Source organism: Chiloscyllium plagiosum, unplaced genomic scaffold (assembly GCF_037043375.1).
Source record: "Chiloscyllium plagiosum isolate Xiang-an unplaced genomic scaffold, Cpla_swu_hap1 HiC_scaffold_5, whole genome shotgun sequence".
NCBI lineage: Eukaryota > Metazoa > Chordata > Chondrichthyes > Orectolobiformes > Hemiscylliidae > Chiloscyllium > Chiloscyllium plagiosum.
In genome coordinates, this window is record NW_028270143.1 from 30,320,116 (window position 1) to 30,452,700 (window position 132,585).

At 40.6% G+C, this 132,585-nt stretch overlaps 1 protein-coding gene across 4 annotated transcripts; it reads left to right on the plus strand.

Annotated features, from left to right (window-relative positions):
* The first annotated feature begins 10,004 nt into the window (after window positions 1-10,004).
* Window positions 10,005-86,102, plus strand: hycc1 (hyccin PI4KA lipid kinase complex subunit 1). 4 transcript variants are annotated; one of them, XM_043689761.2, is made up of 13 exons: window positions 10,005-10,107; window positions 26,855-26,985; window positions 31,291-31,349; window positions 42,806-42,907; window positions 49,241-49,417; window positions 50,580-50,660; window positions 52,382-52,497; window positions 53,319-53,414; window positions 61,576-61,692; window positions 62,174-62,261; window positions 68,828-68,987; window positions 81,430-81,716; window positions 85,513-85,650. In XM_043689761.2, the coding sequence occupies exons 3-12, from the start codon at window positions 31,299-31,301 to the stop codon at window positions 81,681-81,683; spliced, it is 1,242 nt and encodes a 413-aa protein (XP_043545696.1). In that variant the 5' UTR covers window positions 10,005-10,107; window positions 26,855-26,985; window positions 31,291-31,298; the 3' UTR covers window positions 81,684-81,716; window positions 85,513-85,650. The 4 variants fall into 4 exon arrangements, with proteins under 4 accessions (XP_043545696.1, XP_043545691.1, XP_087843197.1 ...); XM_043689756.2 differs by lacking the exon at window positions 81,430-81,716 and having other exon boundaries at window positions 85,513-86,102; XM_087987071.1 differs by lacking the exons at window positions 31,291-31,349; window positions 81,430-81,716 and having other exon boundaries at window positions 49,285-49,417; window positions 85,513-86,102.
* Window positions 86,103-132,585: the final 46,483 nt, after the last annotated feature.

Here is a 132,585-nt window from a genome sequence, read left to right on the forward strand (position 1 = left end):
AAAAATAACTCATCCCAACAACACCCAAGAAGCTTCACAAGCAGCCCACTTGATTGGCACCCAATCCAACATCTTCTACACTAATGCGTACTGCAAATTGTGTATAACATCTACAAGACGGACAGCAGTGGCTCACAAAGACTTCTTCGAAATCAAAAGCCTCGACCATACTGAAGAACAAGGAGCAGCATGGAATCACCACCATTTGCAAATTCCCCTACAAATCACACACCATCCTGACCATAAGCTACATTATAATTTCTTCACTGTCACTGGGTCACAACACTAAAATTCTCCACCTTACAGCTCCATGCATATACCTGCACACTACATGGACATTCCAATTCAAATAAGCAGCCCATTCCCACCTTCAAGGGATCTTATAAACGGGCTTAGACAATGACATCTACATCCCATAAAAATACGTTTTTTAAAAGTATTTTTCATGTTAGAGCAGTGGAAATGTGGAATTACTTCTTCAAAAGTTTCTGAACGTTGGACTAGTTTAAATTTTCAAGACTAACAGTATAAGTTTTAATTAAGCAAGGTTAAGCAGTGATTTTGCAGTGTTCAACAAGCAAAATTCTTTTAACTCACTTTCTATTTTAATATGAAATTTCCCTTTTCGATCAAATATTTGGTCATCTAACCTAATATATTATACATGACTTGGCGTTAAATGCCTTATAACAATTTTGTGAAGCAGATTTGGATGCATGTTTTCTTACAGTAAAGGCCCTTAACAAATACAAGTTGAAAGGTGGAAATTGAGTCCAAATACAGATCAGCCATGATGTAATTGAATACTCCACTTAAGGGGCTGAATGCTATAACTATAGTTTACCTTTTATTGCTCCATGTAGAAGTGCATGGTTAGATTAGATTCCCTGCAGTGTGGAAACAGACCCTTCGGCCCAACAACTCCACACCGACCCCCCAAAAAAATAACCCACCCAGACTCATTTCCTTTCAAGTAAGGAACCTAACACTATGGGCAACTTAGCATGGCCAATTCACCTGGCCATCTTTGGACTGTGGGAGGACACCAGAGAAATCCCACACAGAGAATGTGGAAACTCCATACAGACAGTCGCCCAAGGCTGGGATTGAACCTGGCACCCTGGTGCTGGGAGGCAGCAGTGCTAACCACTGAGCCACCAGGCTACCCAGTATTTTCCAGTATGCATGTCAGTATTTTGCAAACAAACATACACCATCAACAGTAAAATCTACAAAATTAGTTGTTTCAAATCCCATGAACTTCAAGCTGTTTATTTGAGTTTAAAGTAAGTGCTCGGAGAAAGTGAGGACTGCAGATGCTGGAGATCAGAGCTGAAAAATGTGTTGTGACAACCACCTGATGAAGGAGTGGCGCTCCGAAAGCTAGTGTGCTTCCAATTAAACCTGTTGGACTATAACCTGGTGTTGTGTGATTTTTAACTTTGTGCACCCCCGTCCAACACCAGCATCTCCAAATCATGTCTATCTAGGGTATTGTCTGCACAGCCACCTATTGTATACAATAGCATACTGACCTGCTCACTGCTTGGCTTCACAGTGAGGCTAGAAGCAGAGTAATACCTTTTAAATCTTTTGCACCAACTCAACCTCCCTTTTGCTTGTTGGAACCCATGATCTGCTGAAATATTTTCCCTAATAGCAGAAACTTATCTATACCTTTATTTTTTCATTCACTGCTACCATAATATTTTTGGTCTTGTTGTACTCCTTAAAACATGTCTACTGAGGTGAGGAAAACATGAACTTAGGGAAAATCTCACTATGTCTTTCTCTTCTCATGAGAGTGCAAGAGGTAGGAAGGTGATGTGACATTACATCATTTCGTATGGCGTTGTGGCTATTTTCTTTAGCAGTCAAAGTCAGACTTAATTCATCAGACTACAATACTAAGTAACACAACACTGGTTTTGTAATGTTCACTGCAATATTATTACAATGTTGCAACAACTAGGGGTTACTACACATGTTTCTGACAATATCTTGATGATGTAAATTCATAAACTGGACTGAGGCAGTAATTACACTATTAAAGAAAGTTCAAAATTACTGCTTAAACTAATACATAATCTTTTCACAGGTTTGTTGAAAAAATATCCAGAGTGTTTGGTGCCTACATTGACAGATTTCTGCCATTCAAAGCTATCTTGTGACTCATGATTGTCACAAAAAAAGTCACAAAATCATTCTTGAGGCACTTACTTTAAAGCTGAAAAATGTGTTGCTGGAAAAGCGCAGCAGGTCAGGCAGCATCCAAGGAGCAGGGGAATCGATGTTTTGGGCATAAGCCCTTCTTCAGGAATCCTAAAGTGTGCTTCCAGTTAAACCTGTTGGACTATAACCTGGTGTTGTGTGATTTTTAACTGGATAGACAAGATGTCAACAAAGAAAAAGCAACGTATGAGTAAGTAATAACATTCGACACACTTCAGTCTGTGAGAAAAAAAAATTGTTATTTTGATGAGTATACAGTGATAAGGGGAAACCATTTTATCAATGATGTGTGACATGTAAAGAATTATCTACTGTATATAGTACCTTAATAGAACCAGTTAGGGAACTGATTTGCTGAGAAATGCAAAACATAGTCAATGTATTATCGCTGTGAAGGAAAAGTTAAAATTCCAAAGAGAACATTTATTGATGACCTAAAGAAGCCATGAAAGTTTCCTAATCCTGGTTGTATAGCCAGCAAAATGGTGGAAAATAGTAATCAATATTGAAAGTACATGAATAATGCTGGATAAAAAAAATACATTGTACACCTTCCCTGATTTTGTTTCCAAGACAATTTCCATTAGAAATGTGGACATGATGTTTAAAATTGAAATACAAAAGAAAGGACACATGTACAATTTCAAAACGATGACTGAACTTAAGCATGTTTCAGGACCATTGTCAGTGTTGGATGAATCTGTTAAAAATGCTGTTTTGTACAATAATTTCTTTAATAATATAATTACTGCCTTAGTCTATTATAATATTTGTTCACCATAAGCTAGGTATTGCCAAAAACCTTCAGAAGGTTTTGTTAATTGAATGTATTTGTTGGCCTTTGAGGAAACTCCTAAATTATGCTAAATAAAAACTGAAGAACTACAGAAGCTGGAAACCAGAAACTAAAACAGAAATTGCTGGAAAAGCTCAACAGATCTGGCAACATCTGTGGAGAGAAATCAGAGTTAACTTTTCAGGTCAAGTGACCGTTCCTCAGAACCTAAATTAAGCTGTTCTTCTAGGTAAACAAACACTAAAAGATAATTTTTTTTTAACTGAAAAATTATTATCTGTCTCAATGTAAATGCAAGTCAATTTCCGTTCCTTAACAGAATAAAATTTAAGAGTATACTTGGGGGACTGAATGGCTTGCTTCGATTCCTGTTGTCATTCAGTAGCTCAGTGTAAATTTATTGTACATCCATTTCTGCAAAGCAAAGATACCAGTAGTGGAACCTGGTATAATGTGGAGGTACTGGTGGACAACATTAAGAAATCACACAACACCAAGCTTTATTCAAATAGGTTTATTTGGAAGTACGAGCTTTTGGAACGAAGCTTCTTCATCACCTTGCTCCCTGACGAAAGAGCAGCGCTCCAATAGATTAGAGCCCTTACGGTATGAAAACGGGCCCTTCAGCCCAATAAGTCCACACCTCTGACTCTGACTAAGGAACCTAGCACTATGGGCAATTTAGCATGGCCCATCCACCTGACCTGCACATCTTTGGACTGTGGGAGAAAACCCACGCAGACAATGTGCAAACTCCACACAGACAGTCGCCCGAGGCTAGAATTGAACCTGGGACCCTGGTGTTGTGAGGTAGCAGTGCTAACGACTGAGCCACCGTGCCACCAATAGCAGAAGTATAATAGCTTGTACTTCCAAATAAACTTGTTGGATTATAATCTGGTGTTGTGTGATTTTTACTTCAACCTACAAAATAGCCATTTTAAGTGCCATGAACTTAAAATTTGTTTCTTTTAATCTAAATTTAAGTAAATATCTCAAATATACTTTGCCAACCTATTTGTGACACATTTTTTGTGGCTCACCAAGATAGCTTTGGGTGCTGGCCATTTGTTTCTGAGCCCAAAGGCTGAATAATCAATCTTAATCTTTTTTATCAACAAAACTATGGAATGAACTGTTTTGTATAATTTTGCAAATGTTTTTAATAATGTAGTTACTGCCTTAAATTGCTATATTAATGTGTCTCTGTAGGCGAGATATCACAAAACATTTGTAGTAGCCATTGGCTTTTGCAAACTTTTAATGACACTGCAATGAAAATTACAAAATAGCATTGTGCTGCTTAATATCATTAAAACTTATTATTTAATCATATGTGAACTAGTTAAATTAATCTACCTTTTATGGTAGTTTTATTTTACAAAGTAAATCATTGTTCATAATTGATTTGAAAGTATTTCAAAGGAATCTGTTGAATGACTAGTTTGTTAGTCCAATTTGTGAAGCATTAATGTTATATTCTCATTTTCAAAAAAAAGCACTTCAGGTTTCTGGCAATGTAATCTTCCTAACATTTATTTGCAATATAGCTGATTTGCTAGGAGATGCAAAACTTGGACAAATTCAGAAAGAAACAATTAAGGTTCTATTGAGATGTTTCCTGGTGACTTGGGGAATCAGAGCATTGTCTGTGCTCCTTTTGTAGTCAGCAGAGTGGTATGGTATAATTGTCTAAATTATATGGAATTTGCAGCATAAAAAGTCAATTCAAACTTACCTTGACTTTTAGTCCCAAGGTAGTCCCATTTGAAATGTGGTGATGAACGGTTCAAGTAATATAGTTGCTGTTGTGGATCAAACTTCTCACGTCTCTCCTAATTTCATCAATATGTAAAAAAGATTTATAACTTACCGTAATACTTTGCAAGTTCCAAAGTACTTTTGTTATAAACCACCATATCATCTGTCATGAAGGTATAAAATATGGATTATTAATTGCTAATTCCATAAACTGATTTAATACCTGGGGATTTGTGTTTGAAAGAAATCACTTTTAAATGAGATACTATTTTAAAATGTCTGTGAAGCGCCCCCCAGTAAGGTGGCCAAGCTCCTTAGAGAATTACAAAATGAATGCCTGAACAATATTGCTAACGAAGTGATTTGCATTAAGATAACTGAAATGGACTACGGCACAAACAGTTCAGTTGTGTGAGGAAAATGACCATTTGGAGGTGTGAATGCTTCTCTCCATCTGATGGAGGTTAGATTACATAGAAGTCATAGCTGAAGCATTAATATTTAAGTACCTTGAGGTATCACAACAGCTAACAGGATATAAAGGATTAATTAACCATCTTTGTTGGTGACCATTTTGGATCAATAGTGCTTCAAACAACGGGGAAGAGAGAATCCCACTATCTCATCGGACCATGACTGTGCAGTTTAAAAGTATTGGGACATCAGCAGTCATTATTTCTGTTAAGTATAGCAATCAGCAAAAAATATTGCTATAAAGAAAAAAAAGCTAGAGGCTACCACATTCTTGTAAAGTTTAGACCCTTATCTAGTTGGAATCCATCACAATGACAAAAACAAAAGAATTTCAAGAATTTCAAAGATACCGACCCTGGGAAAAGTAAGAGTTGCAGTTTTTAAGAGATTTGTTCTTCTGTAGACCATTCACCACAACATCAATTGATTGCTTGCTATGATCGTCTATGATACAGAAAGGAATGGAGTCAAGGATTCCTTGCTTCCATTTCTGGTACAATTTTCAATGTAGCAGATGAAGGTTGGAGACCCAATGAATCCTCCTTCATATCTTCCATACTGCCCAGATTCCATGACTGTGTATTACAAAGGAACATGACTTTCAGGATTGTTGATTTTTAATTGTAATTGAGCTCTATGAATACATCTTCTATTCATATGTAGAATTCCCATGGAAAGGGCTATCAGGAGTTTCAGGTGGGTAAAAGTGAGATAATTCAAATATGACACTGCCTAAATGGACCCCGTATTGCCACTGTCATTGGGTTCAATAGCACTCCTGTGAGTCATGACTTGGAGGTTCTGGTGGAGGACTGGGGTGGACAAAGTTAAAAATCAGCAGGTCAGGCAGCATCCGAGGAGCAGGAGAATCGACGTTTTGGGCAAACGCCCTTCATCAGACTTCACACTTATTGATTAAAAAGCAGAGCTAATTTGAGAATGTAATTTAAAAGTTCTGGGATTTCCATATCAAAGAACAGAAACCAGCACATCCCACTATAAAAGATGAAAATTTTACTCTAAGATTGTTTACTATATCACATCTCCATGACACTGGACTCCTTTGGCTATAAATTCTATGAGCATGATCTTAACCAATACAATCACCTGATGAAGGAGTGGCACTCCGAAAGCTAGTGTTTCCAAATAAACTTGTTAGACTATAACCTGGTGTTGTGTGATTTTTAACTCTAAGTGATATGATTCATGTATCCTTGTGTTAACTGTCCTATTTGGATATTCAATGTGCACCTTGATATTATACAGACAATTTTTATCCAAATGAAAAACAAGTATTTAAATGAAGTTTTCTCTCTTTACATGCAGGTTCTTCTGGAAGCTCTCTTTCATGGCTGCCCTGGTCCTGAGATGAGAACATGTGCTGCTTCACCACTCAGATAAAGTTAAATATCACGCAACACCAGGTTATAGTCAAAACGTGTGGTGCTAGAAAAGAACAACCAATCAGGCAGCATCCGAGGTGTAGGAGAGTTGACATTTCGACCATAAGCTCTTCATTAGGAATATGAGGGCCCCAAGGTGGCTGAGAGATAAATGGGAGGGGGTGGGGGTGGGGAAGCGAGCTAGGGAGACCAGAGGTAGATGAAGGTGAGGGGTGATGAGGAGTCGAAAGCTATTTTTTTTATTTCGAAAATATACTTTATTCATAAAATACTTTGATGATCTGTACAACTGGACATGCCATACATATGTAAACATTCCATTTGTTTGCATACCGAAAACAGAGTAATCATTCCTATTTACAGGTCTGTACAATTACATTTTTAGCTGAGGCGTCAGCAGGGCCCAAATGACTGCGTGGGCCCCCTGTTCTTCTTTAGGCAGGCAGATGGTCTTTCCCCACCGCGCCTTGGCGGCAGCTGCCCCAAGCTTCAGCGCGTCCCTCAACACGTAGTCCTGGACCTTGGAATGTGCCAGTCTGCAACACTCAGTCGGGGTCAACTCCTTCAGCTGGAAGATCAGCAGGTTTCGGACCACCCAGAAGGTGTCCTTCACCGAGTTGATGATCCTCCAGGCACAGTTAATGTTCGTCTCGGTGTGCGTCCCGGGGAACAGGCTGTAGAGCACGGAGTCCCGCGAAACGGTGCTGCTTGGGACGAACCTCGACAAACACCACTGCATTCCTCTCCAGAATTCTGCATAGGCACATTCCAGAAGGAGGTGTGTGACAGTCTCGTCCCCCCCGCAACCGCTTCGAGGGCAGCGTGTGGTGCGGCTGAGAGTCCGGGCGTGCATAAAGGATCTCACAGGCAGAGCCCTTCTCACCACCAGCCAAGCCATGTCTTAGTGCTTGTTGGAAAGTTCTGGTGATGAGGCATTCTGCCTAATGGCTTTGACAGTCTGCTCAGGGAACCGCTCGATAGGATCCGCCCTCTCCTTTTCTATAAGGGTCTAAAGGACACTACGTGCTGACCATTTCCTGATGGACTTGTGGTCAAAGGTGTTTTTCTTCATAAACTTCTCCACGAAGGACAGGTGATACGGAACGGTCCAACTACTCGGAACGTTCCGCGGCAGCGAGGCCAGGCCCATCCTTCGCAACACCGGGGACAGGTAGAACCTCAGTACGTAGTGACACTTGGTGTTTGCGTACCGGGGATCCACGCACAGCTTGATGCAGCCACACACAAAGGTGGCCATCAGGGTGAGGGTGGCATTGGGTGTATTTTTTCCTCCGTTGCCCAGATCTTTGTACAGCGAGTCCCTTCGGACCCGGTCCATCTTTGACCTCCATATAAACTGGAAGATGGTCCGGGTGACTGCAACGGCACAGGTTCTGGGAATAGGCCAGACCTGTGCCACGTATAACAGCAATGACAGTGCCTCACACCTGATGACCAGGTTTTTTCCCACGATGGAGAGCGACCGGAGCTTCCATCTGCCCAGTTTCTGCCTCACTTTGCTGATATGCTCCTCCCAAGACTTGGCGCACGCCCCAGCCCCTCCGAACCAAATACCCAGCACCTTCAGGTGGTTGGTCCTGACGGTGAAGGGGATCGAGGATTGGTCGGCCCAGTTCCCGAAGAGCATGGCCTCGCTCTTGCCTCGGTTTACCTTGGCCCCCGAGGCCCGTTCGAACTGGTCACATATGCACATGAGTCTGCGCACGGACAGCGGATCCGAGCAGAAAATGGTGACGTCATCCATGTACAGGGAGGCCTTAACCTGCAGGCCCCCGCTGCCAGGAATAGTCACCCCTCTCAGGCTCGCATCCTTCCTGATGGACTCGGCAAATGGCTCTATGCAGCACACAAACAAGGCAGGAGAGAGAGGGCAGCCCTGCCTGACTCCAGATCTGACTGGGAAGCTATCTGATTCCCACCCATTGATTGAGACTGCACTGACAATGTTGGTGTAGAGCAGTCTGATCCAATTGCAGATTCCCTCCCCAAAGCCCATTTTGGAGAGAACATCTCTCATATACCTGTGTGATATCCTGTTAAAGGCTTTCTCCTGGTCCAGGCTGATCAGGCAGGTGTCCAACCCTCTGTCCTGCACATAGGCAATCGTATCCCTGAGGAGTGCGAGACTCTCAGTGATTTTCCTGCCCGGCACAGCACAGGTTTGGTCAGGGTGAATCACCGACCCCAGAGCAGACCTGACCCGGTTGGCGATTACCTTTGACAGAATTTTGTAATCCACATTCAACAGTGAGATTGGTCTCCAATTTTTGATTTCCTCCCTCTCCCCCTTCCGCTTGTAGATGAGGGTGATGATGCCTTTCCTCATGGATTCACTCATGGTACCTGACCGAAGCATACTGACATACACCTCCAGCAGGTCCTGGCCAATCAAGTCCCACAGTGGAGTCGAAAGCTATGCTTCCAAATAAACCTGTTGGACTCTAATCTGGTGTTTGTGTGATTTTTAACTTTGTCCAGCCCAGTACAACACTGGCACCTCCACATCATGGTTACCACTCAGACGCATAATCAATCTAGATAGTCTAGCACTATCTTGACCACTAATGAATGCCTACATGGTTGGAATGCAATCATAGATGTCCATTGGCTCACTCAAATATTTTTTGTAGTAGTACACATAATAGTGATGAAAGCTGAATCATCATACAACATTTTACACAGATGTGAATATGTTTGAGTAGACTACTTAATATTTTTGACTTTCCTCTGTGGGGAATAACACTTTCAGTTAAATGCGTTATGGTGGTACCCTGATTCGCGTACATTCCATTGGTGGAGACCAAGGACTCACTTGATAGCGGCGCGCATCGAATCGAAAATTGGTGGAAATAAGATTGTTTCTTAAATGATGTCTTCGAAGGTTGCTCCTTAACATGACTGTAAAAGAAAATCGGAACTGATATATGTTTATGTAATCGCAAAGACTTTGCAAAGTTTGTTTATTAAAGTGGCATACTCGTAAAATCATTATAACTTCAAAACATTTAAAACAAGAGACGGTGCTGACGACCCTCCATTCAGTTACGCACGATCTCCTGTCCATTGTCTTAAACTCAATTGCTCAAGTGGTTGATGTGTGGGGGTTTGGGGGCGGATTCACTGGGCTCTGGGCGTGGGGGGGACATGGAGCTAATCTGCGCCCCGTCCCCGCCTTCCCATGATTGGCGGGCCGGAGCACCACCTTTGTGACGTAGACGAAAGCCATTGGCGGTCCATTTCAGCCCGCGCTTTGATTGGACGGTTGAGGCCGCCAATCGCGAGAGCCCGGCACTTGGGGGCAGGATCGTGCGCTCGGAGGAAAATCCGCCTGAAAGCGGGCGGGTAGCTCGCTGAGAGGGGGTGGTGTTGCAGCTGCAGGCGGGGACATCTGACAGCGATTTGAAACCACTCGTTCTCGTGGTAGGTAGCTCGGTGGGCTTCTTGGACTGGAACAGCTCACACGGGACTTGGCGTAAAGCGATGTTCCCGATCCTAATTAGCGAGATTGAGAATACAGTTTGAGTCTGGTCCGATCTTCCCAGTTTGTGTTTCTATGGGTAGACCAGGAGGATGCGGTTGTTCGTCCTGCGAGTCCCTAGCAGGGTAGTTGGGTTAAGTCTCGGGGCTTTCCTGTCTCCTCCCTGGTGGTTGCTAGTTGCTAAGTAAATGGCTCAATTATAATGAACTCGTATTGAGGTTCATAACGTGGCGACTTCCTGGGTGGTTGAAGTGTATTTCTCTCTCTCTCTCTCTCGCTCACTGAGGCACACCCATTGTCTGAGGGACCAGGCAACTGTCAGTGAAACAAAAGGCAGCGAGCCAGGCCCATTACATGCACTTTTCATGTATAAAAGTTGTTGGTGTTGAAAGGGAGTGAAGTGAGAGGATGGATTGCCGAGAGCTGAATTTATTCACTGTGTACTGTAGTTTTCTCCGGTATGAACGTCGCACTGGTTAACACCCTCTGCTTCCGAAAGTGAGGATATGTGGAGTCACATAAGCGAACGTGAATCGTTCTTTTGAAATGGAAATGCTATCAATAAATTTCCTTTGAGGGAATTTGAGACCCTCGCCGTCATTAGATTTGCAGCTGATATGGACAGTTTGATTTGTTTTTGGCTGCCAGGGTTGTTGGATTTACTTCCACTTGTGCAACGAATTGAGTTACAATGCTGTCGAGGACAGAACCAAACAACTGCAGTTAGTTAAAAGTTACGATAGTGCCTTCAACGCAAAGCAACGTTGACTAGAATGGATGGCTGAACACAGAGAGAAGTGCAACTTTTTTGCAGGAGTTTTGGTGTTTTGACAAACATTTGGCTCAACTAGTATAGCCCAAAAAGGATTATCAATTGATTTATCTCACTTCTATTTAAGGGGCTGTTTGGCAGTTGTTTGCCATATTTGTCTAAATAGCAATGCTCACCCATCAAAAGTGATGAGTTGACTGTGAAGAACTTTTGAAGCATTGAAGACTGAGAAAAATGCCATGAATGTTTTTATTCTGCGTCAGCTTGCTGTTTAGTTCTGGGAATGATGGTCTTGATCTTGGTACAGAGAGCACTGAAAATAGCGTAAATAAGAACTTAGAGCATGTATTTCAATACAGGATGTTTGGGTTATTTTTCAGGTTCTTTCTGTTCTGTAAGTGACTACAGAACTAAATTCTAAGAGACATTTGTTTCGATTACACTTCCTTGTTGAACCATCTGGTTATAACTCGTAGGCTGTAATCAGGATTCAAAAATTCAATTTAAATAGATGGGTTGGAATGAGTTGACTGGTTTAAATGTCATGATTGCAATATCTAGTATGATTACATAAGTTCCTGTAGGGAAGCTGTTTCCTGTCATTTTATACTGCCCTGTATTGGTGTCCTAAAGCATTTGTGAAATCTTATGCTTTATAATTGAATTAAAAATAAGATTAATCTTTTTACTATTCAGGTTACATTTATTTCCTAATTCATACATTCATGTGTATAAATGGTTCTTAGGAAGGTTTATGGACAGTACATGTGAGTCAATAGGAATTAGAAATGTTTGTGCCTCCAACACCCTCGAATTTGACTGTGCAATCTATGCCTTCCAGTTCTGTTGGAATTCAATAATAATTTCATTTTTGTACTGCCTTTCTTAATGTCATGAAAACCTTTTAAGGTGCTTTACAGGAGCTCTATGTAAAACAAAATAACATCTGATTTACGTGGGGATGACAAAAAGCTTGGCCAAAGAGGTAGTTTTGATAGCCTTTAAATGAGAAAAGTGAGGAACTAAACTGAAGCGTCATAATGCATTCAAAGTTACGGGTGGGTTAGTAAGTTTGCAGATGATGCAAAGATTGGAGTTGTGGGTAGTGTAGAAGGTTGTCAAAGGATACAGTGAGATATAGATTGGTTGCAGTTATGGGCAGAGAAATAGCAGATGGAGTTTAATCCATCTAAGTGTGAGGTGCTGCAGTTTGGGAGATCAAATGTTAAAGAAACGTATACATTAATGGCAGGATCTTGAACAGCATTGATGTGCAAAGGCATCTTGGGGTTCAAGTCCATAGGTCCCTGAAAGTGGCCATGCAGGTAGGGTGGTAAGTAAGCTGTATGATGGCATGCTTGGCTTCATTGATTGGGAATTGAGGACAAGAGTCAGGATGTCATGTTGCAATTGTGTAAGACTTCGGTTAGGCCATACTTAGAATATTGCGTTCAATTTGCCACATTTATAGGAAGAATGTGGTTGCAGAAGAGGTTTACCCAGATGCTGCCTGTTTTAGAGGTTATGAGCTATCAGGGGAGATTAGAAAGACTTTTTTGTTTGTTTACTGTGGAGTGGAGTGGAGTAGGGAGAGGGGTGACTTTTATAGGATTGACAGTCAGAATCTTTTTCCAGAGTTGAAATGCCTAAAACAAGGGGACATACATTTAAGGTGAGATGGGGAAGGTTCAAATAAGATGTGAGGGGTAAGTTTTTGACAGTAGTAGAAGTCTGGAATGCAATGCGAGAGGTGGTGGTGGAGGCAGATACGACGGGCATTCGGGGAACATGCTAAGAATGGAGGGATATGGATCAAGGGCAAGCAGAAAGGATTAGTTTAATTTGGTGTCATGTTCAGCACAACACTGTGGGCCAAGGGGCCTGTTCCTCTGCTGGACTGTTCTATGTTCCATGTTAACTGCTTTTCTGTCTCTCAGAAATGTTGCCAGACCTGAATTTTTCTAGCACTTGATTTTGTTTCTTTATTTCTGGTCTCCAGCAGCTACAGTACGTACTTTTTATTTCATTGTGTAATTGGTCCTTGGGCATGATGAGCTGTGAACTTCATTTTACAACCACTCATTAGAACACCATTGAGTACCTTTTGGGGAGTTAGTATGCTTCAAATTAATGTTACTGTTCTTTCAGACACATCTCAAAGCATAAGTCAGGACTGATCTTCACGGTTTGACTTTGAACATTTAGAGTTTTTCACTTTCAGCAAAAATTATACAATGCAGTTTTTTTTTTGTAGCATTTGTTAAATTCTGATGATAAAGTGAAAGGTTAGGATGGTCATTTAACTTGTGGCTAAATGTCAGTCTGTTGCCAGTAAAGAAATGTAACTCAACAAAAAAAAAATCTTAAATCATTACACCTACACAAGAGCATTGCGATACTTAGACTTTTGCATTTTCTACAGTGTACATTACCACGATAGATATTCACTTGACGAGCATTATTGGTGTTAGCAGACTTTTCTGCTAATTTTTATAGCAGTGTAAGAAATCAATTTAGTGCAGCTGAAAAATGTGAATTCTGCAGGCCCAGAAAAACATCCCCTTTATAATATGACATCATTTGTTGTCGTGCTCCTGATTAGTAATCTCTCCAAGCAGCCAACAGCACTGAATCTAGTCTTGGCAGCTGTAAAGTTCACTTGTATAATTGGTAACAAAGCCAACAATAGATGTCTCTGTCAACAAGATTGCTGTTCATTACTAGATTAAATATTTTAACTTTTTTTAAAAAAATGTTATGACACTTAACCTTTGCAAAAACATTAATGGATTATGCAAACCATGAGGTCATTCTTTCTTTTGTGTAGAGGGGGAATTTATGCAAGATTATGCATTTGTGATCTTAAATTACAGTTACACTGTACTTTAAGATCACAAATGCATAACTTGGCTTAAATTAGCAAACACTTTATTAGATGTGAAATACTGTTCTCTGGCTTCAAATCAGTGGAAGTATTGCACGTGAAATAATTTGGGGTTCATTTTTTGGTGGCAGCTGCACAGTCTTGGCTTTATGGCACAATGATCCTGGTAATTCATTTGCTGTAAAACCATCAGATTAGTATATTATGTCAGACTTTGAAGCAATGGGTTACAGTGCACCAAGTTAAATGTGAAAACATTCCAACCCCAAAGAAGCTGTTCTAATGCATGTTTTAAAGATAGAAAGTGAGACTGAGGGGGTTTTACTTTGGACTTGAGCTGAGACATGGGTAAAGTTCTATATCCCATTCCTCTATCTCCATGGTAGACATTGAGTTGCTCCAAGTCAGGTAGCAACTTTATGTTGGAATTCTTATGCATATGTCTTCAGAACTCTGTCGCATTTTATTTTTGTCTGTCTCTCAACTCTTCACGATATCTCAAATTCTGGCCTCTTATATATTTTACAGTAATGTTTGCTTCACTCTTAGTCTCTTTCTACTTTCAGTTGCTGGAGCTGTAATCTCAGGTTCCTTCTCTTCACATACTTGCCTTGCTTCTCTCTTTTGGAGCTCCCTGGACTATGCCTCTGATCTGGTGTCTCCTTGTATGGCTCATTGTCATGCTTTGTTTTGTGGTACTTTCGTGAAGCATCTTGGGGTAATTTACTGCTTTTTGGCACTATATAAATTGAACTGCTATAATTTTGAAATTGGGGCAACAGCAGAAATTTCTGTCATGCAAAGTATGGTAAGTGAAAAAATAGCAGACATATACATCTTGGCTAAGAGGGAGAAATTTAAATAGATTTGGGGAGTATTAATAGAATCAACGACTAACATGAGAAACTGCAGAGCTGCAATCAGCAGATCAAAATAGTCCTTGACTTTGTAGTCCATACCATAGAATATAGTTCCCAGGATATCGCACCAAACACCTGCTGTTCAGGTCAAATTGTGTTTGCCAAACTTTGTCTCTTGGGTACATGTTTAAACTCTGAAAGCAATTGAAAAAAAAAATGTTTTGCATAATGAACCTACCTATGGGATAGGGTGTTTGGGACTGAATGGGAAGCTTAGTGGTATTTTAATATTTGGGATTTTTAATTAATATCATAAGATGAGCAGAAGTAGGCTATTTAGGCTCTAACCGTGATCGAGTTGAATGGTTATCTGATGACCTTTAACTCCACTTCCCTACCAATTCCTATATCCCTTGCTGATTTAGAAATCTGTCTATCGCAGCCTCTATACTTCACAATCCAGCTCCTTGAGCAGTCTGTGGTAAAGTATTCCAGAGGTTCATTAGCCTCAATCCTCATCTGTGTTAAATTATGCAACCCCTTACTCTGAGATAATGCCGTCTGGTCTGAAACATATTCAATGGGGAAACAACCTCTCTCTGCATCCAGGATGAAAAGGTAAAGTCGCCACAGTCTGGAGGATTTAGGGCTGTTTTCTCATTAAAGGTAGATGGTTTAACCTCTGGGTCATGGGTAGTGGTGGGAAGACATAGGTTGGCAACCAGAATGTTGACCAATTACCTCGTGAACCTGAATGCCAACTATTGTGAGTTATGCACAAGAAGCCTCATATACCTACATGTTGTAACTTTCTGTAATCTTTTTTCACATAAATAATGTTGAATTCCCTATTCTTCTTGCCAAAGTGTTTACTTTCACATTTTCCCACTTTATATCCTGTCTGCCAAGTTTTCTCTGTTTGCATCTGCAGACTCCTTTACCATCCTAACTGCTTGCTGTTCCACCTAGTTTTGTCATCATGCATTTGCTTCCATTGTCAAAGTCCTTTAATAATTGTAAACATATTGCAAATTGCTATCCTGAAAATTCCACCCATAACCTGTATTCTATTTGTTAGCCAATCTTCAATTGATATGAACATACCATCCCAATGCAATTGCTTTTATCTGAAGTAATCTTTTATGTGGTAACTTACTGAATGCCTTTTTTGGCAATTCAAATCTACAGGGTTTCCTTTATCTATGCTGCTAATTCAAGTGCTACTTCATGTTAGCCTGAAAGATTCAGCTATGAAGATATGTATTTAATTCAGTTCAAGACAAGCTTAAGACAGTTGAAGTTTGAGCAGCAATGAATAGTAGAATTTATTGCATAATGTAATGGTTCTAAAAGGGTTAATGTTGGGGACTCTAAGTTTCAGTTTATCTGATGGTCATACGGTCTTGATTTGGGGAATTGTGTCGATAAAAACAAATGCCATCATTGTCTCAGTTCCCATTGTTATCATGCAAGAGATCCATCTTGTGAAGGCAAGTGCACTTTCATATGACTAACTCATGGTTTAACCTTTATCACTGTTGACTAAATAGGCCCTCAGACCCAGTGGCCTACAGGGATGCAACAGAGTTTCACTGGGTTCATAGTGAAGAGGTTGATGGATTAAAACCGTCCCCTGCTCTTCATACTCTCTCCAACACCAGCAAGTAGCATCTGCTGCTGAGATGCTGGAGTAGAAAGGAGGATTGGTGATGGCATATTACTTTAAACATTTAGCTGTAATATTTGGTTCTGAAGAACATAACATAACAGAGGGGGAAGAAAATTCAGTGCAGTCACTGCAAAACCATACTCTTGAGTCCAATGACTCTAATTGCAAATTCTAGCCCCATCCTAGATTTTTGTACGATCTGCATTCCAGGTGTTAAACCTCATTTTGGATTGAAAAGTTTATTTTTATGTATTTAGATACTTTTAAGAATCTGTAATGGCTCAAACTTGGTGCAGCTGCTCAGACTGTATACAATTTGGAAGTAGCACTAAGTCTATCTGTTGTAAAATGATTTCAGATATTTTGAACTCCAACTTGTGGGTGGCACAGTGGTTAGCACTGCTGCCTCACAGCGCCAGAGACCCGGGTTCAATTCCCGCCTCAGGCGACTGACTGTGTGGAGTTTGTACATTCTCCCCGTGTCTGCGTGGGTTTCCTCCGGGTGCTCCGGTTTCCTCCCAAAGTCCAAAGATGTGCAGGTTAGGTTAATTGGCCATGCTAAATTGCCCATAGTGTTAAGTAAGGGGTAAATGTAGGGGTATGGGTGGGTTGCACTTCGGCGGGTTGGTGTGGACTTGTTGGGCTGAAGGGCCTGTTTCCACACTGTAATGTAATCTAATATTCCTTGCTCAGTTTCAATGCCAGGAAGGATAATGTGGCCATGAGGGCATCTTGCTTCAAAATTTCCAAAGCTGCTTTGATTTTAACCAACAGAAATGACACTAATATGGAATACATATCTGAATTTGGCAGCATGCTGATCATTGATTTGCTGGTTTTGAGCAAAGTTAAGTTAGAATAGGTCATGTTCAGTAGTGGGATTCCTACTTCGAAGTTTTAAAATTAGAAAGAGGAAAAAAATAATAATCAAAACACCTAATTCCACCCTGACAACCACTCCTCTCTGAACCCAATCCAACTTTGAACCCTGTCAATCACCCAATGTCTGTTCAAGACTTGGGCCCTTTTCTCCACCCATTTCCCTGGGGACCAGGGTGACTTGTATGAACTGGAGAGGATTGAACAAACTTGGAATATGAAAGCTTTTTTATTTTGGCAAAACGTAGGGTCACTGCAATGAGTATCGTGCATCTCTTTGAGCATCAGGCCATCACCGCAGTCAAGACTGCTGTGATGCCCACCTGCCCCCGTTTTGCCTCCAGCACCGGATCCAGCCGATAATATAGTCATTGATCCTCAGGTGTCACCTCGCTGATGTCAACAACAGACCTAATGTAGTCTGGTGGAGTTATGGAATTCAATATTGAGACCTTTTAGACTGTAAAGTGCCTATGTGGAAAATAAGGGGCTGTTCCTTGAGCTTGCATTGTACCATTACTCAGACCAGCCTCCAATTCAATATGTTAATTGAATTTAAATTCCACTGGTTCTGATGAGGATTTGAACTGATGAATCCAAGGCATTAGTCTGCGCCTTGATTGATAACCAGCCATTATTGTACTAAGTAAGTGCTGATGTAGCGTAGTATCACCACTATCTAACTGGGATCTGAGTTGTACATACTTCAGCACAGAGTGTGTGGTCTGTAATGTTTTGACTTAAATTCAATAAAATCCTAAATTTAAAATTCCAATCTCTAGTGATGGGATTCCAAGCTCGTTTCCTAGAACGTTTCAAAAACGTGTAAGCTTCTGTGAAGAGATCAAATGAATTACATTTAACTTTTTTAAAAAAAATCAAAATTTGGCATTAATATTTGTAAATGGCTGTTAGATCTTTCATTCTGATGTTGTCCTTGCTTCCACATAGTTTTTCTCAAATAGAGCTGACCAAACTGTTTAGAATATATAAATTGGAGTTCTGGTTATTGACATGAATGCAGTAACATATAACTAATTTTCATTGAATGTAACTTTTGTTGAAAATTCCAAAGTGACTGTTTTTGCTTAAGGCTTCCCCTTACAGACTATTATTACAAGGCTTTCTCAACTTTTTTTCTTTCAGATTGAGTTTAAAGCTGCAAAGCTTGGCCACTTAATATATGGTCAGTAAGGCTGACAATATTTTTTTATTTAAATGACCCTGTAGCTACATAGTGAACAGTTCCCAGAAAATATTAGTCTTCCAAGTTTCTTCTGCCTTAGAACTCTCCTAAAACCTATGCTGTTCAGCAAATTAGAGGTCTAATAGAAAAATGTCTGAGATTGTACATGCAATTGCAAAGCTAGCTCTTAATTTACTCTCTCACTTTAGATTAGATTCCCTACAGTGTGGAAACGGGCCTTTTGGCCCAACAAGTCCACACCAACCTTCTGAAGAGTAACCCACCCAGACCCATTTCCCTCTGACTAATGCATGTAACACTACGGACAATTTAGCATGGCCAATTCACCTGACCTGCACATCTTTGGACTGTGGGAGGAAACCGAGGCACCCGGAGGAAACCCACGCAGACACGGGGAGAAAGTCGCCCAGGGGTGGAATCGAACCTGGGACCCTGGAGTTGTGAGGCAGTAGTGCTAACTACCGTGCCACCCTTAGAATATTTAGTCACTTTTTAATATCCAATTTATTTTGCAGTAGTAGATCATGGACAAAGATAGTTCCTGCAAAGAATTTTTTTCTTTACAATGTGCTCAAGATCGTTGACAAACTGGTGATTTTCTGTTCTGATTTGGCTTTCAAATGTCCTTTGTGCTCACAGATTGTAAGTTTATTTGCCTACTCCTTATATTTGCTGTGTTATCGATCTTGCTGCCTTCTGATGTTTCTTTTAAAATATTTGTTCACCATTTACAGGCATCAGTGGCTCGGCAAACCTTTTATTGCCCATCCCCATGATTTGTTGCTGCTTTACAGAAATGAGTCATTCCAAAATGAGTTTCTTTGCAGGAAATAGGGGGGAAAAAATGATGTAATTCAACTCCCCCTTGCTTGGGTGAATACTCTTCTATCTTAAGAGTAGTAGGTATGTAATTTGTTAAATGATTCAAAAGATTTTGTACTAATTTGGCAAATCTAGGATTTCAAAACTTTTTGAGATTCATTATTAATTTAAAAATTCTTTTAAAAGATGGAGGGGGCATTAAGTTTAATGTCATTTTGCATTGAACTGCACCATTGAGTCTGGGTGAGGGAAAAAATGACTAGACCCACATGTTGGAGAGGACGATATTGCTGATTTTTTTTTAAACAAAGTATGTGCAGTGTGTTAAGTAATTAAAGCAACGTCCAATTAATTTAATGATTTAATGTGCTTTGAACTCTGCCCACACATGTTCATGTGCATGCATTGTTGCTGAGTGCATTAATTTGATATGGAATGGGTGGTTATAAACAGAAGTTAGCTTTTTCTCTAATTGGCTCCTCTAGAATCAGTTCAATCTCATTAAACACCTGTAGTTTTATTGTGCAAAGGTGAAAAAATGGCTAGACACCAAGTTGACTAATGTCTCTCTTCTCCGTGGTATAACTATCTTTTACAAAGAGCCATTGATTTTTGTAGTCACTGCAGTGGTAGATAAAATTTGAACGAATTTACCTGTGTCTGTAGTCTTTCCTGTTTATGCATTTAACTTGCAAACACCTATATATTAAGCAGGAAAATGTGAGCTGGCATCCCAGGTATCCAGTTTAATTGGGATAACGATATGCGAGCAATGTGGTGATGGTGTTTTTCTCCTAGGGAGTAGCCATGCATCGAGGACAGTGTTTTTTATTTGGTGTTTTTCAAAAGCCGTAGATTGAATGAGCAAGAGCTATTTTAAAACCAGTACAGGTATTTGAAAAGTCTACTTTCACTTACTCCACGTGGATTCTGTCCTCTGACCTTTTACCTGCACTCAACCTGTTCATCGAGAACTGTTAACATGACCGTGGTTGCCACAATTTCTCTCTTTCCCTCATCACCAATTCCAACTTCGCTCCCTGTGAACTGCTTGCACTCTGTGCTCTCTGATCCAACCCCAACCTTGTAAATAAGCCTGCCAACACAGGTGGTCCTGGCAGACTGGCCTCGACAATGCAAAGGCTCAGGGTCAGCTCTCTGATACCACCTCTCTTTTATTTTCCCCCCCCTGGAGCATGACCCTTCCATGGAACATCAGGCCAATGTGTCCATTACGGTCACTAACCTTATTTTTTCTGGTGTCTCCAAACTGATGGTCTCCCAAACCCCAACAGCTTGCTTCTACCTTATTTCCAAAATCCACAAACAGGACTGCTAGGGCAGGCTCATTTTGTTTCTACCTGCCCCTGCCCCACAGAATTCATCTTTACCAACCTCGAATCAATTTTATTTTCTTCCCTTGTCCAGGACCTTCCCACTTATATCCGTGATTCTTCTGACACTTTAGTAGTTTAAAAATTTCCAGTTTGCGGTCTCCTGTCGCTGCCTCTTTACCAAGGACATGCAATCTTTACATGTCCATCCCACCAGGATGGTCTCAGGATTCTCCACTTCCTGGAACCGTCCCAATCTGCCACCACCCTCTTCCTCTGCCTGTCCAAGCTTGAACTCACTCTGAACAACTTTGCTTTTAACTCTAACTTTCTTCAGATTAGAGGGGTGGCCATGGGTATCTGCATGGGCCCCAATTATGTCTGATTTTTTTTTTTCTGTTTGGCGCATGGAACTTTCCTTGTTTCAGTCCTATCTTGGCCACCACCTACAATCTTTCTCTGGGTTATCGATGATGTCATTGACGCTGCTTCCAATTTCCACCCTGCTCTTTCCTTCACCTGGTCCATCTGATTCCTCCCTTCCCTTTCTCGAGATCTGTTTCTATTTCTGTGGGTAGGCTCACCACCAGTATCCCCTTCAAACGTACAAACTTCCACAGTTACCTTGATATACATCCTTGCACCCAGCTTTCTGTAAAGACTCTGTTCTGTTCTCCCAGCTTCTTCGCAACTTTGAAAAGGGGGCCTTTGAAATGTTCACCACCTTCCTCCGCCATAGTTGACAGAGCTCTGTTGGGTCAGACCCATCTCCTGCACTTCAACCCTCTTCCCCCTCTGTTCCCTCCCAAAACAGCAATGCAGTCTCCCTTGTCCTCACTTACAATCCCACCAGCATCCACCTCCAGAAGATCATGAACTGCCCTTTGTGCCACTTCCAGTGGGATGCCACCACCAAACACCCATTCCCCTCCCTTCCTTTGTCAGTCTTCCGCAAAGACTGTTCCTTCTGGGACACAGTAGTCTACTACTCCTTTGTTCCCAAACTTTCCCACAGCTCCATGGCACCCTCTGCTACCACCAGTATATGGAACACCTGCCCAATTACTACTTCCTTCCTCAGTACCGAAAGGTCCTAACACCCCTTCCAGGTGAAGCAACACTTTTACCTACACTTGACACAATCTAGTTTACCACATTTGCTGCTCACAATGTGGTCTCCTCCTCCATTGGGGAAATGAAGCGTAGACTGGGTCACCGCTTTGCAGAATATTTGTCTGCAAAAAAAGACTGAGCTTTCAGTTGCCTGCCATTTCAACACACCACCCTGTTCCCTGGTGAATATCTATCTCAGGCTTGTTGCAGTGCTCCAGCAAAGCTCAGTGCATGCTGGAAGAATAGCACCCCATTTTCTGCTTGGGAACTCTACAGCCTTCTGGACTCAATATAGAGTTCAACAATTTTAGGGCTTCAGCCACCTTCTCCCATGTTTTATCCCAATCACCACACAGTACATCTTGTTACCACATGGTCTGCTATTACACACAACCCATTGTTCGCCACTAACAGTCCCCATTAGTCTTTGGGCTTTCTCTCTGGCTACATTTACTCCTTAAACCTGTCCTCCCACCCTAACCTCTGCCAACTTTTTCCTTGCTACTGTCAGTTCAAGGACCCAAAGTTTTAACTGATTTCTCTCCACTGACCTGCTGAGCTTTTCCAGCAATTCCTTGTTTTTTCTTGTTGTTGCGTTCAAAAGGATAACTGTTTTGAAAGCAAGTAAATTGCCACTCATTGCAGGCATTGTGTAAACTGTTTGAACTGTAAGTAAAGTTTGGATTGCAAATGATTTGGAACCTGGGGGGGGGGGGTGTGAAAACAGCTGTTTATTAGGAAAAAAGTCAGTCTTAGAAATTAATGTACTGAAGCACTGTTTTTGAGCTATACCAGACATGTTGAACTCATGTATCATTAGCAAGTTTTACTGTCTTTTCTTCAGTGAGTTGGTAGAAGGAATATACAGATGCAGATTTTCCTGGCAACAAGAAGTTGATTATCTGTGGACTAGTGACCAGTTAATAGTAACAAACCTTTTGTACAACATCAGGTTATAGTCCAACAGATTTAATTGGAAGCACTAGCTTTCGGAGCGCTGCTCCTTCATCAGGTGGTTGTCAACTACCTGATAAAGGGGCAGTGCTTGGAAAGCTAGTGTTTCCAATTAAACCTGTTGGACTATAACCTAGTGTTGTGTGATTTTTTTTTAACTTTGTACACCTCAATCCAACACCAGCTTCTCCAAATCAATTTTTTTATGCCTGCTAACAACTGCGTGACTGCACCTCTGATAACTGAACAGCTTGTACCTAAGAACAACTTGCAGAGAAAGAAGTGTTCGGTTCTTCCTTATCTCGAACAGTCTCTCTGATCTCTGCAGTTAAACTCAGTGTAAACCTGAAGAAAATCAGCCTACAACAGAGGTCAGAGACTTTGTAATAAGTAAATTGGCCACTTTGTGTATCTGCCCAACCCACGGAAGCAGCATCTGGAGAAAAGTAATTGAAACTGAAAAAAGTAACAAACAACGTGCTGGTCAGCAGAAGAGTTATAAAGTTCACATCTGCATGTGAAATGATTCAACAGGATTACTTTCAATTCGTAGTATCTCATGCTGACAGTTTATAGCTGTTTACCTGTAGTTGATGTTAAATTACTTCTGAAATAGTAATTTGTAGTCTGTGTTCTGTCAGCTTGGGTCTGAGGGAACTTTGCATTTTTTTTTCCCTAAAATCCTAAGATGACTCTAGGAATAACTGCCTGGTATGCTGTGCACTTTTTTGATCTTTATATTTAGTAAGCTTTGGAGGCAGTACAGAGAATGTTCACTGATTTGATCCTTGGGATGAACTGAAAAACAAAACTTCCAGAGACATCCCCCTCCCTTTGCTACACCAGCTTCATATACAAGAGCAGGGAATGCATTCCTGAGAGATCTAAATGCTTTAATGTCCTGTCCAAATCAATCTGAACTTCATTGTATTTTTAACTTGCTATATTGCACTCTCTGCGCTGTCTTCTCTAGATTGGGAAGGTTCAATGTAGATTGGGTGACATCTTTGTAGTTCATATTGTTTAGTCTGCAGGTATGACCATGAGCTTCTGACCACGTGAAATTTAAATTCTTGGCTTCTGACCTCTATGTCCTCTGCTTCTCATGTTGTTGTATTATTGAAGTAGAAGACAAACTTGGCACACATCAGCTTTCAGGAATTGGCATGATGTTCAATAACTTATGAGAACAGCCTCTTACTTTTTAGCTTTTGGATACAGGATCCCTCGGCCATTTGCGTTTCCTGCAAACATGTTTTGGTTCCTATCCCATTATCACCACCTTTCACTCTTCTCCAACATTGTCTTTTTTTTTGTTAAGTGTTTCTGCCATTGCCCCTTCTTTTAGCTGAAAGGAGGCATGCAATCTAAGATTTTCATTTCTTATTCATCAGGACAGAATCACAAGAATGGCAAATCTCCAAGAACAACAATTTATAACTCTTATTGGTTATCATGTGGACTCTGCCTGTGTAGTGGTAGCATTGCCATGGATAAAAGATTGGCCAGTTAACAGGAAGCAGAAGATAGATGTAAAGTCATACACAGCATGTTGGCCACAAGTATTGCAGATAGGACCTCCATTATTGCCATTTATATAAATTCCAGCCTGAAGAGATGGAAGGAAGGATAATCGCCAAATTTGCTGATATCACAGATGGTTAGGAAAATAAATTTGAACATGAGACTCCAAAAAATATAAATAGCTGAAGTGAGTGGGTAAGGATGTGGCAAATAGAAAATAATATGGATAAATGCATAATTTGTCTAATTCAGAAGGAAGAATGATAATCTAAATGGTGAGTTTGTAGAGTCTTGAGATGCAGGAGCATCTAGTTGTCCTTGTGCATGAATTGTAAAACCTTAGTCTGCAAGTACAGGTAATTGCTGAAAATGAGTTGCTGGAAAAGCGCAGCAGGTCAGGCAGCATCCAGGGAACTGGAGAATCGCGTTTCGGGCATAAGGAATGAGGAAAGTTTGTCCAGCAGGCTAAGATAAAAGGTAGGGGGGAGGGACTTGGGGGAGGGGTGTCGGAAATGCGATAGATGGAAAGAGGTCAAGGTGAGGGTGATAGGTCAGACTGGGGTGGGGGCGGAGAGGTCCTATCACTCTCACCTTGACCTCTTTCCACCTATCGCATTTCCGACGCCCCTCCCCCCTACCTTTTATCTTAGCCTGCTGGACAAACTTTCCTCATTCCTGAAGAAGGGCTTATGCCCGAAACGTCGATTCTCCTGTTCCCTGGATGCTGCCTGACCTGCTGCGCTTTTCCAGCAACACATTTTCAGCTCTGATCTCCAGCATCTGCAGACCTCACTTTCTCCTCAAAGTACTGGTAATTGGAAAGGCTAATAAAATGACACCATTTATTACAAGTGAAATTGAGTACATGTCGGGAGGTAATGCTTTAGTTACTGGTGAGATTTGTACCTGGGGTACTGTACACAGCATTCTTTCAGGAAAAATAGAAATGTGTTTGAAGTAATTCAGAGAAGGGTTACCAGCTTAATACCATGTTTGAAAGATTGCCTTATGAGGAAAAGTTAGACTGGCTGGGCTTATTTTCTATAGCTTAGTGTAGGTGACAACTTGATTGAAGCATACAAGATTCTGAAGATGCTTGACAGATGGATATGGAGGCTGAACAATGGCTCAGTGAGCTCTGTGTCTCATAGCATCAGGGACCCATGTTTTATTCTACTCTTGGGTGACTCTCTGTGGAGTTTTCATGTTCTCCCCATGTCTGTGTGGGTTTCCTGAGTGTTCTGGTTTCCTCCCATAGTCCAAAGATGGGTGGGTCGGCCATGCTAAGTTGCCGATACTGTCCAGAGATGTGTAGGTTAGATTGGTTAACCGTGGGAAAATGCAGCGTTACAGGGATATGGTTGGGGATGGGTTTGGGTGGGATACTTTTCAGAGGGTCCGAATGGACTTGAAGGCCGGATAGGCTGTGTACAAACTGTAAGGATTCTATGTCATTTCTTATGAGACAATTGAGAACTGGTGTCATTGTTTGGCAAACATTGATTTTTAATGTAAAACCAATTACGCAATTTTTTTCACAATGTTAGGAATCTCTCTGGAATTTTTTCTCAAAGGTATGGAAGTGGAGTCCTTAAATTTTTAAGCAGGGGGATTTAAGGGGTTTGAAAGGCTATTGGGAAAGACACAAATTCAGACTTTGAAGTTGCAAGTGATCAATCACTACCTTACTGAATGTCAGGATAGGCCCATGGGCTTTCAAACAAAGGCTGCCCCTTCTCCTGCTCCTCATTCACACTTATGAAGCTTCCAGCAAGCTTAAATGTGAGCACAGCAGTTTATGCTCAAATTTCTGGACTAAAAACAAAAAATGCTGGAAACTACAGGTCAGGCAGCATCCGCAGAAAGAGACCGAGCAAGCAACCTAACTTTTAAGGCTGGATGACTCTTCAGAGCTGACCTGAAGTGTGGAGGGGCAGCATTTATGCAATAGTAGAAGGGAGTGGTGGAGTGCTGGGGGAGAGAGGATGTTGGTAGTGGACATTTAAGTGATGAGAATGTGAGAATGGCAGAACAATAGTGTGTCTAACTCCCAGACTGGAAAGAACAGACTATTCCACTACGGTGAGGGGATGGAACAGGACATGGTGACCGAGAGTTTAACGAGTAAAGCTAAAAGAAATGGAAGTGAGCTCATAATTTGAAGCTGTTGAACTCCATATTAAGTCCAGAAGGTTGTAAAGTGCCTAGTCTGAAGATGAGATGGTTTTTCCTCCAGTTTGCGCCATGATTTATTGGAACATTGCAGTATGTCAAGGAAAGACAAGTGGGCATACAAGCAGGATGCTGTGTTAAAATGACCGGCCAGGCTTCATGGTTCAGCATGGACTGGAGGTGTTCCACAAAGTGGTCACCCAGTCTGTTTGGTTTCTCTAATAGAGTTGGCCACGTTAGGTGCAGCAAATGCAATCGACCAAATTAGTGGAGGTACTGGTGAAATGCTGCTTCACCTGGGAAGATTGTTTTGGCCCTTTGGATGGTGAGCAAGGAGGAGGTGAAGGGGGTTAGGTGTTGCCATACTTTGACTTTGCTGGAGTTAGGAATTCATAATTCTATCCCCTTATGGAAGACTGGAAGTACTTTTCCATTGAGTTTTGAAATATTTTTATGCATAATTTGTATACAATATTTTAAAGTTGTTCCTTTTTGACAGACTGAATTCAGATAACTGATCCAAATGGTCTGAATGTACCTGCTTTTGAAAATGAAGTTTCTTTTGAACTGAGCTTCAGTGTAATCATCAAAGGTTTTCCGAACAACGGCATAATCTCTCTCCTTTCTGAGGTAAGGGATTTAATTGTATGATGGAGATAAATAAAAGCTTGAGTGATTACAAGGTATCAGTTGTCTAATTGACTGTGTAGTGAAAAGCTGGGTGGGTTTAGAGCTGCAATGTCAATCTGAAGATTACACAAGATTTTCTGAAGTCCTTGGGTGACTTCATAAAAGGTAAACTAGACATGTTAGAAACAAACTTTAAATGGCATTCAAAACTCAGCTTAACATTTTCAGTATTAATGTTGCTAGTGACTTTGGTTTTCTCGGCCACAAGGATTACCCATTTTTTTTCATCCTGATGATTTTTTTAAAATCCGTTTCAGCTTAGGGAATAACATATATAAAGCGCATTAAAGGCATGAAAATAACCTTTTTGTTTGAATCATGCTTTCTTATGCCATGCGTTGTTCCAATGTATTTAACTTTAAGGCTGTAGAAGGACTTTGTAAACATATGTTTCTGAAATTGCTTATTTGTAATCTATTTAAAATCTGTCACCATCTGAATGTATAATGCATAGGATATGCTTTGAAAAAATCATTAACTCTCTAGGTTTACCTGTAACGGATATATAAGGAATAAATTAGGATTATTTAATTTATTTGTAATTTGTGAAAAACTAGATTTAACATTTTATATAGTAATTATTAAAATGATTGTGAGTTTCTACAATTAGGTGGTATAACATTAATAACCAAGGCTGTCAACACTCATTTGAGACAGAAGTCTACAGAAATAATTTGTTTCAGTATATTTCTTGCAGCTCGTGCTTGCAGACCTATCTTAATCCAGGGTTCTTTCCTTTTTGACTCCCTCGGTTCTCTAATTTATTTGTTGCATCTATGTGCAAACTTGTTTCCAGGTGTAAAACATTCATCTGTTCTTTCTGGATGTTTGCATGGTATTTGGTGTGTTGTCTGACTTGGTTATGGGTGAGCTGGATGAACTGGGGAGACCAGGCAGATATTATCAGCATTGTTCCCCCACTCCCAAACTTCAACTCCCAAGACTTTTTTTCTAACCCTTGAGGATGCACTGCAAAGCTTTGTGTCATCCATTCCCCCCCCTCCCCAGTCGAAGCAAAATGCTCAGAGACAGTATTGTTTTACCTCCTTCATCTTTATTCTGGGCCCTGGAGGGGGAGAGAATGATCACCCATGTGCATAGGAACATCAGTTTTGTCTTTTCTGGAATGGCAATTTCTTAATGCATCTAGATGAGGCAACATACATATTAATTGGGTGACCGTTAGAGTCAACAAGTATCAATAGCAGAGACCAAGCCCTTACTGTTATACAATGAATGTTCTTAAACTTGTTAACTGGATTTACACAATGGATACTGTCCTTTTTTGTTAGCTGACCTTGCATACTGTTTCCAATATTTTTAAATGGCTCTACTATAATGAGTGCTTTTCCACCTTGCTAACCCACTACCTTTGCTTCCAGCACCCCATTGTTAACTAATTCCTCTCTGATCTGAGGCATGCTCAGCAGAACCCCTTGTTTCACAAAACTCGGAACTTAAACTCTTTCCCAGCCTACTTATACCCTATACGCATTCTCATTCCCTCCTTTTACAACTTAGAAGTTTATGGATTGTATAAAACTTGATTAATGTCATAAATAGTGAACAGAGTAATATACCTCAAGAATTCAAAGGAAGTTGAAATAGGCAGACACAATGTAGTGTAATTAAATGTGTAACGTCTGTCCATTTTTAAGTATTTGGCTGCCAGCAGTTCAGATTTCTTCGTGGAGTGATGCACAGGGACAATTTGAATGAATTTTGTTTTCAGGTTGGACTTTACTGAAAGAGATTTTGGAGGATTGGATTGTTTCCATTCAACTTGGAGGGAATGAGTGGTGACTAAGGACTGTGGATGTGGGAACTTTTCCACATGGGAGGATTCTTCACACTCCAATTACTGTAACAGACAAGCGATTCTTTTTGTTATAATCACCGCATATTGTGTATCAAGGACTGTTTGGATCTTGGCTGTTAGAGTCTTATGAAAGCTAGTAATGTCATCGGTTATCATGAAGTGATAAAATGAGGGAATGAGAATGTGTGTAGGGTATAAGCAGGTAGGGAAAGAGACAATCTGAGTTTTGTGAAACGAGAGGCTCAGCTGAGCATGCTTCAGATCAGATAAGAACTTACAGTTAACAATGGGGTGCTGGAGGCAAGGGTAATGGGTTAACGAGGTGGAAAAGCATTCATTATGTAGAGCCATTTAACAATATAGGAAGCATTCAGTATGTAGGTCAGTTAACAAGGTGAAAAGTATTCATTATGTGAAGGCAGTTAAAGATAAGAACACTCATTGTGTAACAGCAGATGGCTTAATCTTTGCTATTGATGCTCGCTGATTATAACAGTCATCCAATCAATATGTATATTGCCTTATCTGGATGCTCTTCCCTGTAAAATTATTATATAATTCATTAAGACACTGCTATTCCAGAGAAGACCGTTAACTCCTGTCTCTGTACACATGGGCGATCGTTCTCTCTCCCTTCAGGGCCCAGAATAAACATGGAGGTAAAATTATACTGTGTCTGAGTGTTTTTCTTCAGTTTGTGTGTGGGGTGGGGCACGGAACAAGATGATATTTATTAATAACATTTTTCATGCACAAGGAAAGGGGATTGGTATGTTTGTCTCGTGTCAGTATGTATAAGACAAGATAGGAATACAGTGTAGCAAGTATACTAAGACACAGACTGTAGATGGCACACAGTAAGCATGATAAATCAATTCAGAAGATTAACTACAAAAGTCACACCTTGACTATTTATCTTTTTCTGGTAGCCTGTTAGTGAACAAGGAAAACTTGCCCTTAAAATAAAGATCCTTCTTTCGATTGAGGTAGCAAATGGAAGTCTGAATTTTGCATAAGTCTCTCTCAATCCAAAAGATTCATAAACCCACTACTGTGAATTATAACCTTCCAAGATGTGAGTTCGTGGAAGAACAAGTTTGATTAATGTTGGTACCTTTTGCGATCTCCAGTTGTCCAAAAGTGTTTTACAGCTAATTAATATTTCTGAGATATAGCTACTATTGCAATATGTAGAAAGGTAACTGCCAATTTGTGTCCATCAAACTTTCAGCAATGATCAGATGATCTTATAAAAGTGGTATTGTGTAAGGTGCAATCATTTGGCTGGGATGTCAGAAAAGCTCCATTGCTCTGTAAAATAAATAGTTTCTGTGTATCTGAGGGGAGCATACAGGACCTGTAGTTATATCTCAACTGAAAATGTTTCACCTATGACAGTGTTGCTCTTTGCAGGTTAGAATTGTCAACCTTGATTATCTGCTCAAATCTGTAGAGTGGAGCTTGAAACCACAGCCTTGAGTTGGCGGCAAGTAGTCTACTATCATGCCAAGATTTGGCATATTCAAATGATGAGATTCATTGGAGCCAGAAGAAAGTAACTATCTTTTTTAATTCCTATCAATGCTGCTTCCCTAGATTAGGAGAAGCAGACATGGTTTGCAGCAACTTGGTTCAGTTCCTATTAACATTAAATAAGCATTCACAAGTAGCACTGTGACATACATTCTACAACATTTGGACAAGCCAAGCAATTTTGTGCCGAGTTTAAATTCTTCACATTTTGCTACTTTGTCACGTGTCTTGTTCTTGCACCCAGCCCACGTTAATAGAATGGAGGCTGATGATCAAACCCTTTTTCTTTTGGCTGCTTAATGTTATCTTCACATTTATACTTTCCTTTACCTTTTTTTTAATGTTTGCACTGTTGTTGTATTTCTGAGCTGTGCATTTTGTGCTTGACTGTGTAGAATGTGTTATTATGACCTTGTTGCATAATTTTTGACCTGAACTCTGGAGACATAAATTCAAGTAGAAATGCACTAACATTGTTGAAACATTTTTGTTTTCCTGAAAGCAGGAACCAACCCCCCTCCCCAACTTCCCTCTTCTCTCCCCCCACCCCACCCCACCCCCTACCCCAGACAAAAATGAAAACCCAAAAGTTGCCCTCACGGAACTAAAATGAATTTTGCTGTGATCAGGGAGCTATTGGCTGTGCTTCTCAATTAATGTATGTAGTTGTTTGAGTTTACCATGATCTATTGTCCACTAATTTTCATTAATACTTTGTTAGTTAATAAGCAAATTTTTTGTGATTTTAATTAAATATTGTTTCATAATTTTTATTTTCTTTGGAAAGTAATCCAGTTCTCACTAAAGACTAGCCAAAATTGTTTTCTGTATATTAACAAATGGGTTCATGCCATTATTTAAGTGTCATTCTAACTTTTGGCTTTTACGATAAGGAGGAAAGATGTTGGCCACAGACAAAGGGGTGGTGGAGGAGTGGCTTTCAGAGTTTAAGGTAAGTTCTCATTATTTCAGTACTAATGTTTAAATAAGCAAATAGTCTCAAGTATTAGTCATAATTTTTTTTTTACTTTAATATATAAATAGGCACTGAATCCTGACCTCTGGATTACTGTCTTTCCTGAATACTGAATTTAGATAATTTTGGTGTCAAATGAAGAAATGCTATTTGCTTCAACAGTGGAAAGATGATACCTAGAGGCATGAAATAAAGCTATTTCTTTGAAAAAGATGCTAAAATGGTGGGCAGGGTGGGGAGAATGTTCTTTTTTTCAGATCACTTAGATGATAATCTTGACCTGCTGTTTACAATTTCCAGAGGAACCGTATTCGAGAAGGGGGTATTGCTCGCAGGAAATAATTGTTAGTTGACAATCTAAACAAGATCCCAGGGAATACAAAAAACTGCCTTTTGAATGTATGTTTAAAAGTGCAAAGTATGCTTTGAGCAACTAATGTAAGTTTTTGTTCCTACCAATTTACTGGAAGTTAGTTTTCTGTTGTGGTGAAGGTTTCACCCTATTTTTTTTTAAATAATGGAGTCTTTTAAATAATTGACAATGGAGGGGATTTGAAGAAAAAAGATAATGGATTAGCAAGAATTGAGCTTCACAATAAAAGTGTGCCAGCTGAAGAAAGATGCAACCTGTGACAATAACTTTAAAGGTCTTGATTGGTGAATAAGCACAATAACTAGTATATAAATAATTGAGTATTTACATTTAAAGAAATAATGCAGTGTTTTGCATCTAATTAGTGTACAGTCTAGGACCTGGTTCAATTTTGTTTTGCAATGGAAGTATTAACAAAAAAGGAATTGCACCTCTGAAGTTTTGTTAGAGCTAGAAGCAAACAAGGTGGATTCGTATAAACTGTATAGTGTGTATGGGGGATACTCTGGATCCAAGAAAGTATGGGGGTTCCTTTTTTTTAATTGTAGTGGGTAACATCAAATGTCGTGTGCATTTGATTTTAAAATCTCCTTTTTAAGGGAATGGTTAAACAAAGTTGGCAGTACACTATATCATGCTTCATCTCTCATCTCCTTGCAGCAAGATTATTCATAAGCAAAATTTCACATCCTCTCTGGACAATGTTAACTGCATAGGGAGCTGGTGACTGTTGTTGTGATGGCTGGTGTCAAGATCTGGGGGAGAGAATGAGCATTGAGTCAGAAAGGGGGAGATGGCTAGGAAGCAGGCATGAGTGAGAAGTTGTTGGGTGTGAGCATTTTGGGAAATGTTTGCAAGTCAAGTTAACCAATGGTTAGAAACAGCAGATGAATGAACTGAACACCAAATTCGGCCTGTTAGTTTGTGACAAAAGTATTGCAGGTTTAACAGGTACTTAGTTTTTCCAATATTTTTCCAAGGTTTAGCATGTACTCTTTTTTTTTTTAAGCATGTTGGGGGGGGGGGGGGGGAAACTGAATATGCTGAATTATGAACCAAAAAACACCGTGTTTATTGCAAAGTTATTTTCACTGTGAAATAAACTGTGCATTGCGTGTATCACTCTAGCCACACACTTGCCTATCCAATTTTACATTTTGTGATGTAGCAGCATTTTTTTTATAAAAGCTTTGATCCTCAAGAATCTCTGCTGGAACTGATATCTATCTATACCATGGCTGTTACTGTGATTATTCTTTCTGAACAAATCAGTCTGAAGAATGCAACCATGATGTTGCCGTTGCACAATTCTCTGATGCATGGAGACTGTTGCATAATATTTATGTAACCAGGACTGGTTCTGAATTTGGTATGGTTGTGGGTAGAGGCCGATTAGATTCTACTGTTTCTTTCACTTAGTGCTAACAAAATTTTAGCTGTGACCAATTTGCACAGTAAAAACCCACAGTAAATGATTCAAACAGCAAGGACATCATGAGAGCTCCCCTACTTTTCTAGGAATGCTGTTGTGGTATGGGATGTTCTTGTGTCCTGTCACCACTGAATCCTCTAAGATTCTGAAAGAGAGCAGAGCTGATGATGTTGCATACCCTCCGTACTACATTTGAGTTGACAGCTTAAATTCTAGTGACCTGATTGTCGAGGAACAGAGCTGACAAAGGTGTTAAATGACTTACCTTCATATTTGTTTTTAAAAGACCTTACCAGGACTCTGTAAGATGGCAGCAATTCTGTAGGACTGCTGTGGACAGCTCTGCCAAACAGCCAAGGCATACTGGTGTTTTTTTTAACATCCCTGGCCAGCTTATGTGGTGGAATTATTAGTTTAAAACCTTACAGAATACATATTTGTTAATTGGAAGTGGGACGGATGCCAAAGGGAAAAGGAGCAAGCAAACAGCAGCAGGGAGGACACTCCCTTGCAGCACCAGGCATACCAGAGACTGCAGCAACAGCAGCCTCTCCTGAACCCTCCCCGGGGTTCAGGAGAGTTGCGTTTCTGCCACGACGACTCAGTTTATAAATTTGACTCGGTGGATAAGGCTAAAAACTTTGGACACTTTAAAATAGACTGATTGGCCTGAAGAATATGGTTAATGTTTGTTCTCTTTTCTATCTTTATCTTTCTCCATGCTTTCCCTTCCTTTTTTATATTCCTTTCTTTCTCCCTAATAATTTCCTTTTGGGAAAGGGGGCAAAAGACTTTGGAATAAGTTTTTTTTTTTAATAACTGGATTTTCTGAATGTTCTTTGTGGTCTCTCCCCCTTTTTTTGTTTGTTCTGCTTCTCTTTTAGTCACAATAGGGGTGTAATGAAGCCGGGGATGGGTGGAGTGCTCATCCTGACTTTGTCTTTTTTTTTCTGTTGATTTAAGGATCATCTCCTTGTTTTTTATCTTCTGGCCTAAGGCTGGGGCACAGTCCAGGTTTGAAGGAGCTGTGAAGGAGGGGATAGATAGGGTGAGCGCCCTCTATGGGGCATTCAAGGTTCTATAGTTGGTTTTCTTTGTAGTTGTTTAGTAGTAATAGTTTATAGTTATGGTAGAGTAGTTTTTGTATATATAGCTTTTCGATTCTGAGTCTTTATTTACTTACGCTCGGCGCTTTGTAGGCAGGGTTTTCCCTCTGAGGGGTTCAAGGGTGTTTGAAAGGGGATATGGCTAAGTGTCTTATTAAATGGTGCACCTGGAACATTAAGGGAAGTCATTCGCCTGTTAAAAGGAAAAAAAGTGCTTTCCAGCCTTGAGGGAAAGGGTTGATATCGCTTTGTTGCAGGAAACCCACCTTGATGATGGGTATCACCTGAAATTACAACAGGAGGGTTATGACCGGGTATTCTTCTCATCCTTTTACTACTAAAAGTAGGGGAGTGGCGGTATTTATGCAGAAAAATCTTCTGTTCACGTTATTAGAGCAGGTAAAGATGAGCAGGGACGGTTTGTGATACTTAAAGCCCTGATACATGGGGAGAAATGTGGCATTTTAAATGTCTACTGTCCTCTGGCGCGTTCCCTCAAATTTTTGATTAGTGCTTTCTCTAAGTTGAGTGCTTTTGGAACATGGCACATTATTATAGGAGGGATTTTAATTGTCTTTTGAATCTGACAATGGACAGGATGCCTTGTGGGCCCCCAACTATTTCTTTGCAGGCCAGGAGGAGTTGGGGCTGGTGGATATTTGGAGATGTCTTCACCCTACCGGCAGGGACTTCACCTTTTTTCCCCAAATCCACATAAATGTCACACGAGGAATGATCTCTTTCTGGCTCACTCTACCCTTCTGGATCTGATTTTGAGTTGTAAAATTGGGAATATAGCTAGCTCTGATCATGCGGCAGTATACTTGGAGATTAAGGCCAAGAGTCAAGGGCTAGGTTTGTGGCATTGGCGTTTGGACCCTTTTCTCTTTAAAGATTCCAAAATTGTGGAATACTATTTGAAGGAGCTTCAGGAATTCTTGACTATCAACTCAGGCACAGTTAGTAGTCCGTCCATGCTATGGGAGACTGCTAAGGCCTTTGCTAGGGTATTAGCTGTTTCCAATTCGGCTAGCCAGAAATGACAGAAGGAGGAACAGCAGTGTCTACTTGAGAGGCTACTTGCGGAGGCAGCACATTTTGTGTGGCCTTTGGTGACTACGCTACAGTGGATCACGGCCCTTCGGGCTGCCTTGAATTCAATACTGACACAAAACAAAGAAAGACCTTGCTTTTGCTAGACAGAGGCTGTTCGAAGATGGGGATAGGCCAGGGAAGTATTTAGCATACCTGACGAGGAAAAAGCATGCTCCCCAATCCATGACTGCAATCAGAGACAGCGCCGGGGTCCTTACATACGATGCTAAAAAGATTAATGAGGCTTTTCAGAGTTTCTACTCTGAATTGTATCGGTCTGAAGGTTGCGAGGACAGGAGGCTAAAATGGAGACCTTTTTTAAGAACCTGGACCTCCCGGGGTAACCTCGGAACAGGCCTCTCTCCTTAATGCCACCTTGACAGTTCAGGAAATACAGGAGGCAGCTGGGCAACTTCAGAGTGGAAAAGCACCTGACCCTGATGGTCTTCCGGGTGAGTTTTATAAGGAGTTTATAGGGATTCAGTCAGGGCCGATATCAGAGATGTACAATCACTCCTATATGCATGAATGCCTGCCACCATCTTTGAGAGAAGCTAATATTCCCTTAATTCTTAAGAAGGGGAAGGTTCCTGAGGATTGTGCTTCATACAGACCCACCTCGCTATTAAATTCAGATTTCAACATTCTGTCCAAGATCCTGGCGCTGAAATTGGAAAAGGTGTTGCCCCATATTGTTAAAGAAGACTAGACAGACTTTATAAGGGGCTGCAGGTCCTCTAATAATATTAGAAGGTTGCTGAATATGGTACAAGTTTGTCAGCAACGATCGATTCAGGGGTTGGTGATTTCATTAGATGCAGAGAAAGCATTTGACCGGGTGGAATGGCCGTACCTTTTTTGTCTTAGAACAGTTTGGGTTGGGTGGGTCTTTGCTAGGTGTGTGGAGGTTTTATATCGCCACCTTCTGGCCACGGTCGTCACCAACTGGGTGAAGTCTGGGAATTTTACGATTGGTAGGGGTAGTTGGCAATGCTGCTCCCTCTCACCATTGTTGTTTACGTTGGTGATAGAGCCGCTGGCAGAGGCCATTCGTCAGAACGTCCACATAACTGCTCCGGAAGTGGGATCGAGGGCATACAAGATGACACTGTATGCAGATGATGTCCTTCTGTTTTTATCGAACCCAATCACCTCCGTACCCCATTTGATACAATGTATCAATTCATTTGAGTCTATTTCAGGATATAAGATTAACTTTGCAAAATCGGAGGCTATGCCTTTGGGGAACCTTAAGGATGTGCCAGAAGTTGAAGGTGGCTCTAAGTTCCTTTTATGTGGTCACGGGCAGGGTTCCGCTACCTTGGCATTTTTATTACGCCCAAGTTTGATCTGTTATTTCTGACTAACTTTGCTCACTTGCTCAACAATGTTAGGCGAGATCTCCAGAGATGGGAGGCTCTTCCAGTTTCGTGGCTGGGCCGAATATCTCTCATTAAGATGAATATTCTTCCTCGTTTGCTTTATCCCATGCGTATGCTCCCTATAATGTTTCCCAGGTCAACTCAGCGGAAGCTTATGGGGTGGTTTGGTTCCTTTGTCTGGCATCGTGGGCGGTCCCTCATTTAAACTTACTAAATTGCAGTTGCCTCAAGGAGGGGGAGGAGTTGATTTCACAGACATCAGGAGGTATCAATTGCGTTCACTGCTGTCCTTTGTCTGCAATTGGGTAGATAACGATCCAAACTCAATATGGCTGGATATTGAGGCCTTCCAAGCAAAGTGTCCTCTTATTAACCTGTTGTTCATGGATACGTTGAGGACCGTTATGGGCCACTGCTGGAACCCCATTGACATTAGTACAGTCAAGGCATGGAGGGCGATGTGTCAGAGTTAGGGTTGTTTATCCAAGACTTCGCCATTTACACCTATAGTTGGCATGCCAGGGTTCTGACCAGGGATGATGGACTCAGGGTTCAAACTATGGGCAGCAAGTGGAGTTTCTAGTTTGGGAGACTTGTTTGAGAAGGAGGTTATGATGTCTTTTGAGCAATTGTGCTGCAAATACGGGTTGCCCAGCAGAGATCTTTTCCGTTTTTTCAGGTTTGGGATTTCATCCAGAAGAAGACTACACTTCTCCCTAAGCCCTATAAGCCCGATACAGAGAGGTTGTTGCTACGTTCCACAAGCACCCTTTCAGTTAGTGCCCTCTATCGCCTGCTGGGTGGCAGGGCCTGGCAAGATATTAACCGGTTATGTGAGGTCTAGGAGCAAGAGCTAGGAGTGGAGATCTCTTCTGAAACATGGGAGAACATGTGGGAGAATGCTTAAAAGATCTCAATCTGTAATAGGACATACGCTACGCAGTTAAAAGTTCTGCATAGGGCTCATCTGGCACCAGACTGTCTGGCGGAGTTTAAAAAAGGGGCATCTTCTGTGTGCCCCAAGTGTAAAATAAGTGTAGGTACTCTTACCCATTGCTTCTGGACACGCCACAAGCTCTGTGTTTATTGGAGCGTTGTGGCGGAAGAGATAGGGAGGGTATTGAGGACTGAAGTCAAAGTAGACCCGATATCTCTCCTCTTAGGTCTATCAGATTTACCATCTTTAGACAGGCATGGGAAGAAACTATTTAATATTCTTGTATACTGTGCACGGAAGAATATTCTGATGAATTGGGTGTCTGAGAACCCGCTGGGCTTGCTGGGGTGGCAAAAATTAATTATGGAGCAGATTCCCTTGGACTTTCTTCACAAACATGGTGGACTACACAACAGACCATTTTTATAAGACATGGCAGCCCTATGTAAGTTATTTGGAAACAGATTTGTCAGTTGTCTCAACTAGGGCATTTATTTAACCAGGATGTTTAGATTTGTCAAGCCATGGGCCGTGAGGGTGTCTCCTGAGTTAATATGGGTATATACATACACAATACTCCTGTTCCTCTGTTTGGGAGCTTTGCGCCGAGCATAGCTGTTCTGTATTCTGTTTTTTTTTTGTTTTTCTGCTTTTTTTTGGTGTTGCTTTGCACAGTGTTAGGGTTTGTTTTGTATTAGAGGGTAGGGTAGGTTAATAGTTAGGAGACAGTAGTTGTATTGTTTTTGTGTTTGTTTTCTTTTTATTATACTGATATTTGTTATTGATTGCATTTTTCAATAATTCTATATGTTAGCAAATTTTTTTAAATTTTACAAATATATTTACAAAAAAGAAGACCTTATCAGATGCAGACCAGGTTAGAGATATTAGACAAGTCAACTATTCTATGTAATATCCCCTTAATGAAAACTAATATAGTTGCTTGTTTTTTCTTTGAAAATAAATCTGTTATGATTGTAACATGCAGAGATCACTGCTGTGGATAAATCAAAGAACTACACTTTGCTGGAGATCTGAATCAAACTCAGCAGATTTAGTAACATCCATGGTGACAAAACAGTTAATATTCCAAGTCCAAAGCCCCTTCTTGACTGGCCTTCATGTTAATTGTTTTCTCTCTATGGAAGCTGCCGGACTGAGTTACTTCCAGGAGTTTGTTTTTACCTGTTGATGAGAATAGATCAAGAAAGCAATTTGACCCCTGAGAAGTTGTGCACATGATGCAAATGGAGATTTTGAGCAGCAGGGCTTGACTTCTCATCTGCTACCCCAGTGAGGTGTGACATGGACTTTGAACACATTCTAGGTTTATTTTTTGACTTCTATTCTAATGAGAACAGCCCCAGCTTCTCTCCTTTTTTTGTCTGTGTGTGTCTTTGTCTCTCATCCTCTCATCTGTGCCATTGCCTATTTCCGTACTCCCTGGCATACTATGTCATGTGTTTTAAATCATTTTTTTGCTCCTTAAAATGTGCTTTCAACATTTCGTCCCTCTTTCTGCCCACGTCACCAATAGCCTCCACTTCGTAACATCCTTGTCTTCTGACCCTCTGCATCAATGTACTTTCCTGGAATTACATCTGCAGCAGTAGGAATGTGTGACTGAGTCAATTTAATTATGTTTACTCAAGAACATGATCAGTGCTATACAAACCCAGGAATGATACAAGGTGTACTGCAGGCCTATTGTTCTTTTGTTATCTAGGATTTCCAATGTTCTTGAGTTGAACTGATGATTCATACTGGTATTCTACAGTTTCAAATTTTACTCACTGAAATAATTGTGTTCTGGGTTTTATTCTTTAACTACTTTATTATTTTTAAAGCTTATTTTAAACCCACTTAATATGGAGTGGGGAGGTCTGTTCTATGGGATCTGGCTCTAACTCTGAATGTGGAAGACACTGTTGGAGTCATCTATCTTCAGAAGAGGAAAATTACCCTTAATAAGCTGAATTGAGGACCTAGGTATAACTAAATTCACAAAGCAGGAAACATGACAAAAATATACTATGTATCTCTCCTTTTCTACTTCTCTTTCTATCTTTTTCATTCTTCTATCAGCATTTGCTCACTTCCTCCATTTTCTGTATCCTACCTTACCACTATTCTTTGTTGTAGCAGTAGTAGTAAGGCTTCTTGAATTTCCTGATTTTGTTTGAAAACAATTTAACCTGTTTTTCAATTAGAGGACAAGGAATTAAATGGCAGTTAGTGTTGGATGGGACTGCTTACTTAATGCATGAGAACCTGGACAACATTGAGTCAGGACATCAACTATGTTAGAGGGAGGGGTGAGCTGGGGAGATGGGTTAGAAGTGGTTGGTTCATTATGGGAAAGGGATTCTTCCTGAAGGTTTCCTGGGTCTCTCTCTTGGGTTGCTTTCCAAAGTGCCCTAATCCTGCACTGGATAGTATTAGTGCTGATAGACCTTATTTAAACCCATTGTTATGCGCAACATTGGTATATTTTGGAACTGAGGAAAAGTCTGAGGTATATAAAAAAATAAGTTGAAATGAGGGTGGAAGGAAGCACTGTGTCATCTAAGGCCTGCAACTCGAAGCAGTGTGATTGCATTTTGTAACTCTTAATCAATACTTTGCATTTTAATTAGAGCTTGAATGTGTGGTGCTGGAAAAGCACACCAGGCCAGGCAGCATCCGAGGAACAGGAGCATTGACATTTTGGGCATCAGCCCTTCATCAGGAGTGAGGCTTGTTGGCAGCGGGAGCTGAGAGATAAATGGGAGGGGGGTGGGGCTGGGGGGGGAGGTGGCTGGGAATGTGATAGGATAGATGAAGGTGTGGGTGGAAGTGATAGGTCAGAGGGGAAGGTGGAGCAGATGGGTGGGAAGGAAGGAAGATGGACAGGTAGGACCAGTCAAGGGAGTGGCGCCAAGTTGAATTCTTGGGACTGGGATAAGGTGGGAGGAGGGGAAAATGAGGAAATTGATGAAATCCACATTGATCCTGTGTGGTTGCAGGGCCGCAAGGCGGAAGATGAGGCGTTCTTCCTCCAGGCATCAGGTGGTAAGGGTTTTACGATGGAGGAGGCCTATGACTTGCAGGTCCTTGGTGGAGTGAGAAGTGGAGTCAAAATGTTCTGCCACAGGGCGGTGGGATTGGTTGGTGTTGGTGTCCCAGAGATGTTCTCTGCAACAATCTGCAAATTGGCATCCTGTCTCCCCAATGTAGCGGAGACCATGTCAGGTGCAACGGATACAGTAGATAATGTGCGTAGAAGTACTGTTAAATTTCTGCCAGATGTGGAAAGATCCTTTGGGGCCTTGGATGGAGGCGTAGGTGCAGGTTTTGCACTTCCTGCAGTAGCTGGGCGGCACGGTGGCACAGTGGGCGGCATGGTGGCACAGTGGTTAGCACTGCTGCCTCACAACGCCAGAGACCCGGGTTCAATTCCCGCCTCAGACGACTGACTGTGTGGAGTTTGCACATTCTCCCCGTGTCTGCGCGGGTTTCCTCCGGGTGCTCCGGTTTCCTCCCACAGTCCAAAGATGTGCAGGTCAGGTGAATTGGCCATGCTAAATTGCCCGTAGTGTTAGGTAAGGGGTAAATGTAGGGGTAGGGGTGGGTTGCACTTCGGCGGGTCGGTGTGGACTTGTTGGGCCGAAGGGCCTGTTTCCACACTGTAATGTAATCTAATCTAAGGTCGCAGGGGTGGAGGTTTGGCTGGTGGGGGGTGCGTGGATCTGACAATGGAGTCACAGAGGGAATGGTCTTCACGGAACACAGAGGTTGGGAGGAAAATATATCCCAAGTGGTGGATTCTGTTTGCAGATGGCAGAAGTGGCAGAGGATGATGCGATGTACGCAGAGGTTGGAGTGGAAGGTCGGGATCAGGAGGATTCTGTCCCTGTTGCAATTAGAGGGGTGGGGTTCAAGGGCAGAGAAGTGGGAAATGGAGAGAATGCACTGGAGGGCATCATTGACTGCATGGAAGGGGAAATTTGTGGTCTTTGAGGAAGGAGGCCATCTGGGATGTTCTGTGGTGGAATTGGTCCTCTATCTGAGTAAATGCAGTGGAGGTGGAGGAATTGGAAATAAGGGATGGAATTTTTACAGGCGGTAGGGTGGGATGAGATGTAGTTCAGGTAGCTGTAGGAGTCGGTGGGTTTGTGGTAAATGTTCGGCAACCAAATAGACACGGACATTTACTACAAACCCACTGACTCCCACAGCGACTGGACTACACCTCCCACCCTACCTCCTGTAAAAACACCATCTTATCCCAGCCCCAAGCCTCCAACTTGGCACCACTCCCTTGACTGGATCTACTTGTTGATCTTCCTTCCTACCCTACCCTCTGACCTATCACTTCCACCTGCACCCTCCTCTACCAATTATATTTCCAGTTACATTCTTCCCCCTCCCATCTATCTTTCAGTCCCCCTGGCCCACAAGTCTCGTTTCTGATGAAGGGCTGATGCCCAAAACACCGATTTTCCTGCTCCTCGGATGCTGCCTGACCTGCTAGGCTTTTCCAGCACCACAATCTTGACTTTAATCTCCAGCATCTGCAGTCTTCACTTTTTCTCTCATTTTAAATGGAGCTGTTTGGGAAATTTCCTTTTTCCTGCAGTTCTTTCAATCACTAGTTGTGGTGTGCATTTTTCTGACCATTTTATATCCTCTGTATTCTCCATACACTTATTTGACTCCTTCAATTCAGTTTATTTCTCATTAATGGTCATTAATCCAGAAGTAATTTAAGTGGTGTTAATTTGTTTTGGGTTTTAGTTTATTTGTAATTGCTAATTTGTCTCCATATACAGCTATGTTGTAATCATTAAGCATCTTAGATGCCAGGAAAAATAAAACTATATGTAGAGATATTACCAAGTTCTAGCAACCTTGTTCTTAATGGTGGTCTGTTTGAATGGAATTGAGATGAAACCAGAATTATTAGATATGGCCACATCCTGTTGTATCTCGACAAGCTGTCAAAAGCTCCCACTCTTGAAATATTCAAAACAGGTTTTTAATTTCTTGTGAAGTAAAAGTGAAATGGATTCCATTTTAAAATATTTGTGATTTTAAAACTCACTTTTCTTTTTACTTTTGAATTCAGACACTGCCTGAGACCTCTATATCCAGCTATGCTTCAAGTTTAAAAGGCAAGAGTACCCTGGTTTCAGAATTATACACAGTCATCTGTGAGCCACATTGTGAGGTAGGAATTAAAAAGAAAAATTATGATGTGGCTCGCTTTGGATGCAACTCTGCTTAATTCCTCAGATATCTAGGACAATATGCTGTGGATTTCCTGCCATACTCCATGTTCTTTCCAACTCCTTTTAAGATTTTGCATAACCAGATCTTTTGGTCAGGCTTGTAGTCACCATTCTTATTTCCTCTTTTGGCGTGCCATCCATTGTTACTTACGCGTGTCTGAAGTGGCTTTGGATGTTTTTATTACATTTAACCTGCATTTTATATTGTAGCTTTATGTAGGGCAACATGCTCATTTTTGAATTCTGGTTACAAACTTAGGTTTCTTTGGATGTCCCTCTCTTCTCTCGTCTCTATTTCTGTCATGTCAAATACAGGTGATCTCTGTTACTCCCTCCTTTACTGTATGATTCTGTTGGTCCTAATTCTGCAATATCTGTGCATCTTTCTCTGTGCATTTTGGCTTTGGCTCCGATACAAAGGCCAATGCTTAGACCCTTTTGCATCTTTCTGTCCTGATTCCTGTTGTTTGTTTTCCTTGGGCAACCTTTCTTTCACTCCACTGAATTGCCTGAACCCATCATTTTATTTCTCCACCTTCCTGCTGTGTTTCTAACTAGACCTTATTCTTAATTTGCATGCTATCCCTTGACGATATGATATCATTGCATGCTGTTGAGTTCACTATCCCTTGACCCCAGTCTCTGTTGTCAGACTATCCTGTATCCTGTCACTTAGAGTCATAGAGATGTACAGCGTGGAAACATAGTCTTCGGTCCAATTCAGCCATGCTGCCCAGATATCTGAAATTAATCTAGTCCCATTTGCCAGCACTTGGCCCATATCTCTTTTTAAACCCTTCCAGTTCATATATTAATCTATTTGCCTTGTTAAATGTTGTAATTGTACCAGCCTCCAACACTTCCTCTGGCAGCTCATTCCATACGCTCACCATCCTCTGCATGAAAAAGTTGCCACTTAGGTCCTTTTTAAAATTTTTCCCTTGTCACCTTAAACCTAAGTCCTCTGGTTTTTGACTACCCCCGCCCAGGGAAAAGACTTTTGTCTATTTACCCTATATGCACCTCCTGGTTTTATAAACCTTTAAGGTCACCCCTCAACTTCCAATGCTCCAAGGAAAATAGCCCCAGTCTATTCAACCTCTCCCTTTGGCTCAATACCTCCAATCCTGGCAACATCCTTAAATCTTATCTGAACGCTTTCAAGTTTAACAACATCTTTCCTGTAGAAGGGAGATCAGAATTATACACCATATCAAAAAGTGGCCTAACCAATGCCCTGTACAGCCGCAACATGACCTCCCAACTCCTGTACTCAATACTCTGACCAATAAAGGAAAGCATACCAAATGCCGCCTTCACTATCCTATCTACCTGCAACTCCACTTTCAAGGAGCTATGAACCTGCACTCCAAGGTCTCCTTGTTCAGCAACACTCCCCAGGACCTTACCATTAAGTGTATAAGTCCTGCCCTGATTTATCTTTCCAAAATGCAGCACCTCACATCTATCTAAATTTAAACTCCATCTGCCACTCCTCAGCACATTGGCCCATCTCACCAAGATCCCATTGTAATTTGAGGTAACCTCTTTTGTTGTCCACTACACCTCCAATTTTGGTGTCATCTGCAAACATACTAACCATACCTCTTATATAAATGATTTGGATGTAAATATAAATGAAGAAAAGCAGTGAACACAGCACTGTTCCTTGTGACACACCACTGGTCACAGGCCTCCAGACTGAAAGGCAACACATCAGCACCATTCTCTGTCTTCTACCTTCTGTATCCAAATGGCTAGTTATTCCTGTAATCCATGTTATCTAACCTTGCTAACCAGTCTCCCATGAGGAACCTTGTTGAATGCCTTACTGAAGTCTACATAGATCACATCCACTGCTCTGCCTTCCTCAATCCTCTTCATTACTTCTTCAAAAAATCTCAGTCAGGTTAGTGAGACATTATGTCCCACGCACAAAGCCATATTGACTATCCCTAATCAGTCCTTGCCTTTCCAAATATGTGTAAATTCTTTCTCTCAGGATTCCCTCCAACAACTCGCCCACTGAGGTCAGGCTCACTGGTCTATAGTTCCCTAGCTTTTCCTTATCACCTTTCTTAAATAGTGGCACCATGTTGGCCAACTTCCAGTTTTCCAGCACTTCACCTGTGACTTTCAATGATTCAAGTATATTAGCAAGATGCCCACAATCGCTTCCACAGAGTTCTAGGGTGCACCTGATAGGGTCCTGAGGATTTATTTACCTTTTTATGCATTTTAAGACATTCAGCACCACCACCTCTGCAATGTGGACATTTTTCAAGCTATCACTATCCACTTCCCTTGTACTATATTTTCTATATCCCTCTCCATAGTAACATTGATGCTAAATACTTGTTTAGTATCTCCTCCATCTTCTGTGGTTCCACACATCAGCTGCCTTGCTCATCTTTGAGGGGCCCTATTCTCTCATTAGTTACCCTTTTGTCCTTGCAAATACATTAACTAGGGAGAAAATAGGGCCCTCAAAGATTTCTTTGAACATTAGGAACACAAACTAGGAAATGTTTCTTTGCTACTAAGTCTGTCCTTTCCCTTGCCATTATCTTGGGTTGAACCAGACTTGTCGCACTTTGGTCCCTTTTTATTCTCTTGTCTCCACACTGAATGCTTTCACCTTCACTATTGGCCTTCAGTCTTGCCACATCTGATCTGTCATAGCTATGCAAATACATGTAAATCCTGCTCCTCAGGATGCTCTCCAACAGCTTGCCCACCACTGATGTTTGCTGTTTGTCAAACTCTGCTGCTCCTGATATTTCCCTGGTTGGTCTTGTCCTCCATATTCTGTAAACCTTAGCTAATCTGAGACTCCGTGTTATACTCAATTCCTCTCAATTCAGTTATCCTTGTTTTTTGAGTCAAAAATCCCTCAGTGCCTACATTTTAAAAATTGCCTTCACCTTACACTCCTTCATTTGAGATTGTCCTTTAATACCTATTTCTTTGACTTTGGTCGTTTCTCATAAATTTATCTTAATTTTTATCTGAAATGCTTTGGTGTTTTCTTCTAGTTTTAACATCCTGTATCAATGCACATTGTTGGTTTATTGCAACTGGAATGGTTCAGGATTATTCATTATTATTGTCCTAAAGTTGACTATAATATCATGACCTAGCATGCTTATCATCTACCATTTAAAAGTAGATGACCTTTTCAATGTGGTGTGCAGAAGAGCATGTAGGCTGGGACAGGGCACATTGCAATGAGTTGCCATCCTTGAGGCGATAGCACAGTATTACATTTGAAATACTGGAAGCAGCATGCACAGGAGAGCTAAACTATGCCATTGCCAATGGATCAGATCAAAGCTCTGCAAGTCTGCCACATGAAGTTGTAAATTATGGTGGATGATTAAATACGAATGGGAGAAGACTCCACAGCACATCAGAACAAATTATTCCTAACTCCTCTGCCTCCACCACATCTGTTCCCAGGAGGACCAATTCAATCACAGAACACACCAGATGGCCGCCTCCTTTAAAGACGGCAATTTCCCCTCCCACGTGGTGGTTGATTCCCTCCAGCACATTTCATCCACTCCCTGCACCTCCGCCCTCAAACCTCACCTCTCTAACTTCAACAAGGACAGAACCCTCTGGTCCTCACCAATCTCTGTACACATTGCATCATCATCTGCCATTTCTGCCACCTACATATGGACCCCACCAGAGAGATTTCCCTCCTTATCCCTATCCACTTTCCATAAAGACCGTTCCCTCCATGACTGTTTTGTCAGGTTCACGTCCCCCAACAACCCACCCTCCCCTGCCACTGCAGGAATTGCCAAACCTGCACCCACACCTCTCTCCTCCCCTCCATCCAAGGCCCCAAAGGAGCCTCCCGCATCCATCAAAGTTTCACCTGCACTTCCACACGTCATTTACTGTATCCGTTGTTCCCAATGCCGTCTCCTCTACATCAGGGAGACAGGATGCCTACTTGCAGAGCACTTTGGAGAACATCTCTGGGACACTCGCACCAATCAACCCCACTGCCCCGTGGTGGAACACTTCAACTCCCCTTCCAACTCTGCCAAGGACATGCAAGTTCTGGGCCTCCTCCATCGCCACTCCCTAACCACCCGATGCCTGGAGGAAGAACGCCTCCTCTTTCCCCAATTTCCTCATTTCCCTCCCCCTACCTTATCCCAGTTCCAACCTGCCAGCTCAGCACTGCCCTCATGACCTGTCCCACCTGTCCATCTTCCTTCCCACTTATCTGCTCCACCCTCCTCTCCGACCTATCACCATTACCCCCACTTCTTCTGTCTAACTATCACACTCCTCAGCTACCTTCCCCCTCAGCCTCACCCCTTCCCATTTATCTCTGCACCCTCGAGGCTCCCAATCTCATTCCTTGATGAAGGGCTATTGCCCAAAACGTCATTTTTTTTTTCTTCTCCTCGGACGCTGCCTGACCTGCTGTGCTTTTCCAGCACTATACTTTGGTGATCTGTTTTTGCTGCCTGCTAAGGTCCTCCATATCATAAATACTGGTCTTCAGCTATTTTGGTTCTTTCCAGGCATCATTTGACTGTGTCTGGCTTGTGTAAGATTGTCCATGACAACGTCAGAAATGGAAATGTTGATTGATTATTGCACTGTGTTCAGTGCTAGTTTTCACTACCCAATCACTGGAGCAGTCTCTCTCCACATGCAGTTAGCCCTGGAAAATGAGGCTTGGACTGAAAAGTCACAAGTAACAGGCATGCCACAAGTAACAGGCATGCCAAAAGTAACAGGCAGTGACCATCTCCCTTTCGTCTGCTTAGGCATTACCATTGCAGAACTTCTACTCACTGATATTCTGGGACTTTTGAATAGATTACGTTCTTTAGAATAGATTACTTAGTGTGGAAACAGGCCCTTTGGCCCAACCAGTCCACATCAACCCTCCGAAGAGCAACCCACCCAGACCCATTCCCTTAACTTTTACCCCTTCACCTAATGCTACGGGCAATTTAGCCTGGTCAGTTCACCTAACCTACACATTTTTTGACTGTGGGAGGAAACCAGAGCACCCAGAGGAAACCCACACAGACGCAGGGAGAATGTGCAAACTCCACACAGACAGTTGCCTGAGGCAGGAATTGAACCTGGGTCTCTGGCGCTGTGAGACAGTAGTGCTAATCACTGTGCCACCATGCTGCCCGTGCCACCCGACTTAATTGACCAGAAGCGCTGCTAGATATGTGATATAATAATGTGCTTAAAAACACCAGTCACAGGCTGTGAACTTGGGAGTGGCTGACTCTCCCTAACTCCTTAACACCTGTTTTTCCATCTACAAGACACATGCCAGGAATGTGGTCCTTGCCTGGATGAGTGAATATGTGTTCAAAGTTCAACTCCAGTCCAGTCTGATTGGCATCCCAACCTAGCAAGTGTCCCATAGAGGTAGCAGTCTATACCATGGACTAAATGTATTGCAGCAACTTGCCAAAACTACTATGACATTACCTTCTAAGCCTAAGATCTCCAATACCTAATAAGCTGTGTACCTACACGAGATGGACTGTTGTATTTAAGAAGGGACTTGCCCATTCCCAGTTACCCTCAAGAAGGTGGTAGCAAATATTAGACCTGCTAAAGATGTGCTTGTCATGAAAGAATATAAAGAAAATGGAACAACATTCTGGGGCTGATGGCATCAGGTGTTTTCTTCTGAGATACCAAGTCCCACATAAGTATACGGCACCTAAACCATCAAGGTGAAATGAAATAGGATGTAGGTGGCAAAGATAACCTCCCTCTTTTTAAAAAAAAAAATGATATGGATTGTGGGTGTGGCTTTATCCACTTAAGGCACTTGGGTGCTTCCTTTTAAAGGGATAAATATTGTGAAGAAACATTAGTCCAATATGTTGCTTTTGGCATCTAAGTAAGTTTAATGTACATTTGGTCTGGTTAGCCTTGTTATGTTTCTAAAGCAATGGAACTTCTAAATGTGAGAATGCTCTGCTCTGTTCTTGTGAGAAAAGTGACCAAAGTAGAACATGTCATTGTGCTAAATTTGTAAGTAACCCTTCCTCCGAGAATACACCAATTGCTTTACAATAATGGAACTTTCAGGATCAAACTTTAATTGTTTACCAAAGTTGAAGGATGCAAGGATTCTGAGATGTATAGGGGGCTATCATACTTGGGTTTTTAAAATTATTGTGCTCCATTGATATCATGATTTATGTCCTCAAGTTTGACATTTTCTAGAAACTCTCATTTCTTATTTTAACTTATTTTGACTTTAGTTGCTGGAGCCAGTTTGCCACCAATTGTTTGAATTTTATCGCAGTGCTGAGGTTGAACTGAAAAGATTCACATTACAGTATCTTCCTGAACTTGTATGGAGTTACCTTTCAGTGATAACAAGAGATATGCACAGTAGTGGCTGCATTGAGGCACTCCTCTTGGGCATCTACAATTTGGTATGTAGTAATAAATATTTTGCCATAATACATAATTGGCAATGCAATTTATTTTAAGATATCTAAGCAAGGCATAGACATTTAGACGGTCATTCGTATTCTGTTCAATGTGGCACTTTTTTAAAACAAAGTAGTTTGGTTTCTGAATCTCTTAAAGCTGAATGTTCACTATCTAAATTTGCAGCAATCCAAACTCAGAAGTAAATGATATTTAGGCACAAGGTAATTGCCATTCAAGGAAGCCTACCACTTTTGGGTTTTTTTTGAGGAAGGCAGCAACAAATCATCCAAGTGACTATCTTAACTTGAATGTGGCTTTAACTAAAAGTTGACCTTCCCTCTAGGACATTACTGAATCAAAATCGTTAATCCTTTCGAGGAGAGAATTGTGGACAACAGTTAATTGACAGAAAATCATAGGTGTGCACATTCAGCTCTATCAGTATTTATAAAATCAACTTTGGTTTAAACAATTAAATAACTTCATTTATGAACTTGTATACAGTATTTCAATAGTTAGTGATGGCTCATTGTTTTCTCCACCGACCCGGCGAAATAAGCCAGCATTTAATGGCTTTGTTAACAAAATTTGTTGTTTACTGTTCTTGGAATAAAATTGCAGTTTCTGTTGTGCAGGTTTAATGTTTATAGCGTTATTAATACCATTATTGGCATAAAATAAATTCATGGTACTTACTCAAATGAATGGACAAATTGTTCATAGCTTCATGAAAACAGTTGATTGCCATGAGTTTCAAGAATTACTGCATTCTGCATTGTTGAAATGAATTACATTCATTGAAGAAAATACATAATAGACAAAATGTGATAGCAATCTTAAACAAAGTGATAGAAATGGGGGAAAAAGTGCCCAGAGGAATGGAACAAATTTGAGTTGTTCCTGTGGAGAGCTGGCACGGACTGTCAGGACTAAATGGCCACCTTCTGTGCTTTAACTAGGCTTTAATTCTATGAAATTCTCAGCAGGTGTAGCATTGTGAGAAGATGAACAGCATTGACATTTCAATTTGATGACCTTTTATCAGAATCTGAGTTTGAGAGCTCCTGTTTTTAATTCTGAAATGAATAGTTTGTTTACTGTCTTGTTTACCAAACCAAATTGTTGCCTAAATCAGGATTGAAGCTGAGATTTGTTTTCCAGGAAATTGCAGATAAGGACGGTTGTAGCAAAGTGCAGACTTTTACAGTCCCATCTCTTTCAAAACCTTCTGTGTATCATGAGGTAGGATATCTATTTTAATGTATTCTTTATACATCTTGGTAAATTGCATGCATTTTACTACCTCTTTAAGATATTGGGCACTTATTACTGAAACAGCAAGGTGAAAGCGATTTTAATTTTAAAATTGGAAATGTTTTTGGCATCTAAACTCAGCTGTTTATTTTAAATAAATTGATTTGATTTGTAAAACAGAGCTAAATTTAAACTATCTTTAATGTACTATTTTGCAATACAAATATGCTTGTGCTGCATAAATAAGTGCTGTTAAGCTACCAACCACTTATTACACTTATTATGAACTTTGTAAAATAGGGGAGCCATTTGAATAAATTTGCCTTCACACCTACTGGCAAAGAGCATAAAAGTTAATCAGCAGAGTGTCAACTTGGAGTGTTATAATTTATTCCCCCTTCTGCCCAAAGGGACAAATGTCACTTAACTTACTCATCCTGAATGCTAACCACCAAATTCTGGTGATAAATATAAGAATGATATGATAAACATATATGTTGCAATGGGGTTGGAGTGAAGTGACTGGGGATAATGGCACCCAAAGTATTCTTTGATGTTTGCAGATGAGGCTTAATATCAATATTGTATTTTCCTTGGGCCTGTCCATTCTAATGCAAAAATGACCACAAAATCTATAAAATTTGAACATTCAATGTTAGCTCTGAGTCCATTTCCCACTTAAGCCAAACCGTTCTTTATGGCTCACAAACTATTTTTCATATTAAAGCTGTAAAAATGTTCTTGACAGTGTTCTTCAATCCTCACGTTAATATAACATCTTAAGACTACGCATTTATAGGAAGAGAAGTAGGCTCTTGAGCCCATTGAGTCTGCTCTGCTGATCAGTGGCTGATCTAATAATTTTCAACTCCACTTTTGTGCCCTATCCCCATAACCCTTGATTCCCTTGCTGATTCAAAAAGAACTGTCCATCTCAGCCTTGAATACAGTATACTTAATCATGTCACCTTGACAACCCTCTAGTAAATAGTTCCACAAATTTGCTACTGTCTGAGCGAGAAGAATTTCTCCTCATTTTTCCTAAAATGAGTGATCCTTTACTTTGAGATTTTGACATCTGATCCGAGGTTCTTCCACAAGAGGAAACACACTCTGCATCTACCCTATCAAGCCGCTCTCCCAGTAATTGTTATATGTTTCAATAAGTTCTCCCCTTCTTCTCTGAAACTCCAATTGCTACAAGCCCAAACTACTCCAAATGTTACCTTTAACTGCTATCTCACAACTTTGTTTCAAAAATAAGAATTATAATCAATATGCTGGATTGAGGTGAAGAAATTACAGAAAATGAATGATTATGAAACTGCTCACTTCATCTGGAAAATAGAAAGAGATTAAATTAAATAGTTTGAGCATTCTAAAAACTTAATCTCAATGCAGGAACATAATGGTTTATAATTCTGATTTTTGCAAAAAGCTTTAAGATACCATTGGTGAAAGTTTATTCTAACATGAAGTCCCAGAGTAATACAACTGGTTTGTTTGCCTTTCTGAAACATTGTGATTCGCAGCTTATTGACTGGGCTCAAATGATTTTCTTACCACTTCTTTCAATACTAGTTTTGTAACAATATGCTATGATGCCCTGTTCATTTGTTTTTGTACAAAATGTTATTCCAAATATATTTTCATGTCCATATTTTTGTTGTTATACTTTTTAAATTAACATTTTTCAAATGGTGCTTTAGCCTTCTAGTTTTGGTTCTATGGCACTTACAGAAGGCGCTTTATCTCGACATGGCTTGACGAAAGTTGTACATAGTGGACCTTATTGTCAAAGGGAAACATTTACAGCTCAAAACAGGTCAGATATTAACTGTTCTGTAGATGTTTGAATTTATGTAATATGGTTATAAACTAATAATCAAATGTATGTGCTTTTAAAATTCAGTTATGAAAATTGAACTATACTTTCACACTTTGAAATTTCACATAGTTAAAAGAATATTAGGTAGTAAATACTTATTGCAGACTACATAATGGTTTCTCATAGATCCAATCTCAAAGGGTGCCCACTAATTATAATTCATGTAGTGTCAAATGGCATATTTCTCTTCAAAACAAACACCTAGCTGAGAATCTGTGTTTATGAAGTCATTGAGCAGCAAATTAAATCAACGTAACTTCATTTATTAGCTCGACAATGAACCATTGTCTCAATTATTTGAAATAGTCATGGTTAATAAATTTCTATTTAACAGTTAACTAAATTGCTGATGGGTGTACCAAATGATCTCATTTATAATCCAGTTAACTTTGAATATTGATTCAGCATCAATGTCACAGCTAAGGTGTAGGACTTTAGTCTGTTTTATCACTGTCAATTTATCCTGTAAATGATAGACAAATAGTTTAAGCTTGAAATTTGAATTAATTAAATGAATGTTAGTTAAATTAATCACTGGTATGGTTACAAATCTGACTTTTTTTTAAACCCTTAAGTTCATGAAGTACTGAAATGCTGTTTGAAGATTGTGGGGGGAAGAATTGTGTAACACAAAGTAAATTGTTGGTTTATTGTTTTGGGGAAAAATTTGGGTAGAGAAAATTATAAAATTCGTACTTCGCATTTATGCTTTCTGATGCCCTTTTTAAAAGATTAAATTAATTTTCCTTATTAAACAGGTTTGAAGTATTGACATTCCTATTTCTCTGTTACAACGCATCTATAATCTACATGCCTTCTCAGTCGCTGCGTTCTCTTTGCCATACATGCTCCAGGTGAGATTCAGATGATTCATAACTCATCAAAGCATGATGAGGAATACTATATTTTAAATAAGGTTTTCTTAAGAATTAACAAATGCATTTTTGGATTGGTCCATCCTGGTACTACGAAACAGTTATTTCAAACCACCAAAACAGATGGGTTTGGGTCAGAGGTTAAGATCTGAAACAGCAGTCCATACTGACACTTTGAATTTAATGTAGACAGCTGACCAGCTTGTTGTAAGGGGGCATGTTGGTCATTTAAAATCTTTTTAAGGAAGGTACATGCTTTCATTTTAGGTGTTTCTATTTTTAATTACTGAGGATGGGTTTTCTTGGGGCCAGAGAAACCTGACAAAAGTAAAGGCTGACTCCATCAGTTAAATGCCCTTTACAAAACTGTTGGCTTGTAGGCCAGGAGTGTGTGTTCTTGACCCATTATGCTTGACTAATCAAGCATCTACCTATCTTTGTCTTAAGTACACGCAAGGACTTGATCTCCACAGCCTTCTGTAGCAATGAGTTCCACAGATTAACCACCCTCTGACTGAAGAAATTCCTCCTCATATCAGTTCTGAAGGGTCATTCCTTCACTCTGAGGCTGTGCCTTCAGGTCCTCGTCTCTCCTTTGTGGAAACATCATCTCCACTTCCATTCTATGCAAGCCTCTCAGTATTCTGTAAGTTTCAGTGAGATCCTCCCTTTGCCCTTCTAAACTCCATTCAGTATAAACCCTGAGTCCTCAACTGCTCCTCATGGCAAACCATTCATCCCCAGGAACATTATTGAAAACGTCCACTGGATCCTCTCAAAGGCTAGTACATGCATCCTTTAAATATGGGGCCCAATGCTGCTGACCAGAGTCTTATCAGACATCCCTGCTGTTATATTCTAGCCCTCTCAAAATGAATGCTAACATTGCAAATTCCTTTCTAACTGCTCACTGAACCTGTATGCTATCACTAAGCCCCTTTCTGCTTCTGAAGCCTCTCCCCATTTGCAAACTAGTCTACACCTCCTATTCTTATTGTGAAAGTGCATAATCTCGCTCTTTTTTTCCCTCAGACTTCAGATTCCTGTCACCATCTGGGTGAGAAGATTCCTTCTCAAATCCTCTCTCATCCTTCTGCCTTTCATCTTAAAATTATGCTCCCTTGTTATTGACCCTTTAACTCAGGAGAAAAACCTGCTTCTATCAGGCTGTCCTTGCCTATCATAATCTTGTACACCTCAATCAGGACCCCTTTTCAGCTGCCTTTGCTCTAAAGAAACAACCAGAGTGCATCCAGCCTGTCTTTGCAGCTAAACTGTTCCATCCCAGGAGACGTCTTGTTGAATCTCCTGTGTACCCCTTCCAGTACACACACATTTCCTATCATGTGGTGACCAGAACTGCAAACCATACTCCAGCTGTGGCCTAACCAAAGTTCTGTACAGATCCAACATAACCTCTTATAATCTGTGCCATAAATGAGAAAAAGCAAGTGTCCTGTATGCTGCCTTTATAACTACCTATTAGCATGTCCTGCCACTGTCAGAGATCTATGGACAAGATCCCTTCCTAGTGCTCTGCCATTGTGAACAATTCTTGCATTTGATGATCTTGATATTGGATATTTCTGATCTAGTCAGCCAGATGCAGGACAATGGGGAAAGTTAAAACTGTCAAGTTCACTTGCCCTATATGTGTTCTGAGAATTACATCAGCAATAGCTGTGGGACACAATGGTAAAGGTGTTGAGAGCAGGAGTATTTGGTCCCTTGAACCTGCTCCACCATATAATATGATCACAGCTGCTCTGATTGTAGCCTCAAATCCATAATCCAGCTTACTCGCAATCACCTTTTCATTCCGCTGGCTCCGAGAATCTATCCTTTTCTGTTCAAGTGTCTTTGAAATGTTTAAGGTGGAGGTGGATAGATTCTTTGAGCCGGGGGGTGAAAGGTGATTGCGAGTAAGCTGGAATATGGATTCGAGATGTATCAAAAATCTACATATGACCCTTGAAAGTTTTCCTAATGTCAAATGGGCGACCCACAATTTTTCTTTTAAGCTGTGGCTTCAAGTTCTATATTGTCCTATGAGAGGAAGTGTTCATTGCACATCAACCCTGTCCTATTCAAATCGCCTTTTCAGTCAAGTTAATCTTCTCAACTCCAGTAGATATAAGGAGAAAGTGAGGGCTGGAGATCAGAGACAAGAATGTGGTGCTGGACCTGCTGTGCTTTTTCAGCATCATACACTCGATTCCAGTAGATGTAAGCCTAGCTTGTCCAACCTTTCTTCAAGACAATCTGTACATATCAGATACTAGTCTAGTAAACCTTCTCTGAACTGCTTCCAGTATTTACATCCTCATTTAAATAATGTAACCAAAGTTGTACACAGTGTGGCCGAGGCCTCAGTGTGCTGTATAACTAAGTATAACTTCTCCCCTTGTGTATTCATTTGCCCTCTCAATTAATGATAACATTAGTTTGCCTAATTACTTGCTGAAGACTTGTGCAGGTACAGCAGTTTCACGTGCTCAGATACAGAGTTCCCTCTGCATCTCCGACTACAGAACTCTTATAATATTTTTCTACTAAAACACAAATTCTCACTTTTCCTGCGTTATACCCTTCGTTAATCCTTTATTCATTCATTTAAACCATCTCTATCCCTTTTGTTGCCTCCTTATGTCCCTTCCACAATCTGGTTTTCTACTTATCTTTTGTGGCATCTGCAAGTTTGGCAACAATCCCTTCAGTTTAAAAAAGAAATCCCTTCTGTTGCTTAATCCAAATCATTTGTCTAAATTGTAACAAGTCATGTACCACAAAGGATCAGTATTGGGGCTTCTAACTTTACAACTGAAAGGCCCATGTATGCTTATGCTTTCCCATTAACCAGTCATGCTGGTCCTATATCATGATCCTTTATTTTCCACAATAATCTTTTTAATGTGGCATCTTATTAAATATCTTTGGTTAAAAAGTACAGAACATCCACCATTGTCCCATGAGAGGAAGTGTTCTTTCCTCATCAACAAGCCATTTGGCTCATCAAGTCTGCATGACCCACCCTAGCCCTGTAACCCATGGCCCTACACATCTTTGGACAGTAGGAGGAAACCAGAGCAATCCGACGAAGCCCACACAGACAGTGAGAATGGATAGTCCAGATAGACAGTCACTTGAGGCTATAATTGAACTTGCGTCCCTGGCACTGTGAGGCAGCAGTGCTAACCACTGAGTCACCAAGCTGACAGTTCCCCTTTCCCACAGTACATTACTACTTCAGGTAATTTCAATATATTGGTTAAGCCTTTTTCCCTATTTGTAAAGCTACTCATTTGTTATCGTTAAAGCTGCAACTATTCAATCTTTATTGAAATATAGTGATTCCCAAGATTCTGGACAATTCCCAGCAGATTAAAAAGTGGTAAACATAACACATCTATTGAGAAAGGTGAGAAATGGAAAGTAGGAATCTACAAGTCAGTTAGCCTAAATTCAAATCCTAATACAAATGTTGGAATGCAACTTTTAAGGAACTAATGGTAGGACGTTTTGAAAATTGTAATACAGTCAGGCAGATTCAGCATAGTTTGTGTTCATGTGTGGTAAATCTGTTGGCATTCTTTTGAGAATGTCGCAAGCAGAATGATAAAGATGTAGATTTGGAGTTCCAAAAGGCACTTGTAAAGGTTACTGGAAGCCATTGCTTTGTAATAGATCTGTCTTAAATCGTTGGAATAAATGCCATAGAAGTTTAGAATCCTTACTATGCAAAAAGAGGCAATTTGGCCCATCAAATCTGCCCTTACCCTCTGAACATTACCCCACCCAGACCCCTGTAACCCCATAAGATTTTTATTTAGTGACAAAATCCTATACATGTATGGATACTATGGGCAATTTAGCATGGCCAACCCAACTAACCTGCACAGCTTTTTGACTGGGAGGAAACCAGAACACCCAGAGGAAATTGGGTGAATGCGTAAGCTCCACATAGTTACCCAAGGCTGGATCGAACCCATGTTCCTGGTGCTGTAAGGCAGCAGTGATAACCACTGAGTCACTGTACTGTCCATTTTCTCACTTTGTGGTTGGTGAACTGTAACGGAGTATTGTGGAGATCCATCCTGTGGCTTCAACTGTTTATGATCTGCATTGTTGTTATGGATCAGACCAAATATCCTCAATGTTTCGAGGAGACAGCCTATTCCCAAAATTTTACCTAATTAAAAGCAAGTGTAGGTGCTGTGTTCTGAATTTGATTGGTCACATTATTAGGCTTTATTCTTACAATGCACAAAAAAAAGGCATAACCTTAACTCCATTGAAATACTTCACAAAACAATGTGTTAATTTCTAGACTTAAACTGTTCTGATAAAACAGCATCCTTTAAACACACCCTTGACATGGCAAATTAGCAAAATCATTTCAATCTCATATGCTGTCTTCTCACTTGAGCAGCAGAGAAGAACTCAAACTTTTAGCTGGAGGGGGAGAGAGAGAGCTGTATCTCACACCTTCAACTCCAGAAACTCACTTCAAGAACTGAAAGCAAAAACTAACACCCTGGATCTGTGTGAGCCTGACTTCAGCCACTCGTGTTTCCTAATTTAAAAAAAATCTATTTACAGCAGAACCTCGATTATCTGAATGGGATGGGTGGGCACTATTTTGTTCAGATAATTGATTATTGGGTTAATCGATTCAATGCCTTTTCTCTGGCGCTCAGTTTTCTGTTAAATCGGTTCCCTGTTCAGGAGACGAGGCGACAGCACACCGCACGCAAGCCGCCGCTCCCCAACCCCGTCCAACACTGTCTCCCATCTGCCCCCCAAACCTGTCCATCATTCCCCCCCACCCCGCCCCCAACCCTCTCCAAAACCGCCCCCCACCCCCATCTAACACTGCTCCCCCTGCCCGAACCCTCCCCCCCCCCCCCCCCCCCCCCAAACCCCATCCAACACTGTCCCCGCTCAACCCTATCCAAATGGCCCCTCGCTCCGCCCCCATCCTCTGCGCCCCCAACCCCATCCAGCATTGTCCCCGTCCCCGGGGCAGCCAGATTGGACACTAACAACAAAACTGCTGCCTTTTGAGGGGTGAGTCTCCAAATAGCGCGCGCGCACACAGCCACACACACACCTTTTTACTGCAACCTTTTGACAGGTTCCACCTTTGCTGTGCACAGGACAATATTGGAGAGATTATCTGGGGAAGGGGAGTTTAGGGTACACCCCTGTGTAGGACTCCAGGGTACGTGTGTGGGGAGCCAGTGGGCGGGAGGTCAGTCATTTGGAGACGGTTCCTGAGCTCCCAGTCCAGGACTGTTCTCGGCAGCATTTCAGTAAGCTGAGTTCACTTTTCATCACTGTAAACAAAAGATGTGATCAGTGTTGGAAACACATCTTTGTAATGTTTTTATTGGGACCTCGAGATCTCCTTTGGATAATTTGATATTCGGATAATTGATATTCAGATAATCGAGGTTCCTCTGTATTCTGCTTTCCAAGGAACAGACACCTCAGCATCTGATTGAAAACACCTCTCTTCAAAAAGAATAGGACAGAGCAAATGCATCTTAAAGATGCATATTGTCACAGTTGGCTTGGATCAACTGTGATGGTATGGTTGGTTTGAGTATGAGCAAAGATTTGTCAAATTGAGTATATGTGGAGAACTGAGGTAATCTGCTGCACAGGAAGAATAGAAAACGTTTTTGAAAAAGGAGAGACTGCAGGAGAAGAGGATTTGAGTGTACTTTTACATGAGCCATGTAACATTAGCTTGCAGTAATTCAGAAGGTCAAGTGAATGTTGACCTTAATGCAGGCAGAAATCTTACTACAACTATGCAAGGCACAGGTTTGACTGCATCTGGAGTTTATTCTATATATTCTTGTTCATTAGCAAAGTGGTTGCCAACAATGCTTTCAGGGAGCACTGACAAAGGAATAATTGTTCACTAACATTGTTTGGGTTCTGTCATGGCCATCTGGCTGCTGACCTCATTGGACCCTTGATCCAAACATGGATAAGCAAGCTGCGCTCTCGACATAAGTGAGTCCATGTCCCTGACATCAAGGCAGCATTTGATCAAGTATGACATTGAGGATTCCTAGCAGAACTGGGATTGGTGGAGTTGAGTGGTGGTGAAATCTCTCTGCTGTTTAGAGTTGTATCTAGTACAAAAGAAGGGTATTCAGTGGTCATATCACCTCCAGTCCCGGACATCACTGCTGGAGTTCCTCGGTTTTGTTCTAGGTGTAGTGATTTTTGGCAGCTTTGTCAATGACGTTTCCTTCATTGAACATGAATACTTTTGATGTAGAATGATCAGAAAATATTTTGAGCACCATCTGTGACTCCTTCAATACTGAAGATGCACTTGTGTCTATATGCTCTAAGCTTGGACTGAAGTGCCAAGTGATGTTTGTGCTTCACAATTACCAGAAAATGCTTGTCTCCAGCCAAAGAATCTAGTTCTCTTCTCTTGATGTTTACTGTTGTTAGCTTCACCTGAATCCACCACCCCCTACCCCACCAATAACATCCTGCGATTATCATTTTCCAGAGATTGAACTGGAGTGTTCATTAAAAATACTGTGGCTGCAAGAAGAGGTCAGAAACAAGGAATCCTGTAATGAGTGACTCCCCTCCAAAGCCTGGCAACTATATACAAAGCACAGGTTAGGAATGTGATGGAATATTAGGGCAGGTCGTGACATAGTGGCAATGTCACTGATCTAGGAATCCAGAATCCTAGGCTATTGTTCTGCAGACATGGGTTCAACTACTCTTCTGGCAGTTAGTGAAATTTGAATGCAACAAAGAGGCTGGGAAGAAAGGCTAGTCTGATGGCAAGTGTGTAATAGCTTCAATTGTCAGAAAACATTGTCTGGTTCAGTAATGCCTAATATGACAGAATCTGCCATCCTTGGCCTGATCTGAGCTACATGAGACTTCAGACCAACAGGAATCTGGCTGACTCTGAACTCTTTAGAATGGGCAATAAATGCTGGCCTAGCCAGCAACACCTGTGTTCATGAATCTTTTATTTAATTCTCCACTTGCCTTGATGGGTGCAGCTCCAGTAGCACTAACTCTGTAAAGTTTGACACTATCCAGGACAAAACAGGCTACTTGGTTGGTTGGCACTCAACCCCACCTTCGACAATGACTTCCTTCACCATCAGAGCACAGTTGCAGCAATGTGTGTGCCCTCTAAAGGGTACACGGCAGTAATCAGCAAGCACATGAGAATACCACCTACAGGTTCTCCCATATTGCACAGCACCCAGACTTTCCTTCATTGTTTCTTGGAACTCTGTCCTTTAACGATGTCATGAATATCTCTGCACCCCAAAGCCTGCAGGGGGTTTAAGAAGGTAGTTCATCAACCTCTCCAGAATACAATAACCACTGAGAATTTCCCATTAACCTCTGCTTACTAGGACCTATCTGCATCATGCCTAGTGAAATAATATCTTGAGCTTAAGATCCAGCATTAGGTTGGTTTGTATCTGGATGAAGGCTGTGATAAATAGCTCTTCAGGGTTGTTGAGGTTATGTGACGCATTCTGTTGAATGTGCTGAAAAGTAGTTAATTACCATATGCAGTTTCTGACTTCAGAGCTTTCATTTAGTTATACGTTTTAATCCTGTTGAGTTGCATGTTGTCATAATATGATGGTTAGTTACACTGAACTAGAGTTGATAATTTCACTAATACATGACTACAGTGACAATGATTGATCCACCTAATTAGTACAAATGCAATAGTCAGACAAATTATAAATTTTCGACACATTACTGAATTGAAATTGCACATTTTTTTAAGACTAAAAATGTCACCAAGAATTTGAGACAGCTAAGGTTTTTTCTTACTCAAACTGATAGTACAGTGAATTATGTGGGGTTTATTTTTGTATCATTGTCATTACTGCTTTATCCACAACTTCCAAGCTGCACAGATTGCATTTTTAAATACTCTGAACACCCATGTCCCAGTGACTATTAATACTTTGTTTCATTTAATTTTGATCATTTGACTAGCATTTCAGTTGAGATGTAGAGGGAGGAGGAGGAGGATAGGAGATTTTAAAAGTTGCATTGTAAATTTCTGGATCTTTAACCTTTTTAAATATTTTTAATTCTGTGCAATTTTGACTTTCAGGATATGCATTAGTGGATTTCCCAGGAGATTGCAGAAGGAATACACTGATGTTGATAGCAGGATACCTGTCTCTGCTGAATTTATGGTGCACATGTTAACAGCTATTTATTATGCTATGTAAGTATAAATATGCATTTAATATTTTGTGCCAAGAGTTTGTGGTGCTAGAAAAACACAGCATGTCATGCAGCATCCGAGGAGCAGGGGAATTGACGTTTCGGGCAGGAGCCCTTCATCAGGAATGATATTTTGAGTTGCTTCATTGGCTGTTTCAGTCAATATATGAAAAACTCTCATTGTTGAACAGTTGACTACATAGTGGAGAAACATGTAAAACACCAACAGAACCAACCACAACACTGTGTTCCAGAGATGGACAACTTTGCACACCATTGCTAGTTTATTCTTCACTGCAAACAGACAGAGCTCATGGGCTTTCATTCAGAATTTAAGTATGAAGATCTACTGAAAGTGCTTTCCAATTGAATAATTTTCAGTGCAATCTCTCTCTTTTCTAAATGTACAAATTATTATACTACTGTATAGCTAAGCATAACGGCTGCTTTGACATGGCATGCATTTTTAACTTTTTCTCCAGGTATAATGGAGAATGGGATTTGGCTTGCAAAGCACTGGATGATCTATTGTATCGAGCACAGTTGGAGATGTTTGCAGAACCCTTACTAGTGAGTAGTCATCTGATCCTTCAACTTAGAGTGGTATGATGTAATTGTTATAGGAAGGTTTTTTTTTGAAAGACAGGAATTTGTTACTAGTTTTTGGACTTGATGAATACTCTGAAGTATTATAAATCCTTATTTCCATTTTTCTATGTGAAGATTTTTGCCAATGAGTTTCTTTGATTATAAGATTGAAAAGGGAGGTGAGGCATCTCGACTGTAAAATCTTGTTCTTTAAAGAATGAATATGGTATGGCCTTTCCTCCCTTTCAAGAAATGGGTCATAAATATTCTGAAGTCAGTCTAGTGCCCAGCCATTTATCCTTCCACATTCACCATGCAATAATTTAAACTAAATGATCATTAATCTTGTACTATGAGGTTTTCATGTATTCTTCACTGAAGCAATGGTATTTAAAATAATTGTTTTAAATGTGAAGTACTTTGAAAGTCTGAAGAGATGTGTTGAAGTAGAATGATTAATTAGCTTGAATTAATATCAGAAAGTGGGTAAGAGCATTTCTATTTCATTATTTTGAGTGGACTGCCAAATAAAATCAAACCAGAACTTTTCAGATCTTTCCGGTCAAATGTTCATTAAATTTGAGTCCCATTTTTAAGCAAAATCAAACTGACTAAATTTTTCAATGTGATAAAGCTAGGAAATCCCTTTTCTTCCTGTTCTTTAATTTAAATAAAGGTTTACAGATATTTGATTATAATTATCTTGCAGACTGAATCTCTAGGTTTATATCAAGATGACATTTTTATTGTACAATGGTGAATTGCAATGTCGAGGTTCCAATTTTCTTTAGGTAACTTGCTTGCCAAGCTCACTGTTATTTTCTTAATTTGCAATGGATTATTAAACTGTCTTGGAACGCTAGATTCTCTTAGAAATCCAAAAGTCCACAGTTCCCAAAATCAAAACTGTCACTATAGGCTATATAGGTATCACTTAACTTATTGTCAATTTCTAGTTTCCCTGAGATGGTCATAGTGCGCCACTCTCTTTGAAGCAAATTGAGACAACTGGTTTAAGTCCAATCCGCTGGTATTTTGTCCAGGTTGCTATAAGAGTGGAGTCATGTACAAGTTAAAACAGTTAAGCACCAGTTTTTCACAGGTCAAAGAATTTCACAACACTTTTATAGTGTTTGTTTGACTTAGGTTGTCATCTGTTGTTTTGAAAACTGTGCATTTCTGGTTGCTCTCTTTGCCATGATATTTGACCTGACTTTGACTAATTATGACTCTTTGAAAATATGAAGCAAAAAAAGAGAGAAACTAGATGTGTACACAATTGTAACTGTTTGACCAAATATTTTTCATACACAACTGATTAGAGCAGCTTCTGTGAACTGAACTAACCATCTAAAAATGTATTAATATCTTGGTCATATCTCACTGAACTTGGTGTCCAGCATCTTCCAAATCTGGCTTGAAACAATGCTGTATAGTTGCACAAGTAAATAATTATTATATTTGCGCTTCATAACATCTTATCTTAGATTTTATATGCCTCAAAGCATTTCCATGATCAATTCATTGTAGGAAAATAATTCCTTTTCAAGCTGAAAGATCAGTTATTGAAACTGAAGAATTGTGGGCTAAACCCAAATGAGAAGCCTTCATCATGAATTGGCCAAGGATTTGAAACATTTTGTCAATTTGAGAGTGAGTGAAGGACTGACCTTTTATACTATGATAAGGAGGAATTTCTTCAGCTAGAGGGTGGTGAATCTGTGGAACTCATTGCCGCAGAGGGCTATGGAGGCCAAGTCATTGAGTGCATTTAAGACAAATATGGCAGCCAGTCTCTGGGCAGGGTCAGAGTTGAAATGTTTTTTTCAAACTGTTTTCTGGGGTGAAGAGTTTGGGTGCTGATGACACCGCATGAAGACTTGAAAGCTCCCTGTCTAACCTCCTCACCGCCTTTCAGAAACCCAAAGAGTAAAAAAGCTGAGGTAGAAGCATTGCTACTTGTCCTTCAGTGAACTAAAAATGTGACCCTGATCTGTATCTCCAGAAAAACAACCAAAGAGTCCACATCTATGCCTGTGAAGCAATGCATTTTGAAAACTATTTGAGTAATGTCCAGTTTTGTTTTTGTTTGTTTTTTTTTTTCTTTTTATCCCTATTAACTGTTTGTCTTTTGAGTGCTGAAAACAAATATTGTTTTTAAAGCTTAGACGTTAATTAGTTCATCTTGTTAATTTTTCTCAAAGCTATTGTATATTAAGTCAAAGAGACAAAACCAGTGTCTAGAATTAATTAGTCACAAAGTCTGTTTAGGAACCGTTTAGAGAAACTATTTGGGGTCTTGGGTTCTAATTTTACTGTTTTGTGAAAACGGGTAAAAAGGCTGGTTTGGTTCATTGCGTGTCTCCATGTCATAAAACAAACCAGTAGGAAAACTTATTTTGGACACTTTAGCTTAATTGACTCAAACTTGGATGAATAAAAATGTGTAGCTTTATAGACAGGTATTCTTGAAGAGTAGAAAGTGAGGTCTGCAGATGCTGGAGATCAGAGCTGGAAATGTGTTGCTGGAAAAGCGCAGCAGGTCAGGCAGCATCCAGGGAACAGGAGAATCGACGTTTCGGGCATAAGCCCTTCTTCAGGAATTCCTGAAGAAGGGCTTATGCCCGAAACGTCGATTCTCCTGTTCCCTGGATGCTGCCTGACCTGCTGCGCTTTTCCAGCAACACATTTCCATTCTTGAAGAGTACTTTTACTAAACATAACTGTAAATTTCTTTGAAAGATGCATTAAGAGCTTCAATTATTTGAGAATGCCCATTTTGATAAGGATTACATTAACACTTAAGATCCCCTGTTTTGGTTTTCTAGAAATGCAGATGATGATGACTTTATTAGATACATTCATTGCAGGAATGATAAAATGTTCAGCTTAATAGAGTACAGTTGTATCGTTTGGACAGCATTAGTGTAAATGGATAATTTTACATACCTGAATATTGAATTTGACCAAACAAAAATTATGTTCAATTAAAATATCACCAAAAGTAAGTTCTAAGATGTTTGCCTTTAAAATTAATCACTGGTAATATAACACAGAATAGCAAATTACTATTCAACACAGTGCAAGGAACTTCATTAGGAATAAGCCCAAAGGTTTGTTGAGCATGTTGTCATTCACTACGATTATAGTTGAATCTTTCTTGCCTGTTCCTCACTTTTAAAAATATAACAATTGGGGCATTGTATATGTTCAGTGCCTCCACCTCTGGGATGGAGAATTACATAGGTTCGCAATCCTCCGGAAAATTAAAATCCTGTTATACCCATAAATGGGGAGCCAACTTTTAAAACACTACCCAGTTCTAGATTCCGCCTGTAAAGGAAGCATCATGTCAGTATGTCATGCTCCGTCAGAACCTTGTTTCAATAAGATTGCCATTCATTAATTGATTCTTCTAAACTCTAATGCTCATAGCTCCAACCTGCTTAATCTTTCCTCATAAGACAAGCCCTTTCATCCTAGGAATCCACCTAGTCGCCCTTCTCTCCAAACTGCTTCCAATGCCAAAATATTCACCATTGAAGAAAGGTATTAAAAACATGTGGAATACACTCGATATGGTTTCATCAGCATGCTGAATAGTTTTAGCAAGACCTGCCATTTTTATTCTATCCCAATTGTGATTAAGGATAATATTCCATTTTGCTTTGCTACTTTTTTCTGTATCTGCAGTGCTAACCTTGTATCATGTATGAAGATACTGAAATCCTTTTGACTTCAGCATTCTGTAGTCTGTCTACTGGAATAATACTTTGCTTTTGAAAGGAAGAAAAGGAAAGCAATTGGCCATTTTCCTACATTATGCACAGTGTCTTTTTTTTTAACCCATTGATTTTCGCAAATCACTTTCCAGACTGATGGGCCGGATTCTGAATTCCAAACCCTGAACTCATATTTGAATGTTTTTGTGATGCTATTTTTAAATGTAATCAGACTGATTTTTACAGGAGAAAAGCTGCCTGCCTGATCCCAGTAGCAAGTGGCAACCATTATTGGAGTTGTCATTGCTTTTCTGAGGAGACCAGACAGCTTATGAAAGCAAGATGAAGATGGTACAAAGCTTGGCCCCAGATATAGTTGATGCTGAATCTTTCACAGATAGAAATGAGATTTCTTTTTTACCATATGGTGATGCTGAACATGGACCCGATTATTCGCTTAATTCAAAAGTATTGGAAGTTTTTTTTGGTTCTGGAACAGTCCCTTTACAAAACCCTCAGAAGTGGAAGATTTAATTCAATCCAGAGGGTTGTTTGTTGCTTCCTTCCCTTGTTGCAGGCTCTTTGAATTCACAAAATATATCCTGGAAACTGGAAACTGATCTCTGGAGTGAATAATGAAAACCCATTCCTTCGTGGTGTCCTCCTCAATTTGCATTCTAATTTTTTTTTTTGTGGATTATAAAATTTGGTTATGATATGCTTGGTCACTTTGCCCTAGCACTGATAACTGCCACAATCTACTTGCAGTTTGTGAACTTGAAAATATCTATTTGTCCAGACTCATTTTATATGAATTAGTCAGTTTGTTTCATGTATTACCTGATATTATGCTGATATATTTGAATAGTGTAGGTGAGATGGGCTTCAGGTTGGTTTCATAGGTCATTGCAACATTGAGGGCCGAAGGGCCTGTACTGTGCTGAAATGTGCTATGTTACTGCCAGTGTAGAGTCTTTCTTTTTAATGTAGCAACCCTTTATGTGGCACCTGATCAGATGCCTTTTTGGAGTTCGAAATACACTGCATATCTCTTTATCCTTCCTGCTTCTAACATCCTCAAATTATATTTTTATTGAAAGCATCTATCGACTCTGCTGTTTGCTTTGTGTTACAGGTTTCTAAATGCTCTGCTGCTTCCTTAATTATAGATTTCAGTTTTTGTCTCCACATGAGGCTGTTGGCTAAGTGGTCTCTAGTTTCCAAATTTGTTGCCCCCTCCCAATTTTAAAAAGCACATTACGTTTGCAGTTTTCTAATCCGGGGGTTTCCAGAATCGAGAGAATTTCATATTGCAAGCAAAATGCCAAGTATATCTGCAACTTTTGAAGATCCTCTCTGGTTCAGTCCATTGAGTCAATGAGGACATGGCAGCTATTAGTCTCGTTTGGTTTTTCTGATACTTTTCTCCAGCGGTCACGGTAGTTATATTCCTTGCCTACTTCTGACCCATTTTTGTTTCCCAATTTTTGTTGGGATGCTTTTGTCTTCTATCATGAAGTTACATACAAAATGCTGTTCAAAATGTCTATTGTACTTTTGTGTCCCTTTACTAATTCCCTGGTCTTGCACCTGAGGGGCTAACTTTAACTTCAACTGCTCTCTTCCTTTTTAAAATATATTTTTGAAGTTCTTTCAGCCGTTTTTATATCTGTAGTTTATGCAATCTGTCTTCTTCTTTAATTACTTATGGTTACCCTTAGCTGATTTTCCCCAATTCTAACCTACCACTTATCTTTGTAGCATTATATGTTTTTTCTCTCAAATTGATGACACCCTTTAACTTAATTAGCCGCAGATGGTGCATCATTCTTGTAGAATCTATCTTGTGCAATTTTATAATTCTTAAAGATTATTCAGTTATTGAATTTCAACTACTTTCTTACCACCTTGCCTTTTCTCCCCTGACCACAGCATACAAGTCAGCATACATGTGGGCGGCACGGTGGCACAGTGGTTAGCACTGCTGCCTCACAGCGCCTGAGACCCGGGTTCAATTCCCGCCTCAGGCGACTGACTGTGTGGAGTTTGCACGTTCTCCCCGTGTCTGCGTGGGTTTCCTCCGGGTGCTCCGGTTTCCTCCCACAGTCCAAAAGATGTGCAGGGTCAGGTGAATTGGCCATGCTAAATTGCCAGTAGTGTTAGGTAAGGGGTAAATGTAGGGGTATGGGTGGGTTTCGCTTCGGCGGGTCGGTGTGGACTTGTTGGGCCGAAGGGCCTGTTTCTACACTGTAATGTAATCTAATCTAAGTTAACTGTCTTAACCTTCGAAATATGATTAAAGTTTAAAACAAGTTTCAGACCCTAGGTTTTTCCCATTCAAACTAAATGTGAAAGTAATATTATTATCACTCTTGCTTAGAGAACACTTGACTACAAAGTCATTTACCCTGTCTCATTAGACAATGCCAGATCTAAAATAGCCTGATTAATTGTTTGCTGCATATTTTATGCAAAGAATCTGTCACACACTCACCGTATAAACTTGTCCTCAAGGCTACCTTTGTTAATTTAATTTTTAAACACCAGTTGTTCACAAGTCTCAACTTTTGAAGCAACAGAAAATCCTTTTATTGCTATACCCAAACTTGATATTATTGTTTGGTAAGCTTCAGACACTTGTCTTTTCTACATTATCCCAATTGTGCCATCACATTGAAATAAATGATATTGCAACAGTCTGACTCATTTTTGTTTGGTATGAAAATGGGGAAAAAAGTATCTGCATTTTGCCTTGCTACTTTTTTTTAATGGTTAAATCTTGAACTTAATAATTCACTTTTCAATTTTTGATACCTTTTCATGTAGGTTGGCAATGCAATTAAAAATATGTTACCTTTTGGTGCCCTGAAATCATCGAAAGATGCTCCACGCTCGATTGAAGTAGAGATAACGCCAACGTCATCCAGAATATCAAGGAATGCAGTCACCAGTTTATCAATTCGAGGACATCGATGGAAGAGGAATGGTAAGAAAGAGATGAGCATGGTCAGAATGGATAAGGTTCTTTATTTCATACAAATTTAAATTTAAAATTTTCATTAAAAATGTGACTTCAGATGAACATTTAATACTTCAAAATGAGCGAATTTGTCTCATTGCAGGAAGGGATGCTTCTGATTATGTTTGGAGAAAGGAGAAATTTAATTTTCGATGCAGGGTTGTGAATGACAAGGTGGTGGCATAGTGGTAATATCACTGGACCAGTAATCCAGAGCCCCAGCTCATGCTCTGGGGACATGGATTCGAATGCCGTAATAGTAGGTGGTGAAATTTTAATTCATTTAAATGAGGGCCTAGTGCAACCATGTGTTGTCAATTGACTTAAAATATCCTTCTGGTTCATTTGCATCCTTTGGGAAATCTGCTATCATAACCTGTTGTGGTTTACATGTGACTCCAGAGCAATGAAGTTGACCCTTAACTGCCCTCTGGGTAATTAGGGATCAGCAATGAATGTTGGTATAGCTAGTGACCTCCACATTCCATGAATGGACGTTTTTAAAAAAAAAAAGAGCGTGGTGTAAAATGAATAAGCCTGTTCCACATCAGTTACTTTCCAGAAATCTATATTGCTCTAATTGATAAGGACATGGACCTGTGAAATGGCTGTAAGGATTCTGTTTTAAAGAATTGTGTAGAGGGAAGATGAGTGGGCCTCAAGTGTGGGAAGAATTGTCTCTCAAAATGCAGAAAGGCTTCTACCTATAATTTGTTTATTATGTTTGTTTGGTTAAGTGATTACTTGATAAAGTATTTCAGACCAAAGCTTGAGTTTGTAATTCTGTCTTGGCACTGTTGAATTTTAATTCAACAACCGTGATCATTTTGTGAGTTTGTACAAGAAAATAAATTTATGTATAACATTTTAAGTTTTTAAATCCTAACTAGTTCACAAAAGACTATCTGGGGACCAGATCTGTCACTTTTCACATCAAACTTCAGTCCCACACTGTGGTGGAATCCTTAATGCTTGAAGAGTGACAAATAACTTCCATGTTAACTATATCCTAAACATAAATGCACTGAAAGGCAATGTGGAGTTTTCCATTCCATACAGTAGTGTGGGCACTACCAAATTTGGGACAATGCAATGAGAATGATAAAATCTGATTTTATCATCAAGTGAACATCTCAATGGCTAAATGAGAATGTCACTAGCCAGAATGTATTTCCATATGTTTGAATTTCATTATTTGATAACCTCATCATTTTATATACGGTGTGAAATTCTCTCGGGCAATCTCAATTCCCAACTTCAGTCAGAATTAGCTGACCCTATGACTTGCATTTTGTCAATTGCTTCTTCATCCCTCTATGTACACCCTCCTTCACCAACATCTCCTGGCATGCTCAGCATCGGTACAGCACCATTCTCACTAAGTCCATCTCAGACTAGCTCATATCCTTCAGCACTTCATTTTGGACCACACCAGCACCTTACTTTTGAAATGCTCCCACCAAGCTGCTCAATCTCCAGAAGTGGTCACTCATTCTTGCATCAGCTCAGGATGCATCTCGGGTCTTTTTGTTTGTTTTCTTGGCGCTCATTTGCTTTGCATTTGGACAGCCTCAGCATCTCTGGCTTGCTGCTTAGGGCCAGGCAGCTGCTTCTGTTTGCCAGCACTGAACAGTCAAGGCAAGGGACATGTTGCTATACAGCACTGTGCTATGTCAATGTCATACCAATAACATGTACCAACCGTTTCCATGGCAAAACATGTATATCAAATTGTCATGTCAGAACAGTTAGGGGGAGTAGTCCTTAATCAAGTGGAGGACAACTGTGATCTATAAAGAAGTCTAGCTCCTCCAATCAAGGGCATTTTCTTGTCCCAGTCCAGGGGTTGGTGAGGGTCAGTAAGGTCCTTTGTGATTAGTTTCAAGAATTCCTTTCCTTCCTGTCAAGAAATTTGGCTGCAATCTGTCTTGCAGGTTAAAACTGACCCATCTGGGAAATGCAGGCACATTTGGTCTGGAGCAGGGGCTGGGCCATGCTCTGCTAGGACTGTCCTCACAAGTCAATCTGTAGTCTGTGGCCATGGTCAACTCTTGGGTTTGGGCAGTAAATATCAAAGGGAAGGTTATCCATTCTGTGTTGGGGAATGTGGGAATTGGAGCCATGAGGTTGGAATAATGACCATGGAGGGGTGGGGTTGGGGGAGGTGTGGTGTGGAGTTAGCATGATTCAAAATAACAGGGTGGGATTAAACTTAATATAGAAAGGTATGAGTTACTGTGGAAGGGGATTTTTCATGTGACCACCACTGGCTTCAATGGGGCAGTGGATAGTGATCTTGGGGATGGAAAGTTTGATAGACTAGGGGTTGAGGAAGAAAATGAAGATATTTATCATTAAGTAAAAGGTTGAATTAGTCATCAGACTTTTCATGTGAGATATTCACTCCCTGCACCTAGTTGCCTGCAAGAACATTCTGCCTTCTTGAGAAAGAGACACCTGGAATGAATTTGAGGTCCCTTGTTGATTGGTGGCCTGACTGCTAATGCTGGACTCCAGTGGCTAAAACGATGGTGGCCTGTGTGCATTTGTGACAGGCATTGAGCGTTCTGCTGGATCTGGCTCTCCATGTCAGCTACCTGTCTCTGTCGAGACCGTCAGGCACCACCATGTTGATGGTAATATTGGTGAACTCTTCCAACCTTGGATCCAGGTCTGCCAATTCTGTGATATTGCATTTGGGCAAAGTTATTAAGGGTGACATGTCATCAGGTGCCTGGTCTCCAGCAGTCCTCTGCTTGCCAGCAAGCTGGGGAGTTTCTTCTTTGACCAGCTGCAGAGATATGTCAGTGATGATGCTCACCAGATTGTGCTTCCTAGTCTAATCTAGAAACAGAATCCACTGAGGTGAAAGTCTGAGCTGCTGGAGGGTGAAGGAGAAAGGCCTTGCTTATCTATGCTCAGTGTTGTGACTTCCTCCGAGGTAGAGGAGGAGCTAATTGGCTGAGGGATCAGTGTCTTTTGTGTCAGATGCTTGTATGGATACTGCTGGTGCCTGCAAAAGAGAGAAGAGGGAATTTGTTACAAAGCTGGGGCTGGTAACTTGAGCATGTTTTGTATATGTTCACCATGGTAAATGGAAGGGCATCACTGCACAGTGAAGCTTGCTTGATTGCCTTGACTTGGAGGTCTCCAATCTGCCTGAGTATGTTCGATCCTCTTTTGCAAGTTTAAGGATTTTGCTTTTCCTCCTAAGGGGTGAAGGCATAAAAGTCTGCCAGCCCTGACCTCCGTCTCTGCCCCCATCAGCCCTACCGGGCATTGTTTTATTTTGGCTAGAAGAGCTGTTCGTGGTGGTGCAAGAAGGGGGCGGATGATGTGAGTAGGAAGCATACTAGGCAGGATGGCGAAGTAGTTTAGGCAGATGATGTATAGAGTCATGAAAAGATGTTGCATGCATTTGTGAGAATGATCAGCCATTTTGTCTTGGTGGGAAGTGTGTGAAGTGGCAGGATTTGAGTGAGGTATGAAGAGAATATGATGGCACCTATGCCTTACAGAAGGCTATTGATTTTAAAGCATGGCTGACCGTTTCTTCACACTGAGGATACTGCTCTGATTCATGTGGCTATTGTTCCATGTTAGTAGTGTTTGGTGTTGTGGCCTTCTGGACGAAAGAAGACTGCCCTCTTTTCCCATGCAGTATCCACCAGGATCTCCACCATGGCTCAAACAGGATTGCCAACAGCTGTGGAATACTGGTCAAACTGTAAACATTGGCAGTCTCTTACCATGCACAATTTAAAGTGGTGCCCAGCTGGTGTTTAAATGTGGCATCCATTGTGTGAACGCCATGAGGTCCTGACTGGGTTGAGCAATGCCATAAGGAAAAGGGATTTATGGACCCTGGATTAATTAATATGGTGAACAGCAGAAGAATGCATGAGAAGTTGCTGTGACCCATAAAAGAAATGCTTGTTGAAACTTGCTAAAAATGACAATTGGGCCAAAGTAAGGGAAAGTGTGGCCTATAAACTCTGCATATGAACTCGTGCTTTTAAAATTTTTGCTTTTTTTTTATTTCAGAAAGTAATCCATTTAATTCAGTTGCTTTGATCATCTGATACCAACATCTAAAATTTTTCAGTAACAAAATTAATATGGAAAAAAAACTTCAGCCCTTTCATTTTGCTGGGTGATTTAACCTTTTGTTGTACTGTAAGATATTGAATTTAGTAAAACATCTGCTATATTAATGGTAACAAAGTTAAATATCTGTAGTTGACTGGTGACAACTGCACTCCCTAGCAGCAAACTGGGGGAAATGGGCAATGATTGCCAGAAAGTCAGTTGGTTATCCACTCTGTTGAGATTGAATGAATGATTATGACAAAACAGTGAGAAGTCCATCTTACTGTGAGGTGTAGCAATCCGAATGTTGACTTATCTTCACTCCCATGCCCCAAAATAAAGGCATTACTACTGTTCATAATATTGTCTTAGTAATTACATTAATGCTGTTTACAACAATATTTGATGCATGGCTGAATATACTCCCAAGATGGACAGAATTTCGTGCTCCAGTTAATTTGTTAGGAAGTGTATAATAATTTTAACTTGTTTCTTGTTTACATATCAATTGCTTATTCTGTTGTCTAATACTGCCAGTGAATTGTTTTAATCAACTGTCTTTTCCCAATGAATCTAATTGAAAGAATTATGGAACAAGGAAAATGTGTCGAATGTTCATGCATGTGTTTCAGGATTGCAACCTAAAATGTGTTTTCCTGCCTCAAATGTAGTCACCCACTATTTTATCTAATGCCTCATTTAATTTACACTGGTTTTAAGCTCTGAACCTAATTTTCTTTTTGGGCAACAATGATGGAAGATTTTCGTGAACCTCTGACTCTTGCATTGAATAAGTCATTTATTTTGGCAAGTTTCAGTATGTTTGGAGATTGGTATTGTCTGGATATTCAGGAAAGGGGAATAAAAAGAAGTTGCAAATTATAGGACTCTTGGTATCATGTTAGTTGCCAATATACTGTTAATATGATAAAACTTTGGTCCAGATTGAATTGCATCTGCTTATTGAGTGAGGGAAGAAATAAGCTATTAAGTTTTTTTTTCTAATGTATAACATTCAATAAGAAAGGGAGTTGGGGCAATTAACATAATTATCTATGGAGATAGAACAAGTCCAAAGAATTGGGTCAATTAGCTTGTTGTGATAAGAAAGATGATGGGCTCCTTTCTTGAATGTAATACAAATGAAAGCATAAAATATTTTGTCACCAGATTTCAAAAGATTGTTAACTGTGCTGTAACTACTACAAATAAGTCAATAAAGGTAACCAAGAATAATGGATTTTCAAAAGATCTCTTGAGATACCGCATAGTTGATTTGTCATCTGGATCAGAACATATGGCATTGAGACTCGTGAGAAAATGGATATGAGTGCGTACTAAGATAGTTACCTCTTGCATTGAGTAGAAAGTGAGGACTGCAGATGCTGGAGATCAGAGTCGAGAGTATTGCTGGGAAAGCACAGCAGGTCAGGGCCTGATGAAGGGCTTATGCCCGAAAAGTCTATTCTGCTGCTGCTCCTCGGATGCTACCTGATCTACTGTGCTTTTCCAGCAGCATACTCTGGACTCTTAAGAAATACTGGCATAAAGTAAGAAGAGTCAGTACTAGCAGTGCTAAAAAGAGAATTGATTATAGGAAATCCTTTGTGACAAATGAATTGATCCTTGTGGCGAATGACTACAGTATGTCAATACAATCCCTCATTTATTTTGCTTCCTGGATGTTGACTAATCTCCTATTCATGCTAATATATTACCTCCAACTCCAACCCTTTGTCTCGCATGTTAATATTTTGTGTAATTCCTTGTTGGAAGTGTAATAAGATTTCTTTAACACTGATTTCCAGCATCTCCTCTAAGCCAAGTACCTTGTTGACTATTCCCCTTATGTCGTTCTTTTGCAATTAGGGCACTCTCCTCCTTTTCCATTTCATCTGTCTTTTCAGAATGCGCTAGTCCTGTAATACTTATTTCCCAAGCTTGATTATATTTGTAACCGTAAGCTAGATTTTACTGACTGTCATGTGCATTTTCAGTAGATGTATAAAATGGGCTACATGTCTAGCTCACCATCCACCCTAACTAACCACTATACTGTACTAGGTGGGTGTCTGAAATAGTTTGCCAGCTGCCATGTTTATATAATTATAGTTCAATCAGGCTTATTAACAAGCCTATCGACCTGAACAATATAGTGTCCAGACTATTATATGGCTGCCAGGGTCATTCAGCTGGGGAGTGGACTAGCTGTTTTTAAAGGCAGACATGAAGAAAAGCAGAAAGATGGGGGTGGGGGGTGGTCCCCTCAACTGGGGGATGTTCTGTACCAATAAGGGACACCAGCCAAGATGCTGTCCTCTCTTCTTGCCACTTCATCAAATCACCACTGTCGCAACTGACTCAGTTTCCCAAACTGCAAGTAATTGTGTAGGTATGGTTGTTCAGGAAGACCGTGTCTTTCCTAAACTCCCATGTGCTCGAGTAACATCACACCAACTCTCCTGTCATTTCTGATTTAGTTTTATTTGATTAGTTAATTTTTTAATTTATTCAATTATTAATTTTTTAACTAGAATAAGTTCCTAATTTGGTAAAGTTTTAGCAAGTTATGCAAAGTTGTGTGCACTTACTCCACATAATCAAACTTGAAGATTCAAAATTTAATTTTCAAATTATGCTTGCTTTGAAATTGAATCTCATAACAAGCTGGAAGAAGTTTGCTCTTTTTGTTTGTCATGACTTGGGGATTTTCTGTTTTCAGTCACTAATTGATTAAAATTATTTGGCACTCAACATTTTATTTGCCTTTACTGTTAGAAATTTTGTTTCTAAATTATGTTCAATGTTATATTGTACTTGAGCCTTAAGATTGTGATGTCTGCACATAAATTCTGAGTAAAGATTACAAGCATATCTTCCTTTTGTATACTGAAAAGAATCCGGAATTAATCTCCAGTACTTACAGCTTCTTCTATGGGACATTGTGAAAATTGATGAACTTGAGCTTGAATGCTAGGCAATGAGGACATAACTCAATGACTTGGCCTCCACAGCCCTCTGTGTTAATGAGTTCCATGGAGTAACCAGCCTCTGGCTAAAGAAATTCCTCCTCATCTCCATTCTAAAGGTCATCCCTTCACTGTATGGCTGTGCCCTTGGGGCACAGACCCACCTACTGATGGAAACATCTTCTCCATGTTCACTGTATCCAGGCCTCTCAGTATTCTGTAACCTTTAGTGAGACCGAATCAAAACTCCAGCAGTCACAGCTGCCAATATTGGAAAAAGACCCTTTTTATCCCTACTATTTGTATCCCTATATTCCTGGCCTATTCATATTTGTCAAGATGCCTCAAACGTTGCTATTGTATCTGCCTTCACCACCTCTGGTAGCATGTTCTAGGCACTTGCCACCCTCTGTTTTCTTTTCTAAAAAAAACTTGCAGGGATCCAAGATGGCGGCATCCTGTTCCTGGTGTTTGCGCTGCAACGCCGACCCGACATAGCCAGAACCCATCCCAAGCGCTTTACTCTGAGTAAAAACACAGTAAAGGAGCTAGAAACCTGAAAAAAAATCTACTTACCTTTGTCGTTGCAGCTGGAGAATGCCAGAGAAAAGAGGAAGGTCGGCTGGGGCCACAGCTTAGCCCTCTGAAGCAGTGGGCTTGCTTACTCCCCAGACCCTGGTTGAGGAGCTGGCCAAATCTTGAGAGGATCTGGGGAGGCAGATCCAGGAGAAACATTGAAGAGAAATTGGCTCCTGTATCTGCTATGCTGCAAGACTTGTGGGGGGGGGGGGGGGGAAGGACCAATGAGCTCTAGCACCAGCTTGCAAGGGTAGAGGCAGAGACTGACTCCAAGAACTGGATTGAAGCCCTGGAAACACCGGTCTGTGGTGTATTGGATCTGGTAGACTATCTCAAACAGGGGCAGAAGAAAGAAACTGCAAGTTGTTGGCATACCGGAGAGGACGGAAGGTGAGCGGCTGGTGGAGTTCTTTGAGAAATGGGTCCCAGATTTCGTTGATTTGGAGGTTGAGAAAGGAGAATAACAATTGAAAGAGTCCACTGGATTGCAGCACGAAAACCAGGTGCAGATCAGTGCCCATGCCCTGTCTGGTAAGGTTCCATCTTATAAAGATAAGCAGAGGGTTGTGGAAGCCTATAGAGCCCAGGGGAGGAATCCAAGGCGTTGGTTTGTGGTGGCTCCAGGGTCATGTTTTTTCAAGACTCCTCGGCAGCAATGGTCCGGAAAAGGAAGTCCTACGATGGTGTCAAGAGGGGATTGAGAGTGTTTGGGATCCAGTATTCTTTAAGATACCCAGCGGTGCTTCGAATCAATCATCATGGAACCATACATTTGTTTGACTCTCCAGAGAAAGCAAAGAACTTTGTGGACACGTCGACTTAAGTTGAACGGTCAAGTAAGTGTAGAGGACAAAGCTGTTCAGGTTTGCTTTCCTTCAAAAAGCACTTGGTGGAGTCTCCTTTCTAGTAATAAGTTGTGTGAAATGATGTCCAGGATGGGTAAACTATTTATCTTCAATTTCTAAGTGAAGGGATAGGTAATGTGTTTTGTTTTCTCTGCCAAGTGGTCAATGTATGTGGCATGACCCTAGCTATAGGAATTGCGGGCAGTTGAGATGTTTTAGTTGGGTTGTAGGATGTTTAGGAACCCTCTTTGAACGGGGGGTAAATTCCTCCAATGAGTCCCTTTTGGCGTTTTTGTTTGTTCTGTTTTTGCTGTACATAGTTTTTGTAAGTGCTTGTAGATTCTTTAACTGTAGTTATTTTAGTCTGTGTAGTTTTTGGGTTTTGTGGATTCTTTTGCAATTAAAGCTCTGCAATTTGTTGTTTGGGTTCTTACTCTCTGAAGTCTAAATGGTGCTGTGGAAGGTTATGGCTAAGGATATGTTTCAGTGGTGCACATGGAATATTAAGGGGAGTCATTCGCCTGTCAAGAGGAAGAAGGTACTCTCCAGCCTTAAAAGGGAGAGGGTTGATGTTGTCTTTATTACAAGAAAATACAGTTGGATTGTGCAGAGCATTTGAAGCTGCAACAGAATGGGTATGACCACGTTTATTTTTTCATCTTCCAATACTAGGAGTAGAGGGGAGGCACTGTGATGGGCGGGCACTATTTCGTTGGGATAATTGATTATTCAGTTAATTGATTGATTGATTGAATGCCTTTCCTGTGGGGCTCTGAGTTTTTAAAGTCTGCTCCCTGTTCAGGAGACTGCAGCAGCACAGTGTGAGGCCCTAGCCCTCCCTACAACCTCCCCTCTCTTTCCCCCCCCCCCCCCCCCCATCCAACAGCACCCCCTGCCACCACCTCCCTTCCCCCAGCAGCGTCCAACACCACTCCCGCATCCAGCACCACCCCCAACCCTGTCCTACAACCCCCGGCCCCAGCACCATCCCACACTGCCCCTGCCCCCGTGCAACCACACTGCCCCCCCACCCCAACTCCGTCCAACACCACCCCTGCCCCCAACTCTGTCCTACACACCCCCCCACCCCCATGCAACACCTCCTGCCTCCATACCATCCAACACCGCCCCTGCCCCAAACCCTGTCCCACACCGCCTCTCTGCCCACATCTAACACTGCCCCCAACTCTGTCCCACACCGCCCCTGCCCCCGTGCAACACCTCCCACCACAACCTCATTCAACACCACTCCCCACCCCTACCCCGTCCAACTCAGACTCCACCCACCCACCTCTCCGTGCCAGCTGAACTGGACGCCAACAACAAGACTGCTGCTGCCTTTGTGGGGTAATCTCCACATAACACACGAGCATGCTGCGCACACAACACACACGCGCACGCACAGCCACACACGCAACTTTTTTGACAGATTCCATCTTTGCCCTGTGCAGTGCAATGTTGAGAGATTATCTGGGGAAGGAGGGGTTTAGGGTACCCCCCTCTGTAGAACTCCAGGGAAAGTGTGGGGAGAGAGGGAGGGTGGGCAATCAGTCATTTAGAGACCGTGCATGTTAAATCACTAAACAAAAGACACGATCAGTGTTGGAAACGCGTCTTTGATGTAATGTTTCTATCGCGACCTTGAGATCGCCTTCAGATAATCCAATTTTTGGATAATTGGTATTCAGATAATTGAGGTTCCTCTGCATTGCCAAAAACATCATTTTTGTCACCCATAGTTGGCACGCCTGGCTTTTAGCCAGGGATGATAGACTCTGGGTTTAAACCCAATGAGCAGCTAGGGGGCGTGTCTTGCCTGGGTGACCTTATTCGAAAGGGACATATTGATGTCCTCTGACCAGCTGGCTCGGAAATATGAATTGCCCAGTAGGGATGTCTTTCATTTTTTTTCAAATTAGAAACTTCATACAAAGAGACTACAACTTCTAACTGATTCTTGCAGGTCCAACACGGAGAAGGGGGGTGTTGTGTGCTGACGGTACATTATCTGTTAGCAATGCTTATCATATGTTGGGAGAGGGCCCCTCTGATGAGACCGAATAGCTCTGTAAGGTATGGGAGAGGGAGTTGGACATTAAGATCTCTTCTGAAATGTGGGAGGATATTTGGGGAAAATGCAAGAAGGGTCTCAATTTGCAACAGGACCCACGCCTTGCAATTAAAGATTCTCCAGAGTCCATCTGGCTCCAGACTGCCTCGATAAATTTAAAGCAGGAACATTTCCAATGTGTCCTAAATGTAAAGCAAGCATGGGCATACTTACTCATTGTGGCAGGACCAAAGACAAAGACAGACTATGGGCACACTGGAACACTGTGGTAGGCGAAATAGAGAAGGCCTTGGGGACAGAGGTGGAGATGGATCCAATATCTCCTCCTCTTGGCTTTGTTAATTCTCTTTCATTCAATGCACACAAAAAAGGCTTTTCAGTATCCTCCCTTTTTGTTTCGGAAAGAACATTCTATTAGGGTGGGTGTCAGAAAATCCCCGGGGCTGGTGTAAGCTAGTCATTGAGCACATCCCCTTGGACTTTCTTACGATTATGGTGCACCATAAAACTGAGAATTTCGATTAGATGTGGCAGCCCTTTTTTTGGACTACCTGGGTACAGATTTGTCTGCTATACTGATAAGAACTTTTATATAGCCTTGGTAATTCTGTGTAATGGATTTGGTATCCAGAGAGGAGAAACTACGAACATATGAATCTGTATAAGCTTAAATTGTGATGATCGAGGGCTATTGCTTTGTTTTGCTCAGCTGTGTTACGGTTGTTATCATTATTAAGATTTCTGTTATTTAGCTTAGTTTTTATTTATGTAATTAGCGGGTTTGTTTTTAATATTGGTTTGAATTGTTTGGTTTTGGATTTGTAATATTCAAAAGAATTTTTCAATCAAAATCTTTTTAAAAAAACTTTGCATCTCAGGTAAGTACGATCATTAAACTGACGAATGAGGAGCTTCAACTTAGTGTGGACCTTTTAAAGGGAAAAATGTCATTGTAGGGATTCTTTGAGCACAATAATAGCATTCCGACCTTTTCAGCCTGAAGATCTGCTCCACAGGTGTGTCAAACATGTCTGAACAGATTGATTTTGTTTTAAAATCATTCCTGTGTACCTAAAAACATGTAACTTCATGATGTTAGTGTGTTCACTGGTACAGATACTTGTTTTTGTTTCAATAATAGAGTAATGCTTGCATTTTTACATTGTGTGCCTTTCATTACCCCAAGATGACCTAAAGTGAATTAAAGGCTATTTAAGTACTTTTGAAGACTAATCATTAATATTCATTGCAGTAAACAATCAGCCTAATCAAGTAGTGGTTATAACTGTTCAAGCAGCTATAACCTAAAGTGTCAAATTTAGAAATCAAGAAATTATGCTTTCACAAAATATGTGAAAATTGGAATATGACTTTTATAATTTCTGCTTCATATCTTCAATTGAGGATGGAAATCTTGGTTTTCTAGACAGCTATGGCTAGGCTGTAACATTAAACGCTCTCTGGTTGAAGAAATTCCTCCTCCTCTTAGTTCTGAAGGGCGATTTCCTGTACAGCCAGGTTGTAACACATGTGACATGTTACTTTGTCTTTACCTTTTTTATTTGTTATTTAACAACAGTAAATATTACAACTATTTAACAAAGTATTACAAAGTAATCAAAACTTTCAACTTCTCATTGTGACTATATAAAATGCTTTTGGCTGTACTCGGTAGGAGGAAAGAGAGATGAGTGTAAATTTACTCTATATGAAGGTACAACTTCCCTGACATTCGCTTTTAGAAATAATGTATGTTCATAAGTCTGAGATCTCTAACACCAAAATTGTTTGTCTTGTATTTTTATCTACATTTTTGTGGTTCAGCCATTATACACTTTTGTCATTTTCAATCCTAGATGTATCTTCCAACCATACTGACTCAGTCGAAACTCACAAGCTTCCTTTATCAGACTCTAACGTGACAAATGTGCAAGAAGATAAACATGATAATGGGGAAAGAAGCAAAATACAAACAGAGAATGATGTTCAGCATTATCAGGGTATACAAGAACCAGCTTCAGATCCTAAAACAGATGGCAAAGAAGTCAAGAGACAGAAATCTCTGAGGAAAAAGATGGAGGATGGATTACATGCCTCTAGCAGAGTCTAGTACTAGCTGAGTGCTCTATGCTAGCACCCAAAGGTATCTGCGAGTTGGAGTCAAAAACTGCATATTACTATATTCTGGAGATCCAAAAAGGAAAAATTTTAAATTGAATTGATGCTAAATGTAAAATATATTTAGTAATATGCCAACTACGCATGATCCACAGTTCTAACAATTAACAAAGATTGCATGTATCTAAACATTGCACTGAGAACTTGTCCAACAGAAATTTTGCTTAACAGCAATTCTGCAAATGTTCATTTTTAATTATTACAATAGCTGTTTAAAGGATGTTGAGTGAGTAACTGACCCTCATTAATATATTGACAGTTCTTGAATAGAATTGCTCACAAATCAATGTCTGCCTATAGACTAGAAATAATATCCACATGCATTCTAAAACTGGAAATAACAACTAACCATGCACAGAAAAGTAATGCAGTCTTCTGAATGGGGTGTTTTGTAACAACTAATGTAGTTCTCACCAGCTAAATGTGCACAATAAATATCTAGACAGTTTAGCTTTATATCTCCTTTCATAAAATGTATGTTTAAAATACATTTATGACCATGGTAATGCAAGCATTAACTTAAATAATTGAACAGAATTGTTCGTTGAAGTGTTCACAGAATTCTGTCAGTGGAGTGACCAATACACATTACTTTCACATGCAGCATCAAGTCTCTCTAGAATTCCAGAGAAACCGCTTCAATTATAATGTCTTTCCTTCTGTTATCAACTATATATTGATGAAAATGTTTTTAGTTCACTGTATTCTAGATTATATTTGACATTTGGAAATGTAGAAATCAAATGACTGGGTGGATGACTGTGAATTTATAGGAGGATATAAACTGATCAAATGGGTGGAGGGAATTTAACTTTGCAATGTGAAGTGTTGCACTTTGGAAAAAGTAACAAGATAAGAGAGTACTTTTAATAGCAGAACACTAGAAAGCTCATAGGAACAGAGGGGCCTTGGCGTGTTTGTCCACAGATCCCTAAAGGTGGCAGGGTGCTTGCCTTTATCGGTAGTGACATAGAATATAAGAGCAGAGAGGTTATGTTGCAGCTAACTTAGAGCAGGCCACAACTGGAGTATCGTGTGCAGTTCTGGTCACTACACTATAAGAAGGATATGTTTGAAATGGAAGGGAGCAGAGAAGATTCACCAGGATCTAGCATTTGTTATGAAGACAGGCTGGATAAGTCAGGAGCAGAGAAGGTTGGGGGAAGGGGGGGATCTGATAGAAATATATAAAATTGAGGGGTATTGACAGGATGAATAGAAAGCAGCTGTTCTCCTTAGTTGAAGGGCCAATAGCAAGGGGCACACTTTAATGTGAAAGGCAGGAGATTTAAAGGGCATTGGAGAATTGTTTTTTCACCAAAAATATGGTAGGAATCTAAAATGCATGCCTGGGCGAATAGTTGAGGTGGGTAACTAGGCTGAAGGGCCTCTTGTGTACCATATGATTCTATTGGATGCCTATAGTTTAAAAATATTTAGTTAAGCTCCTCCGTCATTTGTGATATATTTTTGAGAAAGTCATTGAATTAAAAATTATAAATAATATTGATCAGTCTTTTGGAGTTGAGTAGTCATCAAATTTGCCTTTTATATGTAAACTCCGTTTCTATCCATGCTACTGTAGTGGTGAAATATCAACTCTTGAATTGATTTAAACCACAACACATCTGAACTTGAAGATAAGGTAGTACTGTCAATTAAGCCAAGCTGGCCTGATAGTACCTGCCAATTTTGTTTTGTTGGCTAAAATCTTACCTTTGGCAACATTCCACATTGTTCTGTCTCTATTAAGAAGTTATAGTACACTCTTAGTAGAAAAAGGAGTGCCAAGGTAATGATTCTCATGATCTCCAGTTCCATAATTTTTTTAAAGTTTCCCCTAAATTTTCATCTGGTCACTTAGGTTTATTTTATCATCGTTCAATTTAGATGATTGCATTGCAAACCTTTTCTTTTTTTGTTTTCTTCTGGGTAAAGGTATTGATCCTGGTTATGTGTGGCACTAAAAACTAATTTGGGAAGGCAAAGTAAAATTGAACGTTGTTTGTCATTTCAAGTGCAAATACATTTTGTCTTCCATATGCTACTACTGAACACTTTAAAATGTGCTTTAAAGTTTTCTGCACTCAGTGCTTCCCTACAATTTTGCTTTATTCAGCAAAACAGTAATTCTTTAGCACTTGCGTATGCTGCTGAAAAGTTTGTTTTTGCTATAAATTAAACATAAACTAGAACAGTCATGCACTGCATGCTTTAATGGTTGTCTTATTTCCTCTTTTTGCATCCTCTCTGTTACAAGGGAACATTTTTCCTGTCCCTTGGTTGGTCAGCTCAGAGTTGAGATGCCAGTGAGCTGTGTTTGAAAGGAATCCCTGATGTAGTTCTGTTTTACTAGAGTCTAGAATAGCAGTGCTCACAAAAGCCCTTTTTGAGCCTGCAAGACGAGGAAGCTGCAATCCTGCCTGTTTCAGCTCATCGTGGATTTGTGTACTTGTCTCAACCTTTTCTCTGTGCTAAAGGAAGTGAGACCATACAGAGAAAAATATTAACATGCAGTACCACTCCCTGCTTTCCTGTTTCCCAGGCATAGCCCTGTGTGATTTAAGAGAAATTTCAGAGGAGATTGCTTCAGAATTCATTCATTCATTTGTTGGAAATGAGATATGAAAAGCAATTGTGTGGAATTATCTTTTTAAAGTTTGATTTCAGCAGTTTTTAATGCAGCCTGCAATGAGGTGATTGCCATTAATCTTGAGTTGGAGAGCAAATTGTCCATATACAACTGAGGCTGCTCTTCAGTTACTCAAATGCCAGTGTAGCTGGCTCACAGTGCTATGCTGTGCTAATCCAGCTAAATAAAACTACTTTCTAGGTGTAGCATGTAATGTTAATGAATGCTTTTGTGTACAAGGTTAACTTTTTTTGCAATTTAATTTTTTACTGAAGTTCATCTGATTTGAAGAGACAGGATGTTTTGGTACAAATCTAATGTTAGTTGATGTATTCTTGTGATGATTTTTAAAAAAATTTTACTGTGGGCAACGTCAGATTTGTATCTCGTCTGTGCTATCACTGTAGTATGCTGACAAGCCAGCCTTTTGGTGGCTTCTCCTGTGAGAATGAGCAAGCAGTAACAATATCCTCTGGAATTACTGATATTTAGAACTTTGTTTCTGATACCCAGGAGGGAATAGTTTGCCTGCTCAATCTCCTTTCTGGAGAATAGGGAAGCTAATAAGGAAAATTGAGAGACTGTCTTCTCCCTTGTAACCTGTGTCATATTGTCTTGTGCACCAGTTTCTATAAATTAGTCAATGGCCATGGGTTTAAGCTAACCCCCTTTAGCGGATGTTATTCAGGTTGGCCTTTCATTTTCAGCAATCATTTTTCATAGTTGATGTCCAGACGCAGTGTAAAATGGATTTTCAACCAGTGCCGGTCCTGTACTCACTAAGCAAGTGAGGGTAAAATTGAGAAAATGAGGTAATGAGCATAAAAGTATAAGTGTTCACTTTGTAAGTTGACTATTGATCTTTATGTACCTCCAACAGTTACATTTAATCTTTCACATTTTCAAGTTGTCTCTTAGGAAACAAGTGTTTTTAAAAGATAAATATTGTATAAATGGCATGTATATATTGACAACTTTTTTAAAAAATACGATGAGGAAATTTGTAACCAGCTATCCCTTCTATCGGTTAAAAATTTGAACTATAATTGCCAGGATGGAGAGTTGAAATGGGTGAAGGTTGATCCATGAATTAGGATTTTCTTTTTCATTATTTTTCTTCTTTTTCCAGAACTAACTGATTTACAAGCCCAGGAGGATCTTATGGACATCTCTGAAGTCGATGAAGGATTTTGTTCCAAGGCTTCTAACACAAGCAATAAGACATCTGCTGGGAAGAGTCAATTAAAATCATCAAGCAGCAAACCTTATAGAGATAAAGAAATGGTGGATGAGACTTGTCGGGAACATTCTGCTCGTAAGCAATCTCGAAGAGCTGTTAGTGAGAATCTAGAACTCTTGGCCATGAAAAGACTGACTCTGACTAGTAGTCAATCTCTGCCTAAGCCAGGAAGCCACAATCATCTGGCTAGCACTGCTACAACCCATTTCAGTAAATCCTTTGAGCATGTTAGTGGTGTTTTTATTGGAAGTAGTCCAGCTGGTGTCACAGGTAGGAATTTAGAAGAATCCAATCGATTATCTGCTTGTAGCCTTCAGGATGACAGACTTGCACTTGTGCCTGATTGAGACTTTCAAGCTTCCATCACACAACACCAGAAGCATCACTACTGACCTGGTTTTATGATTTGGAGGTGCCATTGTTGATCTGGGGTGTACAAAGTTTAAAAATCACAACACCAGGTCATAGTCCAACAGGTTTATTTGGAAGCACTAGCTTTTGGAGTGCTGCTCCTTCATTAGGTGCTTGACAACCACCTGATGAAGGAGCAGCGCTCCGAAAGCTAGTGCTTCCAATTAAACCTGTTGGACTATAGCCTGGTGGTGTGATTTTTAACTTTGTACACCTGGTTTTAATGTTCATCTCTCAACTGATATGCAACTTTGCAAAATAGACATTAAAGAAAAGTTTCTATTTTTTTTGTATAATTTGTTTGTCAAATGCGAAACTGTATTTTTACACAGTATAAATTGTGAGGTTGACTCTTTTATCAATGTGCATGCAAAAACTAAAGTGTTAAACATCAATGATAGGAATGTGCATTACTTTTAAATCCTTTCTCTCAATGTTCATTCTCATTCCTTTTGATCTAAACACCATCTTTTAAGAAATTAATTATTTTATAATCTATAATATTCCCATTTGAAGGAACTTATTTCTATTTTGACCTGTCCTGCTTATGGTGACTGAAAGCTTATTTTGTTCGGTATTTCTGCCACATTTGATGAAGTTGTATTTTAAGGAGAGAGGTTTGTTATAGTGTAAGCAGTTTTGAATTTAAGGTAATTTAGTACATGTAGAGTATGGATATTAACTTGTTTAACTGGAGTATGTAGCTCTCTACATATTTATGTCTGAGTTGTGTGTATATATGCATACAATCCATATCTCTCCCTTTTTCAAAGGCATTTTTATAAACTAATTCTACTTTTCAACAGTAAACACATTTTTAATTTTAATCACTTCATTAACTTTGCATTACATAAGTTATCCACAGAACTTTGATAAACCAGAAATTGAAAATGCTCACTTGTGATACCAAGAGGAAACTTGAGAGGGTTGTGCAAAATCATTCACTATTGTGGATCATATTGCCACTGCAGCACTTTTTTGAGCAGAAATCTTCTGTTGAACAGCTTGTAAAGTCTTAACATCTTTTAAGCTGTCAATTATTGTGAAGCCTAATCTAAATTTTAGTTATGACTGCCTAGTTTAAAATACATTGAAAAATAAACTTAGTTGAGTTAAAATGTCTTGTACAAAGTGATCATTTCAGTTTTGTACACTTTTTTTTTATTATTTCTCAATTCCTTGTTAAAGTTTTGTCAGATAACAACTTGCATTTACTGAGTAAAGAAAGCCATTGTTAAAGTGGTTTTTAAAGTTTGTGTTTTCCTGAAGCATTAAATTGTGCTCACTTGTATCGTTTTCTGCAGCTAAATTGTGCATTTTGTTCAAAAAATTAAATGTGTTAATTAATTGTATTTCAACTTCTACATATGCATTTCTTTTTTGCTGGATCACCTAGAACTAAGTAAAAACAGGAATTTGGTTATTTACCTTCCCGTTGCTTGGTTAGGGCAATTTTTTAGTGCTTAATTTAAAATTCAGACAAGGGTCATACTTCAGACTTCCTTTGTCTGTATGACTTTGTTCCAAAAGTAATTCTTAAACTGAATCATGTCATGCCCACATGATGATGCTTTTTAATGTGGAATAGCATGAACAATTAATTCAGACTTCCTTATATCATATGTATTGGAGAAATAAATAGAATTAAATATAATTGGTTTATTATTATTTGATTAGCCGATGCCCTATATTTTATACAAATGCCTTCATTCAAAAAGCTTGACTATTTCTGCAGTGTGCCATGTTTGTTTTTTTTTGGAGAAGTTATAAAATAGCACTTTATTTTAGATTTATTCCTTTAGCATTTGCAATTGAAGCCATTTGAAAAGACCATGAACATTCTACAAATGAGGTCTGGATTAAAAGGTGAGTTGATTCAAGTGTACAATTATGCTGTTAAATAGCATTGTAAAATATGATGCCGTCTTGAATATTTTAGACATGCATTGTTAACCAGTCATTTTCTTTGTATTAGTCTTTGTGTCTGTCAAAGGGATAGATAATAGGTACAGCTGTTTTGGCTACTCTTAGATTTTGTATATTTGTCTTTACTAGAAGTGTTTACTTTTATACTAATGCTGACTTTAAAATTCAGCAATGTATTGCAACTGTTTTATTTGTACTGTCTACAATTAATCAGAAACTGGTGTCCTACAATTACTTGTTTATCTTTAATAAAATTGAGGAAGTATTGACATTTATTAGTCCTAATTCCAGACAAGTAATATAAATTGGCTAAAGATATAGGTGTATTTGTCGTAATTTGGCATTTTTATTAATAAACATGGACATGGAATTGACTTACAGCATTTCTAGTCTAGTGCTTCAGGTGACTCCGTGCAACTCTGCATGCTACAGGAGTAGGCCATGCAACATTCGAGTCCAGGATGGTGTTAGTATGTACATCTACCAGAAGCAGGCTACCATAATGACTGACAGCTATTCTAATTCATCTGTGGTGTTTCAACAAATGTTAGTCTTAAGTATGCATTGGGAATGACTTGCACAACAGTGTTAATGTGTTCAGCACCACAATGGATTGAAAGAACCAATACCAACTTGAAGTTAACTGCTTCTAATTTTTGGAGAAATGTTGCCTAAAAATCAAGAAGGCAGAAGGATTTAATATCTGATTGAAGGGCTGTGGTTTCAGTTGTTAGAAATGTTCTGGTACTAACCACTCCAGCTTAATGGTTGGGATAGAGTGCCACTATCAATCCTTCTTTTCCATACTGGAACTAAGAGCCTATTTAGTTAAAGGTCAAGGATAAACTACTCATTAGTCTTAAGAGGTGCTTGTCTAACAACAAAAGGCAGTTTATTGCATGATAATTACATTTAACTAGCCAACCTAGCTCATACCTATTTCAGAGATTGTCAGGAGCAATACCTCACTTTTTTTTTTGTCTTTTGGTGCATGGGCTTCCAAGGTCAATGTGTTGGTATGAAGATTGGCATGAGAGCAAACTTGGAGTTCAGGGAACACTTGTCAGGAGCCAAGGATGATGCATCTCACCCGGTTGGGATCTCAAACGAAGTGCCTGATTCTCCACCTAAGACACCATCACTGTAAAAGCATTACATTTATCATTACTCTGATCCTCCCTGACACATCAAGTATCTGACTTCTCAAAGTCAGGTGGTCTGAAGGTTTCACTTTTTCCAACATGTGTACTCGTGGAATTGGAGAATTGATCATTTTTTTTGGCTTGAGGACTGTTGACCTTGGATCAACCTTAGTTGATCTTTGAACCATTACCATTAAGACCTTTCTCACTGGGTTTTTCTGTTCAACAATCATCCACTGATATTTAACAATGAGACAAGATTACTGTAGTTCTACCATACAACTCCCTCAGCTGTATGGGCAATATGCCATTCAACAGTTGATATCTTGGTAAGTTAGCTCCATGTTCAAATCTGAGGCCCAATATCTAATGCAATCACAATAGAGATCCCATGTGTAAAGAGCATTTCATGCAAGTTCCTAATGACTACCATTTGTATTCCACTTCCTAATATATTCCTACCACTACCTCTGTTTTTCTTAACATTACTCCTAAAATATCTGACTTGGACTTTTTAGACAGTGCCATAGTGAGGCTTTCCAATCAGTAGAAACAGAATAGTTTCTCTCCATTTTCCTTACAAGGCCTTGATGTTTTTGCTGCAGTCACCCCTTCAGACACTTTTAGGAATACAAACCTAATTTGTGTAATCGCTGCTCATAATTTAACTCTTGCAATCCAGGTATCATTCTGGTAAATAATTTGCACACTCAGCAGCTACAGCTACAGCTTGTTATATCAGAAGCAAGATGGCTACTTCCTTGTACTCCCTTGTTTTGAATATGAAGGCCAGCAGTCCATTAGAAATTTTGATTATTTCCATATTTTAATCTATGCAGAGGATGGTAGAAATTTGGAACTGGCTTCTGCAAACAGCAATTGATGAAAGATAATTGTTTTTCAAGCAGTTTTATCTAACATTCATTCAGGGAAATTAGGTAAAAGCAAACGTATGGTGTTAGGCTGCAAAAGGAGAGGAAAAGGAGAAAATGCTCACATGAGGGTGTGGGAAGTGACAGGCCGAGGCAATGGTGTAGAATTATAGGTAATGATAACCAGAAGGTGACAAGAAGCCAAGGAGCATACATGCGTAAGGATGCAACAGCAAATAAGGTCTGAGTAGCGAAAATTATAAGGTAGAATTAATATTTCCTTTTTAATATTTGAGCATTTTTAATACAATAAATGACCGCATGAATAGAAATAATTGATACTGCCATGACATGTGTTTACAAGACTAGGACCTGGAGATTTTAAGGTTATTTGTCATTTGGGAAGGATAAGAAGAAAGGAAAAGGTAACTTCCTCAGTAAGAAATGAGATCAGTATAGTTGTGAGAATGATCTTGGTCTAGAGAATCAAGGTGTCCAATCAGTTTGGACAGAGATAAGAAATTGTAAAGGAAACCAGTCACCAGGAGGGGGTAGCTTATAGGCCCCATAATAGCTGATAGGCTAGTACTGAATAGAAGTGAAATAATAAAGGAGACTTGTTTTTTAAAAAAATTACTGTAATAATCATGGCAATTTCAATTTTGTAGAATGGATGAATCAAATTAGCAAAAGTTGCCTGAAGGAGAAATTTGTAGCGTAATCTGGACAGTTTGGATTTTTTCCCCTTAAGAAAATTGCATTCTGGAGCCAACCAAGGAACATGTTGTTTTGGAGATAAATCATTAGTCAGCGTGCACACTAGACATTCTAACAAGACATTTGCAGACACTCTATATTTTCCGAAAAAGAAACCAACCTTTATCCTTCCTTACTCTTGGGAAGACTGGGTCATGCATTTAAACTACACAAGTCCAAACTAAAGTAACATAATAGATAAATAATATAGTCCTTTCACTGTTAAATCTCTGTCCCATAACCCTGCATGTCTCTGAAATGAATATAACCATTACTTTAATTCTATCTGAACAATTAAGTTAGGAGTTGGTGTTGCAACTCATTTATACCTCTGGCAAAAACTCTATCATCTGTCATCTGGGTCAAAACTCAGTGCAGTAGGATAGTCGATGTAATCTATCTGGGAACTGTATAAGGACAGAATTTTGTTCTTTGTGATGAAGATTCTGCTGCATAACCAATATCAATTGCTTTGGTTATGGTTCCCATCAGACAGCCATGAGACTCGACTAGTCCATGCACCATGATATCTTAAATTATTTTCAAACTTTTCTCTGTAAATGTCAGATGCATTATGTTGGTCCTATCTACATGCATCACTCTGCGTTAACCATTACCTGACTTATTCACCAAGTGCAGAGTCTATAACCATTTTTAGGCACTTAAAGATCATGCCAAAAACCAAAGCCATTCAGAGCTGCAAGATGAAGCTTTTTCATCTCTAAATCAAATATTTGACAAATCGCTAACATTGCTGTTGAACAAAGCTGACTGACAGCTGAGATATATTAGGGAGTATCAGGTGATGGGCGAACAAGCTTAAGGAAGATAACCTACATGACCTCCTTTCTAACAAACTTTATCTAATGAAGATGCATTTTTCTGTGATGTATTGGTAGGAGTAACCACTATGCAGCCCTTATGAAAATGAAGCGTCTTTTCAAACTGAAAATACCTTCCATGCTGTATGACACTACCACCAACTCCAGCCTCATGTGCCAAATGGACAATCTATCTCTGCCTCCTTCTAAGCTCCTCAGCTTCACAGATATCAGCTTTCAGTCAATTTAATTCAGTCCAGCCGTATCCAGGAACAGCACTGGGCATAGCAAAAGATATGGGGCTGATAACGTGCTGACTGTAGGACAGGAGGCTTGTTTTGCCTGAGCTAAAAATAATTCTAGTATAGCTACAGCAATGGCATTTATGTGACAACGTAGAACATTTTTCCAGATATGGCCTGTTCATGAAAAGGACAAATCCAATCCTGCCAATTACCAGTTTATTAGTCTCCACTCAATCCAGCAAACTGATGGAAGGAGTCTTCAACAATGCTATCAGCCAGTTCTTCTATAGCAAGGACCTGCTCAATTTGACCCAGGATCATAGAGGGATCCTACACCAAAGGTGAGCAAATACCGATGACTTTTGTGGGTTGAGGGTCATGATGAGGAATGGGGGAGGGAAGTGAGTCAGAAGTGTGAGGAGGTGGATTGGCTTTCAGAAGCTCTTGTGTCCAATAATGCCACAGTTTGCCTGAACATCAAGGACTCTAAGTCCTTGGCAAAGCCAACAAGGATTGTTTGCAGGGCTTCTGAGGAAGCATGAATGCTGTATCTTCCAATTTAAACCACTATTACATTGTGCTGGGCTTGAGGATAATAAGTGTCAAGTGGCTCAATAAGGAACCTACCTGAGAAGAGGTAGGCAAGCAGAGGCCAGGAATCCCAGCTCAACCCCCTCCGACTTAATTGGCAGGACATTGAAACAGGGTCACCCCCTCAATTAAGTGGGCCTGGCTGTCATGTTTACCACCACGTTAAATGTTTCTTAAGGGGCCCTCTAATGATGCAGTGGTAGTGTCCTTATCCCTGGACCAGAACATCCAGGTTCAAAACGCAGCTGGTCCAGACATATAACAACATCAGATTGATTAGAAAATATGTTAATTTTGTTTTTAAAAACAAGCTTTCTTAGTTTCAGATTTTTTTCAGATTTTTTTCTCTCAATTGCTGAGATGCAAAATGGGGTGGCATATCTAAATTTGTAATTTTATTTCATATAGCTTCTAGCTTGCACATTAATTGATAGTCATTAATTTGAATTTGAATGATTTATTGTCTCTTGCAATTTACAGTGAAAAATACAATGAAATACAGTGAAAAGCTTCAACTGTTGACAGAACCTGCCATCTTGAAGTCTGCTGCTACCTCCAAGTACTGGAGGATTTTTGCCACTGCCAGCCCCGAATGCTGGGAGGCCACGACCGATGCCTTCAGTCACCAGGAGATGTGCATCCGCCGCTGCTGCCTTTGATTCCGTTGTCTTGTTGTGGATCATCCAATTATCTGGCTCGGCTAGCACAGTCTGATTCAATTGGCACTGCATTGTAAAATGCCAACTGAAAAAAGGGTCCATGTTGAGCAAGAAGCTACATGGAGAAAGGGGAAATATTTCCAAAGCAGATATTTTGGTGCGTACTCTTCACAAATATGCCTGTGTGTAATTCAGTAACAATTGTCCAAACGAAGATAATTAGTTTGACGAACTTTGAGAATTTGAAATCTCCGTAATCTGACTGCCTTTCTTCAGTTCTTTGAAAACTTGGTTCTCTCCCCCTCCCCCCCCCGCCACCACCAGGTATGGTACTGAATTTTATTCATGCCCCAAGGTGTCTGATTTACATCAATGCCATGCTGTCAGTGTGGGTAAGTGAAACATTATTAACATTATATGTTTGACCACTAAAAACATCATAACAGATGTGGCTCTGGATTTTTCAATTGGTGCTGGGCCTGAGTTTGTGTGCAAGAACAGTGTTCCTCAGGTATTGGTCAATTTTCTCATGCCTCAGACTTTATCATTTTCAGAAGGGGTGGGCTGGCAAATTCTTAGGGTTCCAATTACATTGTTATTAAGAAAAGCAAAATACTGGAGGAACTCAAGTGGACAGAGAAACCGTGAACGTTTGGAGTCGGATATGACTTTGGAATTGAATGAGGTTGAAAAAATGATAGCTTTCATGCTATTGATAAAGGGTGGTGGGGGGGGGAGGGAGAGGGAGAGGGAGAGGAGCAAGTGGAAGATGTTTTAAAAATGCCCCAAAACAGAAAGCAAAGGTAGTAAAGATGTATAGATGAACAGTAAGTGTTAATGGTAGGTATGGATAGTGGAAAGGTTAGCTCTCCTGAGATCAAACCCATGCAAACAAGACATTGGGACAATGAGGATAATCAAAATTTAGGAAAGAGTTCATGGTGTAAAAGTTTTTCAGCTCAATGCTGAGTCCTAAGGCTTATAGGATGCTTAAGTATAAAATGAAATGTTGTTTTCCTTTAGCTTTTGGCAGGCTCTTCTTGTTCTGAAACCTGTTAAAGTGCTTTAATTATGCTGGAGAGGGGAAATATTCACATTTTCAAAGGAGAATGAGCAGACTGAAGAGTCTGGGCATATTAGTTCAAAGCTGTGAGGATCCATTGATTATTTATGATGACTACAGATGTAAAGTATGGAGAGAAATGGTTGGTGACAGTGGGGCACTTGTGCAGTGTCACAAAGTTGCCATTGTTTGAACTAAATAAATCAAGTACCTCATGGTTTGGTTTTACGCTCCCCGACTGGTGGATTTGATGGGGTCTTGTAAAATTCAGTCGTAGCCTTTCCATTGTTTGCCTCAAATCTGTCTAAAATTTTACAAGAAGGAGCAGGCACAAAAAGCATGTCCACTCTCTCTTTTCCTATTGACACCCACTTACATATAGTGGGAGAGTTATGAGAAGCCCAGTGGATTTACCTAAAGTGGGCAGTTGGGGGAGAATTTCTTTGAGGGTGCCAGGGCGGCAGTCCCTTCCCAATCCTATTTCCTATTCCTGCTCTTCCCAATCCCTGTTTTTCATCTACCCAATTCCAAAAAACCTTCCATCTCTTCCCAATGCCCCCAAGACCCACTGGACAGCCCAGGTCACCAACCTGTCACAGCCAATGCTTGCTCAGATAAAAAGAATTCAGCAAAAAAGACTGGGATAAATTACATTCTGGAGAGGCCTTAACTGAGATGTCGGCCAAAAGGCTGAATTGTGAAACAGTCTTGGGTATCTGACAAGAGTTAGTCACCTTGCATTATTGACATTCAGCACAGGGTTTAGAGCCAGGCATTGGCTTCCTGGATTGAAATATTTCTAATGTACAAAGTCAACCTTTTGACTGAAACTACCGAGCATCATAATAAAAGGTAACTCTGTGATTGCGGAAATTGTTTGACAATGTTTGAAGTATTTATCACTCTGTAATGTACTTTGGTTGCTCCAGAACTACTACATTTTATATTTTTAAACTCTCAATGAAACGTGACAATATTCACTTATACAGAGCACAGGCTACCATTAAACCTGACTCCAGTCGTGCAATGTTTCCTCATTTAAAAAGATCTATGTGCAGAGGCAAACTACCTATCTGAAGTTAGTAATCTGTTCTATGTCCTCAGACCCTATTCCTCATAAATAAGGAACACTGCCAGCCTCATATGGCTGTGTTTGTTTCCTGTTCAAAAGAGCAAGTTTAAACTGATTTAGCACAATGCTAGCAGGAAATTGGCAGATAACCTGGGGCAGTATTTTAAACATACTGTGAAACCTTTCTACTACTAATTATTGAAAATGATTAATATCATAATACTTAAAGTACGTTATTCTTTTCCCACCTACAACTGACAAAACAGTCCTGGCAAGATTGCAAGATTCAAGATCTGGAACTAATCTTTTTTTCTTCTCTTGTACGTGACTCATCTTAGAACCACAAAATTGCATATTCATTGCCAATGGGATAATGAATTCATAGTGCTCCTTTAAATATGTGCTGCACCTTTTTTGTGAATTTTTTTTAGTAGTGTCATAAATGTTATTGTTCAGAACTTCACTTGTTTTATCTTTTAGAGCAACCGCATGTGGCATTTTGCCATTTCTGTCTCTTTGAACTGGTTGGATACAATCTACTTTTTACTGGAGTGTTTGGTTTGATAGGAGCGGGATCTGTGGCAATTTAATGGTTCAATTGTTGGAGACTGGGTAGGCAAGAATTAAAGGTAACGCAGTGGTATCTGTAGTTCTATAAATGCGCTTATTATCAATTCTTAAATTATACTGTGAAACTGTGCTCTCATTTAGCTGCCAGTATCTTAAGTTGTTGCTACAACTTCTCTGTAAAATATGAAAAAGTTAATCTTTGAGTACAATATCAAAAGCTCTAGCAAATGCAATTTGTGACTGCCTGAGAGGGGGCACCTAATGTGAAAGTGGACATACAGGGCAGAGTCTTGTAGAGGTCTCCGTGATGTGGGCTATGGCAAGATGTGTAGCAGAATTGGATGAAAAGACCAGCGAGGCCTATCTTGACTTTGGGAGCAACTCGCGCTCTTATATGCTTTTCGGTGAGACTCTCATTTGGCAATGTCATGACTTCAACATCCTATCTTGCCAAAGTCACCAAATAAGCTAGATATTCGGAAAACTCAACATGGAAAAGGAGCATGTACCTGGAAGATTCAGCTTGCCATTTGCTCCAATTGGCCTCTACTGGTGCCCACGACCAAAGGGCAGCCCAGAGCACAATTCAGTGTTAACTAATCATTTTACTTTGTTTTTGGCTTTGCTTGGTGAACAGACCCAGCTAATGGTCTGTATGAGGCTGCATTTCAGGGCTGCTTGACTACAATCTTAGCTTTCATTCACTTAGCATATCCACAACATTGTCTTGCCTTGCCACATAGCAAAGTCACATGATGGGGAAGCTTGTCTCACTACTTAGCAGTCCTCAGTCCAGGTTGGGGTGTGTGGGGTGGTTGTGTGTGAACATTTTTGCTGTATCACAGATGCTACATTCATCTCTCTCCTGCAGCATCTGCCAGCAGCTTATTTGACAAATACACTGAACGTGAAGGAAGTGAGCAGCCATGTCAGAGTCATTGAGATATACAGCATGGAAACAGACCCTTTAGTCCAATTTGTTCATGCCAACCAGATATCCCAACTCAATCTAGTCCAACCTGCCAGCACCTGGCCCATATTCCTCCAAACCCTTCCTATTCATATACCCATCCAAATGCCTCCTAAATGTTGCAATTGTACCAGTCGCTACCATTTCCTCTGGCAGCTCATTTCATACACGGTCTAGGGGAATAGTCCTCACTAAAGTATATGGGCGACTTGGCAAGGTGGCGGCAATTCTGTAGAACTGTTGTGGACAGCTCTGCCTAACAGCCAAGGCATACCGGTGTTTTTTGCCATCCCTGGCCAACTTATGTGGTGGAAATGTTAGTTTACAACCTTACAGAACACACATTTATTAATATTTGGGAGTGGGAAGGATGCTAAATGGAAAAGGAGCAAGCAAACAGCAGCAGGGAGGACACTCCCTTGCAGCACCTACAACACACCAGAGACTGCAGCAGCAGCAGCCTCTGCTGAACCCCCCGGGGACCTGACAGACTCACAGGAAATGGCTGCGGCGATGGAGAGACTTACCTTGAAAGTCGCGGCTGCGATTGAGGAAATCCGTGGGGAGATTTGCGTCCAGGTTCAACCTATTGCATCCATGCTGCAGAAGCACGAGCAGGAGATCCAGGGCCTAAGCGAGAAGGTGGAGGAGGTGGAGGGGGTCGAACTTAGTCCTCGGAAGCTGCAGTGGAGTCCTCATCCAGTCGGATCCAGGTGCTGGAGCGAGAGGGGCGAGCCTTGTGAGACCATATCAACGAAAATTGAGGTCGGAGGATAAATTTTCAAATTGTCGGGCTCCCTAAAGGTGAGGACGGTGAGCAGCCAGTCAGCTTCTGCCTTCACATCGAGGCTGCAGATTGAAAGGGTGTATTGGGGTATAGTGCACAGGTCAGGGCCAGTGCAGCGCCCCCGCTCAGTCCTAGTGCACTTCCACTCATATAAGGACAAGCAAAAAGTCACAGAAGCATCCAGATCCCTGGGAAAAGGTCCGCAGGCACTTCTGTACAAGGGGTCAAAAATCATGTTTTTCCAGGATTTTTCAGCAGCTGTAATTCCAAAGAGGAAATCCTTCGATGAAGTTAAAAAGAGGCTGAGGAACCTGGGCATCCAGTACTCCATGAGGTACCCTACAGTGCTCCGTTTCAGCCACGATGACTCAGTTTATACATTTGACTCAGCGGATAAAGCTAAAAACTTTGTGGACACTTTAAAATAGATGGATTGGCGTGAAGAATATGGTTAATGTTTGTACTCTTTTCTATTTTTCCCCATGTTTTCCCTTCCTTTTTTTTTTATTTCTTCTTTTCTCCCTAATAATTTCCTTTTTGGAATAAGTTGTTCTTTTTTTTAATAACTGGATTTTCTGAATGTTCTTTGTGGTCTCTCCCCCTTTTTTTTGTTTGTTCTGCTTCTCTTTTCGTCACAATAGGGGTGTCATGAAGCCGGGGATGGGTGGAGTGCTCATCCTGACTTTGTCTTTTTTTCTGTGGATTTAAGGATCATCTCCTTGTTTTTTTTCTTCTGGCCTAAGGCTGAGGCACAGTCCAGGTTTGAAGGAGCTGTGAAGGAGGGGATGGGTAGGGTGAGTTCCCCCTATGGGCAAGGGGAAGAGTCTTCCATTCAAGGTTCTATATTGATTTTCTTTGTAGTTGTTTGGTAGTAATAGTTGTTTATAGTTATAATAGAGTTGTTTTTGTATATATAGTCTGAGTCTTTATTTACTTATGCTCAGCGCTTTGTAAGCAGGGTTCTCCCTCCAAAGGGTTCAAGGGTGTCTGAAAGGGGATATGGCTAAGTGTCTTATTAAATGGTGCACCTGGAACATTAAGGGAAGTCATTCGCCTGTTAAAAGGAAAAAAGTGCTTTCCAGCCTTAAGAGGGAAAGGGTTGATATCGCTTTGTTGCAGGAAACCAATCTTGATGAGGGGTAACACCTGAAATTACAACAGGGGGGTTATGAGTAGGTCTTCTTTTCATCCTTTACTACTAAAAGTAGGGGAGTGGCGGTACTTCTCCAGAAAAATTTTCCGTTCACCTTATTAAAGAAGGTGAAAGATGAGCAGGGGCGGTTTTTGATGCTTAAAGCCCTGATACATGTGGAGGAATATGGAATTAAAAACGTCTACTGTCCTCTGGTGCATCCCCTAAAATTTTTGATTAGTGCTTTCTCTAAGTTGAGTGAGTGTTTTTGGAACATGGCACGTTATTATAGGGGGGGATTTTAATTGTCTTTTGAATCCGACAATGCACAGGATGCCTTGTGGGCCCCCAACTATTTCTTTGCAGGCCAAGCAGGTGGTTGACTTATGCGAGGAGTTGGGGCTGGTGGATTTCACCTTTTTTTTTTCAAACGCACATAAATGTCACACGAGGATTGACCTCTTGCTCCTTCAGCCCTTCTGGATTCGATTTTGAGTTGTAAAATTGGGAATATAGCTATCTCTAATCACGCGGCAGTATACTTGGAGATTAAGGCCAAGAGTCAAGGGCTAGGTTTGCGGCATTGGCGTTTGGACCTTTTTCTCCTTAAGGATTCCAAATTTGTGTAATACTTTTTGAAGGAGTTTCAGGAATTCTTGACTATCAACTCAGGCATGGCTAGTAGTCCGTCCATGCTATGGGAGACTGCTAAGGCGTTTGCGAGGGGATTAGCTATTTCCTATTCGGCTAGCCGGAAACGACAGAAGGAGGAACAGCAGCGTCTACTTGAGATGCGTTGAAAGCCGCAGAGGCAGCACATTTTGCGTGGCCTTCGGTGACTACGCTACAGTGGATCATGGCCCTTCGGGCTGCCTTGAATTCAATACTGACACAAAACAAAGAAAGACCTTGCTTTTGCTAGACAGAGGCTGTTCGAAGATGGGGATAGGCCAGGGAAGTATTTAGCATACCTGACTAGGAAAAAGCATGCTCCCCAATCCATTATTGCAATCAGAGACAGCGCCGGGGTCCTTACATACAATGCTAAAAAGATTAATGAGGCTTTTCAGAGCTTTTACTCTGAATTGTATCGGTCTGAAGGTTGCGAAGACAGGAGGGCTAAAATGGAAACCTTTTTTAAGAAGCTGGACCTCCCAGGGGTAACCTTGGAACAGACCTCTCTCCTTAATGTCCCCTTGACAGTTCAGGAAATACAGGAGGCAGCTAGGCAACTTCAGAGTGGAAAAGCACCTGACCCTGATGGTCTTCCGGGTGAGTTTTATAAGGAGTTTATAGGGATTCAGTCAGGGCCGATATCAGAGATGTACAATCACTCCTATATGCATGAATGCCTACCACCATCTTTGAGAGAAGCTAATATTCCCTTAATTCTTAAGAAGGGGAAGGTTCATACAGACCCACCTCGCTATTAAATTCAGATTTCAAGATTCTGTCCAAGATCCTGGCGCTGAGATTGGAAAAAGTGTTGCCACATATTGTTAAAGAAGGCCAGACAGGCTTTATAAGGGGCCGTAGGTCCTCTAATAATATTAGAAGGTTGCTGAATATGGTCCAAGTTTGTCAGCAACAATCGATTCGGGGGTTGATGATTTCCTTTAGATGCAGAGAAAGCATTTGATGGGGTGGAATGGCCGTATCTTTTTTATGTCTTAGAACAGTTTGGGTTGGGTGGGGTCTTTGCTAGGTGCGTGGAGGTTTTATATCGCCACCCTCTGGCTGCAGTCATCACCAACTGGGTGAAGTCTGGGAATTTTACGATTGGTAGGGGTAGTTGGCAAGGCTGCCCCCTCTCGCCATTGTTGTTTACGTTGATGATAGAGCCGCTGGCAGAGGCCATTCGTCAGAACGTCCACATAACTGCTCCGGAAGTGGGATCGAGGGCATACAACTGTATGCAGATGATGTCCTTCTGTTTTTATCAAACCCAATCACCTCCGTACCCCACTTGATACAATGTATCAATTCATTTGAGTCTATTTCAGGATATAAGATTAACTTGGCAAAATCGGAGGCTATGCCTTTGGGGAACCTTAAGGATGTGCCAGAAGTTGAAGGTGGCTCTAAGTTCCTTTTATGTGGTCACGGGCAGGGTTCCGGTACCTTGGCATTTTTATTATCCCCAAGTTTGATCTGTTATTTCGGACGAACTTTGCTCACTTGCTCAACAATGTTAGGCGAGATCTCCAGAGATGGGAGGCTCTTCCAATTTCGTGGCTGGGCCGAATATCTCTCATTAAAATGAATATTCTTCCTCGTTTGCTTTATCCCATGCATATGCTCCCTATAATATTTCTCAGGTCAACTCAGCAGAACCTTATGGAGTGGTTTGGTTCCTTTGTCTGTCGTTGTGGGCAGTCCCTCATTAAACTTACTAAATTGCAGTTGCCTCAAGGAGGGGGAGGAATTGATTTCACAGACATCAGGAGATATCAATTGCGTTCCCTGCTATCCTTTGTCTGCGATTGGGTAGATAACGATCCAAACTCAATATGGCTGGATATTGAGGCCTCCCAAGCAAAGTGTCCTCCTATTAACCTATTATTCATGTATAAGTTGAGGACAGTTATGGGCCACTGCCGGAACCCCATTGACATTCGTACAGTCAAGGCATGGAGGGCGATGTGTCAGAGTGAGGGTTGTCTATCCAAGACTTCGCCACTTACACCTATAGTTGGCATGCCAGGGTTCTGACCAGGGATGATGGACTCAGGATTCAAATTATAGGCAGCGAGAGGAGTTTCTGGTTGGGGGACTTGTTTGAGGGGGAGGTTATGATGTCTTTTGAGCAACTGAGCCGTAAATAGGGGTTGCCCAGCAGAGATCTTTTCCGTTTTTTCAGGTTAGGGATTTCATCCAGAAGAAGACTACCCTTCTCCCTAAGCCCTATAAGCCCAATACAGAGAGGTTGTTGCTACGTTCCACAAGCACCCTTTCAGTTAGTGCCCTCTATCGCCTGCTGGATGGTAGGGCCTGGCAGAATATTAACCGGTTATGAGAGGTCTGGGAGCAAGAGATAGGAGTGGAGATCTCTTCTGGAACATATGGGAGAAGGCTCAAAAGATCTTAATCTGTAATAGGACATGCGCTACGCAGTTAAAAGTTCTGCACAGGGCTCATCTGGCACCAGACTGTCTGGCAAAGTTTAAAAAAGGGGCATCTTCAGTGTGCCCCAAGTGTAAAATAAGTGTAGGTACTCTTACCCATTGCTTCTGGACATGCCACAGGCTCCGTGTTTATTGGAGCACTGTGGTGGGAGAGATAGGGAGGGTATTGAAGACTGATGTCAAAGGCAACACGATATCTCTCCTCTTAGGTCTATCAGATTTACCATCTTTAGTTGGGCATGGGAAGATACTATTTAATATTCTTGTATACTGTGCATGGAAGAATATTCTGATGAACTGGGTGTCTGAGAACCTGTCTGGCTTGCTGGGGTGGCAAAAATTAATTATGGATCACAGTCCCTTGGACTTTTTCACAAACATGGTGCACCACACAACAGACAATTTTTATAAGATGTGGCAGCCCAACTTGTGTTATTTGGATATATTAGTTATCTTAACTAGGGCATTTGATTAACCAGGATGATTACATTTGTCAAGCCCTGGGCCCTGGAGGGGGTCTCTCGAGTTAATACGGGTATGTATACAAAGCTCCCGTTCCTTTGTTTGGGAGTGTTGCGCCAAGCATAGCTGTTTTGTATTTTGTTTTTTTTGCTTTTCTTTCTTTCTTTTGATGTTGCTTTGCACTGTTAGAATTTGGTTTGTATTATAGAGTAGGTTAGTCATTAGTAGATAGTAGTTGTATTGTAATTTGTCTTTTTTTCTTTTTATTATACTGATATTTGTGATTTTTTTCAATAATTTTATGTTTATAGAGTTAAAAAAAATTGCTAATAAATATATTTACAAAAAAAAAGTCTATGGGCAGTCAGGGGTCCTGGGGTAAGAAGCCAAGAACAACCTTGTCTACTGGTCTAGGGATTATCTGCTGTCAGCTATCCTGTCAGGGTTTTATTGGTTGGGGGTCCATGTCTCTGCTGTCTGGGAAGTCACAGTCCACAGTACGTATGGCTTCATAGTGTCCAGTTGGGTGAGGAAGGGTCCACTGAAAATATGAGGAAAGACAGAGAGCTGGGCAGATTGTGGTGGTAACTGTTAGAGTCTCAGCAGGATACTGTTCAACTCCAGGGCCTTCCAATTCTGGGGAAGAGCACAGTCAAATTACGAAGGGAAGCTACAGGTTCTACAAGAGGAGGGTCATGGTAAAGCATGGTCATATAAAGCATGAGGGATCATCCACAGTCAGGAGCACCCTGTCTTCAAGGGGGTGGTGGGTTGGGGGGAGAGGGAAAAATATATCACCTCATGGCCTTGATTATCTCATATGGTTGGTGGTAAAGAGAATGTAGGACAGAGCAACAGCAGCAGATGTGTATCCTCTGATGGGTGTTCCAACCAAGGTTGGCAGGGGTATGGGAAGTATGAAATCTGTGGTGTTAATGGAATGGGCTTCTAGGAGAGACCTATGAATAGTTTGTGGTTTCACCAGAATGTTCAAGCTGAGACTGGGAGCCACTGGTGGGGGAATGCTCACTGTCACTGACTATCAAGATGCAAATTGAAAGTGTGCAATGAGGAAGAAAATGGATATGACCAAACTCGGAATGGGCGGGGTCAGTGATTCGACCTGTGAGGAAGGGAGCTGGAGCATTCACCAAATGTGGGGCTTTTAAAGGGAAAGAACATTGTTCATAGGCCCATCTAATGTACAGTTCATAGGCATGGAGGGTTGCCTGGACTCTGGATATCCTACAGCATTAACCCTTTCTGTGTATTGTACCTCACTGATCCTGCTGGTCATCTGATTGGCAGCACATAGAGGAAGCCTAATATTAGGGATCTTGGTCAGGGAGGGCCAGAGATCTCAGCATAACTCAATGTCATGTGGACACACAGCTCCCCTGCTTCCAGACAGTATAGTAGGCTCCAGTGTAGTGCTCCATCTTTTGCTCAACTGTGACCGAGAAGCAATGCTGGGTGGTGTAACAATGCATTTAACAGCTACACAAAGAGACAAACAAGCAACCACATGTAAGGTTGAAGGCCAACAATTTACAGGGGATATGTAAACAGAGTCATGTCAAAGCTATTGTCCCCAGTGCCACCAAAGTGTCCTCAATAAGTTTTCTTCTTCCTCTCCCTCTCTTTGCTCTTTAGTGCATTCTCTGGCTCTGTAGCTGGGTGAAGGCTACCTGTTCAGCTGGGGAGGATCTCTGTGCTGGAGGTTTGCTGGGTGACCCTGGGGGCACTTGCATATAGACAAGCCACACATACCGAGGGGAGTTGACCCACCTTCAGCATCCAAGAGTCAGAGATACCGGTCTGATGCTGTCGCTCTGCCCTATGCATGTGGATGAAGTCTCTGATTGCCAACCACAGGCTCCTGTCCTGTCTGAGGCTGCGCAGATGCCTGGTCTCTGGCAGTCCACTGTGGTGTCCATATCTGAGCTGGTGGGGAGGGGTGCACTTCTAAGGGAGCTGGGCATTTCTCCAGAAGAGGTCATGGGGAGGCTAGTTGTATCTGCAAGACCTAAGGAAGAGTGATGGCATTGCAGCCAGCAGTTAGAAGTTGTATGCATTGAACGAGTGGCAGTGAAAAGTGCTATATCTGCCCATGGAGCTGGACTTTGGTCTGAATTACTATATTCTGGAAAAGGGAGGAGGAAATTAATGTCAAAAAAAATCTAGATGTTTATTTTCAAGTTCAGTACCAGAAGAGTTGATGACTTAATCATTGGTTTCATTGTAGTTTTCAGTTCAACCAAACATGGATTCCAAATTGCTATATAATCAAAGTGTCTAATTGCTGAATAATTATTTCAATGTTTTCTAAAAAAATTCAATGCTCAAATTGAAGTGATGCATATTCTTTTCAAAACTAAGCTCCTCTAACTGTCAGTGGGGATATACAATCGGGGAGGCTGGTGGTGGAATGCAAGAAATCTGTAATCTAAGTTTATTTCAATTCAGAAGCCTTTATTTGGAACATGCATTTTAATATAATTTTTTTACGCCTCTTTATATGAATTATATTTTAGTTGCTCATGATTCCCTGTTTGTTCAGAATGGTTCCTTCATTCTCTGATGCATCATCCTAATTTTGATATTTTCTACAAGAAATTAATCGAAAAAAAACTTGAAATGGATGATTAACTGTGAGTTGAGGGTTTTTAAAAATATTCCGAGCTATATAAACCATGTTAGCTTGTGAAAGACATTGAACTTACTTGAAAGACTCAGGGTGGACACATGCCTTTAGCAGCAGAAATTGTAGTACTTCAACTCAATTGGATTTTGAAATGGGACTTCCTGGAAGAAGATAGATATTTCAGAGGTGCAAACCTTTCAAATCTTTATTACTACTGACGAGGCCTTTATGACAGTGTCACCACGCCGCCACCATAGCCCCCCACCCTCCCCAACCACTACCACCACACCAAGAGAGCACTCTTGCAACACCAAGGCTGAAATAGATCCAGTCAACAAAATGCGAATTACTCAACAAAATCCATTAAGACTCCATACCTTTCACTTGACCATATTGGAGATTTCAGTTCATAGTTTTCTCATTTGAAGAGTCCAACTATAGGTTTTCAGTGGCATTATTTCCCTTTAATATGATAGAGCCAAACCGATTGTGGATAACGTTCAGCAATTTTGGTGACCTTCTTGATGTGCTGTAATTTGTTTAGATATTTTTGCTTTAAATAGGTTTGTTAAGATTTCCCTTTTAATTACATTGAAAAGATGTGCCTAACTTGCAAGGAATTTTGATGATGGATCATGACACTACTAGGACCCAAGTAAAGTAAATGTTGTCAGAACATGTTCAGTTGGTTAATTGTTCTGAATTTCTGTACCGGTGCTAGAAATAAGTGCAAACATTTAAAAGCTAAACATGATTTCAAAGTGAAAGTGGGAGGAGATTCAACTCTGTATGTTGCCTAAGGTTTCGTTTTTGTGTTATATTCCCAGCTGTGGTTAAATTAGGGCAAGTCAAATTCTCGTGTGAAATCTGTCTTGATAAATCAGCATTATTTTTACAGTGTGGAGATCATGGTGATTATTCACAAACAGCTGCCATTTAGTGACTGATGTTCTAATAACAAAAGAACACACATCTGTTTCATAAAACTAAAAACGCAAGACTACATATGCAATTTACAAAGATATTAGCATAAGCAGCAGAAATAAAGATTTAGCCTCTTTCCACTATTATCCTTGATGGATACTCAATCCCATTGTGAAGTATCACTCCTATTTTAACGTCAGGACTCTGATGGCCTCGATTCTTTTTTTCAGAACTGAGAGCTTAGACTTATTCTCAGTTTAAAAAAAAATTCATTCATGGGTTGTGGGCATTGTTGTGAAGGTCAGCATTTGTTTCCCATTCCAAATTGCCCTGGAGAAGGTGGGAGTGAGTTCTCACAACCTGGAGATTTTCTTCCAACTAAAACTAAAGATCTTGAAAATGTCTATGTATTAACCTGTCCTGCTGTGAATATTAAATTGTACTTCACAACAGAAAACAGCTTCTGGTCTCTGGCCATCTGTTTCTGTGTCAGTCATAAAACTCAACCATGCAAACATTCATCAGTTAACTGCTCACATATCTCATCTAAGCAAATCGCAAGCTTTCTTGGAAATGATTCCTTTGGGTCATTATTCCAAATGCCCTCTTTCATAAGCAAGGAAGTCATGTACACAGACTACTGTACACAAAATACTGTTAAGGAATAAAAGCCACACAATTTCATTGTTTTGTGACTCTGGTTCTTGACCTACAGACTTTATGCTAAATTATCAACATGAACAGATTAGCACAGAACATGCTGCATGTTGGTCATACTGGCAAAACTGCTTCATTTGGACTCTGCAGCAGTGTTAATAACAGTTGTAGATTAGCATAATCTCAGTACTCTCACTCCACACCCACCTCTCCCGTCACCCTCCACCTCAAGCAAAGGGCAACCTTTTCCATTATAATAGATATTCTGAAATTGTTGGAGGGGAAGGAGCCAAATTGACAGGAAAGCTGTACACAGTGGACAACTTGGTGCTGCAGTTATTCCACTTCAATGCAGATTTTCACAAGTTCAGAGGGATTGGGCCAAACACAGGTATTGGGATTAGTTTAGTTTGGGAAACTTGTTCAGCATGGACTGGTTGGACTGAATGGTCTGACCCAATGAGGTATGACTCAATAAGTTCAGCATGCTAAAGTTTCCTGAACACTGTATCTTGTCAGGATCAATGATGAGAATGCACAGCGAGGACTCATTGTTGAATGAAACAGATGAACTGGGAAGCCTTTAGAAATTGAAATGACAAAACTTGTGCTCAGCCAGCGGGAAAGACAGGTGCTTACAGGATTTGTTCGGAGTGCCCGAATTCAACATTCTTCAAAGATGATTTTCAATTGGTTTCAATTATCCTGGAGTACACTCACTTACATCTTAAGATCCTCACTGTCAGCATTCACTGCAGCAATGGAGCAATGTCTACAGCTGTTAGTCAGCTGTTACATCAGATACATGGTAAGAGCAAACAGGAAGAGTCACAGAAGTTGTGCCAACAGCTGTAACACCAAGGCCACAGTATAGCAGTTTCCTTCCCTGAAGTCACATGCTGTTTCAGAAGACGGAGGGGAATGGAGAGAGATCTCTAGAAGGAAAGAATGTGATTGCCTCAACACAAGGTACACAAATGGCAGGATGGAACTTCAGTATTTCAGGAGGCCCAGGCTTTCATGATAGTTGTTGACATCTGCAGCCTCCTAGTAGAACATATTATTTTCAGAGGAGAAGATGTATGCCCATGGTCATTATGATCCCCACAACTTGAATTTCTTTTGTCTCCAGCTCTTTCTTAGGACCTGCCATTGATTTCAGAAATCTTTCAAACTGTCGTGCCTGAGTGTGTCACACAGATCACTGATATCTTGTTTTCCAAGCCCCCCACTTCAGATTCGCTTTCCCACAGGTGAGGCCAGTCAAACAAAGAGGGCTGTTAGCCACAAATGGTCATCGGTTGTACATGTGTGGCCATCAGGCCGCCTCAGATTAGTTTGGAGTCTTTATCAATTGCAGCGATTCCACTTCCTCAATACTCGGCTAGTAAAAGGCAAAATTGTCATAGTCTTAGCAGATCACAGATTTGTTCTCTCAGAGAGAATGACAGGTAGTGGTTTAACCAGAGGGCCACCACACCTAAGGTGCAGGGAGAGTTTGGGAAGGAGAATCCTTCATAGTGACCTCAGCTGGTGTGGGAATTGAACCCGCATTGTTAACATCATTCTTCATCACAAACTCAGCCAAATGAGCTAACCTGTATCTCACCACCCAAAGTGGCCATATATGCTGTGATCAAGAAGGTAGGAGTAGTGATGAGGACAGTGATAGACAACAATCTCATTGTAGCAAAGGCCTGGTGAAGTTTGTTTAAATATTCTCTTTGAATGCTGTAGACGCCTTTTTCATTTCATTTGAGAAAGTGGTGAAACAAATCCAATGATCAGTGACCATATGGGTATTGTTAATTCAAACAAAGATGGTGGGTAGAGCTGGTGACATATTTGCATCACTATCAGAGGTGGCATCTGGGGAATATAATGAGGTGCCATCTTAAAATGCCATCTTAAGTGCATGTGAACTAGTACCAGAAGCCTGCAGACAACATTTTAGGAATCTAAGAATGGTACCTGGTGAAATGTACACTGAGTTTGAAAAGATCAAACAAAGTAATTTTGATAGGCAGAAAGGGCATTGAAAATAGATCAAATATAAAATGCTGTAGAGAGACAATTACTTTGGAGAAGTTGAAAAATTCACTTTTTGAAGTAATGAGAACTTCTGTAAAAGCAGAGAGTTAAGACGGCAAGATTAGTAACAGAAATGATGAGTGATTATGAGTTGGTTCATAAATCAAAGGTTGGCTTCTGATATCAATTTCAATCTGTGAGGGATATAAACTAGGGAAAGGAGAAATCCTCAGGTGGTCAGGGAAAAGGACATTACATTGAAGATAGTAAAGATGGTTTATAACAGGGTAACAAGGAAACCTATGAGGGGGGGAAGAGAAGCAAAAATGTTCAGGTGTTGTCACTGTAATATAGATGGCCATATGAAGTTGCAATGTCAGTGGTGTAGAGAATGCACTGGGAAGGCAGATATGGCAAAATGGGTTAAGCCAATGAATTTTGTTGAAGTGGTAAAGGGAAAGCACAGTGGAAGATGAAAAGCTGCAAAAGAAATGTGCAACCTGATTAAGGGCTGGTTGAGAAGAAAGTGTCATCTCAATACAATTTATTTATGTGGGTAAGGTTTACTTATGTAAGCCTGGAGGAGTAAATAATGAAATTAAGATTTTGAGAAATATGGGAGCAAGTCAATCTTTGGTAAGAGATGAAAGGATATGTAATTCAGAAGTATTGTTGGAAAAAGTGGTAATGTGTGGAATTCATGGTCAGAAGAGCAGTGTTCCGTTTTATATAAAGTGAGATTCAAGAGTCTGGTAAAAAGTAAAGATGTGTGGGAGGAGTAATTGAGAAATTCCCGATTCCAGATTTACAGTTTATCCTTGGTAATGATATAGCAAGGGTCACAGGGAGGAGTGATGCCTACTGTAATTGAAAAGCCAGTGAAAAATCACAGGTGTCACAGGAAGTATATCCTGGAATTATTTTTCTGACTGTCTGGCAGCAAGATCACAACGCTGCACGTGAAGAAATCTAGGAATAAATTAAGGGAGTTGGAGTTTAATTATCAAAGACTTTGCTTGATCAAATGATTGTGAAAAAAGAAAGAACAGATGGAGGGCAAAGTGGATATTTTTAGTTCAGAGAAATTAGCTGAAGCTGGTACAGTTGGAAAAGGAGCAAGTCAAGCAGTCAGGGCAGGCAGGAACAAAGCAGAGAACAAGGTAAGACTGATAAATTTAAACTGCATTTACTTCATGCAAGAGACCTAACAGGGAAGGGAGATGAACTCAGGGCATGGTTAGGAACATGTGACTGGGATAACAGCAATTACAGAAACGTGGCTCAGGGATGGACAGGACTGGCAGCTTAATGTTCCAGGATACAAGGCTAGAAAGGGGGGGGCAAGAGAGGGGTGGGGGGGCGGGGGGGGTGGTTTTTGATAAGGGACAGCATTATTGCTCTTCTGAGGGAGGATATTTCTGGAAATACATCCAGGGAAGTTATTTGGGTGGAACTAAGAAATAAGAAAGGGATGATCACCTTATTGGGATTGTGTTATAGACCCCCTAATAGTCAGATGGAAATTGAGAAACAATAGGAAGGATGTTGTGAAACTTGAAAGGGTTCAGAAAAGATTTACAAGAATGTTGTAAGGGTTGGAGAATTTGAGCTATAGGGAGAGGCTGAATAGGCTGGGACTGTTTGCCTCGGAGCGTCGGAGGCTGAGGGGTGACCATATAGAGGTTTATAAAATCATGAGTATGGATAGGATAAATAGACCCATTTTCCTTGGGTTGAGGGAGTCCAGAACTAGAGGTTTAGGGTGAGAGGGGAAAGACATAAAAGGGACCTAAGGGGCAACTTTTTCACACAGTGGGTGGTGCGTGTATGGAATGAGCTGCCAGAGGACATGGTGGAGGCTGGTACAATTGCAAAATTTAAAAGGCATCTGGATGAGTACATGAATTGGAAGGGTTTAGATGGATATGGGCCAAGTGCTGGCAAATGGAATGAGATTAAGTTAGGATATCTGGTCAGCATGGATGAGTTGGACCGAAGGGTCTGTTTCTGTGCTTGTACATCTCTGACTCTGACGTTAGCTGGCTTACACTTGCTTTAGCTTTTCCCCTTTCTGTTGTATCGAAAAACATAAACAGTATCCTGGAATATTACTACCTTAAAAATGATATCTTGATGAGATGGAGGTGGATATGAAATGGGCAGAACTTCATCAAGTTGATTACTGGTGGATTATAGAAAAGTGATGTTGCGGGTAACAAATTAATTACCAGTAGGAGGTCATTTGGGAGTTCGGAAAACTTAAGCCAAAATATAAAAACATTTTTATTGGCTTGAACTGCATAAGGATGTGGTTGAATTTTGCTGGACATGTCATATGTGTCAGGTAATTGAAAAACCTCAGGCAGTGATAAAATCAGCACCCTTAATACCCACTCCTGCATTTGAGGAACTTTCTATAAGAGTCTTAATTGATTGTGTAACACTCCTACCTAAAACAAAAATTGGGAATCGGTATAACGGATGTGTTTTCCAGATTTCTAGAGGCCATTCCATTACTTAGTATCATGGTTAAAAGAGAGTTAGTCAATTTTTTTTAACTAGATGCAGACTACCTCCAGAAATAGTCAGATCAAGAAAGTTATGGATAGCTTAGGAATAAAATAATTCAAATCCACTGCCTAACATCCAAAGTCACTGGGAGTATTATAATGGGCCATCAAATTTTAAAGCCCATGTTGAGGGCCTATTGTCAAGACTATCCAGAGGATTGGGATAAAGGAATTCCATTGGTACTTTTTGCAATTAGGGATGCACCTAATGAATCTACTAAATTCACTCTTTAGATTAGTATTTGGGTATGAGATGTGAGAATTGCTGAAAATAATTCAGGAGAAATTGGTAAGTCAGAGTTCAGACACCATATATTTGGACTATGTATCAAAGTTTAGGGAGTGATTACTTTAAACTTACTTTAAAGTAAGAAAATATTTGCGTCTAGGCTATCTTTTTAATATATTTTGAGTGTTTGGTCTGTTCCATAATAGTATTTTTAATTTTGGATTAGGGAAATAAAGGGATAAATGTGAGCTCTTTGGAATGGTGCCCCAAAATGTTGATTCTCCTGCCCCTCGGATGCTACCTGACCTGCTGTGCTTTTCCAGTGCCACACTTTTCGACTCTGATCTCCAGCATCTGCAGTCCTCACTTACTCCCGCTCAATAACAAGCCTTGTTTAGTTGCTATGGGAATAAGAGGCCTCAATCAGGGACCTTGCTGAAAGTCATGAGCCATGACTGCTGCACTGCCAAAGTACAGGGGCCTCAGGCTTTTGGAAAAAAGAGGAGTGAGACAGGAATGACAATTGATTTTCTGTGGTCAACAGAGAAATGGCTTCTTAATCCTATGAGATACCACTGCCAAATGTGAGATGGAGTTGACTTCTAGGAGAGAAGATGCATTCTACTGCCATCTGCAGATTCTAGGTGATTTGTTTTGACACAGCTGGATGATAGAGAATCATTAGAATAGGTTTTACAGCTGTTGATGGAGTCAGCGTGCAGTATGAATGTCTGGTGATAAAGTCTCTAAAGCTGAACACTGCCTGTGAAGTAAATTGAGATGAAGGTTTGTATAAGGTGAATCTCAAAAATGTGGCATGACCATGACAGATCAGGAGAACAATGCCCCAGAAAAAACCAACAGCGGACTGACGTCAAGTAGTTGTTACACTCTTTGAACAGAAAAGAATCCAGGTGGCTCAAAAAACAAGTTAGAGAGACTGGGCAGTCTCAACAAAATCAGACAATTCATCCTTGCTTTCACTGTGGGAAGTATACAGGACTGCAATTCACCTCCACAGCCAGTTTAGTATGCACAACAGATGACTCCATACACACAAGAAATGGCTTTCTTCAGTAATAAAGGAAAACTAATGACGCTGGTTCATCTAGAGACTATTGGAGGCCATGGTGAATGGGTGTTGGAACTAAGTAAAGGTCAGGAGAATAGATGGTTCAAAATTATGTTTGATTTTATGACAATAGACGTTAATGTAACACTATTAATGTTGAAAAAGACACATTTTGTGAAAACTTTTTGTCTTGCACTCATCAGAACCATTGGCAGAGATGTTACCCGGTGGTTTAACTGTCAATCAGCATTAATGGATACATTCTCAATGGCAAACTGTCTAATCAGAGCCAACTTGCGAACTAATCAATGCTATCTACTCTCCTGTAGTATAAGTATTGACTTTCCCACTGAATTGGTATTCGATTGTTGGTTTGATTGCTAGGCTCGTTGGTTTGTATGCAGACGTTTCATCACCCAACTAGGTACCATCATCAGTGAGCCTTCCATGAAGCATTGTTGTACTACTCCGCTCATTATTTATCTAACTTGGTCTATTATGGCAGGTTGTGTCATTTCTGGTCCTGTCTGCAGTGGCTCCTACAAAAATCTATTTCTACATGACTGTTGATAGCATTCCGGGTTGAGAACCAGGCCTCTGGATATTCCCGTGTGTGCTTTTGGTGAGCTTATCCGAAGGTGGTTACATATCCCAGTTGAATTAATGAGTGAGAATTGGTTGTGTTGTTTTACTGCCAGTTGTTTGTGTATTCTGGTGTCAAGTCTCCTTCCAGCCTGTCCAATGTAGTGTTTGTGTGAGTCACTGTATGGAACTTTTGTATATTATGTTGGTTCTGTATGTTACGGGTATGGGTCTTTCATCCTTGACAGCAGTTGGAGTAGTGTGGCTGTGGGTTTGTGTATTACCCATGATCCCAAGTGATCATAGGAATCTTGCTGTCACTTCTTCCAAGATGTTCTCAATATAAGTGTATTCGGCTATACTGTGTCTTCATGATGTTGTCTGTTGTGTAAGCATTGGCGGACAAGGCTGATTGGCTATCCATTGTTTGCAAAAGCTTTTGCTGAGGTGTTCTTTTTTGCATAGTTTTGGAGTGCTGCAGTGTGTTATTGTTCATTTGAATAGTGTTCTGACACAACTCTGTTTGTGTGATGGTTGCTGTGGAAATTAAGGATTTGGTCTTTGTGGGCTGCCTTCCTGTATACCTTGGTTTGGGATTCACCATTGGTCATTCTTTCCACCATTACATCCAAAAATGGGGGTTGGTGATTGTTTTCTTTTTCTCTGGTAAATTAATACCAGTGAAAATGTTGATAAGTCGGTGTGTTTCTTCAAACTTAGTGCTTTTGATGATGACAAACATATTGTCTACACATCATATCCGCAGCTTTTGTTGGATTAAGGGGACGGTTGTGTATTCCAGTCTATGCATGACTACTTCTGCTATTCTCGTGGTAATCTGAATTGGTATTCTCGTGAACTTTTCTGATGAGTGCAAGATAAAAAGCTTTGACAAAATGTCTCTTTTTTTATTCGGCTAACATCTATTAACATTGGAAGGCACACCTAAGCAAATCCTCTTATATAAATACTTTTTAAAAATATCTACCTCCTATTACCGTAACATTGCAACTGCAGCACAAAAAGGAGTCAGACTGTTTGTTCCCCTGCTCTGACTACTGAGATTTTTGTGGTGCAGGTCTTGGGGCTTTGCCAGTCCTGGCAAAAACTGCTTCAGTTATTTCTATTATCATCAGGAGACAGCCTGTGAGGTAATGCTTGAGAGGTGTGGATTGGCAACAGATGATGAAAAATGGGAGGTCTCTGGGAAGAGTCCAGGTGCCATATGTTCTTTTTCTGTCTTTACTTTCATGGTTCACTTACACTTCTTGCTATCCAAGAGCTGAGAGTATTTTGGTCCATTTCAGTGAGGTGCTGAATGGTGAAGGCACTGTTTTTCACCATCACAGTCAAACTAACAGGGTGAGCAGACCATCAGTCAAAGCCAGCATGCGCTGGGTTGACCTGTGTCTCTGATTCTCCACACAGTGGCCACTCTGCAGGGCAGTGAACAGAGTCCAATTTTCTATGAAATCATATCATTCGTGCCAGAGATAAACTCTTCCAGTGTCTCTCTGTCTCAAGGGTGTGTACTGCTCCAGAAAATGATGGCAGGGCCTCACCTATTTCCAGCTGTTGCCTTTTTTTAGATTAGCATCTACATTTAACTGATCAGAGAAGGCAACCCTCCTCTGCTATTCCTGCCTCCAGCACCAACTCATGCCCAGATGTAATGCGGACCTTGAAATATGGTAATCCAGTTACCCTCACTCCTGTACCTGTCAAGCTGTGTATCTGGGCTAGTGGAGGATGTGCAGGAGTCATATTAGAGTGCTGGGTCTCCTCCATTAGCAGACTTTCTGCCATCCCTTCAGGTCCTTTTGGGGAGGTAAATTCGTACTCTACAACTAACACTGAAGATGGTATAGACTCAAATTAGTGCATGCTGAAATATTTCACTTGTAGCATCAGTTCAACTTGAGTTAGTTTTAACTGCTAAATGGCAATGCATCATCTAATGCTGTCACCGGGTTTGTGCAATGCTCCTAAGTCTCCAACACTGACAATTTATGTGTCGGCCAGTCTGCTTATCTCCAAGATGTCGTCTTCCATTTGGTGAGGGTGGTTATAGCTGCTGGTTCAGCCATGGTTCTTCACCCCTCTCTGGAGTTGTGTGCATTCTTTTCTCTTGCAGTGACTTTTAGAGTGAGTGGGGGTCTGGGTGCAATGGCGATCGTGAGTTGGGCTTTTCAGATGGAAATTCAAGAAGATCCATTGTCAGAAAAGAGATATATGGAACCACAAGTTGTATCAATTGAAACTTTTAAGACTGAAAGTATTGATTTTTCTTGGGTAAAAGCTGGCTGCATTGGGTTTTAGCTGCAGATCAACCATGACTTAATTGATTGATTATAACAGGATCAAGGGCTGAATATCCTATTCCTGTTCCAATATTGGATGGACTTGGGCAGGGATAGGAATGTTGTGGAACTTTAAGACTGCTACAAGCATTCTCCATTAACCTGCCAGGATTAGAATGGTTTAATATAGGCAATAAGGCCTCCAAAATCTCTACATTGTTGTTTTAAGTTAGTCTTTAGGTTTAGAATTAAAATTATGTTGTATGGGTCAAGCTACAATAACGCTATTTTTTTAAAAAAATGTAACTGGGCCTCAGCTATTCCCTTTGTAAAATGCATGGGAAATTTAAACTTTCTGTGTGGAATATTGGATTGACATTTCCTCAGCAGCATAACTGTTTGACAGGACAAGGAGTTTGAATACTTGCAAGCTGCTCTGAAGAGACTCTATTCATTAAGATCAATTTAGCTCTATATTTCAAATTCACTGCTTATTTCTTTGCATTCAGCTTGTGTTTACCTAACTATAGATACTAAATAAAAATATTTAAGTTGATGTAACAATGCACTAACTAATTAGGACATATACATTAATAGTGGTAAAATCTATCATCTTCTGCCTTAAGTTTGATTGTGACTAGAGCTGTCTTTACCATCTCTCTAAGGGGATAAAAATGCTGAATCCATTTACCTAACTGCAGCTGGAACTATTGAAAGCAGATAATTAATGGCTTGTCTCCTGAGTTGAATCTTAATAACGTTCTATTTCTTTCATATAAAGTTTGGTTATGCAAAATATATAGCTGGTGATAATTACAATCCTTTCCCACATTCACTACAGGTATTGGTCTGACTGGCTAATAATGTATGTACATAATGAAGCCCATTGTGCAGAAGGTGTATTATGAATAAATTTTTAAAAATAATTTGTGTTTTTTTCTTGAAATTGAAATCATGTTATTATGAAATTTGTTTTGTTTTATAAAATGATGGGAAATAAATAATATTCTGTTGCCAAATAATCTTAAATAAATTTTCAACATTGATAATGCCTCTGGATTTTGTTCATGTAAGATCACGTTCCTATTTTTTTGTAATATTCTGTGTAAATGAGTGCTATTAAAGCTTGCACACTATATCTGAATTTTAATGGGTTGAATCCCTACGAATAAGCTAATAAATATGCACACCTCTCAGCCTTCCCTAATTAGGTCATCCTGGAAACTTTTGCTATTACCTGAAGAACAGTAACTCCAACTGCAGTATCTTCCTATCTTACTGACCTTCTGGACAACCATTACCATTACTGTTGTGGAATAATCTCTCATTCCTTCCTAAACATTCTATTTTCTGCTTTTTCTTTGAAATGTGCCACAGAGCAATAATTAATGTCCTGCTACTACCTGCATTGGCCTCTAGAATGTCTGTTAGATTGGGAAACAGGACCTTGACCTATTATAGAAAACTACAGTTATCCTAGCTCTTAAGGATAACATTACACCGCTTACTGACTTTTCCTGACTGGTTATACTTCTACATCTGCTGAACAATACACTTGGGTCTCCTCTCCATCTGTTCCCCTGTACAGTACCTTATTCTTCTCTGAGCAATTCACCCTATTCCACATATTTTTGCCTCCTCTTCATAGTCCTTGTGCTTTGTCCCAGATCTCCCTTCTGGGATTTCTACTGAGTTATTACTGCTCCTTTCCTTTTTAACCTCTTGTCAGCAATTTCAAATTCCATCTCAGGTTAACTTTCCCTGTGTACTTTCCTAATTTTGCCCTCTGTATAAACTTTCCTATGCACATACACAGCCACTCTATCAATCTCTCCAACTTGCGTGGCATCAACACTTCCATTGGCTTGATGACAGAGAAGGAATTATCTGATCACTTCCTGATACATTCATCACCTATAACCCTCTACCTACTTACTTGCGATGTCCTTTTCATCTGTTCTGGGAGAGGGGGGAGATCTTCTCCCCTAAATCATTGTTTTCTTTTGAATTTAGTTTTCTTAGTTGTAATAAACTGTGCTTGTGATTAGTCATTAAAATAATGGCCCTGACTGTGTTGATTTAATAATAAAGTTACCAGTAGCAATCGTTCTTACAGAATGAAGCATAGACCAAAATCTGGTATCTGCAAATCCACAGTTAATTTTGGAAATGGAAATATTTCTGTCAAATATAACCATTCCTCCTCAGAGTGCGTTGTTACAGTCCTAATCACTTGACTCTGCAGTAAAACCATTATAATGAATAGTTTACTATAAGTCATATGTTTATATTAAACTTATGAATACCCAATAGTTCTGCTTTAAAGATGACTGAAAACATTATGACAAGTGTGGTTAGCAGTAAGTGGGTTTTTAATGGCATGATAACTGAGCATTAGTGCAACAACCCTTTCTGAGCCAGGAAAAATAATTTTAACTGTGAGGTATTTAATTTCCTCAAACAATGCTGTACGTTTATTTTTCAATTTTTCTGTTTGCCGTTTGTCACTCTTCCTTATTTCCATCTATATTTCCTAATCTTTATTTCATTTGTATACAACTTAAACATATTTCCTATTTTTACCTTCTGGTTTGCAGTCTGTTTTGTTATGTATGGTTACTGCAATATGATTAGTTGAAGAGTCTTGCTGTTGCTTGCCCAGTTCACTAATTTCTGACTGAAACATACATCAGATTAGTGGAAATTCCTCACTGACAAGTCTGCAAAGAAACTCAAGGTAATTGTACATTAGATGAATGGCAAAAGCCACAAAGTAAAATCCAGACCATTATGCTGCTGGATATTAACTCCAAGCTTTACTTTTGGTCTTTTAAAATGTTTCAAGTTCTAATCAACACATATTGAATAATCATGAATTTTGAAATGAGGATTGAATTGTGGAAATCCTGTTACAAATCACTCCGGTCTTGAGAGGATTTCCCATCACAGCTCAGAGTGTAAACAGTTCATTTATTTTGACAATGTCATTTATTCTAGATATATAGAATAATCCAAATTGTTATTGTCCTGGCTGCAATGACTGTGGGCCAGATCATGTCTTCAGCATCAAATGTAATTGGTCATGTCTTCATTCTTTGCTGGGCCTTAGTTTCACCAATGAATTTATTTGTCAAGAGTTTACACAATGGTCTCTACTGTCTTATTTAAGGCCGGACCAGAATGGTATGAAGACCAGTTTAACTATTTTGAAAGAACAAGCGAGATTGCAAGCATAAAAGATCAAAAGTTATTAATTTCATTTTCTATTCATTTGACCTTGCTGTGTGCAAATTGGCTGCTGCAAGACAATAGTGACTACACTTCAGAAGTAATTCAGTGACTGATGTGCTCTGGGATATCATGAAGATGTGAAAAGCACTACAAAAAAAAAATGTTTATTATTTCTTCATCAATCAGAATCGCTTTTTTTTTAAACAGTATATGCATTCTTCACAATCTGTTGTAGAAATTACAAGGCATTTGGCACATGTTCAGAGTCCAGAATGGGTGCCATGAAGTTGACTTCTGCATATGATATGCTGCACTGCCTGAATTGTCGCTCCTTTTTTTTATATAGATATTTTTATTGAAAATTTAACATGTTTTACATGTTTACAAAAGAAAACTTAAAAAAAATCCAAGTATAAACATTAAAAACAATTAAATCTTAATTAAATAATAACCAAAATCTATCAAACAGAAAAAAAGAGATACAGAGTAAAAAAACAAAACTCAACTAATCAGAGTGTATGATTAAATCTCTCACATTATTCAAGAGAAAAAAAACGATGGAGAACACAGAAATTGAGTAGTAAGATACATGCTTGGAATGTGTTAACATCAGATCACAACAAAACCCGTATTCGTGTGGGATTCCTCTCCCAAGGGGCCCCGGACCAGCCAGGTTCACCCTCTCAATTAAATAAAAGCCCTTGTTAGGATGGCCAAAATATCTGTGTTTGTATAATTCAAGGAGGGCTGCCATATTTTATGGAATAATTCGGGTTTTTTAGTGCACCATATTTGTGAGGAAGTTAGGGGGAGTATGTTCCATGATTATTCTGTGCCAACTCGAAAATCCATGAGGGCCCTCAGCCACCCAGTTTACCAAAATATTTTTCCTTGCACAGAAAGAGAGAATGGAAAATAATCTCTTCCCTGTCGTAATTTCAAGTGTTCTTTATCCAATAAGTGTGTCTCCTATAGGAGAGCTATATCAACCCTTTCTTTCTTGAGGTTTGATAATATTTTCTTCCTGTGACATTCCAGGTGCACCATTTAATCGACTGATTAACCATAATCATCGGGCAAGTCCGAGACCCCTTAGGAGAAGAAACCCTATCCAAAACATCCCGAGCATAGAGCATATAAAATTCACAAAAATAAAGGCTCTTTAATACACTCAGATCAATATAATAAAAAACTATTTCTAAATAAAAAAATTTAAATGAATTTAAACGGAGATTTTCCCCCTTGTTCCCGGGGGCATCACTTCCTTTCCAAAAGCCCATCATAACCTCTCCCACCTAGTGCCCCACCCTTGACCCAGGCACCCTACGGTAGGATAAAGAAAATTCAAATATACTACTGAGCTAGAATTAACAATAAGTACCCTACCACCCCCACTCCCCCTCTTCCCACCCACACCAACACCTTGATATATTTGGTAATGTTAATACCATGTATGAACATATATAACTATAAAATTAAAGTCTCAACAAATAATAATTAAATATAGTAATACAAAATAACAGGCGAAAACAACCCCGCTCCTAAAGACCGAGATAATATCGGATAAGGTAACCATCTCCCCCCCCCCCCCCCCCCCACCTACATTAACTAGACCCCCTGGCCTATATCGACGTTTCGAGCAAAAGCCCTTCATCAGGAATAAAGGCAGAGAGCCTGAAGCGTGGAGAGATAAGCTAGAGGAGGGTGGGGGTGGGGAGAGAGTGGCATAGAGTACAATAGGTCAGTGGGGAAGGAGATGAAGGTGATAGGTCAGGGAGGAGAGGGTGGAGTGGATAGGTGGAAAAGGAGCTGGGCAGGTCGGACAAGTCCGGACAGGTCAGGGGATCGAGTTTCTGGAGGTTAGAAGCTAGGATGAGGTGGGGGAAGGGGAAATGAGGAACCTGCCCTCGACCTCTTCATTTCCAACTGCCGCCGGGACATTAACCGCCTCAACCTGTCGACCCCCCTCCCCCACCCCAACCTCTCACCCTCACAACGCGCAGCCCTCCAATCCCTCTGCTCCAATCCTGACCTCACCATCAAGCCAGCGGACAAAGGGGGCGCAGTGGTAGTCTGGCGCACTGACCTCTACATCGCTGAAGCCAAACGCCAACTCGAGGACACCTCTTCCTACCGCCCCCTTGACCATGACCCCACCCCCCATCACCAAACCATCATCTCCCAGACCATACAGAACCTCATCACCTCAGGAGATCTCCCACCCACAGCTTCCAACCTCATAGTCCGGGAACCCCGCACTGCCCGGTTCTACCTCCTTCCCAAGATCCACAAGCCTGACCACCCTGGCCGACCCATTGTCTCAGCATGCTCCTGCCCCACTGAACTCATCTCTACCTACCTCGACACTGTCCTATCCCCCCTAGTCCAGGAACTCCCCACATATGTTTGAGACACCACCCACGCCCTCCACCTCCTCCAAGACTTCCGTTTCCCCGGCCCCCAACACCTCATCTTCACCATGGATATCCAATCCCTCTACACCTCCATCCGCCATGACCAGGGCCTCCAAGCCCTCCGTTTTTTCCTCTCCAGACGTTCCAAACAGTACCCCTCCACCGACACTCTCATTCGTTTGGCCGAACTGGTCCTCACCCTTAACAATTTCTCCTTTGAATCCTCCCACTTCCTCCAGACCAAAGGGGTAGCCATGGGCACACGTATGGGCCCCAGCTATGCCTGTCTCTTTGTTGGCTACGTAGAGCAATTGATCTTCCGTAATTACACCGGCACCACTCCCCACCTCTTCCTCCGCTACATTGATGACTGCATTGGCGCCACCTCGTGCTACCGCGAGGAGGTTGAGCAATTCATCAACTTCACCAACACATTCCACCCTGACCTTAAATTTACCTGGACCATCTCTGACACCTCCCTCCCCTTCCTGGACCTCTCCATCTCCATCAGTGACGACCGACTTGACACTGACATCTTCTACAAACCCACCGACTCCCACAGCTACCTGGATTACACCTCTTCCCACCCTACCTCTTGCAAAAATGCCATCCCGTATTCCCAATTCCTCCGCCTCCGCTGTATCTGCTCCCAGGAGGAGCGGTTCCACCATAGAACACACCAGATGGCCTCCTTCTTTAGAGACCGCAATTTCCCTTCCCACGTGGTTAAAGATGCCCTCCAACGCATCTCATCCACATCCCGCACCTCCGCCCTCAGACCCAACCCCTCCAACCGCAACAAGGACAGAACGCCCCTGGTGCTCACCTTCCACTCTACCAACCTTCGCATAAACCAAATCATCCGCCGACATTTCCGCCACCTCCAAACAGACCCCACCACCAGGGATATATTTCCCTCCCCACCCCTCTCCGCCTTCCGCAAACACCGTTCCCTCCGTGACTACCTGGTCAGGTCCACGCCCCCCCTACGACCCACCCTCCCATCCTAGCACTTTCCCCTGCCACCGCAGGAACTGTAAAACCTGCGCCCACACCTCCTCCCTCACCTCTATCCAAGGCCCCAAAGGAGCTTTCCACATCCATCAAAGTTTTACCTGCACATCAACTAATATCATCTATTGTATCCGTTGCTTCCAATGCGGTCTCCTCTACATTGGGGAGACTGGGTGCCTCCTAGCAGAGCGCTTTAGGGAACATCTCCGAGACACCCGCACCAATCAACCAAATCGCCCAGTGGCTCAACATTTCAACTCCCCCTCCCACTCTGCCGAGGATATGGAGGTGCTGGGCCTCCTCCACCGCCGCTCCCTCACCACCAGACGCCTGGAGGAAGAACGCCTCATCTTCCGCCTCGGAACACTTCAACCCCAGGGCATCAATGTGGATTTCAACAGTTTCCTCATTTCCCCTTCCCCCACCTCATCCTAGCTTCTAACCTCCAGAAACTCGATCCCCTGACCTGTCCGGACTTGTCCGACCTGCCCAGCTCCTTTTCCACCTATCCACTCCACCCTCTCCTCCCTGACCTATCACCTTCATCTCCTTCCCCACTGACCTATTGTACTCTATGCCACTCTCTCCCCACCCCCACCCTCCTCTAGCTTATCTCTCCACGCTTCAGGCTCTCTGCCTTTATTCCTGATGAAGGGCTTTTGCTCGAAACGTCGATTTTGCCTGTCCTCGGATGCTGCCTGAATTGCTGTGCTCTTCCAGCACCACTGATCCAGAATCTGGTTTCCAGCATCTGCAGTCATTGTTTTTACCCCTAGCCTATATATATATTCAAAAAAAGGGGCAGGAGAAAATCGCTAAGTGAAGAATAAATAAATAAACCCCTGTCCCCACCCCCCCACCGAGATAATATTAAACAGTAAGGTAATGAAAGGAAAAGAAAAGGGGGTAAACCGGGGTGGGGGGGGGAGGGCAAAACAACATCAATTAATTTTTACAATTTATCTAAGAGAGTCCAAAAATTTCTTGGCCTTCTCCGGTGATCCGAAGTTATACACGGACCCTTCATGGCTGAAGCATAGCGTAGCTAGGTAGCGCAAGGAGTACTGAATGTTTAAGTCCCTTAAACGCTTCTTTGCTTCGTCAAATGCCTTCCTCTTTCGGACCAAAGCTGGGGAAAAGTCCTGGAATAACATAATCTTGGATCCTTTATAAAACATGGCTCGGGGATCTTTCCCAAGATTTCTGAAAGTTTCCAAGAGCATCTGCATCTCCTTGTAGCTCTGCAGCCGGAACAGGATCGGGCGGGGGCACTGGTTCGAGTCGGGCCCGCGTACTACAACCCGGTAGGTCCATTCCATCCTTACCTGGCATGATACAGCCTCCAGATTTAAAAGCTGTGGAAGCCACTGCTCGAGGAGTGCTGTAAGCTGGCCTTCCTCTTCCCGTTCAGGAAGGCCCAGCAAACGAATATTTTTTTGATGACCTCAAGAATCGAGGTCGTCAATGTGATTCTCAAAGGTCCGGACTTGCTGTTCGAGAGTCCGGACCTGATCCATGGCCGATTCTGCTATAGTCTCGGAGATCGCGGCCTTTAGCTCCGCCCCCCCGACTCGGCACTCAATTTCCTTGATGTCTCAGTCGTGCTTTTGTAGCGTGGCCGAGAGTGAATTCCATCTGCTCCAGGACTCTTCGATGAAGGCGTCGATCTTCGTGTCAAGTTTGGAGATTATTTCCGCGAGGTTCGCCACCAAAGGTAAGTCTCCCGGGGCGGCTACTGACGCCTCTGCTGCAGCTGGGGAGGGTGGGGAGGGGTTCCTGCCTGCTGAGAACTGCGAGCTCCTTTCCTCCTAGTCATTTTTACAGGAGACTAGACTGTTTAAATTTAGTACTGAGCAACTAATTACGTTAAGTAAAAACTATTTTAAATGATTTGGTAAGTGTGGTAGAGGCGGGTGGCCCACTTTGCCCAAGTCTTGGGAGAAGCAGTATAGATTCAGACTTGCTGAGTCGCTGCCATCTTGGATCTCTGTCCCTCCTTCTTAGTCCAGAAATGTTGAAGGGTTAAACTTGGAACTATTTTGGTTTGTTTGGTTCATTTTCACACTCTGCACAATGACTCAGGACTGAGAAGTTGGAAGAGAATTTATGTTAAACACAAAATAACATTCATTGCATTTTGGGTCATGCTAAATTTCCTTGCCAAGTAGTGTGATCTGTTATGAATAAAATTATTCAAACAAATATTTATGAATTTTCTATTTAATTGTATTAAGAATGTTTAGTTTGTAAAAATGTTTGAGAAAAACAACATTTTGTACAATGTAGTAATCTAAAATTTGATCATTGAACAGAATTTCAGATTGTTTGATATTATGTTGTTCATAGATACTCAGCAGCTATACTCCAAGTACGGATGTGACAGCAGATCCAAAGTGACCCCAACCTTTTCAACCAGTATGGACCAGAATGCCTGCTTAGCAAAGCTTTCTGGACATTTATACTACTATATAATGGATACCGTACTGTAGATGCTGTACAGTATGGTTGGAATGTACACTATCATCAATCTGTTTTCCTAGCTCGAATCAACTTAGTGCTTCTGTACACCACTGTTTTAGGATTTGACTGTATCAATACAGTTATGCCAACACGTAAGGCACAAGTGGCTCGCTCCTTCGGCTCCTCAAGGGCATTTCTACCATAGATGGACTAATGGGAATAGTTTTATTCACTTTGTCATGAAAATGTTATGGCTAAATATCTACTGCAGTCACATCTAGCTGCCTGCATTTTGGCTGATTGTTACCTTGCGTGTTTTCAGTTTTTGCACCTGGCACAACATTGGATGTGAGTACCAAGATGACGTCTCCACATAGTAATGTTTCACAAACAAACCAGTCTGCCCCAAACCCAGATGTGAATTGACTGCATTCCTATCTCCCCCTAATACCAATATAAATCAGTCATTACTGTCAGATTGTGCATCTATTCACTTTGCTTTCCACCAGTCTTCCAGCTGTAACTTATTCGAGCTCTTTGTCTTCTTCAGTTTACGCTTCTCTGGTGTTATATCTGCAAATGTTGGTGGGTTTATAGTGAAACAACTGTTTATTAAGCATTTAGTACTTGTTTTTTTCTTGGAGAGAAGTATTTTTCTGTTTTTCATCCTGTTTTCCTTCTCCCAAATAGCATCTTTGCCCAAATAATGGGCTGATGACCTTCCAATCCTCTACCACTTGCACCTTACAAATAGTTACAGTGAGAGGTGGAAAGGCCTCCTGCTTCGAGAGTCTCTTATTTTTCCACCTCTTCGATCCATAATCACCGACTCCTTGTGAAGGTTTGACCTTGTGATAATTTGCATTTCTGAACATAAGAAATAGGAGCAGGAGTAGGCTATCTGACCCACTGAGCCTGCTCTGCCATTCAATAGGATCATGGCTGATCTTCTTGTGGACTCAGCTCCGCTTACCTGCCCACTCACCATAACCCTTAATTCCTTTATTGTTCAAACATCTAGCCATCTTTGCCTGAAGAAACATCAATGAGGTAGCCTCAACTGCTGCACTGGGCTGGGAATTCCATAGATTCACAACCCTTTGGGTGAAGACGTTCATCCTCAACTCAATCGTAAATCTGCTCCCCCTTATATTGTGGCTATGCCTCCTAGTTCTAATTTCACCCACCAGTGGAAATAACCTCCCTGCTTCTATTTTATCTATTCCCTTCATAATGTTGTATTTATATAAGATCCTGCCTCATTCTTCTAAATTGTAGTGAGTATTGTACCAGTCTACTTAATCTCTCCTCATAAGGCAACCCTCTCAATTCTGGAATCGACCTACTGAACCTCCTCTGCACCTCCTCTAATGCCAGTCCCTCCTTTCTCAAGTAAGGAGACCAAACCTTTACACAGTGCTCAGATGTGGTGTCACCAACACCCTATACAGCTGCAACATAACATTCCTATTTTTAAACTCCATCCCTCTAGCAATGAAGGACAACATTTCATTTGCCTTATTAATTACCTGCTGTACCTCCAAATCAACTTTTTTGTGATTTATGCACCAGGCCATTTAGGTTCCTCTGCACTGCAGCATGCTGCAATTTTTCACTATTTAAATAGTAGTCCATTTTGCTTTTATTCCTACCAAAATAATTACGTCATCAAACTCTGTCATTCTAATGCCAAATTTCTCCCTTTCACCCACCTTCTCTAGCCCTGGACCACACTTACTTTTTCAAAGTTCGTAGTTCAGGTGGTGTCTAAGTCTCCACTTCTTGGGCAGTTATTCTATTTTTTCATCATGCATAGAAATTGGTGCATAGATATCATATGCAAATATGCAATGGTATATACATGATAACTATTAGTTAGCAGCACAAGTAGACCATTGGCCATTGAGTCTGTCTGTCCAGCCATTTAATAAGACAGTGTCTAATGTGATTCTTATCTCAACTCTACATTCTTGATTACCACAAAAGAATACACTGCTTGATTAGAAGAACCCATTGATCAAAAATACTCAACTTCTACTACTTTTTCAGTGCCAAAGGCTTCTTACCCTTGAGAAGAAACAAACTGATTTTCTGTCTTCAATAGGAAACACCATATTTTTAAACCATAACCTATCATTCTAGATTCATCCACAAGAGGAATTGTTTTTTCACATCCACCCTCTAGCCACCCCTAAGAATCTTAATATGGTTCAATCCACGCACTTCTTACTCTTCTAAACTCCTAGCAGATACAAGCCTAGTCTGTCCAACCTTTCCTTATTAGACAATCTGCCCATGCCAGGTCTTAGTCTGGTAAGCCTTTTCTAAACTTCCTCCAAAACATTTACATTCCTACTTCAAATAAAGAGACCAATATATACAGTGATGCAAATCAAGTCTCACCAGTGCCTTATATGATTGAAGCATAATCTGCATACTCCTATATTAAACTTTTCTCTTGGTACAAAATAACATTCTATTAGATTTCCTAATTATTTAGTGTACTTTGGATGTGAGCATAAGAGGTACAGTTAGTAAGTTTGTGGATGACACCAAAATTGGAGGTGTAGTGGACAGCGAAGAGGGTTACCTCAGATTACAACAGGATCAGGACTAGATGGGCCAATGGGTTGAGAAGTGGCAGATGGAGTTTAATTCAGATAAATGCGAGGTGCTGCATTTTGGGAAAGCAAATCTTAGCAGGACTTGTACACTGAATGGTAGGGTCCTAGGGAGTGTTGCTGAACAAAGGGACCTTAGAGTGCAGGTTCATAGCTCCTTGAAAGTGGAGTTGGAGTTGGTAGATAGGATAGTGAAGAAGGCGTTTGGTATGCTTTCCTTTATTGGTCATAGTATTGAGTACAGGAGTTGGGAGGTCATGTTGCAGCTGTACGGGACATTGGTTAGGCCACTGTTGGAATATTGCATGCAATTCTGGTCTCCTTCCTATCGGAAAGATGTTGTGAAACTTGAAAGGGTTCAGAAAAGATTTACAAGGATATTGCCAGGGTTGGAGGATTTGAGCTATAGGGAGAAGCTGAACAGGCTGGGGCTGTTTTCCCTGGAGTGTTGGAGGCTGAGGGGTGACCTTTTAGAGGTTTACACAATTATGAGGGGCATGGATAGGGTAAATAGGCAAAGTCTTTTCCCTGGGGTTGGGGAGTCCAGAACTAGAGGGCATAGGTTTAAGATGAGAGGGGAAAGACATAAAAGAGACCTGAGGGGCAACCTTTTCATGCAGAGGGTGGTACGTGTATGGAATGAGCTGCCACAGGAGGTGATGGAGGCTGGTACAATTGCAACAGTTAAAAGGCATCTGCATGGGTATATGAATAGTAAGGGTTTGGAGGGAAATGGGCCGGGTACTGGCAGGTGGGACTAGATTGGGTTGGGATATCTGGTCGGCATGGACGAGTTGGACCGAAGGGTCTGTTTCCATGCAGTACATCTCTACGACTCTACTTGAATAGTAATCTTTTGCAATTCAAGGATGAGAAAATGTATTTTGCTGCATCTTAGAGCTCTACCAGCATACACCATTTAGATAATATGCTTCCATTTTATTCTTCCCACCAAAATGAGCAATTGCACATTTTCCCACAATATACTCCATTTGCCAAATCTTTGCCCACTTCCTTAACCTATCTATGTTGAAATGTGGCCTCCTTTATCTTCCTCACAACTTAGTTTTCTACCTATTTTTGTGCCATCAGCAAATTTAGCTACACTACCCTCTGGTCCTTCATCCAAATCATTTACATGAATTCTAGAAATTTGAGGCCCTGGCACTGATCTCTGTGACATAATACTTCTTACATCTTGCCAAGCAGAAAATGGTCCATTTATGTCCATTACTCATCCTGTTAGCTATTCAATGAAGAGTGGAAGATTGCGTTAGAAAGGTAGCTGTGAACCACGGTGGACTGGGTGCTGTGAATCTCATTTAAAAAAAAAGCACTTAATTCAAAATGAGGAAACTGACCCCATAGAGTTTGTAATACCATCACTTTTGGAAAACTGAAACATGAGTACTAATTTCTTCCATTTGTGCACGAGGCAATTGATATGTTGGATTTGTCAGTTGGGTGTGCTCCACATCACAGCAGCAAAAAACCTATGGTGGAATATATTTTGTCTCATTTACATAGGATAACTTGTTACTGGAGAAGCTTGAGGAAGAAAAGTGGGGGTTATTTCAATTCCTGGTGATAGCAAAAAATGGCTGATAATGATCTGATTGCCCATTATGCAATTCACCCACTATTTTGCAGTTAATTTGTCAATACAATATTGCCTATCTCAACTTACAATGAAAATGTAATATCATTACCTGGCAGTCTACATTTGAAAGGTGAAATGGTTTCACTGTTTTTTTCCACGCTACTTTTTCGTGCACTATGCCAGCTGCATTCATTATACTGTATTTGGCAAAGGAGAAAAAGCATGTGGAAAAGGCTGCCAGTAAAGTCAGGTGACCTCTGTCACTATCGAGTCTCATTGCTCTGCTACATAGCAGATACTTGTGGATAGCAGATAGCAGTTATCATAGCAGATAACTGTCTCAGGCAGTTGAGGTTTCACGTGGAGGCTGGGCTATCTCTTTCAGGGACACTTATGGACAGCATCCAGATTTTATATGTACAGTAGGTGCTGTAATATTTTGCCTCTGCCTCAGCTAGCACTGTCGATGTTTGCAGTGTCAGTGTACTGCCAAAGCTGGTGATGAAGATTACAATTTGCATAATTCAGTAGGTCTTCTTTACATTTTGTTACTGACTAACGCAGCAAAATAAATGTGCAAGATAATTTCTCACAATTTCTGGCATTCCTACAGTCCAAAAGGTCATTACCTATCTTTTGCACATCGACACAACATTCAAAAGGTATTTTATATGCCATATAGCTAACAGCACAAAATAATGGTTGCCTGATTTTATGTTTTTAGTTTCGAGGTACTCTTATTTAAAGAGGAATAAAAAGTGGAAATACAACATAGTGAGCCTCATATAATGTTGGGTCGTGACACCCATGTACTAAGGTTGAGCCAAGTGTAGATATGTTGAATCTCATTCTATAGTCAGTTTTATCAAAGACACTGTAGATAGCTGGAAGCAATGCTTTACCTATCTGGGTTCATCAGTGGCAACCTTACATATCCCAGAGGCCTTCAATCTCAGAGTAATGACCCTGAAAGCAAATATAAAATTAGAGAACAATCACCAAAGGGAACTAACAGCAGTACCAGTAATAAAACAATTAAATGTCTGTTTCTTCAAGGGAGAAAACTGCAACATTTTCATGCATCTTTCTTTTGCTGTCATCTATTGCCATCTTATTCTATTTCTGTTATTTGTAACCAGTGACAGAAGTAAACTCAATTTTAAAGTTTTATGTTAGCTACTTTTAAATCACAGAATTGTCACAGCACAGAGAAACACTATCATATCTACACTGACTCTTCAAATAAATATCTTACCTGCTGTCATTCTGCTGCCTTCTCTCTGTAACTCAACCCACTTTCCAAAAACACCACCACAAGAGTGCCTCAAATTGAACCTGTCTTCAAAAGCTGGCAGCCGTGCATTCCAGATTCTAACTGCTTGCTGTGCAAATGATGCCTTTCCTCCATATCACTTCTTGCTTCTTTTCACTAATTACTTTAAGTCTATGCCCTTTCATTCTCAATCCTTTTAGAAGTGGAAACATTTTCTCCCTATTTACTCATTTCTTTACCTCACAATTTTGAAAGGTTTCTGGCTGCAGGATTTTGCTTGCAGCTGGTTGGGATTCTGGAGCCCACTTTGGCCTCTGTGGGAGGTGCTTTCTGAAAGTTGAAGATTGTCAGATTAGCCATGAACTCATCGAAGCTGGAGTGGACTCGATGGTTGAATGGTCTACTTCTATTTTATAGTCCTAAGTGCCTGGCATGTCAGGTTGGAAAATTACTGCAGTATTCCAAGGTGGGGAGTGTTCAACACTTTCTTGTAGTGCCGCTTAAGATGTCTCTCTACTTGGCATGTGCCTCATTGCAGAGGTCATATGAACATAGAAGACTGGAATAGATATTTATGTTTGATTGCATTTCAATCTATACACCCCACTTTTATATAAAACAAAACAGAAAGAATTGGGCAAGAATTTTACTAAATAGTTGATAAATCTAACAAATTGTTGTACTGCTTTTTATCATATACTTTGAGTTCCCAACTTACCAGCTATATTCACTACCATTCTCATGCCTTAGCTGTTCCTAATTTCCATCAGTCTCAACATATGCATTGCAGACATGGTCCTTAAGAACTTAGGAATAGCTGTAGGCCATTCATCCCATCAATCTCCCTTCAACTCAAGATAATTGTGGCCAACTAAACACTTCAATTCATAGAATCTCTACACTGTGGAAACAGGCCATTTGGCCCAAGAAGTCCACGCTGACCAAATTCCTTTTACTCATCTCCATAACCCTGTAAACCATGAATAATCAGAAATCTATTAATTCCTAAATTGAACATATACAAAGGCTGAGCTTCTACAGCTTTCTGTGGTAGAGCACTCTTTGAGTAAAAAAAATTCTCCTGATCTCACACTGAAGTAGCATGCCTTTATCTTTAAATTGTGCCCCTTGGTTCTACACTCCCCAGCTGGGGAAGCTTTTTGCATCTACCTGTCTGTTCCTTTAAATATCTTGTAGATTTCAATTACATGATTTCTCATTCTTCAAAACTTTAGACGCTATTGTTTCTTTCCTTAGGACAGTCCTGGCATCCTGGGGAAAATTGTGACGAACCTTCACTGTGGTCACATTAGGCCCTTAAATCATCCTGGTATGTTTGTGGTATGTGTAGTGATGATGCTATGGCTTTAAGACGTGTATGTTGTCCTAATTTTTTTGTGAAGAGAGGTTGAGACAGAGGTATGAACAGTCTGTTCCATGCCAATAAGGTAAGCAGCTTGTGAGGCCTTGAGGTTTTTTTTAATGTTGGAACAATAGAAGCATAATGAAGGGATGGGGCCAAGCACCCACATAACCAGGATTTTAGTTTAATTTTCAGGAGTTGTTAGGATTTTGAAGCTGTGTGGGGAAGCTGTTATTCCTCTCTCTATTATGGCTCAAAGCTTGGGGGTCTTTTCCACTGCTAGAATTGCATATGAGACAATTGATTTTACTGAATTTGCCTCTGCCAAGGGTGTGTTTATGGGATGCAACTATTTTGGAACAGCTAATCAGTAGTTATTAACATTTATTTATAATGTTAAGTATTTCCATAGAGTTACAATTAAGCTTTTTCTTATTTTGTCTGTATTCTAACTAGTGTTAGAATAAAGTGTGTTCTGCTTCAAGCCTGGTCGTTTGACCAATCAAACTGCATCCAGGATATAGCACCTTTAGAAGGTGCTTCTAAAGTAAGAAAAGGTTAGGGTCTAGGCTATCTTCTTAATATATTCCGAGGGGGTTGTTTTGGTCCATAACAGTGCGTGTTGTTGTTGTCATTAGCTGTTTATCTGAGTAATATTGTTTTGCCGGTTCCTGAGTCACTTGTTGTTGCTATGACAGCCATTGTTGCACTATTTCTATCACAAGGTTGGTGTTGACTTCTGGGTCTTGTGATTGATGTGTGTAGGTGTCACATTTACTTCATCAGTACTTCCAAATAAACCAGTTGGATTATATCCTAGTTTTTTAAAAAAAGTTAGTTCTTACTAACTGTTATAAAATTCATTAGTTCTATTATAAAGTTAGTTTTAGGTAAATTTTCATGTTTGTACCTACTGTTAGCATTCCTTAGCCAATGAGTTGTGAACAATTAATTTCTTACTATATTCCTGAGACACCCTTATCTTTATCCTTGGGTATCATATTATATGTTCATTCACTCCATATTCCAATTTCTGTTAGTCTCTGTAACTATGATTCATTTCTCCCTTTGATGATATGGGGGCTGTTTTTACTATCTGATAATGGTTTTCTCTCATAATTTTATTTGAATCTTTTCCTCTAATGTTTTTAGTGATTGATGTATATATGTGGATTCTTAACTAATTTAAAATCTGTCTCAGTGAGTATCTGAAGAACCTCTAACTTGAACCTTCTCTTAATATTGTAAATTATTCAAGGAAAACAACTAATTATGAAATGTTCTAATCTGTTGTTGACAATTTCAGTTGTACATTCTATCATATTTCAGGCAGACCAATTATAGTTTTACTTGCTGAGACTACATGAGGCAGG

Coding starts and splice junctions, on each gene's coding strand:
- hycc1 (XM_043689756.2), top strand. CDS start 31,299: ATGTTGGCCACAGACAAAGGGGTGGTGGAGGAGTGGCTTTCAGAGTTT. Junction 49,418..50,579: donor TCTTGGGCATCTACAATTTG/GTATGTAGTAAT, acceptor TTTGTTTTCCAG/GAAATTGCAGATAAGGACGG. Junction 50,661..52,381: donor AACCTTCTGTGTATCATGAG/GTAGGATATCTA, acceptor ATGGTGCTTTAG/CCTTCTAGTTTTGGTTCTAT.